Source organism: Acartia tonsa, chromosome 13 (assembly GCF_053477335.1).
Source record: "Acartia tonsa isolate MP-2025a chromosome 13, ASM5347733v1, whole genome shotgun sequence".
Classification (NCBI taxonomy): domain Eukaryota; kingdom Metazoa; phylum Arthropoda; class Copepoda; order Calanoida; family Acartiidae; genus Acartia; species Acartia tonsa.
Window position 1 is genome coordinate 27,156,767 of NC_137272.1, and position 144,179 is coordinate 27,300,945.

At 34.5% G+C, this 144,179-nt stretch overlaps 4 protein-coding genes across 4 annotated transcripts; 3 read left to right on the top strand and 1 right to left on the bottom strand.

Moving 5' to 3' along the window:
- Positions 1 to 54,129: 54,129 nt before the first annotated feature.
- LOC145335426 (protein c-ets-1-A-like) lies at positions 54,130 to 59,439 on the top strand. Its single transcript, XM_080181171.1, has 2 exons — positions 54,130 to 54,341; positions 56,566 to 59,439. Exons 1-2 carry the CDS (start codon positions 54,295 to 54,297, stop codon positions 58,082 to 58,084), a joined length of 1,566 nt encoding a protein of 521 aa, XP_080037297.1. The 5' UTR covers positions 54,130 to 54,294; the 3' UTR covers positions 58,085 to 59,439.
- A 6,062-nt stretch (positions 59,440 to 65,501) lies between these two features.
- On the top strand, positions 65,502 to 72,857 carry LOC145335430 (myosin heavy chain, muscle-like). Its single transcript, XM_080181176.1, has 4 exons — positions 65,502 to 65,539; positions 66,435 to 71,689; positions 71,793 to 72,371; positions 72,680 to 72,857. Exons 2-4 carry the CDS (start codon positions 66,446 to 66,448, stop codon positions 72,683 to 72,685), a joined length of 5,829 nt encoding a protein of 1,942 aa, XP_080037302.1. The 5' UTR covers positions 65,502 to 65,539; positions 66,435 to 66,445; the 3' UTR covers positions 72,686 to 72,857.
- A 12,693-nt stretch (positions 72,858 to 85,550) lies between these two features.
- On the top strand, positions 85,551 to 93,186 carry LOC145335429 (myosin heavy chain, muscle-like). The gene is made up of 4 exons (XM_080181174.1): positions 85,551 to 85,611; positions 86,189 to 91,442; positions 91,540 to 92,118; positions 93,022 to 93,186. The coding sequence occupies exons 2-4, from the start codon at positions 86,199 to 86,201 to the stop codon at positions 93,025 to 93,027; spliced, it is 5,829 nt and encodes a 1,942-aa protein (XP_080037300.1). The 5' UTR covers positions 85,551 to 85,611; positions 86,189 to 86,198; the 3' UTR covers positions 93,028 to 93,186.
- An 8,172-nt stretch (positions 93,187 to 101,358) lies between these two features.
- On the bottom strand, positions 101,359 to 109,859 carry LOC145304050 (myosin heavy chain, muscle-like). The gene is made up of 4 exons (XM_080145808.1): positions 109,787 to 109,859; positions 102,717 to 107,971; positions 101,982 to 102,560; positions 101,359 to 101,580 (listed from the first exon to the last, which is right to left on the bottom strand). Exons 2-4 carry the CDS (start codon positions 107,958 to 107,960, stop codon positions 101,575 to 101,577), a joined length of 5,829 nt encoding a protein of 1,942 aa, XP_080001934.1. The 5' UTR covers positions 107,961 to 107,971; positions 109,787 to 109,859; the 3' UTR covers positions 101,359 to 101,574.
- Positions 109,860 to 144,179: the final 34,320 nt, after the last annotated feature.

The window sequence follows — 144,179 nt, forward strand, 5'->3', positions numbered from 1 at the left end:
AGGACAATTATGATCAGGAGTAACAAAGCTTATCCTTATACTAAAGTAACAGGATGTTTGTCTTCTGTGTGTCTGTCTGTCTGTGTGTCTGTCTGTCTGTGTGTCTGTCTGTCTGTGTGTACCGAAGGATCTCGCTAACCGCTGAACCGATCGGGTTCTCCTTAACAGGGTAGCTTCTCATAAGTCCCGGGAAGGTTTATAACTATTTTGGGGGAGGGTACCACCACCCTCCCAAGAGAAATGACAAAAAAATCGAAATTTTAAAAAACGTTTAGGAGACTTCAACGTCAAATGAAGAGGTATCGTACGTAAAAAATTATAGTAGAAACTTTATCAAACAAAAACATTTAAAGTGCCACTAGAGGCCTCTAGGGGCGTAGCCGCTAGTTTCATATAAAGTAAAAATAAAAGTTTATTGTTAATTCTAAAAAGGAACTGAAATTATATTCTATAATTACAATTAAAGGGACAGACAGATGTACAGACAAACCCCTTGCTGTAGAGTGGCTGCGCTCCTAACTATATTTTCAAGGGGAAAAATATTATATTACATCATAACATTAATCTTTGTTTCATATCTCACAGTTAGAAATTATAACTAGGGTCTGTCAGTCTGTTTGTCAGGGGGGCTTGGCAGCCGCGAGTAAAAATCTCATTTTAATAACCTCATTTGGTTGCAAGTCAGACATACAGGTAATTTGTAAAGTAATTCTTTTAGTTTTCAGCGGTTTTCTGATGGCTTTTGCACGGCTGCTGAGCCCTGCTATTTGTTCATTCGTTTGACTGTCCGTTAACCCGTCTCTACATCTTTTTTTTTTTCATTTACGATTTACTATCTTATATCTAACTCTTTAGGTAATTTTAGCAATTTCAAAGATTTTTTTTGCATTGAACTTTTTAGCATTTCAATGAAGCTTGATATATATTTTCACTATCAGTAATTTCCAATTTATCCTCTTTTACAATTAAAAAAGATATACTATAAATTTCTGGATACAAACTCAGGGAACTCAAGGGATACATGGATCTTAAAAATTAAATATGAACAAAAATACCCCTTCTGTAGATCAAAATCATTGTATAACCCAATGATGATTAAATAAAAGTTCCCAATGTTTTTAAATCAATGAATGCGAGATCGTTTACCAGTATAATTTACAGTCTTTCTTTATGTTCAAAACATAAGAGTAATACACTAGAGGTGGAAGGGGTTAAATAACCGTATTTCCTTATCCAAATGACTTTGTGCCGAATCTCAATTGGGTCTTTGAAAATCAACCAGTGGTGTCAGGATTATTAACACAGCCAAGTAGCAGAAAACAATTTGCTATCAGACGAAAAAGGTCATTAGAAGAGGGGGGGGGGGGGAGGTTGTTATCTGTATATACATCTAAACTATAGATCTATTCGTTAAAGACCCACATACCTTTACATACCTTTAAACAGACCTACAGAATTTATAGAGTTGCTACGCCGCCAAAAAAATTGTGGACGTACATAATCTCTTGACTAAGTATTTACATGATAAAGATTAGATTATGACAAGAAATATTATTTTTAGGAGTGAACCTACTCTATAATTAGGATTTGTCTTTACGTTCACTCGAAGATCCGCAGTGGCGTGCGAAGCACTTTGTCTAGGGGGGGGCATTTTGAAGATTTTGTAAAATTTTGCCCCCCCCTAAATCAAAGTGCCCCGGGGGGGCACTTTGCTTTAGGGGGGGGCATTTTGATTATATATACTAATTTTAAATAAGGGCGTTTTAAGGGGTGGGATTATTTGATTATGGGCCTTCTAGTCCTTATCCCTTCTTCCCCATCCCTTCCCCCATCCCTATTTCCCATTTATATCCCCCATCTCTTCCCCCCACCATCTCTTCTCCCCCATCCCTTCTCCCCACCCTGCAATGACCGAAGGGAAGGGAGCTAGAAAGCATTTTCGAAAAAAAAATACAGAAGATAATTTAACCTTCCCCCCCCCCCCCCCCCACCACAATACATTTTTTATGGGTGGAAGGCGATGTTATAAAATCTCAGCAGGAAGGATGAAAAACCCCATTAAAAAAATTTTTTGGGGGATGGGGATAAAAACACTCATTTTGGAAATAATTTACCAAAAATTAACCTAATATGTAAAACTGATTTTAAATATTTCTTTATTGTATGACAACAAGGATGACAACATCTTTAAGTAGCAAAGCACAAAAAAAAACATCCGACCTCCATGAATTTTTAATAGTTAATTATACTCCATAATGATGAGAATGTTAACATTAAGTTTTAGCCTTCTATCTTTAATTGCAGTTGAAAAAATCACATTTCCCCTTTAGCATTACGTACTGACAGCCATAGTGGATTATAGAGAAGCTAAAAAGTTATATCAACATATCCTACCCTCTTTAAATGGCACTTTAAAACTCTGTTAATTTTTGATTAAGTGGTGTTTCCAAGGATTTATAAGGGCGGTGCATGAAGCGCACCTAAAAATATTTACTCCCCCTTTGAACTAAAATCAATTAAAGACAACAAGAGTGGCGTATTTTATCAAGTTAGGAATATAGAGTGTAGTTAGTTTTAAGGGTTTTTAATGAAAATTCAAAATTTACATAAAAAAAACATGTTTTTTGTAAGGGTATGTACACAAAAAAAATGATAAACTTATCCTGAAAATAATATGACATCATGTATATAGTTATACAGACAGACATACAGTGTTGAGAAAAAGGCTTAGATAAATATCAATGCTATTTCTTTTTTATATAAAATAACTTTTGATTAAATATTTGTTGTTTATGTGGTATCCGCCTAGGATAAATGGCAGACACCAGAGTTCAAATGACTACGGCAGTGTGAACAGACGTGGACACCTATACTATAGAGAAGCTACGCTTCTCTAGCAATCACTAAATAATAAACAGAGTCTATTCAGTTGTTCCTTTATTGAAGGTCTAAGGATTACTAACTTTATATACAACAAACAATAACTACACAGATAGGAATAAACAATCATAAATAACATCAATATAATACATATACAATAGTCAGTTTGGGCAATAATGATCCCCCATCCCTGGAAAGGGTGGGGGGAATTAACAATACAGCTTAACCATAATAAGGCTGTCAGAATCTATCATTAATTTTAGGCATAGGGAGGGGGTCGGCAGACCCCTTCCCCAGGACTTGGGGGAGGGCCATTGGCCCTTCCCCGAACCCAGGTCAGGGTTGCCATAGGCATGGTTCACGGTTGCCGAATACCACATTTACATATGTTTTTATAGAAATATAAACAAAATATACAATATGATAAAAAGCAGAAACCATTTGGAAGGGCGCGAAGCGCAAATTTTTTTCTTCAAATATGCAGGGAGGGAGGGGTTTTGGGCTATTTATTACACTAGTCCCCAATATTTCATATAAAATTTTCTTATTCGTTGGCTCAACAACTTTGGGGACTTGTGTACATACCCTTACAAAAAAAACATGTTTTTTTATGGAATTTTGATTGGTTGGTTAATTAAGTCGAGTTTCCATACATTTCATCCACTAATTGTAATCTATATAAGGGGTAATTTTGTGTATCATCATTGGGGATGTACAAAATTTCTTTGGTAAAAAGTTTATATTATACAAAATAAAATACTTCCTATTACCTGGCTTGTTATGTTCAGTGAAAAAAGATTATAACCTAATTTCTACACTAAGTAGAAAATTTGGTAAGGTTAAATGAATAGTAACTGTCTGATTGGCGCGAAGCGCCAAAATTTTTTTTTTTGGGGTATTTCTTGATCTTTTTTTTGGAAACTGGGATAGTTTTGCTTTTTATAGGGTAAAGGGCAAAAAGGGGCATTTTTGTTGACCAGGGGGGGGCAAAATGGGGCATTTTTCAACATTTAGGGGGGGGCAGGGGGGGCGATGGCTAGGGGGGGGCAGGGGGGGGCGTTTTGGTCGCTAGGGGGGGGCGATTGCCCCAAACGCCCCCTTCGGTTCGCACGCCACTGAAGATCCGATCCGACTAAACGACGGCGCATCATTCAAAGAATATACTTTCTAGTATTGCTTTGAAACCGAATTGAAACAGTTCTCAGCCATACAGAATATTCTATTTTTAAGTTACTAACCGTGGAAAGCTGTCTATAAACTATGTGACATATAACTATTCCTACGCAGTCTATAGTTTCTACATAAGCACTTACACACTGATACACACATACAAACACGCAGATAGAAATAGCGGGTCAATTTTTATGTTTAAAGAACGTAATCGTTCTTGTTTCTTTCTTCAAAATAATAAGATGAAAATGTTAAATTTAAAATTCAGATAGGTATCTATTTACTTAAGTAACAGTATGTCTGTCTGTACCGAAAGATCTTGCTAACCGTTGAACCTTTATGGTCGGATATCATTTACAACGTAGCTTCTATTAGGTTCTGTGGGAAGGTTTGCAACTATTTTGATGGAGGGTATCAACACTCTCCCTAGAGAAATCATCCTTAGAAAAAAAGGTCCCCATCCCCAAATAAATTTAAAACCATTTTCTTTCAAGTGTCCAAACAAACTTTAGGTTCCAGGTATAATTTTAAAGGTCCTATTCTTCTAGGTATCCAGGTTAAGGATAAGTTCTTTTCTTTTGGCACAATTTGGCTAAAACTTCTACCTATCTACCCTCCAACAACTAACGGATGCATTATATTTTACGCCAAAAACTAGAATTCAACTGAATCAACCCTGTTTTTTGTAATCCCGTTTCCCGATCCCAAATGCTAGAGTAAGACATGATTTTGGGATTAAAGTGGCTAACACTGGATTACTCGCGGGGATTACCATTTTTTGCTTTACCTTTTACTTGCCTATTTTTTAGAAGTAGCGAAGCTACTCTAAAAAAAGCGAAACCGGATGCTTTTACTCAAAAACCCTACGGGGCTACCTGTATACACTTCAACCTAATCTAAGATCTCCTAAAAAGCAGACGAAAAACTAACATCCCCATTATTTTTAATTCATTAAAAAGATATCAACACTTTTAGATGTAAACAAAAATTTCGTGCATTTTTTAAGCGAGTACATCTAACTTGTATTGACTTTTTTATTTACCTAAAAATTGTTTAAGAAAAACACAAAAATCCGTTAGATTTAGAAAAGGAGAATTTTTCTCAAAGCAAAGGATGAATTTTAAGGAAGTTTACTGAAATATGTGTCAAAACAATTTTAATAGGTAAATCCAAGTATTCAAACAAGGATGGCAACATACACAAGTAGAGAATGAAAGCAAATTGTAAACAAAATTAGACATAGACAGGGATCTTAAGGGATAAGACAATGGACGATAAATTGATGTACTTCCCCAATGATGATACACAAAATTACCCCTACTGTTGATAACAATAAGTGGTTGAAACATTTGGACACTTAACTTAATGTACCAGCTAATAAAGATTCGATGAAAGTCCTTAATTTTTTAAAGCCAACGAATGAGAAAAAGTAAGAAATCAAGTAACTTTAAATAACACTTGTACCCAAAGTTTTGCAAACATTCGTTGGCACATCAACTTCTTTAAATCTTGAAATTCTAAATTTTCGAAACTTTTTATCTAATAAATTTAAATTTAATTTACAAAACGGGTAATTTTGTTTCTCGTATTCATTCGAATCCGGTGGATAGGAACCGGTTCTCATCCATATGAAAAAACTATGTCTAGCATCGTATTATATCCAGTTTTCTACGAATATAGAAATGTACAATCATAAGATTAAAACCAGTTTTTTTAGGCGGTGCCTTCGGCACCACGGGGCTAAAAAAACTAGTTTTAATCTTATAATTGTACATTCTATATCCGCGGAAAGCCGTTTATAATACGATACGAGAAATAACTAAATTATCATCATTGTGAATATTCATCAATTTAGTGTCCATTGTCTTTTCACTCAAAATCCCTGATAAAATAAAGCTGGAGAAATAGGTTGTAAATCAATTTAACTATTATTGTCCTATCTCTCTCACGGGAAAAGTTATTTTAAAAATACTTAAGAAGGATTAGGAAGGATTTACGCTATTTAAACAATTCATAAAATCCTCATAACTTAAATTTAGGGTCAGTTTTAGGAAAAAAGTGTTAAAAGGGTGTTAAATTTCAGGGATAAGAAAATGGCCGATATATTTTTCTACATCCCCAATGATGTTACACAAAATTATCCTTTCTGTAGATTAAAATAAGTGCTTTAAACGTTTGAACACTCAATTTAATTAATCAATCAATCAAAATTCACCAAGTCTCCAAAGTGGTTAAGCCAACGAATAAGAAAACGTTACTATAAAACTTTGGGGACTTGTGTAATAAACAGCCCATGTCACCTCTCTCTCTGTGTAAAAGTAGATAGAAGTATGTGGCACCAGAAGATAACTTTTTTGACTCCAACCTTTATGATGAAAATTATTGTTATCTCTAGGTTAATTTCAACTTAAAACGCTAATGAAATTTAATCTTTTCTAAAAGATAACTTTTAGTTATCAAGCAACCTTATATTAGTAAATTATTTTAGCTTTCCATCAAGTTTGACATTATGAATATCAGGGAGGAAGGGGACAAGGGCTGTTAGTTACACCAGTCCCCAAAGTTTTATGATAACGTTTTCTTATTTAATTTTTATTGGTTGGTTCATTGAGCTGGTTGTTCATTTATCCATTAATTGTAACCTACAGAAGGGAAAATTTTGTATATCATCATTGAGATAATACAACAATTTAATGGCCATTGTCTTATCCCTTAAGATCCCTAAATGGAGGTTCTTATCAACTAACCTTATGTTAGTAATTATTCTAATTAGATTTAACTTCCTGTGTCTTGTGCTCTTAATTAGGAAAATATAGATTATGAAAATTTGTATTATTAGAAGCTGCGCCACTAGCATCAAAGATCAAGGACATCCAAGTTAGGGTTAAAGAGCTGTTTATACCCCCAATTAAACAAAAAATAAAAGACAGGTCTCTAAAGTTTCTGGAAATGTTTGAAATTTTACTTTTTGGTGTTGCTTGAATGAACTAGGTAAATGAGGATAGATGTCACAGATTTTGGCCTACCTATTATAGTGACGTCATAGAATAGTGAAAGAGAAATGGAAGGGGGAAAGAAACCCCTTAGAAAAGAGATGGGGTATAGGATATTTCCTGACGCCAATAGAATGGGTAGGCCAAAAGCAGTGATATCTATTCCCATTTTCTAGGGCACTATAGACAGCTACCTATTTTTTTTGATTTTTCTTGTTCTATTCGGTATCTTATCAAGAATTCTTCATATTAAGATAAGTTTACATTAACAATAATTTTCTAGGTAATTACAGAGACGGTCATAGATATGTAGAGATTTCATCTATAAAGATCATGCGATCCTTTAATTTTCAAGCTTTTTTTTAAACAGGAACCTAACTGTTCAATTAAAGAAAACAAATTTTACGAAAACTTCTCGATTCCAAATGTCCGCCTGTCCGTCATAAATTCTGCTTTTTAGAGAATATTCACATAGCATTCTGTATGTGTTAAAGCTTTTTTATTTCTCATCTAAGTTAGCTTGTAGGTCTTTATGCCCCTGTTTCTAATACAAAGCCCCAAGTGGTGGAAGCACACACACACACAAATACTGAGATAAAGACGCAAGCTCTTTTATATTAACTATAAAAATATGAGGAAATTATTATTTTAAATATTTCACCAAACTTTCAAATTTGCATAACCCGCTAAAATCATTAGCTTGTTATAACTAAGCCACTCATGGACATAATTGTACTTGTCAAGTTATATTTAGAGTATCTATCCTTAGCGGTGAGTTATTAATTCCGCACATGTATCACATATATATCCAGTCATCAGAAAAGCATAGCACTACGATGGCGCTTCATTCTTTACGGTGTGTCTAAAAAGAAACACCTGCCATATTTGGCGAGGGCTTGAGCAGGACATTATGTCTGAACCTTATTTGGGGGGGGGGGGGGGGTTCTAAGGTGATTTCTGTTGATAGAGTTGTGGTACCCTCTCAAAACTTAATTGGACCTATGTGAAGTTTCTATATTAAGGAGAACCATATCAGTTCACGTGGTTAACGAGATTCTTTGTTATATACAAACAAACACAGAAAACCTATTACTTCTGTACAAGGATATGTAAATGAGTTATTATGCGGAAGTGAATACACACTGATATTAAGAGTATCCTTAGCATATTGAGAGTGAGTGACACATTTATAAAAGATGGTTAGCACCTCTTGTAACAATGGATATAGAATACATGGATATTTGGACAGAGGAATTCAGGTTGCTAATATATTCTTCAGCTATTTGTCCATATGTTCCTCCATGGTCTGGGGAGGGGATGGGATAAAGTCATAAGGAGGTGTGGGGGTATTGTTAAATTAGCCAGCTGAGAGAAACATTTTATCTGGGTATGCAAGAATCTCTCACAATATCCACGTATTCTACATCCATTCAAGCACCAAATATAACAAACCATAAACACCATGGCGGTAGAGGGAAAGATGTATTTACTAATCTACCACCCTTTATTCCTCCAATATCATAAAATGCAAATTGTGCACATTTTAATTTTTGGGGTAAGATTTATTTTTTGTCCATTATCCAGTCCGTGGTTCCCTGTAACAAAGCATAAACACCAGAAACCAATTCTTTGTTGTTTTCATACAAATCAACCAACATGGAAATAAGCTTTTTGGGTATTTCTATAAACCAACCAACATTAGAATTGGGAGGTGATGGAAGGTTCAGTAACTGTTATTTTTATATTATTATTTTAGGGATAAATAGCCTAAACACTGTCAGACAATGCAATTTTTTAAAGTGTTGAACTAAATGATCTGAAATGGTTTTCATGATCTTGGTAGTCTAAGGTAATCTACTCTTATTTACATAGGTTTTAAGTTAATTGGGTTAAAAAATAAAGAAAATGATAATTTCTTTTTCTACTACAACCACTTTAGTTAACTTTAGTTTGAAAGATCGGATCTCTTAAAAACTTACATGAACTTTGAAAAGAGTTCTATCAAATGGTTAACAAAACCAAATGTACAAGTTGGACCTAGAGGAGATTACTGAAAAACTTGACTCTATTTTACATGGACTTTGAAAGGTGTCCTTTTCTATTAAATTGGTAGCAACTTAAAAAAAATTTTAGTGCTCGAACTTAAGATCCGATCACTTAAAAACTTGACTCTGGTTTACATGAACTTTGAAAGGTGTCTTTTACTATTAATTTGCTAACAAAACCGTAACACAACTATAAAAAATTAAAGCGCTTCGCACCTAAGATTTAATCTTTTAAAAACTTGACTCTAGTTTACATGAACTTTGAAAGGTGTCCTTTCCTATTGAGAATGTAACAAAAGCCAAACACACAAACTGAAACAGATACAAAGGAGGGGAAACTTGAAGAAAAGTTGTAAATTCACTCCTTTGTAATTCTGACCCAACCATCTTCATTCTTTGCCTTTACCATGGTTTTAAATAAAAGGAGATGAATTCAAGAAAAAATTTCAACAAACCAATATAAGAAAGGGTTTGGGGGTAAGATTCATTTACAATTTACAACTAGGTGTATGTAATTCACTTAATAAATTTGTTTATTTTCGTGTATCCCTATATAAAAGTAACAGGATGTCTATCTTTTTTTTGTAGTTGTACTGAAGGATTTCTTTAACTACTGAATGATTCTTCTTTGCGGTGTAGCTTCGGGGAAGATTCATAACTAATTGGGATGAGGCTACCACCACTAATCTAAGAGAAATCACCCCTAGAATATTTTTTATACTTTTCTGGGGGGTCAACATCTTTCTTTCCCCCCTTTCTAGAGGCCTCTAGGGGCGTATCCGCTAGTACTTATATGTGAAACCTTAATATATAACCTTGTGCATGGTTGTTATTTTTTGAAAAGGTGTTTGGGTTGGGAAAGCTATGTGTTAACGTTGGCATAGACCAAACCATGCTAGCACACGCATCCTACTAGTACCATAGGTTTTTACAACGTATCTTCAGGGCATATTTGAAAGACCTATGGACAAATAAAATTATGAAATTGCTATTCAATGGTCATAGGAATCTTCACATAAAAATTCAGACATCTATCCGAAATAGAAGCCAAGAACATCACAGATAGACATTTAGAGTTATAGAGTAGTTTCTCTACTAAAATAAGCCAAATAATACAAACCAATCAAGCAAATTGTTTAATAAACTTACTAAGTTTATTATCTAAAATGTAGCATTATAAAAATGCATTTATAGATACTATAATAATAATTTTTTGGCGATAAAATTGGACTGTTCCAAAAAAGTCTTTTAATTAAGGAAATTATAGACAGTCGACTAACCTTACATGTAAAAAATACTTGCCGAAAAAATTAAAAAAGATTGGGCCAAACCATCTAGTATAATTCTTTTATAACCGCTCTAGAAGTTATTGTAGTTAACTTGGTTCTGATGTGCATCCTCTTAGCCCTAAATGGTGTGATAGATGAGTGTTTCTACATTGTAACCAAAAAATGAGATAGAGTAAGTTCCTTAGGAAAATGAAATATGTAAATAGAAAAGGATAGTCTTAAGGTCTGTTCTACAAAATAAAGTCTGATTTTAACCCATATTATCATCTTGATTGGGTGGGGGGGGGGGGTCCTACCCTCCCTAAACTATCCAACTCTTTGTGATATATGATGTGCCTGTTTATAAGTCAAGGCATTACCTCTTAATTCCAATTTTTTATATTTTTGTGGAAAAATGAGTAAAAAGCTAAAGCAAATATATTTAACAAAACAACTTTTCTTGACATAACAATGAGTGAATATTTTCTACAGTTGTCAACAAATTGAGGTATAAGAGTAAAGGGCAAAAGAAAAATAATTCCTCCATTCTTATACATTGAAGTTTTAAAATATTAAGCTTAAAACAAAAAAAAACTTAATTTACTATAAGGATATACATGGATAATGTCAACCTTGTTTCATTTAACATTTAATTGAACTTAAATGAATTAACCAGATCAATATAATATGTTGAATGCAAAGAAAATATGTATTCAATAGAAATTCAAATAATAGTTATATAAATTGTTTATAATAAAAATTAAATTAGTGTTCATTTGTTAATGATAATAAAACATGGTTGTCAAGGACGTTAAGCTTTCTAGTCTTTTTTGTTGCTGTAATATATATGTAGATTATACAAAACTGGGTGCTTTCCCTCAAAGTGCCTCCCTTCCCCCTATATTTCAAAAAAATTGAAAAAAGGGTTAGAGGAACTGTGCTGATGACATGTTTTTGTAACACATGAATGTTAATGATAGTCAAATATTTGATTAATTTATTAAAAATGTCTGACCTTTAAATACTATTATAAAAAAGTAAAATTTATCTTCTCAATTTTAAAATATCTTTATTTATTTTTTTTTTTTTGGGGGGGGGAGGGAAAAATTAAGCGTAGGTTTAGTATAGACTTTACAGAAATACTTTTTCATAAAATCTAATTATAGTAAGGTATAATTTTACAGCGCAATTTACATTATCAAATTATTGCATTTTATGAATTCCTTTCTATTATTATTCATTTTTTCAATTGATCATTAGTATTAGTAATAGTTAAATATTCAAAGTAATACACAAGAAAAAAATAGATTAAATTCAAATTATTTAATATTAGAAACATGAAAAATTTAGCAAGTTTAAGAATATTGTTTCAAACTTTTGCTTTCAGCATATTTATTTTTCAAATGCAAAACTCTGTTAGAAAGTATTTTCAAAGGCCCAAAACACAGGTGCAGTCTGTTGTAGATTATGAGAACATGGCTAAACCTATCATATACGTATGCCAAGATAGACAATTGAATGTGACCAAGGCTAAAGAATTTGGATACATGACTTTTGAAGATTTCACAAGTGGATTTCTTAATGTTTCAAATCAGTTTTCCTGGAGAGGCCAGTACAAGAACTCTACTATTAGACAATTGCAGGATGTATTGTTTGAAGCTGATTATAGTAGCACAATCTTTAAAGCTGAAACAAATGCTGTCAAAGCTCATTCTATGGAGTACAATGGTATTTGAACAGAATCAATTTATTTTGGTTCTGATGGATTTTGTACTAAATTAAATAAGGTAGAAAAAACAATGTTCATCAGTTCAATAAAACGATCACTCTTTTTTATTGTTGATCCAGCAAAGGACAACAGAGTTAAAATTTCTGCAATGGACTATGCTAAAGGATTTTTTGGACCAATCGATGATACTTATTTTAGATATCAGAGTTATAGAATTCATTTCAGTCTTCATGACTCTCATATTTATGAAGGGAAAACTTGTAATTCTTATGGGAATTACCATTCAAGCTATGGAGAATGTTTTGAGAATGAAATGGCTAAAGTATTACTTGAATGGTATGGATGTTTACCTCCATGGTTTCCAACAAATACGAGTCAGTATGTGAACAAGACATGGCTATCAAAAATTCATCTTTAGAATTTAAAGGATTCATCCAGGAAGAGATTTATAATCTTTTGAATGGAATGAAGCAAAGGGCTAACACTGTTTGTTTACCTCCTTGTCTGACAATGAGTGCAAAATTGACAAAACTAGTCTACTCTGAAAATATGGTAGAATATGGTTCTGTTGATTTAGAAGTAAATGATGTTGGAATAACAGTATACACTGATGTACTTGCCTATGATATGTTTAGTTTGGTTGTTGACTTGGGATCTGCTTTGGGTTTATGGTTGGGTTTATCTGCCCTCAGCATATTTGATTCACTAATTGAGTTTTATCGATGCAACTTTGTTAAAAATGAAATGCAAACAATTTTCACTAATTCTTTAAAACACTGAAGTGTTGATTTGATTTTACAAAAATATATCCATGTCTTAATTAACTAGCTAATATTGCTTGGTTATCTTATTCAAAAAATGGAGTTAAAAAAATGAATTAAATGTATATTCATGACTTGCAATAGTGTAATCTTGCTAGAAATAAGTAAAAAACCAGCAAACATATTTCCTTCAAAAGGGAATCTTGATAAAAATAATTTATGTGCTCTAGGTTTATTTTTGCGAGAGTGTAAGCAACCTTTCATGTTTCTTTTTGTACAGTTGTGTAACAGTTAGCTCTTTTGTGTTTAGTTTGTTTGTTCTACTGTCTGATTTCAGAGGAACCTAGTAAAAGTGTCGGACTGATTGTGACGTAAGAAAAAAAATTAGCCAATGAGAGGCCATTATTGACCAATGGTAAAATTTATAGTGGCCTCTCATTGGCTAATTTTTTTTCTTACGTCATAATCAGTCTGACACTATTACTAGGTTCATTTCAGAGCTTTGTTTTTATGAATGTGGAATCCTTGTTTTACATAGATTATAAATATTGTAATCCTGGTTGTATTAGAATTATCACTTGTTGACAAACAGAATATACGCTTTTTTTCTTAAATCCAATTTGTATTCCATTTTTTGGTACGAGTTAAATAAACCATTTATTCCTCTAAATCTCATATCTTGTTTATTCCCACCTAAGAAAGGTTGTTTAAATATTCTCTCACCATATTTTAAGTTTGGTTCAATAGACACTAAGATATATAAGTTTTCCGGAATTTTAATGTTAGGGGGAGGTTTGAAATCTGCATCAAATTTTAAGGATTTTTTATAAAATTCGTTTTTTGTATAATTCTTTATCTAAAAGCGGAAATGCATTTTAAGTTAATTAATTTTGACCAATAGGATAGGTGGATTTTAAACTACCTGCGCTCTAATTGGTTGAATGATTTACGACATCCAATCAGAGCGCAGATTTTTTAAATCCACCAATCACAGATGCCAAAATTAATTAACTTAAATTGCATTTCCGCTTTTAGATAAAGAATTATAGAAAAAACGAATTTTATAAAAAATCCTCAAAATTTTATGCAGATTTCAAATCTCCCCCTTACTTTAAAATTCCGGAAAACTTATATATCTTAATAGACACTCTTCAATACAAATACAATCAGGCGTATAGGTATGGTAAGGAGCTAATTCTGCACTGGATAATCTGATCAAAACTAATAAAATATTACACAAATTGTCATGAAATTAAGTATCACAAAGATAAAATAAAAAATTCTTACAATTAGTTAAAAAAATGATACAAATAATAAACGTTATGAAATCCTCTAATCCTCATATAAAAGTAACAGTAAAATCTCGGTCTGTTTGTACCGAAGGATCTCGTTAACTGCTGAACAGATATGGCTTCTTGTACAATTATGCTTATGTAGGGAATTTTTTTTGGAGGGGGTTCTTTAGAAACTAAAATAAAACATGGGGGGTGGGGGATGATTTCAACTCCTTTGTATCCGCTGGTTATGTATAAACTACAAAAAAGGCTAAGGTTAGGTAAAATGAGGGGCAGAAGAGCCCCGAAAGGATATTACCCAAACAATAATTTGAAATGTAGGGGGTGTGGGAGATTGATGATACTGCCGAATCCTGCTAAGAACACCCCTGTCCTTGATAAAATGTTTATTTAAAAAAACATTGAAGACATTGAAGGATCAGTTTTCAGACTTGACTTAGAAAAACAAAGTTGTAGAACTTGCCAAGCCTAACAATAGTTGTAAAATGAACTGTTGCAGCAGTGGGGGAGATTATCTGCGTCTAAAATATATAAAACATGCATAGCAACGTTGTGCCCTTTTTTAGACGGGAAGGACTCATGTTATTATGCTTTTCCAATAAATACAAAGTTGTAGAATTTGCTAGGCCTAATAATAATAAGACATTATTGGCATCCATCTAGGACACACTTTTCTGAGAAAAACTGAAAATTGTGAGTTTAAAGTGAATAACAGTCAAAACAGTGATTGGTGGGTTCAAATTTTTATCTAAATCTTCCCTCATTGGTTTGTTAGTTTGTTCAGACCACACCAATATTATTGAATCCTAAAACAATGGAGAACATCATTGAAACTTGGACAAATAAACACAAATGTAGTCCTGTCATCTCAGAGAACAGCTGGAAAAAGTTACAAAGATCACAGAAACTCTCAAACTCATTACTGTTAACCTTAAGATGGCCCCAGAACAACATATACATCAAAAAACATTGAGTGATGAAATCAAATCAATACCTTTTGATCGGCCATCAACCTGACCATCCAGCATACACAAATTTTCACAGACAACTGCCAGCAATGGTAGTAGAGATTATCTGAATCGAATGTAAATAAAACCAAACATTTCAATGATGTTCTCCAATTTTAAACAGGAAAGACTTCACAATTATCAGTTTTCCTCAAGATGTCCAGAAAAGTGTGTTCTAGGTAGATGCCAATAATGTCAATGTTAGGCCTTGCAAGTTCTACAACTTTGTATTTATTGTTAAAGCACAAAAAACAGTTACTTAAGTTGCTTTGGGAAAAACTGAAAGTTCTGACATTTAATTGTTGATAATAGTTGTTGTTGAAGTTAGGTCTCAGATGCACATGGAGACTGGAAGTGAGAATCCTTTGGCCAATCTTAGATTGGTAAGCTTTGCGCACACCTGATTGTATTCTATGCTACATTACAAGCTGACTTGCAATTCTCATGGAAGCTACTTAATTTTTACATCACCCTGGCCTAGAGTTTTGGCAGGTGTTCCATATCAAGCCACACTAATTAATGGCACTCTCATACGAGGAGCATGGATGAGGGAAAGCATGGTTAAAGCTGCTTGATATGTAGAACTTCCTACAAATCTCCCTCCTTACAACCTCAGGGCATCTCAGGGATGGTTGTGTGATCATAATCTGACAAATTCCGACAGCATTTGTCAACCAAATGCAAAGTCAATGCGGGGAACTCAGTTTCTCCCAACCACAGCGTAGTGAGCTAACTACCACTTTGGAACAAACAGTCATTGGCAGGTTCAAATTCTGTCTTCATTGGTTTTATTTTAGTGTCTGATGATCAGGTCCCCCTAATATATGTCCTTCTTGTCTTAGAATGGGCACAACATTGCTATGCGCTGTTATATATATTTTGACGCAGATAATCTCCACCACTGCTGCAAAAGTTCATCTTACAACTATTGTTAGGCTTGGCGAGTTCTACAACTTTGTTTTTCTTAGTCAAGTCTGAAAAACTGATCCTTCAATGTCTTTTCTAGTTAAAACCCAAATTGGCTCTGTTTAACAGTTAATAACTGTTAAAAGGGCAGGTATATTTTTATTGATTCTGTTAGGTCTTGTTGGCATTCAAGTAATGTATAATCTAAGGTGTGTTAGACACTTTTTACTGTTCACTAAAACATGTTTTGAACAAAATTTTGTATTAGATACTTAAAAAATTATTGAAAAATCAGTGATAAAAGTAATTTGCAGTTTTGGAGATCTTCTAGAACAGCTAGGATTTCGGGAAAGATATTTTAGGAATCGGGGGACAAAAATCTATCAGGAAATGAAAAAAACTGAACGCGCATGTTTTTTTAAATAAACATTTTATCCAGGACAGGGGTGAGAAAAACACTGTACAAAAAAGTTGTTTCCCATTATAATGCCAAAAAGTTTTCTTTGAGCATTCATTAAAAATGGTATGCAAAAAACTGAGAAACAGTATCCTGCTACATCAAGTTGAGCTATTTTCTATCCTTCGCTTTTACCATGAAAAAAAAGAATGTTTGTCTGTCTGTGTGTAGCTGAACATCTTGCTAACCACTGGACCGATTTGGTTCAAGATAGTAAAGATTTCTGAAGGCCCAGTGAAGGTTTGTAACTGTTTTAAAGGTGCTAATATAGTCCTCAGATATTGGTCAATACGTTCCTCCATGGTCATGAAAGGGATGAGGTAAAATCATAATAGGGAATGGTGGGGGTATCATTATATTAGCTACCTGTAAGAAATTTTTTTTGAGAGTATGCGAGAATCTCTCCCAATGTTCATGTGTTCTATATCCCTTACTTTAAGAGGGGTGGGATATTTGAAGTGAGCAAAACGAAGTACTAAAGATATCATCAAAAAATCGCTTTAATTCTCACGTTTTTTAGGCTAAAGATTATAAAAATTTACTTCTGTGAGTTTTGTACAAAAAATGCGGCTAAAGAAAAAGGTTAAAATTTATTCAGCGTTAATAAAGGGAACTTATGTGTAACATAAAGATAAAAAGTAACAGGATGTCTATATGAGTGTGTGTCTGTCTGTACTAAAGGAACTCTCTAACCACTGAACCAATATCGTTCGCCTTTTACAATGTAGCTTCTCACAGGTCCTGGTAAGATTCATAACTAATAATTATACATTCTATATCCGCGGAAATAATACGATGAAAAAAATAACTTTTAATTTTTTTCGTGTGAGATTTAAACGCAGGCTTCTCAGAACTAGGACCACTTGCTAGGGTTAGGAATAAAGAACCAATCCCATAATTAACTTAAATTAATGGAGGGGGGGGGGGGGAGGGAAGGTCGCTAAGATCTCGTAAACAGCGTCACAAGTTTTATATGAGAAACTAAAGGAACTAAATAATCTATGAGCATGAGTATCCTTTAGAATTAGTAAATGTTTTCCTTTACTCTTCTTTATTTCCTTCTTAACAAATTAGCAGAGATCTGAAATGATAAGACAATGGCCGATAAATTGATGTATATACCCAAAGATAATACACGAAAATACCCCTTCTAAAGATTACAATTAGTGGTTGAAACGTTATGACACTGAACTTAATGAAACAACCAATCAATAAACTTGCCAATGTTCCCTCTCTCAGGTTTACAAAATAGAGACACTACTTTATGTAGTTGAGAATGATATTAAAGAATTTTTTTACAAAAGAAAAAAATCGTCCTAGGAATCACCATGACAAAAATACAACAATCATTAGGATGTCAAAGTAAAATACGAGCGAAAAAAACATCATTTTTAAGAAAATAGACCTTAACGTACTTTATAATTGATGGCTAGCGGCTGCGCCCATAGCATATAGGGGCCCCCTATTCATAGGGGCATTGGATGGGCAGAAAATAGCCTAAAACCATCCAAAGGCTTAAAACTGAAAATAAAAGAGCTTAATACCAATCCGGGACCCAGGTGAAACTTAACCAAACTTACTCGGTTCAACAGTTAATAAGATCTAAACTTCAGACAAAAACCTTACTGCTTATATAATAGGATCATTTAGTGTTGCTACGCTTCCAGAATATACCTATACGTCACAGGAATCTTCACATGCAAGGTTTTATTTTAAAAGATTGATTTTTATGTTTTGTGTCAAATTACTGTCATGGATATTGTCAATTGTCATCCTTGTTAGTAGAAACAAGGATGACATCATCCATAAAAGCGAAGCACTGAAACGGTAGAACAAACGGACATTAACAATTATATAGTGTCAGAACTAAATAATCAGAATATAAATGTATAAGAGTCGAAGCAAATTGTAAGTAAATTTGTTGAAAAACTGCTTGATACAGGATAATGTTTATGGACATACCTACATTTTTAGGACTTGATTATAGAGTTGCTTTGCTTATAGCATTATACTTTGTTGTCCCAGGAATCAACATACCAAAAATCAGATCAATCGGATGATCAGATCACATATAAATTTGTTGTTAAAAAAGTTAAAAATCAACATGTTTTAAATGGACGTACGGACATTCTTGTAATGATTATAGAGTTGCCACACTTCCTAAATCGTACCTAACTACTAAAGGAATCACCATGCAAAGTTTGAAGTCGATAGGACAATTCTAACATGCCTACATTAACGAAAAAAGCTATCTCTCTTTGACGGATGGACGGACGGACGCACCGACCGACCCTAATAATAGAAAAGCTTCGCTTTTAAAATTAAATATTACAATATTTCCATAAAAATGACAAAGCCTATTTATAATAAGACATATCATAATCAAAATTGAAATTTATGTGGAAAAAATTACGGGGATTTTTCTTCCAAGGATAAAGCGGTAAGAAAAGGTAAAACAATAGTTTAAAAGTCTAGCCTGTTTATTGTCCTATTTGAAAGGGTTCTTAAAAGATAAGACAATAAATATAAATTTATGTACATGATCATAAATAAAATTAAATATAAGTTCTGTTGATCAAAAGTATTGGTTTAAAAGTTTCGAACTTACCAATCACAATTCAATAAAAGTACCCAATGTTTATGAGACAGCAAAAAGATAATCTGGTAATAACACTATAGGTACCTGTGTACTGTGTAGTCAACAGTCTTCCTGTTAAATTGTCATTTTATTCACATGTCAATATAAAGATACTTTTTAAACATTTTTGTCGATATACTGACAAACATTAAGCATTATTAGAATCGAGCATTATAGCTGCTACCTTGCATTGTCAATTACCTCATATGTGCGAGACTTCTTCCATATGACACCATAACGTCAGGTCCAACAAGGTGAGCAATTTGCCTCCTTTTCTGTCCAAACACCTGAGGTATTAGTTAATTTAACACCATAATAACAACCAACCCTTTGATTGTATGAACTTCATCTGGAAGTCCAAACTAGTAACTAGCATAGTAATGAGTTACTGTTAAGGGGCCAAAGTATTTCACCCGTTTCTGACATAGCAGCAGTTGGAACACGTTACCAGCTACGCTAATGCCGAATGTTTTATCGCTATTGTAATAATGCAATTATGACTGCAGTGTTATGTAGATATAATAAGTTATACTGGTTAAAAATATAAAGTAATGGATAAAATTACTATGCTTTTACATGAAACCATTTATTAGTCATAAAATGACTTTTTATCAATCCATTTCCCCCATATAAACTCTTTTTTTCTCTCAATCTGTGTTATGTTTGAATGAAAGAAAAACATTGTTACTGGAATGGATATAGAATACGTGGATATATTGACAGGGGAAAATTTGTCGTCAAATCAGAGTGCTCTTTTATTGGTCAATTCGTTCATCCTGTAGGAGGGGGGGGGGGGGATAGAGGGATGGGTGGTGGCTGTCTTTATCTTAGCAAGCTGGTAGGATAATTTTATTAGAGTACATGAAAAACTGATGCAACCTCCAAGCAATAATATATCTACTGGCTAAGCACCTGGAACTTTTTCCCCTACGAGAAATATTTTTAGCAGCGAAGATACTTTATGATAAGGGGATGTCAGTCTGTCCCATTTAGAAGCAAAGCTGCTCTACATTTTATCAATGTATGTAGTTCCGCCTGTCTATTTTTTTCTTCTATTTATAAATAACTTTTTTGTGTGCTTATTTCAATCCAACAAAAACTCGAGCTTCGGCTGGGGATTTTTTTTAACTTTTAGGCAGCTACAGCGGATTAAAATCTATTAAATATTTAGCTTACAGCCACTTTCAGCTGTGGTAAAGTCAAAGAGATTGTCAAAAATAAGTTCAGTAGGTGAGTGTGGAATATTGGCGGATGCCTTAGACCCCCTTGGGCCAACATATAACAATCAAAGAAGAATCCAAGTAAAAAAACCCTTTTTTTCTTAATAAATCTAAAAATGTAATTGTTCATGCCCTATATTTTTTACCCGCGCTTTGGAAGAAACCTTTTTATAAAATTCTTAATTTCCCTATTTTCTACAATTTTCTCCCATCGCTTTATTTTCCCTTATTTAGGACGCATAGCTACTCTATAACTAGCGTAAGTGTGTCTGTCTAAGTATTTTTTTAAAATGTAAAATTGGTTTTAATTTCATAAGTAACTATCGGGGATCTAAAGGGATAAGACAATGTCCGATAAATAGATGTACATCCCCAAAGCTGTACAAAATTACCTTACAAATAAGAGAACGTAATCATAAAACTTTTGAGATTTGTGTAATACAAAGCCTATTGTCCCCTCTCTCTCTCTGAGTAACTATGCAGTCTACTGTCTCGGTGTAGATTTTCTATGCGCATAGGATCCTTATTTAACACACACACCCCTTAAGAAGGGCCCAGGGCAGGTTTTTAGCTATTAAGGGAGAATGAGGAAAAAAGATATGACTCACCCCTTTACATTTTATAAGACAATTCTTAGTAAATAGTTTCCCAATTATGATACACAAAATTATTATTAAAAGATTATTATTATTGGTTGAAACGTTTGGGCACTCAATTTAATAAACCAATCAATCAAAAGTCCTTAGAGTTGTTAAGCCAACGAAGAAGAAAGTGTCATTATAAAACTTTGAGGACTAGTGTTATAAACAGCCAAATGTCTCCACCTGCACAAAATTATTCTTGTTTTATTCCTCTATAGAGTGTTGTGAAGCCTCATGTCAGAGACAATAAAAATTTTACATTTTATTTCCTTAAAATAATTTCTCAGGTCCCACGAATTTTTGGGTTAAAAAATTGTGGGGAGGGGTGGGGGTGGAATTGAGAGTTTTATTCTCATATTATTCATTTTTGAAATTAGGTTATAATCATCAGTGGAGTATTCAAACATTTGCTAGGGGGTGGGGCAAGGGAGTAAAAATGTCAGGACTTTTTTACTTTATTTTTAGAAAGTAACCATATACCCCATCTATCCAGAGCGTCCAACACTATCACAGCGCTGGACAGCACCTTCACCAGAGTTTAGGCAACCCTCACCACCCCCAAGAGAGGTCCACTATCAAGAAGAAACTCAGTATCGGACCGATTACTATCAACAGGAAAACCACCGTGAAAACTCTCAGCAGATCTCCGAGTTTTCATATCAGTCTGACCACCAGCCTTATGGTCGTAGGGATTACCCAACGACCCATGACCAATATCGGGAGGACCAATATAACCCCAAATATGAAGTTAGCTGCCAATATTCTGAGGATCTACATGACCCCCGTGACCACCACCAGTATCCAGAGTACCGCCGTGACCACCAAGAATACCCATATCACGAGGATTTCTATGGCAGGATACCTTCCAACATGCGGCCTAGATATTGATTTGAAAGTAAGAATAAATTATAATATACTATAGTTTTATCATGATTTTAAATATAAAAAAAGTTTTTATGTGTTTTTTTCTTTTTAAAAAAAAGTGTATATTCCATATCCCGGTTTTAAATTTTAAAAGTTTTATTCCATTGCCATTAATTCTGATTATTTCAGAACAAAAACAAACAAAAAATGAGTTTACCATTCCATATGCTGTCCTCCCTCGAGTTGCCTTACAATCATATGAAATATGTAAAAAGTGAGGTACGCGACCTGAAAGGCACCATGGAGATGATCCAAATTATTCCCAGAGGATAAAAAGAACGCGCGGTACCTAAACAGCCATGCCCGCTGGTTCTCCAGCCTAGAGGAGAACCTGGATAGCTGGGCACCCTGGATGCCTGAGGAAATGGCCAGGTATGAGGTCAATATCCTACGGGACAAAGTATTTAGGCTGACAATGCAGATGGGCCTGGCCGCCGAGGCTTTCCACTGGTCCATTTCCCCGGCGTGGAGCCGCCCTAAGGCCATAACCCCCTGGCGACAGATTTCACTGACAAAATTTAGGAAGGTGAAAAAAACCTCCAAGCAGGCCTTGAAACAAGCCAATCAGGTCCAGGCAGAGATGACAGCCACCAAGGCAGAGATAGAGGCTTTGAAACTTAAAAATTTCTGCCTAAAATTTAAAAATTTGAAAATATAAATGCTCCACAATTCTATTTTTTTCAGACTTATATTTCATCGGGTATGGATATAATAAAAAAACACAAAGTTAAAGTTCAAAAAATGACATGAAATAGCATGAAAAGACAAAGTAAGACAAAACAAAACTTTAAACACACCTTACTGTTCATACTGTAAGGTTAAAGTCTTCAAGACCGGTTTGTGTCGCCCCTTTCCCCACTAACAAAGTAATTTTAACTCTTCAAAGCACAACTACCATATTATATAATAATGCAGTTTTAACCATTTCAACCTCATAACAAACATAACTACAACGCTGTTTACAGCAACATAGTTTAATTAACTCATCACTTCACCATTTCATAACCAAACGGTGGGATTGTAATTATCTCCCAGTTGAGCAGAACCAGAGTATTACAACATCCATAAAAGTGACATAGTCGTAAATTAAAAAAAAAAAATCTTGTCCCTATATATTATGTATAACCATTGTAATCCCATATTGACACAATTGGCATTTAACAAACATTTTTTTGTTTTAGTCATGATGGATTCCAACAACTTAACCATCAGAGAAGCTACCCACAGGTCATCCCAAGACAAAAAAAAAGGTCAAAGGTGGTGAAGATGTCGGCATATGCAAAGTTGGCAATAAACGAGGAACATTCCATTGATAAAGACCTCTATGATGAAATCACCAGTGAAGGTATGGCTACACTATTGTTTGAGGAAGCCCAAATGGCCCAAAAAATCAATTCGGTCAGAAAAACGGTTGACAAACTCCAGCATAAAATATTCGATATCTCTGACCAAATCAAAGCCACTGATGAATCAGGAGGCAACTTCACACCTGGCGAAGAAAATGAAGTACTGGCACTGGAGTGGACCGAAAAAGGCACCTATTGTGAAACAACATGATACATCCGGGAACAAGTCGTCAAGAGAGCAAAGTTCCAACTACTTTCAAAAATGAAAGTCCCTGATGAGGATAGGACTCCATTACCTGACTAATATTGGGAGGACCAATATAACCCCAAATATGAAGTTAGCTGCCAATATTCTGAGGACCAATATGACCCCTTTGACTGCCGCCAATATCCTGAGGACCAATATGACCCCTGTGACCGCCCCAATATCCTGAGGACCGATGTGACCCCTGTGACCGCCACCAGTATCCAGAGGACCGCCCAGAATACCCTTATCAGGAGGAATTCTATGGCAGGATACCATCCAACAAGCGGCCAAGATATTGAGTTAAAAGTAAGAACAAAATATATTATACTATAGTTTTATTATGATTTTAAAAAATAAAGTTTTTATGTGTTTTTATCTTTTTAAAAAAAGTGTATATTCCATATCCTGTTTTTAAATTTTAAAAGTTTTATTCCATTGCCATTAATTCTGATTTTTTCAGACCATAAAAAGCTAAAAAATAAAATGAGCATCCCACTGAACATCTTGGCAGCCATGGGAGCTAAATACCACCACGGTAATTGTTGTCATAATAGCATCAGGGACACCCGTGGAATGTAAGAAACTCTCCAACTTGGGGTTAAGAAGTTTTTTGACAATTTCCTCCAAGACCAAGAGAATATTCAATACCTAAGTTCACCCGCCCTCTCTACATCCTCAAAAATGAGGTTGACATGTGGGAGAAAACCATAGTTGGGCTCACACAGTCAGAGGCCAGGGACAAGCTCCAACAGCTACGGGCCAGGGCTTTTATCCTGGCAACCAAAATGGGCCCGGCCGCAGAGGCCTATCTTGCTTCCATCAGTCTGGCCACATCACAACTAACAAAGTTGAGCCATGGCACAGAGTATCTGCGCAGAACATAGAGAAAATAATAAAAGAGAGGAATCGAGGTATTTGAAGGACTAAAATAGGCAGTGGGCCTAGAGGCCTATATTGAGCAATTGCCGTGCTGAATTTTTAATGTTATTCCACCACGTTTCAAAATGGGAATATCTTAAAATTAAATGTAATTTCAAGACAATTATAGTTGCTGTTTGGAGCATACATCTGATTTTTATAGGATGATATAGAAATATTTTGAATTATCATCCATTCTGATGAAACCTATTGAAAGAATATAAAATTATCATTGTTAATTTTTCATGACTTTGCTACTGACTTTAATCATTACACTCATTATTAGCTTATAAGACTTATATTGCAGTCTATCTAACTTTTATTTCTTAATAAATAAACGTTTTTACAAATTTAATATGAATATTTGATTGTAAATTATAATAATCAGTTTTTCAGTGCCATCTAGCTTTGGATATAGAACTAGAATATCAAAGCGTTCATAAATTTTTATTTTACCTGTATTTTTCTTGTTTTGGATTTTTGTCACTAAAGGGCCAAACCCTGAGGGGTAAATAACATCACTTGAAAATGTTAAAAATATTGTAAAAACGAGTATTGTCTTAAAAAGAACATAGATAGCATTACATATTATTCACTTATTTAGATTATTCAGTTATGAATTCTTTTTATTTAATATTTAGCCTTAGTTTTAATGTATGTCTTTGAAGTAGACAAAGAGCGAACCTGGTGGCTGAGAGCTAAACTATTAATTTTTTATTAGTAAACATTTTAAAGTTTTATCATGTTAATTATATTTAAATATTACATTTAGGCTAATTTGAAAAAAAATAAATTTTTGATCATAAAAGGTGAACCCTCCTATTATTAAACTAGGTGAAACATACTTTTCTGTTGCACTAAGACCGCCCACGGCTGTTTGTTTTTTAAGATTCTAAATCAAATTGTATTTAAATATTTTCTTTAAATCTTTTTTAAAACATACTAAATTACAGAAAAATAATAATAATTGATAAGATAGAATTTTTTTTATTTTTTTTACATATACATAGAATAGGTTATGATTAAGATGCCACCTAAATGCAGAGGCGAATTATACTATCCACGCCTCTCCGCAAGAATCCGCAAAGTGTGGTGATAAAATTAGGGCCTATATTTCATGTTTTCATTTACAGTTAAATCCTTCTTTCCCCTTCTTCAGAGATATCTAAGTTTTTTAAAAAAATTAGAAACCTTATCATTAAAATAACAACAACGACTTTTAATTTTCAGGGTTAATATATTGCCTATCAAAAATATATTATATTGAAATACGATTATTGACAATTAATTAGATGAACTTTTGAAATGAAATAAATTATACACTTATTTTTAATATCCCTGAAAATTTTACCTTTCTGAATTTTAAATTTATATTTGTCTGCTACAATGTCCATAACATTCACATAAATAACTCCCAGTGGTAAAAAAATAATATTGATTTGTTGTAATTTATAACAGATTTTTAATATAATATCGTTCGTATTTGATTTTATAAGATATAATCATATATAAAAAAAAGTGTTAATAGGCAATCAGCATTGGATTTTTTTTATTACAGCCATAGCAGTGCCGCATTTTTTAGCGGTAACCAAGATGAAATTTAAATTATCTCCCGCAAACATGTATTCAATTTGCAAATGAAAAAAAAAGGGCCCAGAAGCACTTGTCAGACAGGATAGTTTGAATTACCTAGGTTAAATGTTAAAATTTTTATAAATTGGGGGGGGGGAGTTCTAACACTTTTACGTAAACAGTGATTATAGGCTTTGTCTTTGGAGTGAGAGGATAAATTATTTCACAATAAAGTTTTCTTTTGGGATGTAGTTTTCCTATTTAAAAAAATTGGGATTTGCCTCCAGGTCTAGGTACTACAGGCCTCCAGGTGGATTCTGGACAGGTAAAAAAATTTTAAGTCAGAACAAAACTTATTTAACAAAAGTTGCTACTTTATGGGCAGTATGAACTAAATTGAAGAAAATTTTGAAATCAGGCTCCAGGTTCAGGTACTGCAGGCCTCTTGGTGGATCCTGGACAGGTAAAAACTAAAAATGTTTACTTTTGAAGTCAGAATAAAACTTACTTAACAAAAGTTGCTACTTTATGGGCAGTATGAACTAATTTGAAAAAAAAAATTTAAATCAGGCTCCATGTTCATGTACTGCAGGCTTCCAGGTGGACCCTGGACAGTTAAAAACTGAATATTTCCACTATTTAAGCTAGAAAAAAACTTTTTAAACAAAAGTTGCTACTTTATGGATGGTATGAACTAACTTGAAGAAAATCTCGAAATCAGGCTCCATGTTCAGTTACTGCAGGCCTCCAGGTGGATCCTGGACAGTAAAAAACTGAAAAATTTTACTATTTAAGTTAGAACAAACCTTATTTTAAAAACTGCTACTTTTTAGCAAGTATTACCTAATTTAAAAAGAAGTTGAAATCGGGATCCAAGTTCAGGTACTGCAGGCCTCCAGGTTGATTCTGGACAAGTAAAAATGAAAATATTTACCTTTAGAGTTGGAACTACTACATCTATTTAACAAAACTCCTACTTTGTTAATAGTATTAACTAATTCAAAGAGAAATTAGACTACAGGTTCAATTTCTATTGAACTCCAGATGGATTCTGGACAGGCATAAAATAAGATCAATGTTTTTTAGCAGTTGCTGTGGCTCACCTATGGCCCACCTCTGGACCACCCCGATCCGGCTCACCACTAAAATGAATTAAAGATCCAGCTCAGAATCAACCTCCACTATCTGAACCTAAAGCTTGATTTTTAAATTTTCTTCAAATTGGTTTATTCCATACATAAAGTAGCTACTTTCATCTTTTTTTTCAAAATAGGTAATACTAGCTAAAAAGTAGCAACTTTTGTTAAATAAGTTTTACTATAACTTAGTTAGTAGAAATTTTTGTTTTTAACTGTCCAGGATCTTGACTGCAGTACCTGAACATTGAGCCTGATTTCAAAATTTTCTTAAAATTAGTTCATACCATGCATAAAGTAGCAACTTTTGTTAACTAAGTTTTGTTTTGACTTAAAAAAGTAAAATTTTTCAGTTTTTACCTGTCCAGGATCCACCTGGAGGCCTGCAGTACCTGAAACTGGAGCTTGTTTTAAATTTTTTTTCAAATCAGTTTATACTATCCATAAAGTAAGTTAAATAAGTTTTCTTCTAACTTGAATTTTTTTACCTGTCTAAAATCCACCTGGAGGCTAGCAGTACCTAAACCTGGAGACCAAATAAATTATTTTTTTTAAAAATAGGAAAACTACATCCCAAAAGGAAACTTTTTGTGAAATAATCTCTCCTCTCACCCTAAAGACAAAGCCTATAATCACTGTTTACGCAAAAGTGTCAGAACTCCCCCCCCCCCCCCCCGTCTTAACACTAATTGAAAGGCCATAATCTATTGAATTAAAAGGTCCTAGGAAGGTTTTAAACTATTTTTGGGGAGGGTGTCTTCACCCCCCTCCCCCCAAAAAATATTTTTTTTATCTTTTTAAAACTCAAATTTTAAATGGGAGGAGGTCGACTTTTCCTCCTCCTACCTTAAGTAAAGTGCACCTAGATGCTTCTAGGGGCGTATCCGCTAGTCTTATTATATAAAGTAGTAAGCTTTATTGTCTGTAGCGAAGGATCTTGCTAATCGCTGCTAATCCTTTACATTGAAGCTTCCTATAGGTCCTGAGGTGGTTTTAGGCTATTTTATTTTATAGATAAATCTGGGCATGGTGTTAGGCTAATTTTCTGCCCTTATTTATCCTTTAGAATAGAGCCTCTAAATGCTAGGGGCGCAGCCGCTTGTATATATTAAAGAGCGAAGCTTTTTTTATCATTATTAAAAGTGAGTTTTTCTATAATTAGGGTTGCTCAGTCTGTTCGTCCAGAACGGATAGCTCATTTCGTTAATTATGGCATGTTAGAGTTGTCCTATCAATTTGAAACTTCATATGGTGATTCCTTTTGTAGTAAGGTACAATTTAGAAAATGTAGCAACACTAAATTCAATACCAGAATGTCCGTATGTTCATTTTAAACATGTCGTTTTTTTTACTTTTTAACAACAAGTTTGTATGTACGTGATGTTATTATCCGATTGATCTGATTTTTGGAATACTGATTCCTAAGACAACAAAGTACAATTTCATAAGTGAAGCATCTCTATAATCACCTACTAAAAATGTATGTATGCCCTTAAACAATATCCTGTATTTCAGGAGTTTTTAACAAATTTACTCAAAATTTTTTCGACTTTTATATATTGATTAATGAGTTCTGACAATCTACAGGTGTTAAACTTCGTTTTTCAACCGTTCAGAGCTTCGCTTTTATGGATGTTGTCATTCTTGTTTTTTAATGTCTATTTTTGGGGCGTCCAAATAATTACTGTTTGGAGGGATCGAACAAGGAGCATAACTCCATCTTTCACACAATTAAAATGAGAGTGCGATCTAAATTTATGATCCTAGTATGTTACTTCAATTTTCAAACTTGATATAAATATAGTTTTTAATTGAAATTAACAGGGTTCAGAAGCTGCGGGTAAGCCTTAGTGAAATCGTCATATTATAACTTTAAAATTAAGCTGGATATCTAAACTTGTTTCTTAACAGACAATACTCCTTATTAAAATTCTTTTTTTTTGCACACCTGCGGAATTTTAGGCTTGTGAGCGGATGTCGATCCCTTGAAATTACTATTCTTAGCCCAACATAGGAAAACGATATATTCTTTGATAACAGCTGATTAGATAAACAATATTTCCTTTTAGTGAAAAAATATCTATTTTTGCAAAAATCATGTTTTAAAATTTTTTAAAAAGTTATACAGCTTAAAAAATAAAAATAAATAATTTTTATTTTACACCATTTTTTATTTTGCTGCCTTAATAAGGAAATATTTTATATATTTGAATCGGCTTAATGCAATTTTTTATCTTTTTTTTATGATTATTCAATACATATAAAAAAGTAACATTTAAAAATCTCGCCACAAGAAGATTTAACAAACAAACCATTGATTTTGAGTACGATTTGATTTTTAAGTTTTAGAAAAACTATAGAAATATTCAAAGTTAAGTGTTTGTTTGCATTTTGAAAAAATAATTTTGCCCTGTTCTATTTGATTAGAACTTTTCAAACAAACTTCATTTTATAAAAGATTAATATTTTTTAATGTTTTTTAAAACATATTACTTTAGATTGGTTAAAAGTTTATTTTTCTGTGAGATTTAGGGGTAGCAATTTTTTTGCAAATTACGTTTTTTGGCTTTTCATTCAAATAAGTTGCACAATTCTGGTTTTTACTGTATAAATTTATTAAATGACTTCAGAAAAACATATTATAATCCTTACATTTACTTTTTTTTCTAACAATCTGTTTTTTAGGAGACTTTTTATATCGCTGACAAAAATGGCATTATTCTGCAAAAAATTATTTTTTTTTTGCAAATTTAAAGATATGAAAGTATTTAATAAATGGTTAACTTTAATTTTTGTTTTAGCAAAATGCATTATTGTTTCTTATAAGATGAAAATAAGGTATTTCAAATATTTGTTGCAATTTTAATGCAATTTTATTGCAAAAAGCAGGACATAGGATTTTAGTTTTAACAGATTATGATTCTGGACCCAAAATTACATAGGACTGAAGTTTTCGTTTGTTGATTGCTGAAAGTTAAAGTTTCTTGCTCTAGAATAGCTATGTGATGCAAAAAGCCGCGGACGGTTTAGATAAATAGCAGACTAATTATTTTACTAGGGGGGAAGTAATATTTTACAATGAAATTTGGGTGAGTATTCATCCTCTTATCCTGTTTCCTTATGGCGCAGAAACTGCAAAGGACCCTACAGTTTCTAAAGGAGGCCCGGAAAGAGGTAAAATACCACCAATATAAAGAGGAGAGGTACCTGGATCAACTTTCTGACTTTCCTGAGAGACCTGGAGAAGGTGACCATGGACTTACTGGACCAATCCAACCAGAAGCTGGAACTCCTGGAACTCACCATGGAACAGGCCCAGATGTTCAAGGATGTTCAGCGGGAAACCCAGAGATCGGACCGGGATGTGGTTTGAGCTCGGCTGGCTGAACACCAAATCAGAGAGGACTCCAGCTGATATGAAGATCAGCTGGCAGCTGCCAACATGGTGGAAAATCGAGCCCTTGCAGCTGGTGTCCAACTCACTCAAGAGATGACAGCCCCAAGGCAGAGATAGAGGCCTTGCAAATAGAAAATTTCTGCCTCAAGTTTAAAAATTTAAGAATTTAAATGTCTCCACCAATTTCTATTTTTTTCAGACTTATATTTAATCGGGTATGGATGTAATAAAGAAACACAAAGTTAAAGTTAAAAAAAATGACATTTACATTGGCATGAAAAGACAAAGTAAGGCAAAAAATAACTTAAAACATACCTTACTGTTCATATTGTAAGATTTAAGTCTTCAAGACCGGTTTGTGTCGCCCCTTTCCCCACTAACAAAATATTGTAAAATATGCAGTGGTCTGTTTGCAACCCTATGTTCTTTTCTTTCCTCCCTGGAGTGTGCAGTCCAATCTAACGGCTGTCCATTTTTAGGTCAAGCCAGAACAGAAGGTTGCTTTCAGTCTACTGCGGCAGATATTATAAATAATCGGTCTGTTCTTTCTTTTTCCATTTATTCAAAAACAAAACTTTTTTCAGACCGTCTATCTATGATGTCTGCCGGTTCTTAAGAGAAATCTAGGCTGGCACTATCCAATATACAGGTAGAGCTGCCATTTCTTTTTATTAAAGTATTAACACTGTATTCTAACCCCTTATTGTTCCTAATGTAAGGGGAGGGAAAACTAAGGCTGGTAGCTAGGATAAAGCTTTAGGTTTAAGATTTTGGTTCACATATTAATATTTAATAGTTTAGCTAACCAACATCAACCTGCCCCCACTACCAAGACCTACCTATTCCAGAAACTAATGCCCGGACAACCACAGTGGTAACCCCGGGACTAGAGGACTAGAGGCTGGAAAGAACAGGACAAGCAGATTTGACCAACACACTGTATAAACAGCAGATACAAAATTTATTCCAGCAAAGTGCCTAGAAGTCTTTGTTTCTGTCTGTTAACAATATCTATCTTAGCCAATTTGACTTTGACAACAGTGACTCGCTAGAGAGGTGTCACCCGTGAGAAGGAGATTTAAAAACTTTAAGAAATTAATTAATTTTTATTAACCTGTGCTATTATCCAGGGATCTAAAGGAATAAGACAATGGCCGATAAATCTAAGTACATCCCCAATTTGAATACTAAATTACCCCCTTTGTAGATTAAAATTAGTGGTTGAAACGTTTGAACACTCAACTTAATAAAGCAACCTATCAAAAATACCTAAATTCACCAAAGTTGTTGGGCCAACGAATAAGAAAACGTTATCATAAAACTTTAGAGACTAATAAAATAAACAGCCCATTGCACCTTCTCACTTTGGCTATTATCACACATTTTTCAATAGCCAATGTTACTAAAGATGCATTTGTTTCGTGGCCAAGGCATTTTTTCAACTCGTCTGACGTTATAACAGAAAGCATTTAAAAAAAAAAGATTTCAATAAATTATCCAATATTTAACAAAAACAAGGATGACAACATCCATAAAAGCGTGACTCTGAAACAGTAGGAAAAACAAACATTAACACTTGTAGAGTGTTAGAACATAATAATTAGAATATAAATGTATAAAAGTCAAACAAAATTGTAAGTAAATTTGTTGATAAATTGCTTAAATTCAGGATATTGTTCAAGAACATACTTACATTTCTAGGACTTGAACTTGAATATAGAGATGCTTCGCTTCAACATTGTACTTTGTTGTCCTAGGAATCAATATTCCAAAAATCAGATCAATGAAATAATTATATCAAATAAAAATTAGCTCTTTAAAAAGTTAAAAATCAACATGTTAAAAATGGACGTATTGACATTCTGGCAACAGTCATGGAGTTAATACGCTTTTTAAATCATACCTAACTACTGCAGGAATCACCATGCAAAGTTTGAAATCGATAGGACAATTCTAACATACTTAAATTAACGAAAAGAGCTAACCGTTCCCAGACGGACGGACGGAAGTACGGACCGACCAAAATTATAGAAAAGCTTTGCTTTTAAAAAGAAACTTTCTAAATGGAAAAGTATTGAATAAGAAATGGGCGTGTGAAAAAAATATTCAAAGATGTAAAACAGATTTTTTACAAAGTGGCTTTTATAAAAAAGTTTTCTCATGATGTCGCCAATTTTCGTAAAATAGCAAAAAAAATATTTTAAATGTTTGTTGCAAATATCTCCTTAGAAAACCAGGGAAAGAGCAATAGATGATAAATCATTTCAACTCTTACCTTTGTAGATTGTGTACGACTGGTATGTATTGGGGAATATATAGCCTAAACCCATGCAAGGAGCTATGTAAACCTTATCTTAAATTAAGAATTTCATTGGTTCATTTGTTCTTAAGATCTTAACGGTCAGATAAAAACTTTTTATAAAAGAAATAAGAAATTTCAATTAAGAAGGGTTAAAATAGTTATTTTTTAGAAACGTCAATTCTTTCAGTTTCGGTGTCTGCTGAGAGAAAACATTCCATAGCTTCGTTTGTATTAGATATGCATTGTTACCAGGAGGGGAGGGGACATTACACTCTAAATTATCCTGGTCCCCATAATTTTCCAAATAATTTCCTTTATTGTTGGAATAAAAAAACTTTGGTCACTTTTCCTAAATATTGATTAAGTAGTATAATTAACAGTGGGTACAGCGTAAAGTGTCATGTGTGACGTCATAAATATACGCCTTAAAAGGAAATGATGAGAGGAGAAGTGCGAAGGAAATCCCTAAAAAAGAGATGGATAATATACGTATTTTTGTGACGTCACACATGACACTTTCTTAACAGTGTCCAAACTTTTCCACCAATAACCATTAGGAAGATGATAGAAATATTTAGCATAAAATCATTCCGAAATATTTGTTGCTTCCCACAGATGAATAGCTTAATCAGTGAAGTTGTTAACGAGATCTAAACGTTCAGACAAAAATCTCACTTTAACTATATAATTACTAGTTGCTATGCCCCTAGCTTCTAGGGTCTCTATATTCATGGTTTAAATCTAAATAACCAAAAACCCATCATGGGACCTAGATAAAGCTTCTTTAAAAAGGAGAACCTAATCAATTCAGCTGATTATAACATCTTACTCTTTAGACAAAAGAAAACCTTACTTCTTCAATTGAAACTGACATCTATAGGTGCTCTGTATTCGAAAGGTACCTGGTAGAAAAAGCTAAAAAAAACTATCTTAAGCTACTTTAATCGAAGAATAAAATATCCTAAAACCACCCTGGACCTATGTGGATCTTCACTGAAACGGAGATCTCAAGCATTACAGTGTTTGTTGAAATCTTTAGATTCAGACAAAAAAACTTACTACTTTAATTATATGATTATACCAATAAATGAACATTCTTTTTCTTGTTTTATAAACTTTAATTATTTTATTGGTTTTGGTTTTTGCCTTATTATGGAAGATCACCAACGAATTCTTAAAATTGTTCAATTGTTGTAAAAAGCGAAGCTTTCCCTATATTCAGGGCCGATCTGTCCGTCAGTACGTCTGTCCTTTCGTAACGTATAGTTTTTTTCGTTGATTTATGCATATTAGAATAATGTTTCCTAGGACAAAAAGGTACACTATTATAAGCGAAGCATCTCTATAATTAAATCCTAAAAAGGAATGCATGTACTTATACAATATCCAGTATGTACGCATTTTTTTTTATACAAATTTATGTACAATTTGTTTAGACTTATAAATTAAATACTTACTAGGTTCTAACGCTCTACAAGAGTTATTGTGTTTGTCCTCTATTATGATTTTATAGCTTCACTATTATGGATGTTGTCATCCTTGTTGTTTTACTTTTCAAGGAGGTGGGTATTACAAAATGTGTATTATTTTTTAATTCTTCATGTTATAGACGTTAAAATGGTTTCTACAACTGCTATTCTAGGTGCATGACGTTAGAGCAAAATGGATACATACAATAAATAAGAAGAACTAAAGAAATCTTCTACAAAAGAAATTTTCTACAAAAGAAATCTTCTACAAAAGAATTCTTCTACAAAAGAATATTTCTACAAAAGAATTCTTCTACAAAAAAAAAAAAAAAAAAAAATGGGGGGGATTTTTTTGTTTTTGGGGGGGTTGGGGGTGTCCCACCCCCCAAGAAAATAGCTTAAAACCACCACAGGACCAATAGGTATATACCCTCAAGAGTAGAATCCGATCGGTTCAGTGGTTACCGAGATCTTAAGGGACGGACGGACAGACGGACAGACATCGTTCTACTTTGTATTATAGATTGTAATAAACTCCATTTCATTTACCTATCCCTCTATCTTTTTTTTTTATGCTTTCTCGTTTTATAATTCACGTAATCTTAAGATTGTAAAATATTAGTTTCTTCGCCTATAACCATTAGGGAGGCAGTTGTGGCTCAGGAAAATAGCCAAAAACCATACAAAGACAATTTCAAAGCTACCATGGAGAGTATAACTCATTCTGACCAGAAATTTCCGAGATCTTTAGCTTTAGACAAAACTTATTGTTGTATATTTTAAAATTGTATTCTATAAATATATAAAATTAGAAAAATATAAGTGCGTTTGCCTAACAACTTTGGGAACTTTCATTGAATTTGTTCAATAAGTTGAGTGTCCAAACGGTTCAACCAGTAATTGTAATCTACCAAAGGGGTAAATTTGTGCATCATCAGTGGGGATGTGCATCAATTTATTTGCCATTGTAATATTCCTTATAATCCATAATTAGTTCTAACAATATGCAAAGCATTTTTCTTCTGTTAACACAAGCCGTCCACATTGCATTTATTTTTAGACACCCTTCTAAATTACGCAACACAATTCTTAATTGGTGTACGTAGTCTGTACACTGCAGAAACACTGACTTGTTGAGAGGCCTCTCGTCACGTCACAATTTGGGACGAACCTCTGACCGCAGCTATCGTACGTATCAGAGGTTAATTTTGCTCCGAACCTTTTTTTTTTTGTTTCAAGAAGCATCACAAGTTTCTAATCATTAAAAAATGTATAATTCTAAATTTAGATAAAATAAGGTATTTTTACCATTTAAAATTTAAATATTTTCATTTTTCATGATATATTTTTTTTATGAAAAACTTTTATTGAGTGTGTTTTTAAAATTTTACATTACAACTTTTTATTTCGAGAAAAAACTTCATTTTATACAATATTTTCAAAACACCTAGCGGAATTTTTTTTAACTTCATATAAAATCTTTTGCGTGTTTCATAAGGAATTTGATATTTATTTTGTATGTGATTGAAATATGCTTCTTGAATGGGGAGGGGGGGGGGTTGTATCTTTGTAAGATGCTTTTTTTAGTTACCACTCACCCCCAACCCCCTTCACTCAAGGGGGGGGGGAGAGAAAGGTTGATACTCCCACAAAACAAGAACCCTCAATCCCCTTATATTGCCCTTATTTAGAAATCTATATACATACATAATGAAAATGCCCCCCCCCCCTACTCTTACTGTAATAGGTATTGTAAATCTTATTTACATAGAAGAAATTATTTTTTTTTCAAGATTTAAAATTCCATCAATAACAAAATAGTTATTGGAAGTAAAGAGCGTAAAAAAAGATAAAAAAAGCAATTAAATTTTTATATTTTCTCTAGGAAAAAACATAATTTTCCTACATACAATGGTTTAAAACAAAAAAAAAATGGACAAAAAATTAATTAAAAAAAACCAATGATATGTAGATCCAAGGAAATATAAATAAAGCCAAATAACCACTGGACCTATTTAATTCTATATTTAAGTCTAGAAATGATTTTTTTTACAATCTTAACCTTATAAATATGCAATGGACCTACAGGCCAGCTAGGTGCAAAGACACAAAAAGTTTAATAACCCATAGTGCATAAAAAATAGGGCCAACAGTACAACTAAGGGTAATTTTATGTCTAAAAGTGTAACTACAACGAGCTTCACATATTCCATGTAAGCGAAGCTTTTTAAAAAAAAACAAAGTTAAGAAGTATAAATATATTATTGAGGGAGGGTACATTACACTAGTCCCAAAAGTTTTGTAATAACGTTTTCTTATTCGTTGGCTTAACATCTTAAGGGACTTAATCAGTGCCAATAAAAATTTAACAAAAGTCCCCAAAATCTAGTGCATACCGACATACAGGAAAATATGACGTATAGAGGAGCAAGGCTACATAACAACTGTCTATGCAATTAAGTAGTCAAAATCTAGTGCATACCGACGTACAGAAAAATATGACGTATAGAGAAGCGAGGCTACATAACAACAGTCTGTGCAATTAAGTAGTCAAAATCTAGTGCATACCGACGTACAGACATGTATGACGTATAGAGAAGCGAGGCTACATAACAACTGTCTGTGCAATTAAGTAGTCAACATCTAGTGCATACCGACGTACAGACATGTATGACGTATAGAGAAGCGAGGCTACATAACAACTGTCTGTGCAATTAAGTAGTCAACATCTAGTGCATACCGACGTACAGACATGTATGACGTATAGAGAAGCGAGGCTACATAACAACTGTCTATGCAATTAAGTAGTCAAAATCTAGTGCATACCGACGTACAGACATGTATGACGTATGGAGAAGCAAGGCTACATAACAACTGTCTGTGCAATTAAGTAGTCAAAATCTAGTGCATACCGACGTACAGACATGTATGACGTATAGAGAAGCGAGGCTACATAACAACTGTCTGTGCAATTAAGTAGTCAAAATCTAGTGCATACCGACGTACAGACATGTATGACGTATAGAGAAGCGAGGCTACATAACAACTGTCTGTGCAGTTAAGTAGTCAACATCTAGTGCATACCGACGTACAGACATGTATGACGTATAGAGAAGCGAGGCTACATAACAACTGTCTATGCAATTAAGTAGTCAAAATCTAGTGCATACCGACGTACAGACATGTATGACGTATAGAGAAGCAAGGCTACATAACAACTATCTGTGCAATTAAGTAGTCAAAATCTAGTTCTTACCGACGTACAGACACGTATGACGTATAGAGAAGCAAGGCTACATAACAACTGTCTGTGCAATTAAGCAGTCAAAATCTAGTTTTTACCGCCGTACAGAAAAATATGACGTATAGAGAAGCGAGGCTACATAACAACTGTCTGTGCAATTAAGTAGTCAAAATCGTGCCAACCTCTGATCTCGGCTCAAAGCAATAAACCCATTTTCGCCAACTACCGTCGAGTGACCCGCAGGGGTAAATGGTTAGATCAACAGGCCTGAAATACTCACGTGTTAGAGGTATGTTACATATTTGTTTTTGTGTTTAAGATAAGTTCCCAAAAGGTTTTTCTTTCTGTTAATACCTAGAATGCTTTAACCTGCGGGGCCCTTACCTTAGGGAAAACTGGTAGATATCTATTCCCATCTTAACCTACAATAACATTGAAAAGAGATAAATATGAATCACAAAAAAATATAAATATACCATAAATACCAAAATGGACCAATTGCTTTGAAACTTATTGACATAACTATAAATTTTTATTTACATAATTATCCGTTGAGACCTGAAACAAAACTACTTTTCGCCAACTGCACAAAGACGTTAAGTATCATTAAGAAAAAAAATCATGTAAAAAAATCAAATAAAATGTTTGTATGTCTGTCTGTCTGCTTGTCGTGCAGTCTGTCATTGACCTTTAGGGGAAAAAGTAATATAACTTAAGTAAAGTTAAAAGAAATGGACGTTCCTTGACCCAAGCAACATAAGACACAGCAACTTAGTCAGGCGCATATCATTGATAAGTAAGAGGGGGAAATCATTAGCCTTGAATAGGACTTTTAGGTGTTGTAGCATGCTTTCTTGCAGTCGAAATTTGTTAATTTTTCTTTGTTTTATCCTATGATACTTTTTTTTTATAAAAGTAACATGATGTCTCTGATTCTTTTAAACTTTTTCAATTTTGCTTACAATGGATTCATATTATTTTTCTCATTCTAATGGTATATATGAACCCATATTTTTTATGTCTGTATGAGAAAATATTTAGGTTTAATGTTTTGATTAAACCGAGGTTAAAAAAATAGATTTTTTCAACAATTACAAAACAGAATTTTAAAAGTAAGGTGTCAAATTAAAGATCTTACTATTTTTGTTTATACTGGCTATTTTCTTCTTTTATTTTGTTGCGTTTTAGTACCTTAAAACCGACTTAATTATTTTTTAAAAAAACTTAAATTACTTAAAAAATAAGAGGTCTACAAAAAAACCGATTGCATATCTGAATTCTATGAAAAATTTTACATCTACTACTTACTGAAAGGACCGGCTAGCTATCTTAAATAAAAAGCAAAAAAGTTGATACAACTTCTTTGTATAATTTAAATGGTTTATATCTACTGTTGGGAAATGAAAATATCCTTGCTTACGTTTTATCTTATTAAAACTACAGTCTTTTGTTGATATAATAACAGCACAAGAGAATGACAGGGCAATGGATATATTATTATTTGGATCTTATATCAGATTTTCATATCTATAATACAAAGTAAAACGATGTCTGTCTGTCTGTCTGTCCGTCTGTCCCTTAAGATCTCGGTAACCACTGAACCGATCTGATTCTACTCTTCAGGGAATATACCTACTGGTCCTGTGGTGGTTTTAGGCTTTTTTTCTTGGGGGGAGGGACACCCCCCCTCCAAAAATAAAAAAATCCCCCCCTCAATTTTTTTCTACAATTTTCATTTCTTATGGGGAAGTTAGTTTAATAAAACTACTGGCGGCAGCACCAGTAGTACTTAATTTTTTTAATTTCCTCTTGGGGCAAAGCCCCTAGAGGCTAGGGGCAAAGCCGCTATTTCTGTAATAAAGTAAAACAGCAATCTAAAATAACGGTTGCCCCCTTCCACCCACTTTACCCCATCCCATCCCCTCCTACTGGATGAACTAACTGATCCATAAATGATTTCCATGTTAGCAAGCTCAATTGACGACAATTTTTCCCCTGTCATAATATCCACGTGTATTCTACATTCACTGACATGGCACATTCAACGGATAAAAATATAATTTTCCCAAATTCCATGTGAATTTTACTCATATGAGCATTATTGATTTTATCTGATTTGGTTAAATTATAAAATCTATAAATTGTAACAAAGGGGTGTAATATATTTATTTATCGTAGTGACAAATCTGCATAATTGGCAGGGAGGGAGGGAGGGGACATTGTAATGATTATCACAATAGTCCCCAAAGTTTTATGGCTTAACAACTTTGGGGACTTTTATTAAGTTTTGCTTAGTTGTTTCACAAAGTTGAGTGTCCAAACATTTCAACCTCTAATTGTAATCTTCAGGAGTGGTTAAGTCTGTGTATCATAATTGGGGATGTACATCAATTTATCGGTCATTGTCTTATCCCTGTAGATCCCTGGTGACAAATGGGCAAATTTATAATAATTGGGGATATAAAATTAAGAATTTATTCGATGATTGTCAAAGATTTCCTAATACCCATTACAATGTAAACAGCGAAGCAACTCTTTAAAAGTTTACATCTGTACATCCGTCCTTTTGCCAAAGAAAGGAAAGAAAACTGATTTGAACCATGTTAAAAACACATGTATCGTTAGGTTCTAGGGGCAATTGAAGATGCTAAGGTCGACCGACCCCTTCCCCCCACTCTTAATTTTAGTTTTAAAAATATTTTTTTTTCTATGGACGATTTTTCTTGGGAGGGTGGTGGTAGCCTTCCAAAAAAATAGTTATAAACCTTCCCATGAACTATGAGAATCTGCATTGTAAAGGAGAACCATATCCTTATAAACAGACACAAACAAATCCTGTTACTTTTATATAAGGATAACTGTTTCTCTACTTTGAAAAAGTTATTTACTTGTTATTGCTGCGCTTCCTATGGACATGATTGTCTGAATTTGACCAATGACCAATATATGTATGTGTGGATGAAGGGGGGGGGGGGGAGGAAGTTAAATAAAGCCTTCCTAATTATAATTGATCATATAAATATAATAATGGAGGAGGGGGGGGGGGGGGGTAATCATTTAGATTATTAACAAAGCTGGGAAAATATTGGATAAAATTAATTTTTGCTCATATTATAATAAATTCATACGCAAAGGCCTTCCCCTATCCCTTAAAAAAGAAAAGAACTAACAGAAGTTGATCTACAACCCTTTTTTCTGCTTTTAACCAGCTATAGTAGGCAGAATTTCAGAGGGTTTACAACGTCTCTTTTTGTTACTAACACACTATCAATCCCTAATTATGAAAAGTTTGCCGCTTTTAGTTTTTGAACTTATAATTATAGAGTACCTAATTGTTAAAGAAGAAAACACAAAATACTCCCTTTTTAATAGTTTTATCAACTTTACCAAGACCTAAATCTAAAAAATAAATAGTCTAAAACAATTCCTTGAACGATGTAAAGCCTCTTTAACTGGAGAACTCAATCGGTTTTGTAGTTATTGAAATCTTAAGCTACAGACAAGAAAACGTAATACTAATATAATAGGACTAGCATCATCGAGCTTTGTATTCAGAGGATGAAAAATAGCCTAAAACCATCCTAAACTTAACCCCAAAACTTACTAAAAATAGAGAACCTATAAATTTTATATAAGAAAGATAAATTTTTTCTTCAATTAAACTCTCCCTGTACCCTCAACCTAAAACAAACCTAAAAACACAAAATTTCACACAAGTAAAAGCTTTTTCTTAAACAAACTGTAAAAAGACAATTTTCTTATGAGACGTTCCTTCGTTTGCGCTATTATAAAACTTTCTATAAATAAGGTCTAAGGAATTAAGGGATAAGACAAAGGACGATAAATTGATGCACATCCCTATTAATATTTAAACAAGGATGACAACATCCATAAAAGCGAAGCACTGAAACGGTAGGACTAACGGACATTAACACTTGTATAGTGTCTGAACTGAATAATCAGAATATAAAAGTATCGAAAGAGTCGAAGCAAAATTGTAAGTAAATTTGTTCAAAAACTGCTTGATACAGGATAATGTTTCTGGACATACTTACATTTTTAGGACTTGATTATAGAGTTGCTTATACTATTGTTCTTTGTTGTCCCATGAATTAATATACAAAAAATCAGATCAAACGGATAACTAGATCACATAAAAATTTGTTGTTAAAAAAGTAGAAAAATCAACATGTTTAAAATGGACGTACGGACATTCTGGCAATGGTTATAGAGTTGCTAAGCTTTCTAAATCGTACCTAACTACTACAGTAATCATCATGCAAAATTTGAAATCGATAGGACAATTCTAACCTGCCTAAATTAACGAATAAAAGCTATCTATCTCGGACGGACGGACGTACGGACCGACCCTAATTATAGAAAAGCTTCGCTTTTAAAAAATGCCTCTGATATATGTAGATTAAAATCATTAGTTAAAAAGTTTGAATCCAGCTATTTTGAGCCAACCAATCACAATTTAAGAAGAGTCCCCAAAATTTTTTAGCCAACAAATATGGGAGCGTTTTTATAAACCATATATGATTAGCTTTTTGGCCCTTATCTATTTTATGAAAACGTCTTTAACATAATATATATTGTTTTAAAGTGTTCTCATTGTAAATAACATTTTGACTAGCGAAGCTCTTCTATAACTATCTTTGTCTGTCTGTCTGATATATAATAAGACTACAAGGCTCTAATTTAGAGTTTCTAAAGTTTTTAGTTTGAATATCTCGTTTTTCAGAAAACGTATGAAGTCCGTCTGTCCGTCGGTCTGTCTACAGATGATAAGCGAAGTTATTCTACTTGTCCTACATATTGGTCAGTTGTCCTATTACACACCCAAAAAGCATTGATCTTTATGACTTCCAGGCAAAAGGCGTGCAATAAAAGTGCATTTCTAGTATGATTCTTAAATTAGAATATTGTTTTTTAGTCGATGGGCAATTGTATTTTAACGTTTGGATATTTCTATCCTTGTTTATAATTGCAGCTTTTACATAAAGAAAAGTTATCTTAAAAAGTTATTGTTTAACAATGCTCCAGGCTTTAATAAAAGTTTATTTCTCTCAAAATTGAAGCTTTTCCCATTTGTGTTGTATTTATATACTCACGTCCATAGAAATAAATTTAGGCGTGTAAGAATCGTCCTATTGATTTAAAACGTTATCTAGAGGCGTAGCCACTGGTAATATATATATATCTAGTATAGAATTGTACACATCCTGTATCCACGGTATAGATATATGACAATGATCAATAATTTTATCTTTACCCCGAATTTTTTATGTGCAAAATTCTGCATTTTGTAAGCGATAGATGTTTCATATACGTTTCGGGAAAGAAAAAGGGAAGGGAGGAAGAAAATCTCTTCAAAAGAGACGGGAGAAAAGGAAAGAGATTTTCTTCCCCCCTTCTCTAATCGTATATGACGTCACTGGAATCGTCTTTCTCAAAGTAGGACAGATTGGGGTTCGTCCCGTTATGATTAAAAATTGGTGGAAAGTTAGTAAGGTTTTCATAGATTTTTTTTATGCATGAAATTACAATTTGTTTGTTTGTCTAATAATCTCCTGTGTAACTTAGTTATTGATGCTCTTTAAGACCTCAGGAATGGCAAGCAAGGGACTACAATTCATTGCACTTCCGGTGAAATAATGTGTGGGTCTCAAGGTGACTTTCTGTGGGGTTGAAAATAAACAATCCACAATCAAATTCTGTTATCATATCAATATATAAGATCATTATTATGAGCGAAGCTTTTATACAATAAAGTTCTGTACGTCCATCCATTACGCCGGATAACACTTATTGTTAATTTAGGCATGTTAAAATTGTCCCATCTAGTTCAAATTTATATTCTTTTTATCTTTTAGTATTATATTATCATAAATAGGCTTGTTTGTGTATGTGTGTGTGAAATTCGAATATAATACTTGGGGGGTGAGGTGCATTGTCTGTGCATGTGTGTGTGTGTGTGTGTAATCTGTGCACAATGCATTAGGGTAAGGTGCATTGTCAGTCTACGTGTATGTGTGTTTGTTTGAGATTTTCTGTGAATGTCTCTTGTAGAAGCTTTCTATGGTTATGCTATATCCTATCATATAAAGTAGTAAGTCTTGTATTGTCTGAAGCTTAAGATTTCAATAACTACTGAACTGATTGAGTTCTAAAGTTTAGGGAAGCTTCACATAGGTTCCAGGATGGTTTAAGCCAATTTTTTTTGTTATACGTTTTGGAATGATTTTAGGCTAAATTTATATCCATCGTTTCCCCTTGGAATAAAACACTCGCAGGCGCAGCTACTAGTATCATATGAATTAATAAGTTTTTTTTGTCTGAAGCGAAAGATCTTGGGATATGCTAGTCCAAATTTGTTGTACTTTTTTCAGAAGCTTTATAAATGTCCTGTTGTGGTAATATTATGGTTTTATTTATCGGCCATTGTCTTATCCCTTTAGATCCCTTCGTCTTAATGCATTCATTAGAGGGGTAATTAATTTGGGGTGTGGTTTTGTTTTTAATGAATGTAAGAGGAAGGAAGTAAGATACTTGACTAGAAGACAGGGCTAGTTCAATAGCAGATGAAATAAACCCTTCCCTTCATTATAAAAATTTAAAATTTTGCTTAAATACAGGGATAGGTCAATAAATGAATGAGGAAGGAAGTAAGATACTTGACTAGAAGACAGGGCTAGTCCACTAGCAGATAAAGTAATCTTACTCTCTTAGACGACAAAGGAATGGTGAGGGAACCTAGTAAAAGTGCCTGACTCTGATTATGACGTAAAAAAAATTAGCCAATGAGAGGCCAGCATACACTGTAATCGACCAATGGTAAAATTTATAGTGGCCTCTCATTGACAAATTTTTTTTACGTCATAATCAGAGTCAGACACTACTAGGATCATGGTGGGGGTAAAGAGGTGTTTACATTCCTAAAACTTTGAAACTCCTCATAACTAGAAAAAAACATACATTAGATTACCCTATCTCTTTGAAACCACTCATTTACCCCCCATCCCCTTAAAAAAGCTTTGACGTCCTTGCTTCCCTCCATTAGATACAGGGTAGGTCAATTGCAATTAAATTAACTTTACCTTAAATTTTTTGTAACAAATTTCTGCGTTGTAGGATAGCTTGGAGATTGGAGGGTTACAGGACTGTGGATTGATTTAGCTATCAATTTTTCCCCAGCTCCCCTTTACCCCTAATATAAGTGTGTATCATACCCACCCCCTTCCCTCTCCCATCAACAAAAAAGGGATTGGGGAAGTCAAAAGAGATCCAAAATAAGAGATATGGGGAAGTCAAAAGAGATCCAGAATAAAGGATATGGGGAAATCGCAAGGGTTATACAATAAAGGGACGGGGGGAAGTCGGGAAAATGGTCTTGGCTTCCGGTCAGCTACCAGTCTGACGCGTGGGAAATTTAATCCCCCCACATTAATCTTTATGGTTTTATGAATAAGGACAGGAAGAGGGAATTTACAAGGATATGGCACTTGCAGACAAACTTTTTCGCCACCATTATTTAATTTCATTATAATTGATGTCTGTCGATTATGTGTACTTAAAAAAATTTAAGGTTGACAAATTATTGACATGCTACATACTAAAACAACAGGATATGTGTTTGTCATTTGTCTATCTGTCTATCTGTCTGTATGCCAGTCTGTCATCTGTATCATTGTCTGTCCGTTATTTGTATTCTTGTCTGTCTGTCCGTCATGTGTTTGCATGTCCACTAAGATCTCTTAAACGGTTCGACCGTTCAGTCAACAATTTCAAGAGAAGATTTAGGCCATTTTAGAATAGGGAGGGTAGATATCCCCCCTAAGAGATATGGCACCGAGTAGAAAAAGTTCATCATGACTTTTGTCTTAGAAATACAACTAATTCTAATGATGGTTTTACTGCAGATGTTAGATGAATATGTGTTTTTTGAAGATCTTCTACATGACGAGATTTAAAACGTTTTACTTCCGTTTATTTCTCCGCAACAACATTAAGGGGTGTGTTAAAGAAGTTTCCACCCCGACCAACTTTCTGCTTTCTAGGGGGGCCCATCCTATGACAAAAACGCCCTCTAATTGCATCCTACACCCCCCGGGTCCCCCCACCCCTCCCTACAACAAAAAGAAGTTGCTCATTTATGTTTCAATGTTATTTCCCGGATTTTGGTAATTTGTTGTCCTGACCATGTTTTGGCGATGATCACTTATGACCTCTTTGAATAGTACATTTTGTACAGTTACTTAAAGATTGTATTATATAAAAGTAGCAGGATGTCTACCTTTTTATCTGTGTGTTTGTGCTGAAGGATCTCGCTAACAGCTGGACTAATATAGTTCTCTTTTTTAATGTAGCTTTTTACAGGTCTACAGAAAGTTTAAAACAATTTTGGGGGCGGGCACGGCACCTCTATCCTTCTAAGAGAATTTCCCCTAAAAAAAACAAAAACCCATCCCTCCTCACGTGTCCTTAAGAGCATCATCCTTATGTACAAACTGTACAAACTATAATGCAAACCATTAGTCACCATTTAATTTTCAATGTTTTGCTACTTAACATTTCCTGTTAATCTTTTACCAATTATAACTGCAGATTACTTAATTTAACAGATTTTTAATATTTTCATTAATTATACAAGATAATACGTAACACGGAGAATTTTATCCATACGAAGCGCTGCAGCAGCTATTTTTAGTCTAATTGTTTACTAAAGGTCAGGTATTGTCTATTTATTGTGCAGGGTTGTTTTATTTTATAAAGTATCCATAGACACAGTGTTTCACCCTTTTAGGGCTCATCAGTATGGCTCAATTCATCAGAGTTAAAATTACTCCTACCCCCCTAATTTTTTTTAACTTTTTCTTTTTAAAACTAAACTTGTTGATTAAGGAGGGGGTTTCGACTTCTCCCCCCCCCCCCACCAACTTTTAGGCTACTAAAAGATTCATGAATTTTCTATGCTTCTTTCCAAAAAAAAATAAAAAAAGCTTCATTCATAGCTTTTTTTTGTTAATTTAAAAGATTTATTGGGTAAAGAAAGTTTGCTTTTTAAACATATTGAAACATTTTTTCTCTCGCTGTTTGTGCATTAGCGTGTCTAAAAAAAACACATTTTAAATTTTAAAAATATTTCTAAATCCAGAATAAGAATCATTTATCTAAATGATTAGAACATTTGGATCATGGTAAGAAAACAAAGTAGAGGATATCGTCATATTTTCACAGTAGCTTTTGATAGGTTAGTTTATTTGGGTATAGTCCTTTCCACGACATCCCTCCATAAGGGGCGATTTGTCGTATTTTGAAAATGGCTTTTTATAGGTTATTTTAGGTTAGGTTAGGTTATATTGGGTTAGGTGATTGCCCCACAGGGTTAGGTAATTGGCCCCGCAGGGTTAGAGCCCCCCGCAGGGGCTAGAAATAGGAGAAAACTTACTGTAAAAAATACGAAGAATCGCCCCTTATGGAGGGATGTCGTGGAAAGGACTATACCTGTTTATTTTAGGTTAATGTTAATGATTGCCCCGCAGGGTTAGAGCCCCCCGCAGGGGCTAGAAATAGGAGAAAAGATACTGTGAAAATTCGTTTTCTTTCCATGATGCGAACATTTAATTACTGCTCCAATGTTAGGTGCATGACTTTATAGTTAATGCTTTTTCGCCTCTAAAACCCCTTTTAGAACTGTTATATAGTCATCGTATCAGATGACCAATCACTATGACTTCCTTGACATTAGACAATCTAATACATTGTTAATTGCACTACATTTATCTGGAAGTTCTAACTGTAATTAACTGTTTATGGCCTTTCACTTACACTTGATATTGATGTCTCTTACAAGACATAACAGCAACGTGTACAATTTTTAATATCTCTAATATGACGAAATGTGGTTTCCTTTTAATATCCAAAAGTAAAACTTTAAGATATTAAGAAATTTTTTAATTCTGGGACACTCTAAAGGTTTTTTTTGGATGCCGACTATCCAACCTCAAAATAACCAAAAAAGGGGTAAGATTTACAAAAAATGGACAAAACTAATTTTATTTTTCATTATATAAAGAAGTAAGGTTTTTGTCTGAAGCTTAAGATCTCGATAACTACTGAACCCTTTGATTTTTCCATATTAGGGAATCTTCAAAAAGGTCTCAGGATTGTTATTGGCATTACGATAGTTTTAGGTGTAAATGTTGGGAAAAAAACAATAATATTTGAATTTTTTAGACCATAGTGAATACGTGTACAGAAGTAGTTACACTTTAAAAAACTCTTTCAATGCAATGGAGAAAAATACATTTTGGTTGAAATTGGACCACTAACAAGGCTGATAATACCCATGGAAGAACATATCAATAAAAAGAATAATCATTAATTTGTCGCTTTTAATTTTAAGAAATTAAATATTATCAAGAAATATTAACAAAAATTTTATTGTTAGTCGGCCTTAAATAAGTCATATACTGGGTTCTTAGTATGGATTTAATTATAATTAAAAGATTAAAGTGATGCTTCTATATTTGAAAGATAATGCGTTGGCTGAGATAACTTTAGTGAAATTACTCGTTAAAAAATCAAGCTAATGTAAAAAATAGTCAAAAACCTGTTAACAGCCATCAACAATCCTGCAAAGACAACTGTTTAGGAGATCATAAATGAAGCTAAGCATACATTGTATTTTGTTAGATTTGTGTATTAAGAGTGTCGATGTCTGAATTTTAGCCAGCATCTAGGTTACTCATTCGAAACCGAATAATATCCGGTGGAGTAGAACCGGTTCTCATCCATACGAAAAAAGTATGTCTAGCATCCTATTATATCCAGTTTTCTACGAATATAAAAATGTACATTCATAAGATTAAAACCAGTTTATAATTGTACATTTTTTATCCGCGGAAAGCTGTTTATAATACGATGCGAGAAATAACTAATCTCTAACCCAAGGTTGCAGTATCCTTGCTCAAGAAAAGAATGAATTAGTTGTGGGGTGATGTATGAATGAGGGGTCATACCCCCTCCCCCACCAAATGTGTGGGGGGGGGGGTCGCCACCCTCCCCAAAGGTCAGGACCAATTTACTCCTTAATACGCCGCCCCGGGGCTAGACGTGATACATTAAATTTCTCCTTTTTAAAAGAAGAAAAAAGAACAGGAATTAAGTTACTTGTAAGATTAATAAAAAAAACATTAAGCAATAAAAATAAAATGGAAAAATGAAATTAAACTTTACTTCCTTGATTCTAATACTAAAGAAAATATTAGCTTCTTCGCCCCTATTTTTTTTCTTGTGTCGATTTCTCCTAGAAGGGTGGAGGTATATTGACCCAAAATAGTTATAAAGCCCTTCCAGGACCTATGAGAAGATTCACTGTAAAGAAGAACCAAATCGGTCCAGCGCGGTTAGCGAGATTCTTCTGTAAACATAGACGAACACACTCAAAGACATCCTGTTATTTTTATATAGTAAGGATCATTTCTTTTAGAAATTGTATTTTTTATTAAGTTTATTAGTAATAAATGGTAAAATATTTATTTCTGTGAAAACTTTATTCCTTTTATTCCTTATAAAAGAGATATATTATAAAACGAAGGTTATTTGCAAGCAAGATACATTTCTTACTACTTTAAGCTAGGGGTGAATGTTCTTAGATTTTATTCTATTAAAATCATATATTTTTGTGTAAATTTTAAACTTTAACGTTAATTCCAACAAGCCATGATAACTAAGGAGAACTAATCACTTCTTTTTTGTCCAAACACTCGGAGCATTGTGGTAAGTAACACTCTACAGACAACCAATCATTTATCTGGAAGCCCCTAGATGTTGGCGGCGCAGGCATTGGTCCTTGAAAACCTTGCGGGGACTACACCCAAACATAAAGTTTATTTTGATTGAGGCCATAATGGCAATGCGAATGACTTGCCAAAACTGAAACAGGAACGAAAATATGCATGCATAGCAAACAAAACAGATCAATAATATATAATTATATAGAGGTGAGATGATACAATTGACTTTGTATATGTTGACTATTTGATGTACATTAAATATTAAGAAGTTTTTTTCCAGTATGGGTCCGAATTCAATTCATAACCGCTGGCTTAAACCGGTTCTAAACTATATGGAAAAACTTCTTTTTTTAAATTCCAACTGGGCCAAATTAACTGGAAATAATCTAATAATTTTTCATATTACTATCCGCGGAAAACTGTCTATAATACGAAGCGATAATGATTATTTTATATTGGACAGTCATACTGCCAAAGTGAATGCTAAAGAAGCAATGCCACTATATACAAGCAAATTTAAATGTATGGACAATGGACATACATACAAAATGAATGCTAAAGAAGCAACGCCACTATATACAAGCAAATTTAAATGTATGGACATACATACAAAATGAATGCTAAAGAAGCAACGCCACTATATACAAGCAAATTTAAATGTCTGATTGTTGCATAAGAATGATTTATGCCTCCTATACACCAAAATTACTTAGTAGTGCGAAGCATTTCTACATTTGGGTAAGTTCCGTCCGTTTATACGTCGCTTAATTACATAAAATTTTACAAATTGCTATTAATTGATCTATAGTATAGATGTATATGAAGAAGTCCCAATTAGGAGTCCACACAAGGTCATTGGGATAGGGACATGCAGTTATTTAAACCCTTCCCCCTCTAGTGTTTTACTCTAATTTACTATTGATTAGGATTATTTAACGTTAGGAAAAATCATTTGATTGGAGCAAGTCTTCGTCAGTCCAAAAAAGGCCCCAAAACTTTTTAAAAACTAGAATTTAAACTTTCTATAAAACTAAACACATTTTTCATCACAGTTTAGAGTCTTGACAAGAAGTTTAAATTTTCTATCTTAAATAGGGGCCGAGAAAATCCCGTTGTCCCCAATTTGAGAAAAAATATAGAAATAGCCAAATCCATGGATGATTTATAGTTCATTATGCTACATAATGGTGCGAATGAGGACAAGAAGTTTCAGCTTTCTATCTCCCATAGGAGCCGAGAAAATTATCTTATTCGTTTCTTATGGACAAACGGTCGACGTTTTGGAATTATAGAGTAGCTTCGATACTGAAAACTTTGTATACATATATGTATATTGCTAATTAAAATGTTTGAATTTTTTTAAATATTCATCCTTGTTAAAAGTATTTAAAAAGTGAGAAACATATTTATGCATAAAAATACACAACGTTTTTCCAAGAAATATAAAAATAATTTGTGTCATTTGTGATTTGTAATAAATGGAGGAGAAATTTTACGACGACAAAATTTGCAAATATTGTCAGCATAATAAATATACTAGCTATAGAGTGTTGCTCACAATAGAAGCTTTATATTAATTGGTAAAAAAGACATAGAAGGAAACTTAAAAACTTTAAAGATATAGAGGGATATTTTATGACTATAAAATTTGCAAATATTGTCAGCATAATAAATATACCAGATATAGAGTGTTGCCTGTAAAATTAGCCTAATGGAAATGTGCTTGAAAATAGAGAGAAAATTTACAACTTCAAAATTGGCCAATAAATCATTATAATTGCTTACAATGCAACAGTAGCCTTATTGCTCCGCAATAAATATACCAGCTAATGAGTGTTGCTTGCAACATCAGACTTTTTTAAAATTTGCAAATAGTATCAATTAAATCTATAATTTGCTACGACGTTATCCACGCTGTTATTTTAAAAATATGGAAAACTGAACCTCTAATTCTTTTATATTTATTAATTTTGATATTCTTAGGAATTAAAATTTTCTTTTTATTTATGTTATTCAACGAATTTAAAGTCTTTTCAACTAAATAAACTAACCATGAATAAAAAAAGAAACTTGATTAATGTACTGATAAAATTTTAATTTCTGGGTGGTTCTTTTTAAAAAGAAATATCTAGGGATCTAAAGGGATAAGACAATGGCCAGTAAATTGATGTACATCCCCAATGATAATATACAAAATTATCCCTTCTGTAGATTTAAAAGAGTAGTTAGAACATTTGTACATTTAACTCAATAAACCAACCGATCAAAATTAAATAAAAGTACCCAAAGTTGCTAAGCCAAGGAATAGAAAAAATATTGTAAAACTTTGGAGACTAGTTTAAAAAGCCGAAAACAGTAAAAGTGTCTGACTATGACGTCAGAAAAAAATTAACAATTAACCAATTAGAAGCCAGTATTCACAATGGTAATATATATAGTGGCCTCTCATTAGTTAATTGTTAATTTTTTTCTGACGTCACAGTCAGACACTTTTACTGTTTTCAAAAAGCCCAATGTCCTCTGATGATACTTAATTGAAGCAGATATCCCTCTTCAAGGTTTTACATTAATATTACGATTCTTTTACGGGCACTCCCGAAATGTTTAAAAATCAGTTCATTTGTAATTATTATTCATAAAAGAAATTGAAGGATTTCTGTAAATAAAAATTAATTTCAATCTTTACAATTAACTTTAAAAATTTCCAGAAAACGATTTCATGTCAAAAACGCGCAAAAAATGCATTTAAAACACAAAAAAATCCACCAAATATTGAAAACTTGAAATCAAACAAAAATTTTTTTTCAAATAAAACTATATTGCTTTTTGGTATTTATTTTACCCCCTTTTTCCCCCCTCTTGATTTTTCCCCTCAAGCATTTACCCCCCCCCCCCTGTTTCAATGTTGCCAAAAATCAGTCGCAAATTTGCTCCAATTTTTTTTCTTGTCTTAAAATTGAGAGATATTTTTTGGCGAAAAAATTGCTCCCTTATAAATTGTAATAGTAGATGTTTTGTTTTTCATAGAGAAATACTTGGCATTAAGTTGTTTTGATTGAATGGTAATGGAGAATAGAAAACTTTCCGCGGATAGTAACATAAAAAAAACTTCAGTGTAGTTGGCCCCAAGGGGCCGAAGTCGAAGTCCAACTAAACTGGTCTTGATTTCATGACCTAAACTGTATCTAAATAGACTAAAAGCTGCTATTTCTATAAGAAGATTATATAAACAGTAAAGCATAATAGGTCATGCAGTTAGCGAGATCTTTTGGTACAATCTCCAAAGCATGATAGGTTTAGTGGAGAAAAAAAAATACTTTTGAAATGAAGATTGTTTAATTTCTCTATTTTAAAAATTATGATTAATTTTTATAAATTTGTTAAAATTTCTAAAATAGTTGAAAATTATTTCTCTAAATAACCTCCATTATCTTTCTCATAAATTGGTTCAAAAAGAAAGAAAGAAAATTATTATAAAGAGGGAAAAATTGAGAGATAAAGAGATAGGGATAATCTATCTAAAAATATAACATGACTATATATTTTAATTTTATTTGAAAAAAAAATGAAAAAAGTGTTTTAATCAAAAAAAATATCTTAAGGATTTGAATTTCTTTTGGTTGGGAGCTGGTACAATCCCCCAAGAATGTTAAAATCTTCATAGGATCTATGAAAAGCTACAATGTAAAGGAGAATCGTATCGGTTCATTGATTAGTGAAAATCTTTGGTACAGACATCTTGTTACCCTTATATAAGGATTTCAAACCATTCATCTAAGTTTAGATAAAATTCCATTATGAAAAATTCAAGGTTGTTTTAATGTCGAGGTTTTGAAAAAATTAAACTTTTAGCTTAAATTCTTGATTTACAATTAAAGTCTTGAATAAGGGGAAGGTAGGCTGTGCTAAAATTCCGTTAAGGTGTGAGTTTCAAGGCTTAAAAACAGTAGTAGAACGATAAAATTTATGTTAAATTTTTTTTTGTCTATAGTTCTTTTCTGTAAGGAATGCACATATTTAGAGAATGTTATTGTTCTACTACTGTTTTTAAGCCTTTAAAACTAACACTTTTACGGAATTTTAGCACAACCTACCTCCTCTTTAATATTTTGATGCTTGCAAAATCTTTGTACGACTTTTCTTTTTGATACATATCCATATTTTTGGAAATATAAAGAAAGAGAGCAATTTTACCCCAATTGCCGCCGTGCGTAAAATATTCCTCCCCTTTTTCTAGCACACAGTCTGTGCTTTACTCATCCCCAATGTATTCTCCCCCCCCCCTTCCATGCCCGGTGTCAGGTGCGTTTGTGCGCCCATGGTTTTTCAGTAGCTCAACTGCGCGAGTTAACAACCATTATTACACTGCTTAGTGAGGGTGTTTGTGTGCGTGCGGGTGTGTGTTTGTGTGTTACCATAACGCACCACTAGATTGGAGGGAAGGAGGGGATGGAAGTTAGCCCGGGGCAGTTCCCACCCAATGGGGGTGCGGGGGGTGAGAGAGGAGGTGTGGGGGAAGGGGGAGTGAAGAAGAGTAAATTATTATAGGTAGCTGAAGTCATTCTGGAGGTGGCACTTCCCCCTTTGCTTCCTTTCTACCCTCCCCCCCCCCACTATGTCTCGTGTAAGTACTGATCAAAGCACATAAAGGAAAAGGCCTGAAGATAAAAGGGGTTCTTACACCCCCTTAAACAGGCAAGGGAGGGGGGGGGGGGATTAAACAATGGAGCAACTCAAATTTTCATTTATTTTATTCAGACTTCAGTTAAAATTTAAACTTTCTGGAGGTATCATGTTGTGTAATAAAAAGTGCTTAAAACAATAAAACAAATAATATAATGTGATTTTTGCATTACAAAAGTGCTTAAATATTTCCAATAAAAGGAATGTAAAGAAATAAAATTTGGAATTAAAACAATATCTCAAAAATGGCGAGTCCTGATTTAGCTTGGCGCAATGATCTTTCATATACAAGGTATTAATTATACTTAAATTTGGCGATTTTTAGCAGAAAAATGCATCTACTTTACAACCAATGTCTGTCCGTTCCTCATCCTAACCCAACCTAAATCAAAACAACCAGAATTTAGCAGGGTTCGGAAGCCGCGCGTAAGCCGCGTGTAAGCCTCAGTGAAATCTTCCTTTTAACACTATAAAATTCAGATGGATGTATAAAACTGCTCTTTAGCAGACAATCCTTCTTTCTGAAATTTCTTTTTCTGCTCACAAGCAGGTTTAAAACTGAGGCTTATGCGCGGCTGAGGCGCGGCTTCCGAACCCTGGAATTTAGAAACAAAGAAAAACCCCAAAAACATAGTTCAACAAGGGGTGTTTGAAGCAAATTAGGGGGTGAAAATTTAATTTTTAAGGGGGTTTGACACCCCTCAACACACCAGTGTTCAAAATATTAATTTTAAGTAACGTTGTCCTTTTCTAACACTTTTTATTGTCAATTTTTTAAAACTTATCTTCAATAGATGTAGGTTAAACAGTTTTTTTTGTCTCAATTATTGGAAAAGGCATAACAGTTTTTTTTTACAGATGTAACATCCCTCCCATTTTGTATTTTTTAACTTTTATAAACTTAGGATCATGTTACTTGTCGATGCAGCGCTTATCACATGTTACTTGTAGATGCAGCAAACTCATACATGTTACTTGTAGATGCAGCAATATCCCCCCTGCATTCCCTATAGAGATACTAATAAAAAAGTGTAGAGATAATAAAAAAGTGGGAGGAGTTTTTCTGGTTTAATTTGGTTGGAATAGAAGGGAGGGAGGGGGTTGTACATGAAATTGCCCTGAGTTATGTTTTCCAGAGGGTGGAGATTTTTTAAATCAAAGGTTGAATTTAGAAATTGGTGGAAATTTCTCAGGAGAAAAAGAGTAGGAGGAGTTTTCCTTGTATAATTTGGTTCAAGATGAAGGAAGTTGTTTGGAGTTTTGAAGTTCTTTAGAAATGACTAAAAAGCTTATTTTCAATTAAAAATATAACTAACATTGTCTGTCTATCTCCTTTTTTTTATCTCCCTTTAACATGTTACTTGTAAGTGCAGCAAAATTAAACATGTTACTTGTCGATGCAGCGCTGCATCGACAAGTAACATGATCCTAAACTTATTATCACGAAACCCGCTGTTTCAAAATGTGCTTTCTTTGTCTTATCTTAATTAGAGCCACGAGACAAAGGTTGCTAAGTTGAAATATTGAAAGATATCACAACCATGAATACTTTTAAATAAATAATTTTTTTTTGCAAATTACCTGTGGTGTGAAGAAGGGGGTGTCAACACCCCCATAAAAATGAAATTGGCATGGTTCGAGTTCTCCTTTTTTTCATCCCCAAATGGTTTCATACACCCTGGCGAAGCGCTATGCACGCCACTGATATTAACAATCAAGTATTTGTGCCTCAGAATATTCTGTTTGTCAAATATAATCATTTGTATTGTTGTGTTATGGTTATCAATAAAGAAAATAAAACTTTTATATTTGCATTCCTTATATTCCTGAGAAAGTTGTACTTTTGATTTTATATGCTAATAACCTTTCTATGTATGACTATAAAAAAAACTCCATTACTAATTTTTTTTATTTTATTTCATTCATTATTTTGGTGCTGTAAGAGGTTTCGTGGATTTTTAAAAATATAAATTTTTCTTTTTCAATAAAAAAATTTATACGCAAAATATGAGTGAGAACTAAAATTTAATATGTTATTTAATACTAAAGGCTTTAAGAAGTAAATCTGTGAGAGATGTTATTTTTTCTAGTAGTGATTTTTCTTGAGGAGGGTTGTGGTATCCTCCCCCAATATATTTATAAAACTTCCAAGGACCTATGAGAAGCTACACTGCAGTATAGGAGAACCATATCGGTTCAGCGGTTAGCAAGATCCTTCGGCACAGACAAACATAGGATTATCCTGTTACTTTTATTTAAGGATTGTTGATATAAGACCAATACATATATTTCTTGTTAGCTAAAATTGTAAGAACTTGGTTTATTTTAAAAATAATTCTTACAATTTTACTTTTCTTATTCATAATTCAAATCCTTTTTTGTTCTGTTTACTTAAATTAATTATTCCATAAAAAACAAATATTTTAGTCAACTAAATTTACAAGTATTTTCATTTTAAATCATTCATATACAACACATAATAAATTTATTTATACTAATAAAAATTTCTATTTTAGGTTGGAGTCCAGCCCCGAGATGTACGGAGCCGCCAGCGTGGGTCCTGTGACCGCCAGGAAGTCCTCCGGCAACAGCTACCTGTCCTCTCACTCTCACTACCCCACAACAACCCATCACCAGTATTCCACATCAGCTGATATCAAATCCGAGCCTATGACGTCATCCTACCACCACAGCCACCACCACGTGGCCATTGGTGGCGGGGGGAGCCTAAAACCGGTTCTGGGCCAGCATGAGGACAGCATGCAGAAGGTGCCCAGCCTGTCTGACCTGTCAGAAACTGACAGCGGCATTGATCCTGGACTAAACCTGAGCAGCCAGACCAACGAAGGCCTGAAACAACAAACAAATATGGCGCCCAATTATGGCGATGTGCTGAAAACTACTTATGGTACCTGGGACAAAGACAGCGAGCGGTTGGGAGTGCCACGTGATCCAAGGCTGTGGTCGCACCAGCACGTTTCCCATTGGCTCTCTTGGGCCATCAGAGAATTTTCCCTTCATGGCCCCCACATTGATACTTTTGTAGCTAATTTATCCCTCAGCGGGCGGCAGGTTTGCTCCATGTCCAAGGAGGAGTTTATTTCGCGGGCTCCGCCTTTTATGGGGGACATCTTGTGGGCCCATTTAGAGATACTCCAAAAGGATGTTGACAAAGAAAATAATGTCAAATGTGAGGCCTTGAACACATATCAGCCTAGCTATACTTCCATGAATCAAATGCCTGCACACCACGAGCGTACCTACACCCACCTGGAAAGTTTACCTGGAACAGCCAGTCATCTCCAGCAGCCATCTGTGACTGGATCATCATCTCCACACCATCAAACACTCCCACTAGAAGCTTCCTCCCCCTATGACTATCATTTAAATCAACGGTTATCAACATCCCCAAGGGTACCCCCAGTTTATGGTTTATATGACTATGGGGGGTATCCATCCCCTCCTGGCGGCTACCACGACCCATGGGCCGCAGCCCAAGGAGACATGTACCAGCCCATCCACCAGCATCCAGCTTTTCTGCAGCGTGATAGCCAAGGCAGCCTAGATCCATCCGCCGGGACAAGATCCTTGTTGTCTGGCTCATTGATACATCACAATTCTGGCCAAGGACCCTGCTTCACAGGTTCAGGACCGATCCAGCTCTGGCAATTTCTGCTGGAACTCCTAACGGACAAAACCTGTCAAAGCTTTATCGCCTGGACAGGCGACGGCTGGGAGTTTAAGATGATTGACCCTGATGAGGTCGCCAGGAGATGGGGAATCCGCAAAAATAAACCCAAAATGAATTACGAGAAGCTCTCCAGAGGCCTAAGATATTATTATGACAAAAATATCATCCTGAAAACGGCGGGAAAACGGTATGTGTACAGGTTTGTCTGTGACCTACAGGGCCTGCTGGGCTATGCTGCAGAGGAAATTCATGCCATGGTTGAGTTCAAATGTGAGCAGGCCAAAACAGCTGATTCTCTTTGTCAGGCAGCTTCCCCCCAGCAGCAGGAGGTTTGTCAGGCTTAGACAGCTGACAAAATCCGCCAAAAATGGTGAAAAAATCTGCTAAATGACCAATTGTGTCATTCTTTTGTCAGCTTTATACTATACAAGATCATGAAACAGTAACACTATCAAGACAAAAAATAAGTAAATGATAAAATTTAAAAAAGTAATATAATACAGTGTGGCCATAACGTGAAAAAAACTTGAAAGAGGCATCTTATACAAAATGGCCAAATTAAAGATCTCAAAATCTTTTTTGCCAATTTTTTAACCATGTTGCCATACATTAAAATGTACAACAACAAAAAACCTGATTTTTTTAGAATTTTAAAATTCAACTTTGAAGTCAGCATTTATGCTAATAAAATTTTTGCCATTTAAAAGCCAATCAAATTATTTTTGTACAAAATTGTAATTTTATTCTTTTTATTAAAAAAGTAAGTACCTTATTTTTTACCATCTCATTTTGAAATGGTTAAAGCAGTGTTTTTCTTGTAGTCTTAAATTATCAATAATCCTGTAAAAAATTGTGCCATTATTAACCTATGGCATCTATATGTAATTATACCTTTAAAAATTTGTTTCTTAAATTTCTTTATCTTTGAAAATTAAAAATAATTTTGCTCAACTAATAGTCAATGAAAAATAATGCAGAATGTTACAGAAATGGATATAGAATACATGGATATTGTCAGCTATTCTCTTGTAAAAAATATTTCTTCCAGCTGGCTAATATAACAATAGCCCCTCCCACCACTCTACTTATGACTTTACAACACTACCTCCTCTGATCATGGAGGAACGAATTGACCATTATCTGAGGACTATATTAGCAAACTAAATTGACTTTCAAAATTCCCCTGTCCCAATATCCAAGTATTCTATATTCATTGTTACAGCTTTAAAGTATTTTGAATTAAAAATTCTTCAAAAACATCAAGTAAATAGAGTATTACCGAAGAAAAAAAATAACCTTCCTTAACTTTTTAGCAAGCCAATAAAAAGGTTTCATTTCTATTAATTCTTTATATACTCGTTTTAGTTTTTTTTAGTTTTTTTGAATGTTAAAAGTAAAGTAAAGAAAAAGCTAGCAACCAAAGACCAACACAATTTTAAATATTTTTTTTACACAAAAAATTATTTTCAGAAATTGTGTCTTTTGCAGCTAATAACCAAATTTTGTACATAAATATTTAAAAAATAAGTTACATTATTTAGTATTAAAACATGTACTTTTATTTAAGAAGATGAATTTTTAAAAAATCATCTTTTTATCATATTTTAGGTGATATATTATTGTTAAAAAGTGCCTTAAAAATTCATTCAGAAAAAATGTTATTTTTAAACCGTAGATCTCAATAAATAATTTTAGAATATTTTTAATTTTTCTTTACTTTATGAAGATGCTCTACAAGCATAACGTGTTAGTTGGTTGGCCTGTAATAAACTCAATAGGGTTATACCTTGAAAAGCACAGCCCAGTTGGTTCAGCGGTTACCAAGATAACTTTAATTAGAAGTAGAATTACAAATATCTGTAATTCTACTTCTAGTTTTTGAAATGTGTGCTTTTCTCGGCTGTTTTTCGAGATATACGCGGCATAAAGTTTTTGAAGATTCCCTATATAAATAATCGTCTAATAAATGAATTAATTTTTGGCTACTACAAATGAATAAAAAAAATTACCTATTAAGTGTCTACTTGATAACTCATTTGTTATGTCAGTCTGCCTATAATGCTCTAGATTACATAAAGATTCAATAGAAGAAATGTGATTTCTCTTCTGCTATTAATGATAGAAGGCTAATTTTATGGTGAAAATGTCGCGGATCAATGCGCTTCTTTTCTGAAAACCACTTTGTCCTCTAGTTTATAAACACTGCTCTGTAATAATTATGCCTGTCAGGCTCTCTTTTTATTTATCTGTTAGCATTTATACTTACTTCTATATTTGAAAGCTTCGTTATTTATGGATGCTGTCATCCTTGTTTTCTTAAACTTTTAGGATGAAATAGAAAATCTTTGATTTGGAAAATATTCTGTAAAAGAAAGTCTTCTTTAAATGTCGTTTTCCCTTGACCTTTCTTTAGAAGTTAATATCTTGACCGCTATACTATTTATCTGTGTGTGTTTGTGAGTGTGTGTGGGTGTGTGTAAGTGGGTGGGTGGGTGGGTATGTGTGTGTGTGGATGTGTCTGTGTGAGTGTGTGTGTTTCCTTTCTACAATTCTATTACGTATATTTGTACTTATAATACTAGAGTTGGCTCGATATAATTATCTCCCTATTGGCTAGTTTTCTATATGCATATCTATTTCTCAATAAATCTATTTTCCTCACCCGGCATTACTATCTAAAAGAAAGTAAATATTTATTAATCTAAATGATTTTAAAAAGATTTTTAAAATTATATTTTTTTCTTTATATTACCATCACCAAAGGGTTAATGATGATGATTACAATTTTAGTTTAATATTTGAACACACAAAGTGTCGCCACAATCAAATTCTTTTAAAATAGAGTTTTCTTAAATTTATTATATTATAAATCTAAATTTTCTTTTTTATGATTAGAAATTAAATACATTGATATAAGGTAAATAGCAACATGAAATTAAAAAAAGGAATTTATTTTTAATAAAGTAAAATAATGGGTCTTATCGTTCTGGGCAATGAGAGTTTATTATGGATTATTGGAGCACTATGAGTTTTAAACAAATATTCCTTGAAAAACTTGAGCTCGTTTATAGACATTTATTTCCTATATAGATCTGACATGGATCTTGAAGCAATTAAGCAGGCCGTTTTGTACATGTTAAAAATTGGAAGATTTCATTAAATAAAAGTTATCGCAAATATACTTAGTAAATACTGTTGAAAATCTTCCCAAAAAAAATGCAAATCATAATATGCTGAAAATATAATCTGTCTTTTAACTAAATTAAAAAGTTGACCCCAAAAACATAGTAAATAAAGTAATTTTTAGGTTAGGTTATGTGATGGTTGGGATAGTATGAAAGGGATATATTCCTCATGGATTTTCGACAGGAATCATCGCCCCCCCATTATTAAGAAATAAATTAAGGGATCATGTTACTTGTAGATGCAGCGCTGCACTTACAAGTAACATGTTTAACTTTGCTAAACCTACAAGTAACATGTTAAAGGGAGATAAAAAAAAAGGAGATAGGCAGACAATGTTAGTTATATTTTTATTGAAAATAAGCTTTTTAGTCATTTCTAAAGAACTTCAAAGCCCCAAACAACTTCCTTCATCTTGAACCAAATTAAACCAAGAAAACTCCCCCCACTCTTTTTAGTTATTTGGATGAATACATGTGGAGGGAACGCTATAATATTAATGCATTTTACAATTTGTGCAACCAGATTGCTATTCAATATCATGTGTAATTATTTAATAATATTTTTGCATATATTCAAAACCATTACTTATCAATGTTTAGCTAACGAATTAATCTTAATTGTTTCTATTTATAATCATATTAGTAAGTGTTATGGCATCGCAGGTAAAGGACTCGTAGTTCTCTATTTCCCAGCAGGTGTTAGAAATAGAAAAAAACCTCTTTCTTTCAAATTTATTTTAAAAACAGAGGGGGGGGAGGGAGAGAAGGGGACTGGAGGTTGTTCAGTGCTCGATAGACATTTTAATGGAAAGACAAAATATTCTTTCCAACGAAGATTTTCAAGCAACAAAATTTAATACTTTTTTAAAACAGTTCATCCAGAGAAGATTAATTTTCTCACAATAATGATAACCAATTATTGACCTATCCTTAAATCGCTGTAAAACTTACAAAGATATATTATATTCTGATTCAAATAAACCGAATCTTTGGGCCAAGTTATTTTAGATAAAAATTCAATTTCTTTTTGTCTCCTGTTTGTCCCTTAAAATAAAACAATATGCTAAAGTAACAGGATGTTTGTTTGTGTGTGTTACTTAAGATTTTGCTAACCGCTGAGCCGATACGGTTCTCCTTTGAAATAAAGCTTTTTTTTAGGTCCAGCTTAGGTTTCTAACTATTTTGGCGGAGGGTATATCCACCCTCCAAAGAGTTTGCCCCTAGAAAAAATATACCAACCCCAAAATTATGTTTCTTGGATTTTATTTTTAAAACTGAAATTGAAATTAGATCCCACCTTTCCATAAGTGCCCCTAGAGGCCTCTAGGGCGCGTAGCCGCTAGTATATAATACAGGGGTAAGACAATACATGATTAATTAACTTTCCTTCGAATAAAGAAAATAATCTTCAATCTTCCTATTCCTACACCTAAGTGCCCCTAGAGGCCTTTAGGGCACGAAGCCGGTAGTATATAGTACAGTGATAAGACAATATATGATTATATATGATTAATTAACTTTCCTTCGAATAAAGAAAATAATCTCCAATCTTCCTATTCCTGTATCCCCCACCCACTGTTCTACCTGTATCAGGGATTTAAAGGGATTCTCAATTATGATACACAAAATTACTCCTTTTGTAGATTACAATAAGTAATCTAAACGTTTGGACACTCAACTTAATGAAACAACCAATTATGATTCAATAAAAGTTCCCAAAGTTTTTAAGCCAACAAAAAAGGAAACGTTATTATAAAACTTTGGGGGGTTAGTGTCCATTGTCCCCCTCTTTCCTGTCTTATATGCTTTCTTATTGATAAGGTTGACCGAAAAATGAAATAAATTCCAATCATATTTTAAACTTAAAGGGATGATCTATTATTTTAAAATGTATTAAAATTTTGATTTTTTAACAATAATTTTATCATTTTAGTTAAAAAGATCCTAAGAAAATATATTGGTTAATTTTTTTCTTTATATTGAACTAAAGGCTACGCCCCTAGAGGCCTCTTATTTTTTTTTTTGAGGGGGAGGGGGGTTGACCCTCCCTACTTTTAATTTCAGTCTTAAAAGGAAAAACTTAGAAGGGTCATATTTTTCTAAGGGCGATTTCTCTTGGGATGGTGATGGTAGTATCCTCCCCAAAACAGTCCTAAAACCTGTGAGAAGCTACACTGTAAAGGAAAACCATATCGGTTCCGCGGTTAGTGAGATCCTACATCTGACAGATGCACACATGGCCAGCCAGTTATTATATTATTTAGATAATCCTCTTCTTTATGAATGTATGAATATCATTTGAATAAAATTCTTTTAAATTGTAAAATAAAACTAAAGACTGTTCCTTTAAGTAAATATTTTCTTATCCGTATAATAGTTTAAACTATACCTACACGAATTATCATTCTTAAACATAATGAAGTTGGGCATATGATAGCAAAATTAATCATCCTGGCTTCAAATTCAGAGATCTAAAGGGGTAAGACAATGGCCGATAAATTGACAAAATTACCCCTTCTGTAGAATAAAATTATTGGTTGAAACGTTTAAACACTCATTTTAATGAATCATAGATTACTAAAGTCCCCAAAGTTGTTGAGCCAACAAATAAGAAAGCGTTATTATAAAACTTTTGGGACTAGTGTAATAAACAACCCATTGTCCCCTCTCCCTCTGCTTTAAATTCAAGAAGGGTCTTAAGAAGCTTCTAAAATGACAGTGAAAGATGTAGTGTTTTTTTTTAAATTTTTCTTTTCAAGTTTGTAAGTAAAGTAAAGTTGAATCCAATGAAGTAAGGGTATTAAAATAGTCACAAACCATCCCAATAAAAATATAAATGAAGAACTCAAAAGGTTTAATGTTTAGATGAGATAATAACGGACAAACAAAAAAAAACTAACCATTTCATATAATAGAATAGTTTAAGAGGAGGGGGAGGGATGTTAAACCCCCCCAAAGAACTTTAGGCACCCCCAAAATGTTTGGCAATGATTAGACTAGCCACCAAAACTTTTATAAACCCTCACTTTACCTCCCTCAAAATAAAAAAGCTTTGACATCCTTGGATTTGCTGTTTATAATTGGCCTAGTTTGCCCCACTCCGAACAATGATATGTGGCCTAGGCAAGTGTCAATTATTAAGCCCATTACATTTAAGGTTATACATTTAGGTAGACAAATACACTAGCAATGAACGATTTAGCCAAAATTAGGGGGCTATAGCTTGGCTCAATAACGGGTTAATAGGCACAGTAAGTAAAATTATAAATTATACGTTGTAAAGATATGTTTGAATTTAAGTGTCATATCTCAAGGTGTTAAAAATCTTACCTATTTATGTTAGATGTACAGCATTGATATTGATAGTTAGACTAGGGGGAATGCATTGACTTAAAACAGGCCTAACTAATTACCATTCACAGCTTGGAAGGACCTCTAGAAAAAGATCCTGCATTGGACCTATTTTACCCTTCTTGTATCCTCTAATTCTACGAGGCCCAATCAATATTGGGTACTTTTCTTGCGGGGCTCTTGTAGTTATAATATAACCTACCCTAAAATTATATAAAGATAAAAAATGTTTGTTTTTGGTCAAAACGCGATACAGTAAAATTTTTGTTTTAAATCATAAGACTGAATAGAAGATATCAAAACTGTCTTTCTGAATAAATATGACAGGTGTCCTACTTAAATACAACAATATAAAAAGATAATCCATAGTTCAATAGCTTCCTTTAGTTTAGTGTCGAGATATTTTTAGTATTCCTCAACTATGGTCTGTCTGTATGTATGAAAGAATAATTTAACAAAAATTTAGCTTTCTCAAACGCCATAAAAGATAGAGGTATGATTTTTCTTGTGTATATTCCCCTTACTGTATAGTATATAATTTCTATTGTCTCTTTCTCTCTTTTATCTATCTATCTATCTATCTATATTTCTATCTATTATCTATATATCTATCAAATTGTCTTTGTCTACTATTTAATTGACCTACCTGTACATAGAACAAATAAATATCCTGAAAATGTGAATCTTAGTAATTCATCTTTTCCACAATCCACTTCCCTTTTGTTTCCTTTCCCTAAGATTATTCATAGTGTTTCCTTAATGTAGTTAAAATATTTATGTTATGTATGACTAATTAATTATAAAGTTATTATCGGATACGCAATTGGACGTCTCTAGGGGCATTTAAGTTAGGGTGAAATGGAAATTCGAGGCTTCACCATTTTTAATTTTAGTTTAAAAAGAATTTTTTTTTTTTTTTGGGGGGGGGGTGTTATTTTTTTATCTAGGGGCGATTTATCTTGACAGGGAGATGGTACTCTCCCCTAAAAAAGTGGATAATGCTAAACAGTAGCTGCCAAGCCCTGCCAAAAAGTATTTTTAAGAGAAATAATAAAATGAAAATTTAATGAAATAAATTGCAGATTTACAGGCGCACCTCAGAATCTGATTGTTACACCCCTGAACGGAATCCAGGTATCCTGGAACATTCCTTGGCTTCCCAGCTGGCCCTGGCCTGTCCTGCTGACACCCCTATATAAAGTGAGGTAGGAATTGCCATCAGAGTAGTCCATTACAGACCGCCGTCCTAGGTTGACAAGTAAGGTTAGTACTTCCTTAATTTTTAACTAATTTTAAAATCAATTCTATCAAAGTGTAAAATTTAAAGATATGTATTCTGCAAAATATCATTTTTAAAAGTATTTCCTTTGTTGATAACAATTATAGTTTTATTTTGAATAACTAGCAGCAGAAAATGATAGATTTTTATTTCACTTGATTTTATTTCCAACCAAAAGAGAAACTAAAAAAGTAGTTGATAAATTAATAAAAATTATTGGCAAATATAGAATCATTAAATTATCTTCTGTCGTTGTTTACTTTCTTATTTGGACTTTTATAACCACATTTATGTGTCTTTTTTTAAATTTTTTTTTCTCTTAAATTATTACATTTAATATTCTAACTTATCTTAGATCTTAAATTTCTTTAAACCATCTAAATTTTTGGGAGTACAGTTCAAGGTAAAATGTTCCTTTTAATACTTATCTCCAAAAATCTATGAATTTTTAAGGCAGCTAAAGGCCAAACGTTGGAACATATATATTATGCAAGCAAAGAATTTTAACTGACAAAAGTAGGCCTACAAAAATCTGGAATAGTCAATTCAAAGTTATCTTAAAGTGCACATAAATGCACGAAAAAGACTTATTTTATTTGTTTTATTCAGTGAAGCTTTTACAGATTTATGCAGCTTAATAGATTGTGAGGGCATGACATGTACGTTCAACCATTTGGCAGCTAGCAGACTTTATAATTTATAGATTTTTGGGGATAATCACTACCAGGAACTTTTATCATGAACTGCAATAGATCCAAACTTTTACATATATATAGTTCATTGATTTATAATTTTCTGCACTGAAGACATTTCTTAGATTTTTTCTTTCTGTGAGTACCTTGTTGCTCTAAATGATGACAAATCTTTATATTTTTTTAGGACCCGACAATATGCCTGGCCATATTAAGCTCTCCAAGACGGGTCAGCCCGACCCTGACCCAACTGAGTTCTTGCTCCCTTCCATGGACATGAAGAGAGCTGACCAGCAGAAGCCCTATGACTCCAAGAAGTCTGTATGGATTCCCAACCCCAAGGATGGTGGCTACCGTGAGGGTCTCCTTGAGTCTGGAGACCTGGAGGATCCCGCCTCCAAGTGTGTTGTTGCTGTGGGCCATGAGAAGTTCACCCACAAGGCTGCTGAGGTTGGCAAGGTCAACCCCCCTAAGTTTGAGAAGTGCGAGGACATGGTCAACTTGACCTTCCTTAATGATGCTTCTGTCTTCTGGAACTTGAAGACCCGTTACCAGGCCAAGATGATCCACACCTACTCTGGTCTCTTCGTTGTTGTTGTCAACCCCTACAAGCGTTATCCTCTGTACACCCACAGAGTTGCCAAGATCTATCTTGGTAAGAGACGTAATGAGTGCCCTCCCCATCTGTGGGCCATTGCTGAGACTGCCTACAGAGGCATGTTGAACAACACCAAGAACCAGGCTATGCTGATTACTGGTGAGTCTGGTGCTGGTAAGACTGAGAACACCAAGAAGGTCATCACCTATCTTGCCATGGTTGCTACCAGTGGCAAGAAGTCTGACAAGAAGGTCTCCCTTGAGGACCAGATTGTGGCCACCAACCCCATTCTGGAATCCTATGGTAATGCCAAGACCTCCAGGAATGACAACTCCTCCCGTTTCGGTAAGTTTATCCGTATCCACTTCACCACCTCTGGTAAGCTGGCTGGTTGTGATATTGTGTCCTATCTGCTTGAGAAGTCCCGTATCACTGAACAGCAGGAAGTTGAGAGATCCTACCATATCTTCTACCAGCTTCTGCAGCCCTATGGTGATGGCATTGGTACTGGTCTGAGAGAGAAGTGCCATCTTAGCACTGATATCTATGATTACACCTATGTGTCCCAGGGTAAGGTTACTGTTGCCTCCATTGATGACAATGAAGAGCTTGAGTACACTGAGGATGCCTTCAATGTTCTTGGATTTGGTGAGCAGGAGAAGTATGACTGCTACATGCTGACTGCTGGTGTCATGACCTTTGGTGGTATTGAGTTCAAGACAAAGGGTCGTGATGACCAGGCTGAGTGTGAACAAGTTGGACCTGACACTTTCCCTGGCAAGGCTGCTGCCCTAATGGGTGTTGATGCTGCTGCCATGATCAAGGCTTTCTGCAAGCCCAGAATCAAGGTCGGTACTGAGTGGGTCACCAAGGGTCAGTCCTGTGAGCAGGCCACTGGTGCTGTTGGTGGTATTGCCAGAGCCATCTTTGACCGTCTCTTCAAGTGGCTGATTGAGAAGTGTAATGACACTCTAATTGACCCTACCCTGAAGAAGGCCAACTTCTGTGCTGTGTTGGATATTGCTGGTTTTGAGATCTTTGAGTACAATGGCTTTGAACAGATCTCCATTAACTTTGTCAATGAGAAGCTGCAGCAGTTCTTCAACCACCACATGTTCGTTGTTGAACAGGAGGAGTACGTCAAGGAAGGTATTGACTGGGAGATGGTTGACTTTGGTATGGATCTTGCTGCCTGTATCATTATGTTTGAGAAGCCCATGGGTATCTGGGCCATTCTTGAAGAGGAGTCTCTCTTCCCCAAGGCCACTGACAAGTCCTTTGAGGAGAAGCTGAAGGCTTCCCTTGGCAAGCTGCCTGTGTTCTTGAAGCCCCAGTCCAAGACTGACAAGAATGCTCACTTTGCTCTGTCTCATTATGCTGGTATTGTGTCCTACAATGTTACTGGCTGGCTTGAGAAGAACAAGGATCCTGTCAATGACTCTGTTGTTGAGATCTTCAAGTCCACTTCCAAGTGTGAGCTCCTTGTTCATCTGTGGAGAGACCACCCTGGACAGCCTACCACTACCCCCAAGGAAGAAGGTAAGAAGAAGAAGAAGGGAGGTGGTGGCAAGACTGTCTCCTCTGTGTATCTGGTTTCCCTTGGTGAGCTTATGCACACTCTTCACCAGTGCGAGCCTCACTTTGTGCGTTGCCTTGTGCCCAACACCCACAAGAAGCCTGGAGAGGTTGAGCCTCCTCTTATCATGCACCAGCTGACCTGTAATGGTGTGCTTGAGGGTATCAGAATCTGTATGAGAGGTTTCCCCAACAGAATGCTGTACCCTGACTACAAGATGAGATATGCTATCCTTGGTGCTGCTGAGATCAACAGTTCAAGCGACAACAAGACTGCAGTCTATGCCTTGATGGACAAGATTGAATTCCCCCGTGAGAGATATCGTCTTGGTCACACCCTTGTCTTCTTCAGAGCTGGTGCCCTTGCCCTGCTTGAGGAGATGAGAGATGACATTGTCATCAAGCTTGTCAGATACCTCCAGGGTGAGGTTCTGAAGAGAATCAGAGGAGCTGTCTACCAGAGAAAGTATGACCAGCGCGAACTGATTAAGGTCTGCCAGAGACAGTTCAGAAAGTACATCTCCATGAGAGACTGGGGATGGTTTGTCATCATCCAGAAGACTCGTCCTATGATTGGCATGCCTAATCCTGAGGAAGAGCTTCGTCTCCTTGAGGAGGCTGCCAATGCCAAATATGGTGCCTATGATGAACAGCTGAAGACCAAGGAAAGACTTCTTGGTGAGAATGTCACTGCCAGAGAGGAAATCAAGGCTCTGATCAAGCAGATTGAAGCTGAACAAGGCAACATGTCTCAATACCATGAGAAGCAGGCTAAGATCTCTGCCCAGAGAGCTGATCTTGAGGTCCAGCTTGCTAATGCCCAGCAGCTTTTGATCCAGAAGGAGGCTGAGCGCCAGGATGCTACTGCTGAAAAGAAGGTCCTTGAGCAGGAGTGTGTTGCTGTTAAGAAGGACATTGAGGATGTTGAGATTGCCATCCAGAAGCTTGAGCAGGAGAAGACCAACCGTGACCACACCATCAGAACTCTGAATGATGAGGTTGCCAACCAGGATGAGGTTATCAACAAGCTTAACAAGGAGAAGAAGCACCTGAGCGAGAATGCCTCCAAGGCTGGTGAAGATCTCCAGGTTGCTGAGGATAAGGTTAACCACCTTAACCAGATTAAGAACAAGCTTGAGTCCACTCTGGATGAGCTTGAGGGCTCTCTTGACAAAGAGAAGAGAGGTAGAGCTAATGTTGAGAAGGAGCGCAGAAAGGTTGAGGGTGAGCTGAAGGTTGCCCAGGAGACAGTTGCTGATCTTGAGAGATCTAAGAAGGAGCTTGAAAATGCCATCCAGCGCAAGGAGAAGGATGCCTCTGGACTCTTCAATAAGCTGGAGGATGAACAGTCTCTGGTTGCCAAGGTTCAGAAGTCCATCAAGGAACAGCAGGCCAGAATTGAAGAGATGGAAGAGGAGCTTGAGGCCGAACGCCAGGCTAGAGCTAAGGCTGAGAGACAAAGATCTGACTTGGCCAGAGAACTGGAAAATCTTGGTGAGAGGCTGTCTGAGGCTTCTGGTGCTACCCATGCCCAGGTTGAGCTCAACAAGAAGAGAGATGCTGAGGTTGTTAAGCTAAGAAGAGATCTTGAAGAGGCCACCATCCAGCAGGAGGCTACTCTTGTTTCCCTGAAGAAGAAACACCAGGATGCTATTGCTGAGATGACTGAACAGATTGATCAGCTCAACAAGATGAAGGCCAAGATTGAGAAGGACAAGCAACACATTATGCATGAGATTGCTGATGTTAGATCTGCCACTGATGAGGTCAATAGATCTTCTGCCTCTGCTGAGAAGTCTTACAGAAACCTGTGTGGCCAGCTGAATGATCTGGGCAAGAAGGTTGAGGAAGCCAACCTTACCCTTGGTGACTTTGAAGCTACCAAGAGGAAGATTGCTGCTGAGAATGCTGATCTGCTCAGAACTGTCCAGGATCTTGAGAACTCTGCCAGTATGATGGTCAAGGTTAAGTCTGCTCTTGCTGCCCAGCTTGATGAGCAGCGCAGACTTGCTGATGATGAAGCCAAGGAGCGTCAATCTCTTCTTGGCAAATTCAGAAATGCTGAACATGAGGTTGATGGTATGAGGGAGCATTTCGATGAGGAGGTTTCGTCCAAGGACAACCTAATGAGACAGCTGAACAAGGCCCAGGGTGAATCTGACATGTGGAGACAGAGATACGAGAAGGATGGTCTTGGCAAGGCTGAGGAGCTCGAAATGGTCAAGCTGAAGATGCAGGCTAGACTGTCTGAGGCTGAATCCACCATCTCTCAGCTTGGCTCCAAGCTTGGACAGCTTGAGAAGGCCAAGGGCAAGCTGCAGGGTGAACTTGATGACATGGCTGTCCAGCTTGACCAGGCCCAGATCCTTAACAACTCCATGGAGAAGAAGGCCAAGCAGTTTGACAGAATTGTTACTGAATGGAAGCAGAAGGTTGACAGCCTGGGCATGGACCTTGATGGCAGCCAGAAGGAGACCCGCAATGCCTCATCTGAGCTCTTTAGAATCAAGTCTGCCTATGAGGAGGCTGTTCTGCAGCTTGAAGAGGTGAGAAGAGAGAACAAGACCCTCTCCAATGAGATCAAGGACATCATGGACCAGATCAGCGAAGGTGGTCGCTCCATCCATGAGATTGACAAAATCCGCAAGCGTCTTGAGGCTGAGAAGATGGAGCTTGAAGCTGCTCTTTCTGAGGCTGAAGGTGCCCTGGAACAGGAGGAGAACAAGGTTCTGAGAGCTCAGCTTGAGCTTACCCAGGTCCGCCAGGAGATTGAGAGAAGAATGGCTGAAAAGGATGAGGAGTTTGAGTCCACCAGAAAGAATATGAACAAGGGTCTGGAGAACATGCAGGCTGCTATTGAGTCTGAGGCCAAGGGCAAGTCTGAGGCTGTTAGAATGAAGAAGAAGCTGGAGACTGATGTCATGGACCTTGAGACTGCTCTTGAGCATGCCAATGCTGCTAATGCTGATACCCAGAAGATCATCAAGAAGTACCAGCTTAGCCTTAGGGATGTCCAGGTTAAGCTTGAGGATGCTGTCCGTGCCAAGGACCTTGCCCATGACAACTTGATTGCTGCTGACAGAAAGGCCCATGCCAATCAGAATGCTCTTGAAGAGGCACGCACCCTTTTGGAGCAGTCTGACCGTGCCAGACGCATGGTTGAGCAGGAGCTTGCTGACACCAATGAGACCCTTGGAGAACAGACCTGCACCAACCAGGCCATCCAGGGAGCTAAGATGAAGCTTGACAGTGAGATGCACACTCTGCAGGTAATGTTTTTTTTTATTTTTTTATTTTTAAATTTTAATTTGTTTTCTGGATAGACAGTGGGACGAAGAAATTAATGAAAATATTATTAACATTTTTTTCAAGGCTGATCTGGATGAGATGGCTTCTGAGGCTGGACTCTCTGAGGAGAAGGCCCAGAAGGCTATGATTGATGCTGCTCGCCTTGCTGAAGAACTTAGATTTGAACAGGAAGCTGCCCAGACCCTTGAGCGTGAGCGCAAGCTCCTTGAGGCTCAGGCTAAGGACATGCAGAGCAGACTTGATGATGCTGAGCAGAATGCTCTTAAGGGTGGAAAGAAGGCCATGTCCAAGATGGATTCTCGCATCCGTGAGCTTGAGTCTGAGCTTGATGCTGAGAACAGGCGTCTCAATGATGCCCAGAAGGGTCTGAGAAAGTCTGAGCGCAAGATCAAGGAGCTGACCTACCAGCAAGATGAGGACAAGAAGAACCATGAGCGCATGCAGGCTCTGATTGACCAGCTCCAGGGCAAGATCAAGTCCTACAAGAAGCAGATTGAGGAGGCCGAGGAGATTGCTGCCCTCAACCTTGCCAAGTTCAGACAGACCCAGACTGTTCTGGCTTCCTCCCAGGAGAGTGCTGATACTGCTGAGGTTTCCCTTGCCAAGCTGAAGACCCGTGCCCGCAGCTCCTCCCTTGCCCCTGTAAGTATAAAAATCAATAAAAAAAATTTATCAAAATTTTACAATTTATTATGCGGAAATGCCATTGAGGTACTCTAGGGGTACTTAAGGGAAGTAAAGTGAGGTGGGGGAGTCGAACCTCCACTTTCAATTTCAAATAATATAAAGATCTTCTTCTTTTGTGGTTGGTAGAAGCCTTTATCTGATGTAAAAGAGAACCACATAAAAGCACTTAAAAGAGATCTTACAAACAGATAGTCAGACATGCACAGAGAGACATCTCATTACTTGTTTATTAGGGAATTATATTCTGATCATGTTTTGTTTAGATGTAAGGAGCTAACCAGCTACAAGGATTGACTGATGACACTCTGGCTATGAAATATGGATTAGACCCTGCTCATGAAATAAATTTATAAATTGTTAATATATATTTATCTTTAAATCTTTATTTTCTTCAATTATTAAAAAATATTAAAGCAAAAATAAAATGTTTAAAGCATATAATATTCTAATTCTTTATAGTGCCTAAAAAGTATTTGTTTAATTATTAATTTAGTTAAGTCTGTAACTAGATACTAAAGGAAAATTATGAATAGTTCGTAGAATTTAACAAAAAATTTAAAAGAAAACGCATAAAATATACAAAATAATATAAACAAGGATGACAACATCCATAAGTAGCGAAGCACAAAAAATTGTGGATGGGAATACGTAGTGTATTTATTAAAATTAGGAATAGATTTATTGGAGAAAATAAACACGAAACCTTGTTTTATTTTGTATGATGAAGACGGTTAAAGTAAATTACATACTAGATGCACATAACAATGGGGGAAAAAATTTGAAACTGTTAATGCAAAAAAGTTTTAAAATTGGACTAAAAATACCAAAGATATGGGGAAATATGTCAAACATATAAAAATAGCCAAAAACCTGCTAAAAGGCAGTTTGGCCGCCATTGTTTCTTTTCTTAAAACACCAGAAATTTAATGTTAATATCTTTAACTGAAAAATATTTGAAAATTGGACTATAAACACCAAAGATATGGGTAAAAATGTGATAAATACAAAAATAGCCAAAAACCTGCAAAAAGGCAGTTTGACAGTCATTGTTGTTTTCTTCAAACAACAGGAAATTTAATTTTGCTATCTTTAACTGAAAAATTTCGAAAATCGGACCATAAACACCAAAGATATGGGGGAAAATGTGAAAAATATAAAAATAGCCAAAAACCTGCAAAAAGGCCGTCTGACCGTCATTGTTGTTTTCTTCAAATGACGGGAAATTTAATTTTGATATCTTTAACTGAAAAAATTTTGAAAATCGGACCATAAACACCAAAGATATGGGGAAAATTTGGAAAATATAAAAAATAGCCTAAAACCTGCTAAAAAGCAGTCCGACCGCCATTGATGTTTTATAGTTTATTGTGCTCCTTAATGATGGGAATGTTGTCAAAAAATTTCAGCTCTCTATCTTTTATAGGAGCCGAGAAAATCACGTTTCCCCCAATTCATTAATTACGGACGGACATTGTGAATTATAGAGTAGCTTCGCTACTAAAAATCTATTAAAATCCTAATCTGTCTTCTTCTAATGGGCTAAAAAACTTGGTTTAACTATCCGTTTCAAATTATGTAATTTTATTAGTCTCTTTGATATAAAATAAAACAAATGAGGATAACAACATCAGTTAAAGCGTAGCTCGACCGTCATACCTACGAACATTAACAAATACAGAGTAACAAAGCATTTGATATTCAAAATTAGTTAGAACATAGAAACAAAAATCCGCAGAAATCTATCTCAAAATTACTTAAATATCGGATGCTAATCTGGACGTACTTACATTTTAAGACTTGTTTATTTATAGATATGCCTTGCTTTATTAGTTTGTACCCTAATGTAATAAGAATCAATTTTCCAAAAATTAAAGAAATATAAAATTATAAAAATATTTATATCAGATAAAGAATCGATGTGTTATCAAATGGACATTACATGAATTTGCTTTGGCTATTCAATTGTACCTTTCAAGAAACTGTATAATAAGTTTTGAATCTATAGGACAATTCTAACATTCCCATATAAACATAAAGAGCTATCTGTTACAGATTGATGGGCCGATCCAAATTAAGTAAAGATTCGCTTTTCAAGATTTGAAGTAAAACTTGATCAAAATGAAAGAATATATATTGGAAGCTCATACATATTTGTTTCGATATAACAGGAATTAATTTTAAAGCGTTTTTTTAAAAGCGAAGCTTTACTATAATTAGGGTCGGTCCGTCCGTCCGTCCGTCCGTCCGTCCGAGATAGATAGCTTTTATTCGTTAATTTAGGCATGTTAGAATTGTCCTATCGATTTCAATTTTTGCATGATGATTCCTGTAGTAGTTAGGTACGATTTAGAAAGCGTAGCAACTCTATAATCATTACCAGAATGTCCGTACGTCCATTTTAAACATGTTGATTTTTCTACTTTTTAAACAACAAATTTTTATGTGAACTATTTATCCGTTTGATCTGATTTTTGGTATATTAATTCCTGAGACAACAAAGAACAATATTATAAGCGAAGCAACTCTATAATCAAGTCCTAAAAATGTAAGTATGCCCTTAAACATTGTCCTATATCAAGCAGTTTTTCAACAAATTTACTTACAATTTTGCTTTGACTCTTATACTTTTATATTCTGATTATTCAGTTCAGACACTATACAAGCGTTAATGTCCGTTTGTCCTACCGTTTCAGTGCTTTGCTTTTATGGATGTTGTCATCCTTGTTTTATAAAAGTGTAACCTCACTCACTATTTAATTAACTATGTATGTCTGTAATCTTGAATCAAAGTTTCTAGATCAAAAGTTATGGCGAAGCCACTAGCATTCTATTAAAGAGATAGAATGCATCTCTTTCTTTGTGTATGTGGTTTTGTGCGTGCGTGCGCTTTTTGCTTGTGTCAAAAGATCTCGCAAACCACACAAGAAAACAAGAAAATGGCTCTTGAGTAATCTCCCCCTTTCAACAAGGATGACAACATCCTTAAAAGTAAATTTGTTTCAAAACTTTTTAAATTCAGAATACTGTTTAAGGACATACTGATAATGTTAGGACTTAATTATAGAGTTGCTTATGATATTGTACCCAATTGTAATAGGAATAAGTAATCCAAAAATCATATCAATCGGATGATTATATCTCATAAAAGATTGATGTTAAAAAGTTAAAAATCAACATGTTTTAAATGGACGTAGGGACATTCTGGTAACGATTATAGAGTTGCTTCGCTTTCTAAATCATACCTAACTACTACAGGAATCATCATGCAAAGTTTGAAATTAAAAGGACAATTCTAACATCCCTAAATTACGTATGTACCGACGGAACCTAATTATAGGAAAGCTTCGCTAAAAAAATCATTCTTTAATTCGTTTATTTAAAAACTTTGGGTTAGTGATCTTTATTGGTTGAATCAACATCCAGTGTACAAACCTTCAAACTAATACTTTTAATTTACAGAAGGAGAAATTTTGTTTTTCATCATTGGATATGTAAATTGGCATTATCCCTGTTTAACAGGACGATAATTTGAAGCAATGTTTTATTTTATATTTTATAAGATCTAAAATGATAAGACTATGGCCGAAAAATTAGTGTATATCTCAGGAGGCACGGGCTAAAAATCTTATGATTGTACATTTTTATATTCGTAGAAAGCTGGATATAATACGATGCTAGACATAGTTTTCTTCGTATGGATGAGAACCGGTTAAAATCCACCGGATTCGAATAAATACGAGAATAGTTATTTCTTTCATCGTATTATAAACGGCTTTCCGCGGATATAGAATGTACAATTATAAGATTAAAACCATAGTTTTTTCGTATGGATGAGAACCGGTTCCTATCCACCGGATTCGAATAAATACGAGAATAGTTATTTCTCGTATTGTATTATAAACGGCTTTCCGCGGATATAGAATGTACAATTATAAGATTAAAACTAGTTTTTTTTAGCCCCGTGGTACATTTCTATATTCGTAGAAAACTGGATATAATACGATGCTAGACATAGTTTTTTTGTATGGATGAGAACCGGTTCCTATCCACCGGATTCGAATGAATACGAGAAAACATATTATAAAACTTTTGTTAATAATCTCCGAAATGTCCCTTACCTCCCTGTTTATTACTATATACAATAAACTAGCGGCTACGCCCCTAGAGACCTCTAGGGTTTCTTGAGGAGGGGGAAACTGAATTTAATTACCCAATTTTATATTCTAGATTTAAAAAAAGTTTGTGTGGGGTGGAGGGTTTTAACAATTCCCCCTCTTTTTTAAAATTTTGTTAAAAAATATTTTTAAATTGGCGGGTTAATTTTTTTTTCTAGGGGCGAGATCTCTTGGGAGGGTAGTTTTACCCACCCCCAACAAACATAATTATTAACCTCCCAGAACCTATGAGAAGCTACCCTGGGAACCAGCTTACTTTATCATAAGGATATGTAATTTAGTCGATATAATCCATAGGAATTGTATGTCAAGACAATATCTCTAATTTCAACAGAGCATACAACAGAGGTCAAATAAGATAAGACTATAAGTAATTTTTATATAGAGGCGTGCAGAAAGGGGGGCTTTACGGGGGTGTATCCACTTGTCAAGGGTCAACATACCCCTAAAACAGCCAAGGGGAGTGTAAAGGTAAAAGTCCTAATTAAAAGTAGGTGTGAAAAAAAACATCTGCGCGCTTCGCGCGTTAATTTACCAGTAAGAGGACGTTTTTGAGACTTTTAAGTTTTGAGTAAATATGGTGGGGTTGACCAAGGGTGGTGTATCTAATTCATCCTCCCTATAATAACACTCCTATTTATGTGGGTTTTACACACCCCTAAAGCTTACATACCCCTCACGATTATGATTCAATGAAGGTGTAAAAATATACCGACAAAATCCTGTGCACGACACTGTTTTCATATACATAAAAATAGATCATACGCCACATTCTTAGATACAAAAGAATTTGGGTAAAAATTTTAAGTTAGAAAAGTAATAGTTAATTTTTTTTGTAGCAAAGCTATCTTATAACTTTCCGGTTGTCTAAATAGTTTAATGTTTAAAATTTTGGCGTTGGTTCGTACTTCTTTTTCAATCGCGTTACAATAAAATAATTATGATAATCCCCAAAGTTTTATTATAACGATTTCTTATTCGTTGGCTTAACAATTTTGGGGACTTGTATTGAATTTTGATTAATTGGTTTATTAAGTTTAGTGTTCAAAAATTTCAACCACTTATTGCAATCTATAGAAGCGATGATTTTAAGTTTCAATAATGGAGATGTACATCAATTGTCTTATCCCTTTAGATCCCTTGTAAAGTTAGGACTTCCAGAAAACGGTATGGCAATAAATGTGTTGGTTATGTGTCAATTTACCGAATGAAATCGCTTGAATTTATAATTGAATCAAGCCTAGAATATTGAACATTTAATGTAAGAGAAAAGATTTTATTTATTCTTTTCGCCTATTGCCTATCAAAGATTTTGGTAACAGGAAAACTTGTACAATGAAAAAAGTTACCGAACATGTAATAACAAGGATGACAACATCCTAAAAAGTGAAGCTTCACATTGAATAGACAAACGAACATAATAAAAGTTAGTACTTTAATATTACATAAAAAATTAACATTATTTAGTCGGAACTAAAACTTTGTCTAAAGCTTAATATTGGCAATGGCATAATTATCTAATTTAAAGACTTGATTATATACAATTTACATACATACTGTTTTATGCAAAGTTTGAAATTGGTGGGATAATTCTAACACGCCTAAATTAAGATTAGTACATAAAGTAAAAGAAGAATGCTTCGCTTTTAACAGAAAGGTTATTAAACAAGAAAGATATACACCAAAGAAGATACAGCCAGTCAAGTACTTTATTTATAACTAGCAGCTTCGCCCCTAGCCTCTAGGGGGCTTTGCCCCAAGAGGTGATAAATTTTTTTTTTGGCGAAATACGTAAAAGGACCAAGGAAATTTTCTACAAAAAAAAGGGGGGGGGATTTTTTGTTTTTGGGGGGGTTGGGGGTGTCCCACCGCCTAAGAAAATAGCCTTAAACCACCACAGGACCATTAGATATATTCCCTAAAGAGTATAATTCGATCAGTTCAGTGGTTACCGAGATCTTAAGGGACGGACGGACGGACAGACAGACAGACAGACATCGTTCTACTTTGTATTATAGATGACATATGTAAGGACATATCTAATTGTACATTTAAGCATTTTATCCATACGGCAAGTTATAGAAAAGCTACATTATGAATCCAGCAAAAGTTATTTAAATCATTTTTTGTGCGTGGGTTTAGTTAAGCAAGATTCATTTAAAACATTTCAGGTAATTTTCATTCAAAATATAAACTAACCTCCAGATTAAATTTTTGCTTAAAATGGTATTTTAGATATTGGGTAGGGAAGAAAAAACTGCCCAAACAATAAAATATGCCCAGCAGAATATTTAGTTATCCTACTCCCACACCCAAACAATGATTGTGGCCCAGCAGAATATTTAGTTATCCTACTCCCACACCCACACCCAAACAATGATTTGTGGCCCAGCAGAATATTTAGTTATCCTACTCCCACACCCACACCCAAACAATGATTTGTGGCCCAGCAGAATATTTAGTTATCCTACTCCCACACCCACACCCAACAATAATTTGTGGCCCAGCAGAATATTTAGTTATCCTACTCCCACACCCAAGCAATGATATGTGGCCCAGCAGAATATTTAGTTATTTTACTCCCACACCCAAACAATAATATGTGGCCCAGCAGAATATTTAGTTATCCTACTCCCACACCCACACCCAAACAATGATTTGTGGCCCAGCAGAATATTTAGTTATCGTACTCCCACACCCACACCCAAACAATAATTTGTGGCCCAGCAGAATATTTAGTTATCCTACTCCCACACCCAAGCAATGATATGTGGCCCAGCAGAATATTTAGTTATTTTACTCCCACACCCAAACAATAAAATGTGTCCCAGCAGAATATTTAGTTATCCTACTCCCACACCCACACCCAAACAATAATTTGTGGCCCAGCAGAATATTTAGCTCTTCTACTCCCACACCCACACCCAAACAATGATATGTGGCCCAGCAGGTGTCAATTACACACCAAACAAACGGGCGTGCACAGAAACTTTTGGCGGGGTGGCAATAAGCATTTTAAACAAAATAAAATTACTGTGTTCTAGGATTTTAACATACACCAACTAAAAAATGATATACACTACATATAAATTACAGAGGGATTAGCCCCCCCCCCCCCTTTACCCAAACTCTCCCCATGGGGACGCCCTGGTGTCACTCCCCACGGACCTAGGGTATGGATAAATATTCTAAAAAATAATAGTTAGAAGCAATTAGCTATATTTTAGTTATCAAAAACTAAAGTAACTAAAAATACAAAAAGGGCAAATTAATCTCTATCTATTCAAGTCAATGAAAATAGTCAAAACTGATTCAAATTACAGAATAGCATCTATGCTGGATTAGAACCGATTCTAAGCAATACTGAAAAATCATGGTTCGTATCGCACATAGACATTTTACAACGAATAATAAATAAAAATTCCAGATTTGTTGGCCCCGATTGGCCGAAGGCTATTCGCGGAAAGCTGTCTACAATACGATGCGATAAATAACTCTAATTTCAAGTTATTTTTACATATAGGAAATTATAGGAGGCAATAATGGGCATAATTACTCAGAGGGCATTGTGCGGATTAGAGTAATTGTAGAGTAACTACGCTTATATTTTCAATTTATTTCAATTTAACTAAGTTATGCTTATTTCAAAGTAGATAGATATAAGACTGTGTGCTTTCTGTTCCAAAAGATCTTGCTAATCGCTGGACCAATTTGGCTATATATTATTCTATTATATAAAGTAGTAAGCTTTTTTTTGTCTGTAGCGAAGGATCTCGCTACCCGCAGAACAATTCTCCATGACAGTGAAGGATTTAAACTATTTTGGGGGGTTGGGATTTTCCGCCTCCCACCTTAAGTGCCTCTATTTTTTATAATGAAGCTACCAAAAGAAATTAACAACTAAAATTTTGAGGGGTTGTCAAAGGTCTCCCTCTCCTACAATTTTTGAATTGCCCATAGAACTCTCTAGGCCAGGATGTGGCCGCTTGCAACTATAAATTTGATAATATGGTACCTTTTGCTGCTATATCAGACAAGTGAAAAAAGAGTTTATAAAACAGAGTTGGTTGTCTATAGAATGTTGTAGTTATAATAGGTCGTTTTGCTTCAGCTTATTATAATGCAAGATGATTCAACTTTCCTTAACCCATTAGAGACGAACCGGCTTTTATTGCCTGGTTCCAAAAAATCCCGGAAAAAAACGGTTCTCAGCTTCAGGATTGCATCATTCTAAGTATGAATCCCCCCTCTACTACCCTGGTTTTCATTTCCCCCTGGAGCAGGCAGTTTTGCTTACTTCTGTTTGCCAATATAGCTCAACAAAATTTGAAAACCAAGAAAAACGAGGTCATTTCAAATTACCCCTTCTAACTTTTTTGTTTATGTAGTAAAGTTGCTGATTTTTTTCGTGAAATTTAAAGTTTATTGTCAACTACATCCATTTGTAAATTGTTTTTATTCAAATTATTATTGTTTATATGATTTTTGTATCGTTTTTTTACGTGCTATATAGGTCCGCCTTGGCGCGAGTAAAGATACCCGCTAGTTTTATCGCCCTGCTCGGCGCGAGTAAAGATACCCGTCAACAGTTAGCTATCAAATTTTAAAACTCCTTGCAAATGGGCTTTTTTAACCGAAAAGGGTGGCACCTATAGCCAAAACACTAAATGTGATATAAATCGTTTAGTATCTTACTTGTAGCTCTATCAATTACATGAGGTTATGTAGTTTTCAATTACAGATCGATTGTAGTATTAGATACTCTACAACTCACTTTGGACGTTCAAAAATTACATTTTAAATTTTTTGAGCCAAATAACTGGGTATTAAGGACAAAACTGGGCTTGAATGCCAGGGGAAAGCACCAAAAAACGCCAAAAACGGTTACCTATGCCGAACGGTTTCTTTACTCGCGCCGAGCCATGTGTATTTGCAACTTTCCTGTGCACGCCACTAGAGCAAAACAAAAAAAAATGGAATTCCGTTTTTACCATAACAAAGCTTCCCTGAAATTTTCAGCTTGATTGGCTCCAGTGGCGTGCGAACCGAAGGGGGCATTTGGGGCAATCGCCCCCCCCTAGCGACCAAAACGCCCCCCCCTGGCCCCCCCCTAGCCACCGCCCCCCCTGCCCCCCCCTAAATGTTGAAAAATGCCCCATTTTGCCCCCCCCTGGTCAATAAAAATGCCCCTTTTTGCCCCTACCCTACTAAAAGCAAAACTATCCCAGTTTCAAAAAAAAAGATCAAGAAATAATCCTAAAAAAATTTTTTGGCGCTTCGCGCCAAACAGACAGTTACTATTCATTTAACCTTACCAAATTTTTTAATTAGTGTAGAAATTAGGTTATAATCTTTTTTCACTGAACATAACAAACTAGGTAATAGGAAGTATTTTATTTTGTATAATATAAACTTTTTACCAAAGAAATTTTGTACATCCCCAATGATGATACACAAAATCACAAACCCTTATTTAGATTACAATTAGTGGATAAAATGTATGGAAACTCGACTTAATTAACCAACCAATCAAAATTCCATTAAAGTCCCCAAAGTTGTTGAGCCAACGAATAAGAAAATTTTATATGAAATATTGGGGACTAGTGTAATAAATAGCCCAAAAACCCCTCCCTCCCTGCATATTTGAAGAAAAAAATTTGCGCTTCGCGCCCTTCCAAACGGTTTCTGCTTTTTATCACATTGCATTGTATATTGTGTTTTTATTTCTTTAAAAACATGTGTAAACAACAAATATTTAATCAAAAAGATATTTTATATAAAAAAGAAACAGCGTTGATATTTATCTAAGCCTTTTTCTCAACACTGTATGTCTGTCTAAATGAATAACTATATATGATGTCATTTTATTTTCAGGATAAGTTTATCATTTTTTTTTGTGTACATACCCTTACAAAAAGACATGTTTTTTTATGGCAATTTTCAATAAAAACCATTAAAACTAACTACACTCTATATTCCTAACCTGATCAAATACGCCACTCTTGTTGTCTTTAATTGATTTTAGTTCAAAGGGGGAGTAAATATTTTAGGTGCGCTTCACGCACTGCCCTTATAAATCCTTGGAAACACCACTTAATAAAAAATTAACAGAGTTTTAAAGTGCCATTTAAAGAGGGTAGGATATGTTGATATAACTTTTTAGCTTCTCTATAATTCACTATGGCTGTCAGTACGTAATGCTAAGGGGGAAATGTGATTTTTTCAACTGCAATTAAAAATAGAAGGCTAAAACTTAATGTTAACATTCTAATCATTATGGAGTATAATTAACTATTAAAAATTCATGGAGGTTGGACTGCTTTTCAGGACGTTTTTAGCTATTTTTGTATCTTTTAGATTTCAGGTATAGTCCCTTTTGTGACATTGCCTCTTAAGGTGCATTTCGTCGTATTTTCACAGTAGCTTTTCACCTATTTATAGCTCCTGCGGGGCCAATTGCCTAACCCTGCAGGAAAATCACCTGACCTAACTTAACCTAGAATAACCTTTTAAAAGCTACTATGAAAATACGACGAAATGCCCCTTAAGAGGCGTTGCCACAAAAGAGACTATACCCTATATTTCTAAGAGATTTTTATATCTGTAGATGAAAGGACAAGTAATTATAATATTTAAAAAAATAAAATTTCTTGCTGATTCGAGCATCTAGTATGTAATTTACTTTGACTGTCATCACACAACATACAGGAAAAAGGATTTGTGACTTTTTCTACCTAAAATATATATTTATTTCAACAGATGCTCTTTAAATTTACTTGTCTGTATTCTTATTCATGATTTTTTGTGCTTTGCTACTTAAAGATGTTGTCATCCTTGTTGTCATACAATAAATAAATATTTAAAATCAGTTTAACATATTAGGTTAATTTTTGGTAAATTATTTCCAAAATGAGTGTTTTTATCTCCCCCCCCCCAAAATTTTTTTAATGAGGTTATTCATCCTTCCTGCTGAGATTTTATAACATCCCCTTCCACCCATAAAAAATGTTTTGTGGTGGGGGGGGGGGGGGGAGGTTAAATTATCTTCTGTACTTTTTTTTCAAAGATGCTTTCTAGCTCCCTTCCCTTCGGTCATTGCAGGGTGGGGAGAAGGGATGGGGGGAAGAGATGGGGGGGAAGATTTGGGATATAAATGGGAAAAAGGGATGGGGGAAGGGATGGGGAAGAAGGGATAAGAACTAGAAGGCCCATAATCAAATAATCCCACCTCTTAAAACGCCCTTATTTAAAATTAGTATATATAATCAAAATGCCCCCCCCTAAAGCAAAGTGCCCCCCCGGGGCACTTTGATTTAGGGGGGGGCAAAATTTTACAAAATCTTCAAAATGCCCCCCCCCCTAGACAAAGTGCTTCGCACACCACTGATTGGCTCCATAAAAGTGGCGCTCGGCACTAATGGGTTAAATAATGAAATACAACATTATAAGTTTAATAAACTTATTAATAATTTAGACCTGTTAATCATAGCTGTAAAAGCTTTATTTTTGTTGAATGACTCTATCAATATCAAATCTAAAACAACAGTAATGATAGATCTAGTTTTAATAAGTCTTTAATTTAAAGGCACACACACACACACAACAAAGAGAAATTGGAGATTAATTTTTCTTGGGGTAAAGTAAAATTTGGGTAAGGATTATATCAGGGCTCGGCAGCCGCGCGTCAGAAAGCTATAAGCCTCATGGAAATCAATCATTTAAAAATGCATAAATCAGTTAAAACCTGACCAGAATACGGCAATTACTATTTTCAAAAAAAATCAAAGCACCCAAATTGGCTGAAATTTTAGGGTTTGTCGCGGCTGACACACGACTGCCGAGCCCTGATAAATTCCTCCTCAGGGAGGGGTGTTGATAATTGCGGGTGCGTTTAACCTCTCCAAGAAAGACAGGGACAACATTACTCAAAAACAGACAAATAAAATGAATCTAAAAAGTTCACTTAAAAAAATGTTTAAAACATAGAGATATTCAAGAAAAAGTTTATCAATTTTTTACTTTTGTTTTGGGTTTGTTGACTTTCGAGTACATCGCTCTCTAAACATTAAACACATGAACAATTTATACACTTATCTGTATAGACCGGTGTAAACAAAGATACACAAACGCTTACAGCAGCTGTGCCATTGATTAGTAGTTTATCATATAAGTTTGATTTTACATTATTACTATATTAAAGTTTTAAAAGCAAAGAATTTCTTTATTTAGTGTAGATCCAAAGGTCCGTTCGTATGTAAAGGATATCTCTTATCGTTAATTTAGGCAAGTCAGAATTGTTCTATTGATTTAAAATTTTGCATATTGATTCATGTAACCATTAAGTACGATTTAGAAAACAATGCAACTCTATAATTGTTACCAGAAAGACCATAGGTTTTTTGACAATTTTTTTGAATAATTATTCCTAAAGTATAATATTATAAGCGAAACAAATTTACATCATTTTTAAAGAATTCTGTACAATGTTCGTTTGTTCTACTGTCTGATTTAAGAGCTTCTTTTTATGGATGTTGTCATCCTTGTTTTATTAACAAGATTGTCTTTTGATTAATTAAATTTTAAGAAAATTAAACCTAATCCTGGAAAACAATGTAAATCGTACCTATGTTTAACCTCTTTATGAATTTCAAGTATCCTCTGGGATAAGGGATAACAACAGGGGTTAAGAATTGCCCAAACTATTTCAAACCCTGCATCAAAGTTAAACTTTATTCATACTAGATTGTAAAGACTTTTCCAGTATGTCCTCGAAACTGATTAATATCCGGTGGAAAAGAACCAGTTCTCAGTCATACTGAAAAATCATGTATAGCATCATATTACAGAAAATAAATATTTTTTTTTCAAGAAACAATTATTCTATTTGTTATGCCTTATCCGTGGCCCCTAGGGTTGGGTCAGCTCGCATTCCTAATTGTCCCCTGACCATGACTTGACGCCTATATAAACCCTGACGGTCCTCAATTTAATTCAGTCCATTACAGACAGCCATCAGTAAGGTATTACCACTTGTATTATTATTTGCCAGTTAGGTGCATGAATCTACTTCTGTGTATTTGGAAGAGATAATTTTTGTAAAAAAATGATTTAAAGTAACAATCTTTAATAATCTTATTTTTTTATTAATCTTATTATTTAAGAAAAAAAGCTTAATTATCTTTTCTAATATAACAAAGATCTTTCATGTTACTTCTTTTCACTTGTTGCATTGTTTAAAATACTTATTATAAAAAAATTTGAAAATCTCTATGAATATAAAAATTTTAATCTTGCTTTCAAAAATTTTATATGAAAAAAAAAGATATAAAAAGTTTAAAAGAACTAAACAAACTATTTTCAATAATTGTTATAATTGATTTTGTTAAATTTAATGTATTGCATTATAAATTTAAGTTAATTACACTTGATTTCAGAATCTCTTACATAATTTAGTCCTTGTGAAATTTAAAAGTTTTAAATATGTTTTTTTTCCCTTAGAAAAAGTAATTTTAAAAAGTTCCATTATGATAGTTGTTCCTCATAAATATGCATTTTTTACTTAAAAATACCATCAAATAATAATTGTTTTATTTTAAGGACCCACAATATGCCTGGTCATATCAAGCTCTCCAAGACGGGTCAGCCCGACCCTGACCCAACTGAGTTCTTGCTCCCTTCCATGGACATGAAGAGAGCTGACCAGCAGAAGCCCTATGACTCCAAGAAGTCTGTATGGATTCCCAACCCCAAGGATGGTGGCTACCGTGAGGGTCTCCTTGAGTCTGGAGACCTGGAGGATCCCGCCTCCAAGTGTGTTGTTGCTGTGGGCCATGAGAAGTTCACCCATAAGGCTGCTGAGGTTGGCAAGGTCAACCCCCCTAAGTTTGAGAAGTGCGAGGACATGGTCAACTTGACCTTCCTTAATGATGCTTCTGTCTTCTGGAACTTAAAGACCCGTTACCAGGCCAAGATGATCCACACCTACTCTGGTCTCTTCGTTGTTGTTGTCAACCCCTACAAGCGTTATCCTCTGTACACCCACAGAGTTGCCAAGATCTATCTTGGTAAGAGACGTAATGAGTGCCCTCCCCATCTGTGGGCCATTGCTGAGACTGCCTACAGAGGCATGTTGAACAACACCAAGAACCAGGCTATGCTGATTACTGGTGAGTCTGGTGCTGGTAAGACTGAGAACACCAAGAAGGTCATCACCTATCTTGCCATGGTTGCTACCAGTGGCAAGAAGTCCGACAAGAAGGTCTCCCTTGAGGACCAGATTGTGGCCACCAACCCCATTCTGGAATCCTATGGTAATGCCAAGACCTCCAGGAATGACAACTCCTCCCGTTTCGGTAAGTTCATCCGTATCCACTTCACCACCTCTGGTAAGCTGGCTGGTTGTGATATTGTGTCCTATCTGCTTGAGAAGTCCCGTATCACTGAACAGCAGGAAGTTGAGAGATCCTACCATATCTTCTACCAGCTTCTGCAGCCCTATGGTGATGGCATTGGTACTGGTCTGAGAGAGAAGTGCCATCTTAGCACTGATATCTATGATTACACCTATGTGTCCCAGGGTAAGGTTACTGTTGCCTCCATTGATGACAATGAAGAGCTTGAGTACACTGAGGATGCCTTCAATGTTCTTGGATTTGGTGAGCAGGAGAAGTATGACTGCTACATGCTGACTGCTGGTGTCATGACCTTTGGTGGTATTGAGTTCAAGACCAAGGGTCGTGATGACCAGGCTGAGTGTGAACAAGTTGGACCTGACACTTTCCCTGGCAAGGCTGCTGCCCTCATGGGTGTTGATGCTGCTGCCATGATCAAGGCTTTCTGCAAGCCCAGAATCAAGGTCGGTACTGAGTGGGTCACCAAGGGTCAGTCCTGTGAGCAGGCCACTGGTGCTGTTGGTGGTATTGCCAGAGCCATCTTTGACCGTCTCTTCAAGTGGCTGATTGAGAAGTGTAATGACACTCTAATTGACCCTACCCTGAAGAAGGCCAACTTCTGTGCTGTGTTGGATATTGCTGGTTTTGAGATCTTTGAGTACAATGGCTTTGAACAGATCTCCATTAACTTTGTCAATGAGAAGCTGCAGCAGTTTTTCAACCACCACATGTTCGTTGTTGAACAGGAGGAGTACGTCAAGGAAGGTATTGACTGGGAGATGGTTGACTTTGGTATGGATCTTGCTGCCTGTATCATTATGTTTGAGAAGCCCATGGGTATCTGGGCCATTCTTGAAGAGGAGTCTCTCTTCCCCAAGGCCACTGACAAGTCCTTTGAGGAGAAGCTGAAGGCTTCCCTTGGCAAGCTGCCTGTGTTCTTGAAGCCCCAGTCCAAGACTGACAAGAATGCTCACTTTGCTCTGTCTCATTATGCTGGTATTGTGTCCTACAATGTTACTGGCTGGCTTGAGAAGAACAAGGATCCTGTCAATGACTCTGTTGTTGAGATCTTCAAGTCCACTTCCAAGTGTGAGCTCCTTGTTCATCTGTGGAGAGACCACCCTGGACAGCCTACCACTACCCCCAAGGAAGAAGGTAAGAAGAAGAAGAAGGGAGGTGGTGGCAAGACTGTCTCCTCTGTGTATCTGGTTTCCCTTGGTGAGCTTATGCACACTCTTCACCAGTGCGAGCCTCACTTTGTGCGTTGCCTTGTGCCCAACACCCACAAGAAGCCTGGAGAGGTTGAGCCTCCTCTTATCATGCACCAGCTGACCTGTAATGGTGTGCTTGAGGGTATCAGAATCTGTATGAGAGGTTTCCCCAACAGAATGCTGTACCCTGACTACAAGATGAGATATGCTATCCTTGGTGCTGCTGAGATCAACAGTTCAAGCGACAACAAAACTGCAGTCTATGCCTTGATGGACAAGATTGAATTCCCCCGTGAGAGATATCGTCTTGGTCACACCCTTGTCTTCTTCAGAGCTGGTGCCCTTGCCCTGCTTGAGGAGATGAGAGATGACATTGTCATCAAGCTTGTCAGATACCTCCAGGGTGAGGTTCTGAAGAGAATCAGAGGAGCTGTCTACCAGAGAAAGTATGACCAGCGCGAACTGATTAAGGTCTGCCAGAGACAGTTCAGAAAGTACATCTCCATGAGAGACTGGGGATGGTTTGTCATCATCCAGAAGACTCGTCCTATGATTGGCATGCCTAATCCTGAGGAAGAGCTTCGTCTCCTTGAGGAGGCTGCCAATGCCAAATATGGTGCCTATGATGAACAGCTTAAGACCAAGGAAAGACTTCTTGGTGAGAATGTCACTGCCAGAGAGGAAATCAAGGCTCTGATCAAGCAGATTGAAGCTGAACAAGGCAACATGTCTCAATACCATGAGAAGCAGGCCAAGATCTCTGCCCAGAGAGCTGATCTTGAGGTCCAGCTTGCTAATGCCCAGCAGCTTTTGATCCAGAAGGAGGCTGAGCGCCAGGATGCTACTGCTGAGAAGAAGGTTCTTGAGCAGGAGTGTGTTGCTGTTAAGAAGGACATTGAGGATGTTGAGATTGCCATCCAGAAGCTTGAGCAGGAGAAGACCAACCGTGACCACACCATCAGAACTCTGAATGATGAGGTTGCCAACCAGGATGAGGTTATCAACAAGCTTAACAAGGAGAAGAAGCACCTGAGCGAGAATGCCTCCAAGGCTGGTGAAGATCTCCAGGTTGCTGAGGATAAGGTTAACCACCTTAACCAGATTAAGAACAAGCTTGAGTCCACTCTGGATGAGCTTGAGGGCTCTCTTGACAAAGAGAAGAGAGGTAGAGCCAATGTTGAGAAGGAGCGCAGAAAGGTTGAGGGTGAGCTGAAGGTTGCCCAGGAGACTGTTGCTGATCTTGAGAGATCCAAGAAGGAGCTTGAAAATTCTATCCAACGCAAAGAGAAGGATGCCTCTGGTCTTTTCAACAAGCTGGAGGATGAACAGTCTCTGGTTGCCAAGGTGCAAAAGTCCATCAAGGAACAGCAGGCCAGAATTGAAGAGATGGAGGAGGAGCTTGAAGCTGAGCGTCAGGCTAGAGCTAAGGCTGAGAGACAGAGATCTGATTTGGCCAGAGAGCTGGAGAATCTTGGTGAGAGACTTGGTGAGGCCTCTGGTGCTACCCATGCCCAGGTTGAGCTCAACAAGAAGAGAGATGCTGAGGTTGTTAAGCTAAGAAGAGATCTTGAAGAGGCCACCATCCAGCAGGAGGCTACTCTTGTAGGCCTGAAGAAGAAACACCAGGATGCTATTGCTGAGATGACTGAACAGATTGATCAGCTCAACAAGATGAAGGCCAAGATTGAGAAGGACAAGCAGCACATTATGCATGAGATTGCTGATGTTAGATCTGCCACTGATGAGGTCAACAGATCCTCTGCCTCTGCTGAGAAGTCTTACAGAAACCTGTGTGGCCAGCTGAATGATCTGGGCAAGAAGGTTGAGGAAGCCAACCTTACCCTTGGTGACTTTGAAGCTACCAAGAGGAAGATTGCTGCTGAGAATGCTGATCTGCTCAGAACTGTCCAGGATCTTGAGAACTCTGCAGGCATGATGGCCAAGGTTAAGTCTTCTCTAGTTGCCCAGCTGGAGGAGCAGCGCAGACTTGCTGATGATGAAGCTAAGGAGCGCCAATCTCTTCTTGGCAAATTCAGAAATGCTGAACATGAGGTTGATGGTATGAGGGAGCATCTTGATGAGGAAAGCTCCAACAAGGACAACTTGATGAGACAACTGAACAAGGCTCAGGGTGAATCTGACATGTGGAGACAGAGATACGAAAAGGATGGCCTTGGCAAGGCTGAAGAGCTTGAGATGGTCAAGCTGAAGATGCAGGCTAGACTGTCTGAGGCTGAATCCACCATTTCTCAGCTTGGTTCCAAGCTTGGACAGCTTGAGAAGGCCAAGGGCAAGCTGCAGGGTGAACTTGATGACATGGCTGTCCAGCTTGACCAGGCCCAGATCCTTAACAGCTCTATGGAAAAGAAGGCTAAGCAATTTGACAGAATTGTCTCTGAATGGAAGCAGAAGGTTGACAGCCTTGGCATGGACCTTGATGGCAGCCAGAAGGAGACCCGCAATGCCTCATCTGAGCTCTTCAGAATCAAGTCTGCTTATGAGGAGGCTGTTCTGCAGCTTGAAGAAGTGAGAAGAGAGAACAAGACTCTCTCCAATGAGATCAAGGACATCATGGACCAGATCAGCGAAGGTGGTCGCTCCATCCATGAGATTGACAAAATCCGCAAGCGTCTTGAGGCTGAGAAGATGGAGCTTGAAGCTGCTCTTTCTGAGGCTGAAGGTGCCCTGGAACAGGAGGAGAATAAGGTTCTGAGAGCTCAGCTGGAGCTTACCCAGGTCCGCCAGGAGATTGAGAGAAGAATGGCTGAGAAGGATGAGGAGTTCGATTCCACCAGAAAGAACATGAACAAGGGACTGGAGAACATGCAGGCTGCTATTGAGTCTGAGGCTAAGGGCAAGTCTGAGGCTGTTAGAATGAAGAAGAAGCTGGAGACTGATGTCATGGACCTTGAGACTGCTCTTGAGCATGCCAATGCTGCTAATGCTGATACTCAGAAGATCATCAAGAAGTACCAGCTTAGCCTTAGGGATGTCCAGGTTAAGCTTGAGGATGCTGTCCGTGCCAAGGACCTTGCCCATGACAACTTGATTGCTGCTGACAGGAAGGCCCATGCCAACCAGAATGCTCTTGAAGAGGCTCGTACCCTTTTGGAGCAATCTGACCGTGCCAGACGCATGGTTGAGCAGGAGCTTGCTGACACCAATGAGACCCTTGGAGAACAGACCTGCACCAACCAGGCCATCCAGGGAGCAAAGATGAAGCTTGACAGTGAGATGCACACTCTGCAGGTAATTATTCTTTTTTTTTAATTTAAAAATTTTAATTTGTTTTCTGGATAGAAAGTGGGATGAAGAAATTAATAAAAATATTATTATTTTTTTTAAGGCTGATCTGGATGAGATGGCTTCTGAGGCTGGACTCTCTGAGGAGAAGGCCCAGAAGGCTATGATTGATGCTGCTCGCCTTGCTGAAGAACTTAGATTTGAACAGGAAGCTGCCCAGACCCTTGAGCGTGAGCGCAAGCTTCTTGAGGCTCAGGCTAAGGACATGCAGAGCAGACTTGATGATGCTGAGCAGAATGCTCTTAAGGGTGGCAAGAAGGCCATGTCCAAGATGGATTCTCGCATCCGTGAGCTGGAATCAGAGCTTGATGCTGAGACCAGACGTAACAATGATGCCCAGAAAGCTCTGAGAAAGTCTGAGCGCAAGATCAAGGAGCTGACCTACCAGCAAGATGAGGACAAGAAGAACCATGAGCGCATGCAGGCTCTGATTGACCAGCTCCAGGGCAAGATCAAGTCCTACAAGAAGCAGATTGAGGAGGCTGAGGAAATTGCTGCCCTCAACCTTGCCAAGTTCAGACAGACCCAGACTGTTCTGGCTTCCTCCCAGGAGAGTGCTGATACTGCTGAGGTTTCCCTTGCCAAGCTGAAGACCCGTGCCCGCAGCTCCTCCCTTGCCCCTGTAAGTAGAAATATTTTCTCTAACATCTAAAGAACAAACAAATATTTAATTAAATTTATAATTATTTTTGCAATATAGTTATAATATACATATTACAAATTCTTTTTTTAGTAGCGAAGCTACTCTATAATTTGAAATGTCCGTCTGTCCGTCCGTCTGTCCGTCCGTCTGTCCGTCCGTCTGTCCGTCTTAGTTTGGGGGAAACGTAAATTTCTCGGCTCCTATAAAAGATAAAAGGCTGAAATTTCTTGACAACATTCCTATTATTAAGGAGCACAATTAACTATAAAACATCAATGGCGGTCGGACCGCTTTTTAGCAGGCTTTAGGCTATTTTTGTATTTTTCACATTTTTCTCCATATCTTTGGTGTTTATGGTCCGATTTCCAAAATTTTTTCAGTTAAAGATATCAAAATTGAATTTCCTGTCGATTTAAGAAAACAACTATGACGGTCAGACTGTCTTTAAGAAGGTTTTAGGCTATTTTTGAATTTTTCACATTTTATTCCATACCTATGGTGTTTATGGTCCGATTTCCAAAATTTTTTCAGTTAAAGATATCAAAATTAAATTTTCTATCATTTAAAGAAAACAACTATGACGGTCAGAATTGCCTTTTTTCAGGTTTTTGGCTATTTTTATATTTTTTTACATTTTTCCTCATATCTTTGGTGTTTATGGTCTTTTTTTTTTTAATTTTTGTAGTTAAACATATCAAAATTTACTTTAACCATCAGTCAGTTTATCATAGTACTGAAATATAAATATTAAGAAATTAAAAACAAATGTTGAAAAGGTTTCGTGATTTTTTCCTAATATACATGCTTTTGACAACTAATATCTAAATTCTTATTTAATTGTTTGTGCTTCGCTACTTATGGATGTTGTCATCCTTGTTTCAGATGTAAGGAGCTAGTCTTGGCATGACACTTAAACAAAAATACCCACTCATGGTTGCTGACTGACTTTGGATTTGCTCAACACTTGTTAATTTTTAAAACAAGTTATTTTTATTTCCCTTTACTTTGTAGTTTATGTTTTATTCTAAATAAATGTGTTTAACATTATTTTGTATATTTTAATTTTGTATCTTTAGGATTCTTTTTTAACTTAAAATGATTTGATTGAAATATCTACATGCTCAAGAGTTTTAATTTCATTATTTAGTAACATTAAAAAATATTGTACTTTAAGGCTAAATCTAATCATAAAAAGAAAAAAAATATTATTCAATACAAAATTTAAACAAGTTACAAGATACTAGCTGTTTTGACTCTAGTATCTAGGTGCACTGTATTCCAAGATTTTAATATAACCAAAACCATTCCAAGACTTAATTCTTAATATGAAATAGCCAAAAATCACTCTAGGACCTATTTGAAGCTTCACTAAATTGAAGAACTCGATCGGTTTCGAAATCTTAAGCTTCAGACAAAAAAAATAACATAACTTAGGATAAGTTGAATGCCAGATTTATTTGAAAAGAAAAATAATTGTCTTTAAAGGGAGTGTGAACGTAATAATTTCTCATCTGATTATCATATCTTAACATTTTCTAAGCACATTTCACTACACTGATCAACCAAAAACGTCCTATTAACAAAAATATCCAGGAATAATGCCTTGATTTTATGGTATTTTGGGAGGGAAAAAGGAAAAAACAGGGAAAATCTTAACGTTTTTGTTTCTTATAATGTTTGTAGGGATATTTAACTTGTTATATATAGTTGAAACAATTTACTTACTGTTAAGGATTTATTTTATGATATAAAATTGCCAATTAGTTTTTTTTATAACGTAGTAATTAGGTAATAAAGACCTATTTTAAATTCGTATTATTGACAAAAAAAATACCTCACTGTCTACAAAGGGTTGAATCTCAAAGGTTATTTAAAATAATAATATCCTTTTTTATTGTGTTGGACAATAAATAACCCACTTTGGAGAATTAGTTTACACTTTTATCAGACTGTTTATAAAGAAATATTGCGCCTTTATTATTTACAAATTTGTAATTAAAGGTGGGCGAGAGATGGGTCATCTAAAGTTAATTAGATACTAATAAAAAACCTGTTTCTAGATTTGTTATTGTATTTGGTTTTCCATAAAAAATATTGCTTATTTTATCAATTTCTAAGTAACTATACATTGGTTTAAAGCAAGAATTATGTTAAAAGTCAGCTTAACCGTTAGGAAAAATAAAGAACTATGTGAAAAAGTTTAATTTTAGCTATAATGGGAGAAAAAAGCAATTTAATGCACATTTTATATAATACGGAAAATTTCTTTCTTTCCCTTTACCTTATAAAAATCGTCGGAAAAAGCCGTTTTTTAAGCAAACAAAAGCGCGTTTTGCTCTATCTGTGAGATATTATGAATGAGATAATGTTAAGATTTGATATTAAGATGAGAAAAATTTACGTTCACAGTCCCTTTAAGAAATTAAAAAACATGAATAAAATAAGACTGACAATTTACATAAAAATTCCGTATTAATAATTTTAAAATTACTCCAATACAGACTGCTTAATATTGACATTTTTGCATTTTAAGGCTTGTCTATATAGATAGCATGCTGTGTTTATAACTCTGTGCCTATTGGTCATAGGAATCAATATTCCATAATTCAAGTTACTAGGATAATAATATCATAGTTATTATGGATGGATATACTGACTTTCTGACAATATAAAGAGTTGCCTCACTTTCTAAATTGTATCTAACTGTCAAAGGATTCCTATCAATATAAAGTATGGAACTTCTATGGCATTCGGGATGCTTTTGAGCTCCTTCTATCTTTAACAACTGAATGAACTTTAAGATTAGCAGTGATGTAACTCGAAATTTGATAATGTGGTACATCCAATTACATGTTTTCTTCTTTATGTTAAGGTAAAAGAAGGAAATATATAGAATAGGTATTGCTTATGGAATTTTTATCAAACAAGGATGACAACATCCATAAAAGCGAAGCACTGAAACGGTAGGACAAACAGACATAAACACTTGTATAGTGTCAGAACCAAATAATCAGAATTTAAATGTATAAGAATCGGAGCAAAATTGTAAGTAAATTTGTTGAAAAACTGCTTGATACAGGATAATGTTTATGGACATATTTACATTCTATAACTTGATTATAGAGTTGCTTTGCTTATAACATTATACTTTGTTGTTGCTACGCTTTCTAAATCGTACCTAACTACTAAAGGAATCACCATGCAAAGTTTGAAATCGATAGGACAATTCTAACATGCCTAAATTAACGAAAAAAGCTATCCGCTTGTGACGGACGGACAGACCGACCCTAATTATAGAAAAGCTTCGCTTTTAAAAAGAAATATTTACAAAAAATACATTTTATCAATAAAGCATGTGTTTAATGCGAAATTGGCTTTTAAAGCATTAAAACAAGGATAATAACTTCTATAAGTAGCGAAGCAAGGAAATATGAAAAAGATATGTCACAAACGGAGAAAATAGCATGTCAAGTAGATGGTCATTATAAGTAAGGAAATCATATCAATATATTAAAAGAGTAAATTTAAACAAGAATGACATATCCATAAAAGCTATGGCAGAAGGACAAACAAACCTCAACAATTGTAGGGTGTTAAAATAAAACAAGCAATATATTAGTTTAAAGTCTAAACAAAATTGCATATAAATTTTTTGCAATATAAAGTACAGGATACTGTTTATGGAAATACTTTCAGTTTTAGATTTGATTATGCTTCGCTTATCGTATTATGGCTTATGTTGTCTAGAAATCTTTACAAAAAAAAAATAGTTATATCATACAATAAATTATCATGCATATTTTATTCTTTTAGGTCTTCACTAATAAAGGAAATAAATCAGCAGTCTATCTCTAATATCAGCCAAGTAATTAAAATTTTTACCTAAGGATGGTCAGACAAAATGACAAACAGACAGACAGACAGTAGTACAGGCGAACAGATAAAAGGACAGACTAATAGACAGACAGAATAATGGATATTTAAACAGACATACATATAATCAAATAGACATGCGGATTAAGAGATATAAGTTTTCCGGAATTTTAATGTAGGGAGTAGATTTGAAATCTGCATCAAATTTTAAGGATCTTTTATAAAATTCGTTTTTTGTATAATTCTTTATCTAAAAGCGGAAATACATTTTAAGTTAATTAATTTTGACCAATAGGATAGATGGATTTTAAACTACCTGCGCTCTAATTGGTTGAATGATGTACGACATCCAATCAGAGCGCAGATTTTTTAAATTCACCAATCACGGATGCCAAAATTAATGAACTTAATTTGTATTTCCGCTTTTAGATAAAGAATTATACAAAAAATTAATTTTATAAAAAATCCTTAAAATTTGATGCAGATTTCAAATCTACTCCCTACATTAAAATTCCGGAAAACTTATATCTCTTAATGCGGATTAACGAAAATACAAGATAATAGATCGCTAATAATAGAAACTAAGATATAAGCCAGGAGGATGGGGACAATGGGCTATTTATTACACTAGTCCCTAAAGTTTTATAGTAACCTTTTCTTATTCGTTCGCTCATTAACTTTGAGAACTTGTGATTGGTTGGTTCATTAAATTGAGTGTTTAAACTTTTCAATCACTAATTTTAATCTACAGAAGAAATGATTTTGTATATCATCATTGGGAATGTACATAAATTCATCGCCCATTGTCTTATCCCTTTAGATCCCTGGATATAAGCGGTCAATATAGTTGAAAGGAAAGTCAAAATAAAACGACATTTTAAAACGGGGAAAGTAAAATAAGGGAAATATTTTGATTATAATGTTTTTAAGGAAATTATTAGCGGTTTTTCTCAAAGTTTCTAGTCGAGCATTGAAACACCCTTTTCCTCATTTTAAATAAATTGAAAACAGGGGGGTCGGGCGGCAGTTTTATTTTTTTACTGTAAGTCAGGTTACTTTAGGTTATATTGTGTTGAGGTTAGCCCTGCAGGATACGAACTCCCTTAATTTTTATTTCTTTTAAAAATAGACAGGTTTCTGCGCTTGCTAAGCACTTTGAGGGAAAGCATCAAATTGGTTCTGCAAACAAACAAGAACAACAAGGTACATAGGTATCAAAGTGGCTATGTATTATCCTTGAATAAAAGTTATAATTATTTTTTTTAAGGGGGGGGGGGGGTAACATCAACCTCCTAAGATGAATCATCCCTAGTAACAAATAACCCCTCTTCAAAAATTGTGGTTTTGAGGGTGATTCTTGAGTATACTATCTCAACCTATTTGAAAAGAGTAGGAAGTAATGGAGGGACCCCAACCTATTTGAGTATAAAGAATGGAGGGATTCCAATCTATTTGATGATCTTTTTTGAGTAAAAAGTAATGTAGGTATCCCAACCTATTCGAGTGACATATTTGAGAAGAAAGTAATGGAGGATTATCAATTTATTTGAGGATCATTTTTGAGTAGGATTCCGGATAATTTTTGAGTAGAAAGTAATGAAGGGATCGCGATCTATTTGAGTTTGATGTAATTGAGGGTACCTCAACCTATTCGAAGATGGTATTTGAGGATCATATTTGGGTAGGGGGTAATGGAGGGATCCCAACCTATTTCAAGATGGTATTTGAGGATCATTATTGAGTAGGAAGTAATGGAGGGATCCCAATCTATTTGAGGATCATATTTGAGTAGGAAGTAATGGAGGGATCCCAACCTATTTCAAGATGGTATTTAAGGATCATATTTGAGTAGGAAGAAATGGAAGGATCCTAACCTATTTCGGTGTCATATTTGAGTACGAAGTAGGTGAGGGATATCAATCATTTAATGATCATATTTGAGCCGGAAGTAATTGAGGAATCCTAATCTATTTGAGGAGCAGTTTAAGTAGAAAGTAATGGAGAGAGCTCAATCTATTTGAAGATCATATTTGATTAAGAAGTAATGGAGGGATCCCAATATATTTGAGAATCATTTTTGAGTTGAAAGTAATGGAGGGATCCCAAGCTATTTGAGGATCATTATTGAGTAGGAAGTAATGGAGGGATCCCAACCTATTTCAAGATGGTATTTGAGGATCATTATTGAGTAGGAAGTAATGGAGGGATCCCAACCTATTTCAAGATGGTATTTGAGGATCATATTTGAGTAGGAAGAAATGGAAGGATCACAACCTATTTCAAGATGGTATTTGAGGATCATATTTGAGTAGGCAGAAATGGAAGAATCCTAACCTATTTCAGTGTCATATTTGAGTACGAAGTAGGTGAGGGGTATCAATCATTTAATGATCATATTTGAGCCGGAAGTAATTGAGGAATCCTAATCTATTTGAGGAGCAGTTTAAGTAGAAAGTAATGGAGAGAGCTCAATCTATTTGAAGATCATATTTGATTAAGAAGTAATGAAGGGATCCCAACCTATTTGAGGATCATAATTGAGTAGGAAGTAATGAGGAATCCAAATCTATTTGAGCGTCATATTTGAGTAGAAAGTAATGGAGGGATTCCAACCTACTCGAAGATGGTACTTGAGGATCATATTTGAGTACCATAATAAATGGAGAAAATGGAGAAATCCCAACCTGTTTAAAGATGGCATTGGAGGATCATATTTGAGTAGGGAGAAGGAGGGAATTTAACCAATTTGAGGATCATATTTGAGTGGGAAGTAATGAATCCAAACATATTTTTAGTAGCGAAGCTACTCTATGATTTTATATAACCTTCTGTATGTATCTGTGTGAAATGTTTTTGGGGAAAGGTTGATTTTCTTGCCAACATTCCCAACAAAATGGAGCATAATTAAGTATAAAATATCCCTAGCGGTCGGACAGCTTTTAAACAATTTTTTCCGCTTTCTTGCCAATATTTCCTTCAATATGTACCATGCTTAGCCATTAGGTATAAAAAATCTATGGTAGTCTGACTGTTTTAAGCAGTTTTTAAGTTATTGAATATTCTCTCTCTTTCTTTTCTTTGTTATGATAACAGATAATCTGCTCTAGAAATCACTTTGTTCATTTGTCTATTTCACAATAGAATTTGGTGCTTTGCTACTTATGGATGTTGTCATTCTTGTTTAAGTATGAAGTAATGGAAAGATCTCAACGAATTGAGGATTATATTAGTGTAAGTAGTAATTAATGGGTCCCAACCAATTTAAGGATCATATTTGGTTGCTCCTAATAATTTCCAATTTTTTTTGTTTTATTCGTGTTTTTCATAGTTTATTTCATTTGTCATCATTATTATTAATTTGTAAAAATCTAAATTTTCATTAATTACAGAAGCCTTTTTATTATTTCTTTCTTCATAAAGTTAGAAAATTAAATAGGTCAATTTTTCAGATTTTAGTGGTGCTACTGGTTAATTTACAACAAATGCTTAAATCTAAATATGGAAGAATAATCTCCTTTTCTTCTTTATTTCTAATTTTCTTTCGTGATAATTAGTTCATAACCTATAGAGTATAGATTCTAAAACTCCTTCATTTATATATTGCCCTACCCTTCAAAGTGCCTGTCGCACTCTTTAATAATAAATGTAGAATAAGTGAGAGTGGGTTAGGTTGTTTTCCTATGTTAACCCCTGTTGGTAGCCCTAACCCTACGGTACTTCCCAGCACCCACTAAAACCTAACCTGACTTAAAATAATAAACAAACAAACCAAAAGGTAACCACCATTATTTAAACAAAAAAAAAAGGGGGGGGGGGGTTCCGTGCTTGACATTGTAATTTGAGGGAAAACGGTGTATTTTTAAATGACGTATGCACAAAGAATTTACAGGATTATCCTTATACTAAAGTAACAGGATGTTTGTCTGTTTGTGTATGTGTGTATATGTGTGTCTGTACCGAAGGATCTCGCTAACCGATGAGCCGATCGGGTTCTCCCAGAAAGGTTTATAACTATTTTCTTGGGGAGTGGGAAACCCCTAACTCCCCCAAAAATAAAAAATACCCCCCCAAAATTTTTTTCTCTTTTTATTTTTTAACTAAAATTAAAAATGATAGGAAGATTTAAAATCTAAAATAAGAAATTGGGTTATCAAATTCGACTCCCTCCTCCTCAAGTGCCCCTAGAGGCTTCTAGGGGCGTAGCCGCTAGTACTACAAAAATTGATAAAAAATGAATAGTTATGTATTATAGATAACTCTCCGCGAATATTAACATGAAAAATTATAAGATTAAAACTGGCATTAATCTTATGATTTCTATTTTAATATTAGTAGAAAACTGGATATAATACGATATAATTTTTTAGTATTGCTAATAACCTGTTCTAATCCACCAGCTATAACGTATTTTGTATGTCAATCTTTAAAGCTTAATTTTTAAAATTAATGTTGGACGAGTTTTGTCAATTAGTCATCCTTGTTTATTTGTAATACTCTATAAGTAAAAGTGTCCGTCCGCACGTAAACTACGCTGAAAGGGAAACGTGATTTGCATGGCTGCTGTTAAAGAAAAAAGGTTGATTTTTTGTGAAGTTTAGCTGTATCAATATAATTCAAATTTCTGCTGAGAATATGTGATTTACTTAGCTCCTATTTAAGATAGACTGCTCAAATTCATTTGATTAGAATATTTCTTTGATTCTAGACATAAAAATTATGGAAGTTTACAGCTTTTATTTTAGTTTTTCTGTTGAATTGAGCACATTTTTAAAAAGCGAAGCTTTTCTATAATTAGGGTCGGTCCGTCCGTCCGTCTTAACGGATAGCTTTTTCCGTTAATTTAGGCACGTTAGAATTGTCCTATCGATTTCAAACTTTGCATGGTGATTCCTTTAGTAGTTATGTGCGATTTAGACAGCGTAGCAACTCTATGATCATTACTAGAATGTCCGTACGTCCATTTTAAACATGTCAATTTTTTAACTTTTTTAACAAAAAATGTCATGTGATCTAATCATCCGATTAATCTGATTTTTGGTATATTAATTCCTGGGACAACAAAGTATAATGTTATAAGCGAAGCAACTCTATAATCAAGTCCTAAAGATGTAAGTATGTCCATAAACATTATTTTGTATCGAGCCGTTTTTTCAACAAATTTCCTTAATATTAATGTCCGTTTGTCCTACCGTTTCAGTGCTTCGCTTTTATGGATGTTGTCACCCTTGTTAACCTTTTGAATAGATCTTTATATAATTCTATGATTTGCTACTTGTATCAAAGGATTTTGTTTAATTTTTTTATATCTTCAGACAGAAAGATTAATAAATTAGGAAAAAAAACCAGTTATTTTCATTGCAGGGGTAGATTATTTATTTGTAGACATTTTAGATAATTTTGACAAGGGTTTTATAACTACATCAAAATAATAGGTAACAGTACATTAGAGTACAGAGAAAGAATTTGGTAGAGTAAATCTTTAATGGTGGGCATGAGTCTGTTGTCAGTTCAGGCCAGGTCATGTCAGGTTTGATTCCAACCAAGTCAAGAAAGTTTCAGCGCTTACATCTAAAAAAAAGGAATGATTATAAAGTTTTAGTAAAACTTGGAATTAAAACAATAACAGTTATAATAGTTATTTCTCGCATCGTATTATAAACAGCTTTCTTAGGATATAGAATGTACAATTATAAGATTTAAACCAGTTTTTTTAGCCCCGAGGTGCTGAAGGCACTGGCTAAAAAACTGGTTTTAATCTTATGATTTTACATTTTTATATTCGTAGAAAGCTGGATATAATACGATGCTAGACATAGTTTTTTTCGTATGGATGAGAACCGGTTCCTATCCACCGGAAGCAAAAACTAAATTTATACAAATGTTAATGATAAAAACATAACTCAAACGTTTAATAGGTGGACTTGTTTGACTAATCTAGAGTAGCTATGCTGTGAAAAAGAAATACTTACAGGGGCAAGAGATGCGCTACGGGCACGGGTCTTCAACTTGGCAAGGGCATGTTCAGCAGTGTCAGCACTCTCAACAGATGAAGTCAGGGTGGTCTGTGTCTGTCTGAACTTGGCAAGGTTGAGAGCAGCAATTTCCTCAGCTTCCTCAATCTGCTTCTTGTAGGACTTGATCTTGCCCTGGAGCTGGTCAATCAGAGCCTGCATGCGCTCATGGTTCTTCTTGTCCTCATCCTGCTGGTAGGTCAGCTCCTTAATCTTGCGCTCAGACTTTCTCAGACCCTTCTGGGCATCATTGAGTCGCCTGTTCTCAGCATCAAGCTCAGACTCAAGCTCACGGATGCGAGAATCCATCTTGGACATGGCCTTCTTGCCACCCTTCAGGGCATTCTGCTCAGCATCATCAAGTCTGCACTGCATATCCTTGACCTGGGATTCAAGGAGCCTTCTTTCACGCTCATAGCTCTGAGCAAGTTCTTGTTCAGCTCTAAGCTCATCAGCAAGGCGAGCAGCATCAATCATAGCCTTCTGGGCCTTTTCCTCAGACAAAGCAGCCTCGGATGCCATCTCATCAAGATCAGCCTATGAATAAAATTGTTGAAAGAACACAGTAAAAGTTGAATTTAATAATTTTATCTTATCTTTTTTTGTGAATATAATGATTAAGTTTTAAGTTTTGATTATATTATTTACCAATGTAAGTATTGCTGGAAATATTATAATATATAAGATTTTTACCTGAAGGGTTTGCATCTCACTGTCAAGCTTCATCTTAGCTCCTTGGATGGCCTGGTTGGTGCAGGTCTGATCTCCAAGAGTTTCATTGGTGTCAGCAAGTTCTTGCTCAACCATACGTCTAGAGCGGTCAGACTGTTCAAGAAGAGTGCGGGCCTCCTCAAGAGCATTCTGATTAGCATGAGCCCTCCTATCAGCAGCAATAAGGTTGTCATGAGCAATATCCTTAGCACGCTGAGCATCTTCCAGCTTGACTTGGACATCCCTAAGGCTAAGCTGGTACTTTTTAATAACCTTTTGAGTGTCAGAGTTGGCAGCATTGGCATGCTCAAGAGCAGTCTCAAGGTCCATGACATCAGTCTCCAGCTTCTTCTTCATTCTAATGGCTTCAGCCTTAGCCTTGGACTCCATCTCAATAGCAGCCTGCATATTCTCCAGACCCTTGTTCATGTTCTTTCTGGTGGACTCAAACTCCTCATCCTTCTCGGCCATTCTTCTCTCAATCTCCTGGCGGACCTGGGTAAGCTCAAGCTGAGCTCTCAGGACCTTGTTCTCCTCCTGTTCCAGGGCACCTTCTGCTTCAGACAGAGCAGCTTCAAGCTCCATCTTTTCAGCCTCAAGACGCTTGCGGATTTTGTCAATCTCATGGATGGAGCGACCACCTTCGCTGATCTGGTCCATGATGTCCTTGATCTCATTGGAAAGGGTCTTGTTCTCTCTTCTCACTTCTTCAAGCTGCAGGACAGCCTCCTCATAGGCAGACTTGATTCTGAAGAGCTCAGATGAGGCATTGCGGGTTTCCTTCTGGCTACCATCAAGGTCCATACCAAGGCTGTCAACCTTGTGCTTCCATTCAGAAACAATTCTGTCAAACTGCTTGGCCTTCTTCTCCATTGAGTTGTTCAGGATCTGTGCCTGGTCAAGCTGGACAGCCATGTCATCAAGGTCAGCTTGGATCTTAGCCTTAGATTTGTCAAGTTGTGCAAGCTTGCCAGTGAGCTGAGAGATAGTGGACTCAGCCTCAGACAGTCTAGCCTGCATCTTCAGCTTGGCCATCTCAAGCTCTTCAGCCTTGCCAAGACCATCCTTCTCGTATCTTTGTCTCCACATGTCAGATTCACCCTGGGCCTTGTTCAGCTGTCTCATCAAGTTGTCCTTTGATGAAACTTCTTCCTCAAGGTGCTCCCTCATACCATCAACTTCATGTTCAGCATTTCTGAACTTGCCAAGAAGAGACTGGCGCTCCTTGGCTTCATCATCAGCAAGTCTGCGCTGCTCATCAAGTTGAGCAGCAAGAGCAGACTTAACCTTTACAAGCATGCTGGCTGAGTTCTCCAATTCTTGAACATTTCTCAGAAGATCAGCATTCTCAGAAGCAATCTTTCTCTTGGTAGCTTCAAAGTCACCAAGGGTAAGGTTGGCTTCCTCAACCTTCTTGCCCAGATCATTCAGCTGGCCACACAGGTTTCTGTAAGACTTCTCAGCAGAGGCAGAAGATCTATTGACCTCATCAGTAGCAGCCCTAACATCAGCAATCTCATGCATGATCTGCTGCTTATCCTTCTCAACCTTAGCCTTCATCTTGTTGAGCTGATCAATCTGCTCACTCATTTCAGCAATAGCATCCTGATGCTTCTTCTTTAGGGAAACAAGAGTAGCCTCCTGTTGGATGGTGGCCTCCTCCAGATCTCTTCTGAGCTTAGTTACTTCAGAATCTCTCTTCTTGTTGAGCTCAATCTGAGCATTAGTGGCACCAGAGGCCTCACCCAGACGCTCGCCGAGATTTTCCAGTTCTCTAGCCAAGTCAGATCTCTGTCTCTCAGCCTTAGCTCTAGCCTGGCGCTCAGCTTCAAGCTCCTCTTCCATCTCTTCAATTCTGGCCTGTTGTTCCTTAATAGACTTCTGGACCTTGGCTACTAGAGATTGCTCATCTTCAAGCTTGCTAAACAGAGCAGAGCCATCCTTCTCCTTGCGAGCAATGGCATTTTCATATTCCTTTCTTGTTCTTTCCAAATCAGCAACAGTCTCCTGGGCAACCTTCAGCTCACCCTCGACCTTTCTACGCTCCTTCTCAATATTGGCTCTGGCTCTCTTCTCCTTGTCAAGAGAGCCCTCAAGCTCATCCAAGGTGGACTCAAGCTTGTTCTTAATCTGGTTAAGGTGGTTAACCTTATCCTCAGCAACCTGGAGATCTTCACCAGCCTTGGAGGCATTCTCACTCAGGTGCTTCTTTTCCTTGTTCAGCTTGTTGATGACTTCATCTTGGTTTGCAACTTCATCATTCAGGCTCCTGATTGTGTGGTCACGGTTGGTCTTCTCCTGTTCAAGCTTTTGGATAGCAATCTCAACATCCTCAATGTCCTTTTTGACTGACACAACTTCTTGCTCAAGAACCTTCTTTCCTGCTGTAGCTTCCTGGCGCTCAGCCTCCTTAGCAGCAAGAGCTCCCTGGGCAACAGCTAGTTGAGCTTCTAAATCAGCTCTCTGAGCAGCAATCTTAGCCTGTTTCTCATGGTATTGAGACATGTTACCCTGCTCAGCTTCAATTTGCTTGATCAGAGCCTTGATGTCTTCCTTGGCCTGCTCATTTTCCTTCAGAAGTCTTTCCTTTGTCTTCAGTTGCTCATCATATGCACCATACTTGGCATTGGCAGCCTCTTCAAGGTGGCGGAGCTCTTCCTCAGGATTAGGCATGCCAATCATTGGACGAGTCTTTTGAATGATTACAAACCATCCCCAGTCTCTCATGGACATGTACTTCCTGAACTGTCTCTGGCAGACCTTGATCAGCTCACGCTGATCCCACTTCTTTTGGTAGACAGCTCCTCTTATTCTCTTTAGGCATTCACCCTGGAGGTATCTAACAAGCTTGATAACAATGTCATCTCTCATCTCCTCAAGCAGGGCAAGGGCACCAGCTCTGAAGAAGACAAGGGTGTGACCGAGACGATATCTCTCACGAGGGAACGAGATCTTGTCCATCAAAGCATAGGTAGCAGTTTTGTTGTCGCTTGAACTGTTGATCTCAGCAGCACCAAGGATAGCATATCTCATCTTGTAGTCAGGGTACAGCATTCTGTTGGGGAAACCTCTCATACAGATTCTGATACCCTCAAGCACACCATTACAGGTCAGCTGGTGCATGATAAGAGGAGGCTCAACCTCTCCAGGCTTCTTGTGGGTGTTGGGTACAAGGCAACGCACAAAGTGAGGCTCGCACTGGTGAAGAGTGTGCATAAGCTCACCAAGGGAAACCAGATACACAGAGGAGACAGTCTTGCCACCACCTCCCTTCTTCTTCTTTTTACCTTCTTCCTTGGGGGCAGTGGTAGGCTGTCCAGGGTGGTCTCTCCACAGGTGGACAAGCAGAGTAACAGAGGAAGTAGACTTGAAGATCTCAACAACAGTGTCATTGACGGGATCTTTGTTCTTATCAAGCCAGCCAGTAACATTGTAGGACACAATACCAGCATAATGAGACAGAGCAAAGTGAGCATTTTTATCAGTCTTTGACTGGGGCTTCAAGAACACAGGCAGCTTGCCAAGGGAAGCCTTCAGCTTCTCCTCAAAGGACTTGTCAGTGGCCTTGGGGAAGAGAGACTCCTCTTCAAGAATGGCCCAGATACCCATAGGCTTCTCAAACATGATGATACAGGCAGCAAGATCCATACCAAAGTCAACCATCTCCCAGTCAATACCTTCCTTGACGTACTCCTCCTGTTCAACAACAAACATGTGGTGGTTGAAGAACTGCTGCAGTTTCTCATTGACAAAGTTAATGGAGATCTGTTCAAAGCCATTGTACTCAAAGATCTCAAAACCAGCAATATCCAGCACAGCACAGAAGTTGGCCTTCTTCAGGGTAGGGTCAATTAGAGTGTCATTACACTTCTCAATCAGCCACTTGAAGAGACGGTCAAAGATTGCTCTGGCAATACCACCAACAGAACCAGTGGCCTGCTCACAGGACTGACCCTTGGTTACCCACTCAGTACCGACCTTGATTCTGGGCTTGCAGAAAGCCTTAATCATAGCCATGGCATCAACACCCATGAGGGCAGCAGCCTTGCCAGGGAAGGTATCAGGGCCAATTTGTTCACACTCAGCCTGGTCATCACGACCCTTGGTCTTGAACTCAATACCACCAAAGGTCATGACACCAGCAGTCAGCATGTAGCAGTCATACTTCTCCTGCTCACCAAATCCAAGAACATTAAAGGCATCCTCAGTGTACTCAAGCTCTTCATTGTCATCAATGGAGGCAACAGTAACCTTACCCTGGGACACATAGGTGTAATCATAGATATCAGTGCTAAGATGGCACTTCTCTCTCAGACCAGTACCAATGCCATCACCATAGGGCTGCAGAAGCTGGTAGAAGATATGGTAGGATCTCTCAACTTCCTGCTGTTCAGTGATACGGGACTTCTCAAGCAGATAGGACACAATATCACAACCAGCCAGCTTACCAGAGGTGGTGAAGTGGATACGGATGAACTTACCGAAACGGGAGGAGTTGTCATTCCTGGAGGTCTTGGCATTACCATAGGATTCCAGAATGGGGTTGGTGGCCACAATCTGGTCCTCAAGGGAGACCTTCTTGTCGGACTTCTTGCCACTGGTAGCAACCATGGCAAGATAGGTGATGACCTTCTTGGTGTTCTCAGTCTTACCAGCACCAGACTCACCAGTAATCAGCATAGCCTGGTTCTTGGTGTTGTTCAACATGCCTCTGTAGGCAGTCTCAGCAATGGCCCACAGATGGGGAGGGCACTCATTACGTCTCTTACCAAGATAGATCTTGGCACACCTATGGGTGTACAGAGGATAACGCTTGTAGGGGTTGACAACAACAACGAAGAGACCTGAGTAGGTGTGGATCATCTTGGCCTGGTAACGGGTCTTCAAGTTCCAGAAGACAGAAGCATCATTAAGGAAGGTCAAGTTGACCATGTCCTCGCACTTCTCAAACTTAGGGGGGTTGACCTTGCCAACCTCAGCAGCCTTGTGAGTGAACTTCTCATGGCCCACAGCAACAACACACTTGGAGGCGGGATCCTCCAGGTCTCCAGACTCAAGGAGACCCTCACGGTAGCCACCATCCTTGGGGTTGGGAATCCACACAGACTTCTTGGAGTCATAGGGCTTCTGCTGGTCAGCTCTCTTCATGTCCATGGAAGGGAGCAAGAACTCAGTTGGGTCAGGGTCGGGCTGACCCGTCTTGGAGAGCTTGATATGTCCAGGCATCTTGTGGGTCCCTGAATATTAGAATTATTAAATAAAAAAATTAAAGTGAGAAATATTTCTTAACTGTAAAGTTATTTATTAATTCTATTTGATAGGAGTGCAAATTTTTCGAATGATTGGAAATAATTATTGAAAAAAATGTTAAACTATGACTTTTGAAAACAGAGGAAATCCAGAAAAAAAAGACTGTAAAATATCATCCAGAATGTCCTAAAATGTCAGAAATAAGGAAACCTGAAAAAAACATTTGAAGCATTTTTTTCCCTATAATGTTATATTTTTTGTCTGCTTGTTATGTAATACATGAAAGTTTGTCTTTTTGTCTGTATTAACAAAAAAATCAGCTGCACTCCTCCCCCCCCAATAAAATTAGATCAAAACTCAAAGATAAGGTACTATTACTTATATAAAAGAGATATGATGTCTGACTGTATTTTTTTTTGTGCCTTTCTAAACAAAATATTTCTCAAAGTTATTTAATTTACAGTTACAGTGAAGATTTATATAGATAAGTGTACAAAAAAAACGCATACAAAAAAACTATGCTCCCAATTTGTTTAATAGAAAAAGCAAATAGTAGAAACAAGTGAAGCTTATTATATAAAAGAAAAATAATTTAATTCTTCTTTCTGTCAAATTACTTTAATACAAAGGAAGAGGTAGGTTGTGCTAAAGTTCCGTAAAAGTGTGAGTTTTAAGGATTAAAACAGTAGTAATACGATAAAATTTATGTTAACTTTAAAGAAAATTTTGTCTTTAGTTATTTTCCATAAGAAATACACATATTTAGTGAAAATTGTTGTTCTACTACTGTTTTTAATCCTTAAAACTCACAATTTTGCGGAATTTTAGCACATCCTACCTCCCCTTTTAAAAAATTAAACTGCTGACTTTCTGTTGCCATAAGAATGAAAAAAAAACTTAAGGTGCTCTTTTTTGAAAAAAACACTAAAATTGCAGAAGAAATATTTGAATTTAAAATCTTACTCAATATTTACTTTAAGCATTATTTGTATTGAATTTGCGGAGTCAAAGCCAAGTACCTCTAATGTTTGTAAAAAATAGAAAGAAAATTTAAGTTTTTAAATTTGATAAAGTGTATTTAACTTTGATTAAACCTTATTCTCTTCTAATGCCAACAGACCTTTTAAAAAGCCCCAAATGAGTAAAAAATTTTAAATAAATAAAAAAAAAGTTATCTAAAGGGATGAGCCATTGGCCGATAAATATATGTACATCCACAATGATTATACAAAGAATTACCCTTCTGTAGATTACAATTAGTACTTTTGGACACTCGACTTAATGACACAACCAATCAAAAGTTTTCAAATTCCCAAAAGTTTTCAAACCACCGAATAAGAAAACCTTTTTATAAAACTTTGGGGACTAGTGTAATAAAACAGCCCAATATCCCCAAATATCCTCAAAATTTTGAGAAAAAAAGTCCCATTAAAATATATCTAAAGAGGCAGAAAATTTATTATATTTAAATCTAGATATAAGTAAAAATTGGAAGACAATATAGAAATATGGTTAGCATATGTGTTACCAAGGATGACAACATTCATAATGGCAAAACTCAAAAAATTAGACAGACAAACGGTAGAACATAAAGAATCATTAAAACACCAGAATGACAAACATATAGATTTCTGTGTGAAAATTTAATGAAAATATGTGATTGATTAGCTTTCATACTAAAGCTTCTAAATTTACACGTATAGATGCTTTGCTTTTTATTTTGTACCTAATCTCCTTAAGAATCATTATAAAAAGTATTTGAAAGAGACAGAGAGAAAATATCATCAGAATATCTATCTTACCCTTGTAGGCTCGTCTATGAAGGCTTCAAGAAGACTGAATTGGTATAGGCTGACCGCCTACGTTTTATACCTCTGCCATTGACACGCCCTCGGGACGGCAATCTTACTGGGGGAAGGAAAGAAAGAGGGGGTAAAGGGGGAGGGGGGTATCGAGGTTAATGCAACTTTCTGAGGCACATGGAGGTTCATTTCCCAATTGTCATTTAATTACAGAAAAGAAAGGGAGTAAGAACTAATTATTGAAATAAGGAAAATTTAAGTTTAAGGATACTTTTTAAAGAGAAAGAGAGAGAGAGAGAGAAAAGAGAGAGAGGAAAGAAGAGAAAGAGAGATATAGGATAGATAGATAAACAGAAAGACAGAGAGAGAGAGAGAGAGAGAGAGAGAGAAAGAGAGAGATAGATAGATAGATATATAGATAGATAGATAGATAGATAGATAGATAGATAGATAGATAGATAGATAGATAGATAGATAGATAGATAGATAGATAGATAGATAGATAGATAGATAGATAGATAGATAGATAGATAGATAGATAGATAGATAGATAGATAGATAGATAGATAGATAGATAGATAGATAGATAGATAGATAGATAGATAGATAGATAGATAGATAGATAGATAGATAGATAGATAGATAGATAGATAGATAGATAGATAGATAGATAGATAGATAGATAGATAGATAGATAGATAGATAGATAGATAGATAGATAGATAGATAGATAGATAGATAGATAGATAGATAGATAGATAGATAGATAGATAAATAGATAGATAGATAGAGAGAGAGAGAGAGAGAGAGAGAGAGAGAGAGAGAGAGAGAGAGAGAGAGAGAGAAAGAGAGAGCAAGAGAAAGAGAGAGAGAGAGCGGAAAAGGGAGAAAAATATTATATTGACCGTCTAACTTGCCTATTAAAGTTAAAAGTCCCCGCTTATTCTCTTTTTACACGGAAAATGGGGGATGCAATAGGAAAGGGGAATATTTAAATTAGTATGACCTGACCGTCTGATGCGCCTATTGTAGCTTGAAATCCCCGGGGCATTTTGGTTGCTGCAGTTCGATATATCCTTTCCTTGCAATTTTAACTCTCTCTTTTTCTATCTCTATCTTTCCATCTAACTCTCTCTATGTTACCATCTAACTCTCTATCTTTCTATTTCTCTTTATTTCTCTCTCTTTTTCTCTCTCTCTTTCTCTTTCTCTCTATTTTTCTCTCTCTCTTTCTCTCTCTGTATCTTTGTTTCTCTGTCTCTCTATTTCTCTCTCTCTTTCTCTCTTTCTCTCTCTCTCTATCTCTCTCTCTATCTCTCTATCTATCTATCTATACATCTTTGTTTCTTTATCAATCTTTTTATCTATTTTATTTCTCTCTCTCAACCTTCAAAACTTAATTTATCCATCATTGTCTTATCCCTATATCCCTGCAGCTTTTTTTCTTTTAGAAACTTTCCCCAATTTTTCTTAGTTTTTCCCCTGGGTGACGGGAGAGTGTATAATGTACATATTTTGGGGTAGAGACACCCAGTAGATTGGGAATGTACAAGAATTATATTAGGACACTTTTTATGTAGTTGGAAAACTCGAGAAAACCCATTGTCTCAGATAGGGGGGGGGGGGCATTGGGCTGTTTATTACACTTGTCCCAAATTTTTATAATAATGTATTTTATTCGTCTGCATAACAACTTTTTTATTAAATTTAGATTGATTGGTTCATTACGTTGAGTGTCCAAACGTTTCAACCACTAATTGTAATCTTATTAATTATATTATCGTTGGGGAAGCACACCAATTTATGGGCCATTGTCTTATCCCTTTGAATCCATGCATTGTGTAAAATATATACATTACAAAATTAGACCCTAAATTATCCTATGATCATATTCCTAGGCTGCCGCCTCAGCAGAAGGCAAAAACTGGATAGGCCTAATCAGGGAGAAGGGAACAAGTAATCCTGGCTCCTAGAATTAATTTCATTTGTATACAAAACGGTTCTGGAATGTGATGAAAAATTCTTTTTAGTTGGGTAGGTACTTTATACATTCTTGTTGCTATTTTATTTTCTAAAAGCTTTTGATGGTTGTTAAAAATTCCTGATTGGGTTGTACAAACTAACAGTGTACAAACTTTTGCACCAGAAATTTCAATCAAAGATATTTTTATTATAATTAGGGGGTATATCAATTTACCGCCTACTGTCTTATCACTTAAGACCACTGAATGTTCCTTATTATGTATAAAACCATATCTTTATCACGCGCCTGACATAGCAGTAGTATTAACTGCACACATTTTTACCTATCTATATTGCCATGAACGTTCCCTCCCAAACAAGTGTTAAGGTACTAGGCATGAGGGAAGAATATATCAATATATTTAGGAAGGGGAAGGAAAATGGGGAACAAATATGATTACCAAGGTACCTTAGCTCAAAAACTTTGGGTACTTTTATCAAATTTTTTGGATGATTTCAAATTGATGGTGTCCATCCAACATTTTCAACAAATATTTTAGGAATAGTCCCTTTCGTAACATCGCCCCATAAGGGGCAATGCGTCGTTTTTTTTAAAAATGGCCTTTTATAGGTTATTTTAGGTTAGGTTAGGTTATATTAGGTTAGGTGATTGCCCCACAGGGTTAGGTAATTGGCCCCCCAGGGTTAGAGCCCCCCGCAGGGGCTAGAAATAGAAGAAAAGCTACTGTAAAAAAATACGAAGAATCGCCCCATAAGGTGCGATGTTACGAAAGGGACTATACCAAATATTTTTAATCTAATGAAAGGGTAATTTTGTGCATTATCATTGGAGAAATTCCACAACTTATCATCTATTGTCTCATCCTTTAAGATCCCTGTAGACGAATATATAATTATCAGGGAGGGGAAGGACAATGAGGGGAAAGCGATGTATAGGATTATTATCTTGGAAACAAATGACAAGAAAGGACATTTAAATATTTTAATTTTTATCACAGAAAAAGTGATAAGCCAAAAGTTTTTGTAAACTTTAGTAGCGAAGCTACTAAAAAAGTCAAGCGGTTTTGTCCGTTATTCTGTTATGCACTTAAAACTTTATTTCAATAAGAGTGTGAGCTTGCTAAATGAGTCTAAAGATTAAGGCATAGCCCTCACCTCCCTCTAGCTACTAGTAAAGTACCTGACATAAAAAAGTATATACCATTCTTAACATCTCTAGTATGACGAAATGTGTTTTGGATGCAAAGCCGATACATTCCATACTCAGCCATTTAATACTCCACAACAATCAAACCTTTTAATTCCATAACCTTTGTAAGTAAGTTCTAACACCGAAAGTTAATGTGCGCCTGTTTATAGGCAAATACATTCCTCAAGTTTTTACTGTAAAACATTTGAATTTAGATTTAAATCTTCTGCACCTTATATACATTTTCTTTTATTCAGACTTTAACGAACAAAGATATTTCTATTAGTTAAATTAGGAAAATGACTAATTTTGTTAGGGTGCCTCAGATTTTTAGATATTCTAAAAGATAATTTAAGATTAATTAAAAAAAACTTTTAAGCTATTTTTTGCTGCTTCTCTATAACTTATGCATGTCTGTACGTTTGTATAGTTTTCTAAACATATTGTTTGTTATTAAATAAAAACTAAATAATAAAAGTTTAACAATGTGACTTTATGATTAGTTGTTCATACTGCTGCTATGTCAGAAGCGCGAAAGAAATTAAGAATTAGAGAATGAACAGCTGCCCAACACATTACCATGTGCAGTTAGGACTTTCAGACAAAAATTGGACAATCAAAAGGTTGATTGTTTGTTGGGTGTTACTTTAGTTTCTACAAGGAGTCAAGAACAAAAGCCTCGCCCATACAAGGAAATGCATGAGGTAAGTGCAGCATCTAATGTTATCTTATTTAACCATATAATAAATAATAGATTCAAACAAACGCTTTAGTAAAGTCTAATTGACAAAAGTTTACATTTATCTAGTGACATGAGGGGATAAGACAATGGACAAAAAACATAAATAATTTTTAGAAATTAAAACAAAATGAGAGGTCCTTTTTAAAATTAGATTCAAGAAATACTTTACATATAGTATTTTGATTTTTTTCACGATTTCAAAGCAAAGAAGGTGTATCAACTTTTTCACTTTTTATTTAAGATAGCTAGCCGGTTCTTTTTGTAAGTAGTAGATGTAAAATTTTTCATAAAATTCAGATATGCAATCGGTTTTTTTTGTAGACCTCTTATTTTTTAAGTAATTTAAACTAAAACGCAACAAAAAAAAGGAAAAAAATGGCCATTATGAACAAAAATAGTAAGATCTTTAATTTGAAACCTTACTTTTTGAATTTTGTCAGGTAATTATTGAAAAAATTGATTTTTTTAAACCCACAAGAATAAAAACTTTGATTTTAATTTTATCATTTCACAGGTAAAAAAATATGGGTTCATATATACCTTTAGAATCAGAAAAATATTACGAATCCATTGTAAGCAAAATTGAAAAAAAGTAAAAAAATGGCCTATTGTATTTTGTTGTACAGGCAACACTTTTGTCATCCCCTAGTTACCCCCTCTTTACCCCCTTCCCATTTCTATTCTCGATTCAAAAAATAAGGTGGTTGCCTGTATAACATAATATAATATTTTCATATAATTTCTTTTATTGTAGTTTATAAACTATATTGTAAACTTTTTATTTCAATTTTGCTTAGAATGTATTTGTAATATTTTTCTCATTCTAACAGTATATATAATGCCTATTTCTTATGCCTTGGTAATGATAAAATTTAGTTCAAAGTTTTTATTCTCGTGGGTTTAAAAAAATCTTTTTTTTTCAATAATTACTTGACAGAATTGAAAAAGTAAGGTGTCAAATTAAAGATCTTACTATTTTTGTTCATAATGGCCATTTTCTTTCCTTTTTTTGTTGCATTTTAGTACCTTAAAATCGACTTAATTTTTTTTTTTTAAACTTAAATTACTTAAAAAATAAGAGGTCTACAAAAAAACCGATTGCATATCTGAATTCTATGAAAAATTTTACATCTACTACTTACTAAAAGAACCAGCTAGCTATCTTAAATAAAAAGTGAAAAAGTTGATACACCTTTTTTAAAAGATAATTAAAAATTTCTAACAACAATTACAGATTTACCAGGCTTTCTATAATGTAATCTATTGTTAGAGGAATCATTCTCAAGATGGAAATTAAACTAAGCTAGCTACATTAAAAAAACTCCTCATATTAATTTAAATCTGTAAAAGCTACTTAAAAACAAATATACAGTAAATATAGTGTAGCCAAAGATAGAGAGATGGAACAATGGACTGCTTATTACACTTGTCCCCAAAGTCTTATCGTAACGTTTCTTATTCGTTGACTTAACAACCTTGGGGATTTTAATGAATTTTAATTGGTTGGTTCATTCAAACGTTTTAAACACTAATTGTAATCTATATAAGGGGTAATTTTGTGTATCATCATTGGGGATGTGCATCAGTTCATTAGCCATTGTCTTATCCATTTATATCCCTGTAGAGTAGCTATGCGATTATAAAATTTGTGTCACCCTATAATTATAAGAAAAGAATATCTATTTGTTGTTAACAAATATATTTCAAATGTTGAAAAATTCCTTGGGTACAATGTCATTTAAAGTTTAAATGGACCCCCAAAACTCGCATTTATTATTTCCAAGAGCGTAGCTTTTTACACAAAGGATGGGTCCTCCGTAATCTAATCGTTATTTTAGGCTTGTTATAATTGTTCTATTGTTTTTAAACTTGGCACGATGATTTATGAGTTGGTTACAATCAATAAAACGTAGCAACTCTATAACTTTTACCAGAAAGTCTGTAGATTTATTTTAAACACGTACTTTTTTTAGATGATTTACTAATAATTATCTTTTTTTGATAATTAAGATGTTTAGGCATAATGTTATAAATCAAAATACATATTAAGGCGTTAAACTTAACATTGTGTCCAATCGGCCTAGGAATTATAATTTTATAAATAAAGGTCATTCTTCAAGTTTGTTGTAAAAGAAAATTTAATAATCAGCTTATATTAAAACAATTGCTACGACTTTTAGATATCAAACAATTTAAGCTTCAATTCAATCCAAGTAAGTTAGAAAATTTAAATAAAGGGGGAGGGAAGATAATGTCCCACTTAAACTATGAGGGAATGTTCCTAAAATTTCTAGGGTGGGGCGTTTCGCTTGGTTGAATTAGTATGTTGTCAAAATGTATTAGAATATCGGGCATTTTCCTAACTGACCGGCCTATTATGTTTCCAGTAGCCTGGTTCAAAAATATAACCTACTTTAAGAATTCCCCCTCCTTTTTAAGGGCCTCTGTCTAGTAAGGCTTTTCTGTTAAGATCTATCTAACCACTGAACCGTTTGGGTTCTTACATGGACGCTTCACACGTAGGTTCATGGTTTTAGGCTAAAAGCGCAGCCACTAGTATTTTATAAAGTGACAAAAATAACATTTTTGATTATTGGACAGTGCTAATACATTATAATGTACAATATCCTTAAAACAAAAATTAGTTCATTACAAGAAAAACTAAATATCTGTTTCATTTAAAATTTACTTTAAAATTGTCTTTTCTAAACGGAAAAGCATTTAAAAATGTTTAAAAAGCTAGATAATACTAAAATATCAAAGGGATATCAAAACACATATTCTTAAATAAAAGTAACAGGATGTTTGTCTGTCTGTCCATTTGTGATGAAACCATTGATATGCAGTGAGGGAGGGAGGGGACATTGGACAGTTAATTACACTAGTCCCCAACGTTATAATAACGCTTTCTTATTCGTTGGCTTAACAACTTTAGGGACTTGAATTGAATTTGGTTTGTTGGTTTATTGGTTGAGTGACCAAACGTTTCAACCACTAAATTTAATGTACAGAAGGCGTAATTTTGTTTATCTTCATCGGGAATGTACATCAATTCATGACAACATCCATAAAAGCGAAGCACTAAAACGGTAGGGCAAACGGACATGAACACTTATATAGTGTCAGAACTGAATAATAAGAATATAAATGTATAAGAGTCGAAGCAAAATTGTAAGTAAATTTGTTGAAAAACTGCTTTACACAGGATAATGTTCATGGACATATTTAGGACTTGATTATAGAGTTGCTTCGCTTATAACATTATACTTAGTTGTCCCAGGAATCAATATACCAAAAATCAGTTCAATCGGATGATTAGATCACATAAAATTTGTTGTTAAAAAAGTAAAAAACCAACATGTTTAAAATGGACGTACGGAAATTTTGGTAATAATTTTAGAGTTGCTACGCTTTCTAAATCGCACCTAACTACTAAAGGAATCACCATGGAAAATTTGAAATCGATAGGACAATTCTAACATGCCTAAATTAACGAAAAAAGCTATTCGTTACGAACGGACGGACGGATGGACCGACCCTAATTAAAAGGAAGCTATCATACTCTTACGGTCGATCAGTCTGTACTTCCATGACGAATATAGCTTTTGACTCTAAGTTAGACATGTCATAATTGCCCTATCGTACTTTACGATGATTCCTGAAATATTAAGGTAAAAATGCGTAACAGTGAACGATTGGTATTGTCCCTTCTCCCCTAAACATTTTAGGAGTAGATTTTACATTTTTGGTGGGAAAAAACAGGTGCAAATTATTTCCCTCTCTGGGAATACCATATAAATTGACCTATTATATTCTAACTAGCGGCTTCGCCCCTAGCCTCTAGGGGCTATGCCCCATGAGGTTTGATCAACCTAATTTTTCGTATTTTAGATTTAAAAAGAAAAAGAAAAAAAAAATTTTTTTTGGGGGGGGGTATTTTTCATTTTTTGGGGGGGTTGGGGGTGTCCCACCCCCCAAGAAAATAGCTTAAAACCATCACAGGACCAGTAGGTATATTCCCTGAAGAGTAGAGCCCAATCGGTTCAGTGGTTACTGAGATCTTAAGCTTCAGACGGACAGACGGACAGACGGACAGACAGACGGACAGACATCGTTCTACTTTGTATTATAGATTATAAATACATATAAATGGCTTAATGATACTTAATAAGGGAGGGAGGGGAAACTGGACTGATAATTACACTGGTACCCAAAGTTTTATAAACATGTTCTTAACATCGTTAGATTAAATACTTTGGGTTCTTAAATAAATTTTGATTGGCTAGTTTTATACTAGTAGTGTCCAAACTTTTCAACAAATTATTTTAATCAATGGAAGGGGAATCTTAATCTATCATCATTGGGGGGTGTAAATCAATTTGACGTTAATTGTCTTATCCCTTGAGATCCCTGATATAAATGGCTTAATGATCTAAATACATCTCATATTTTCAATTTAATTCCCACATTTAGTAAAGAAGGTGTATCAACTTTTTTTTTATAGCTAGCCGGTTCTTTTAGTAAGTAGTAGATGTAAAATTTTTCATAGAATTCAGATATGCAATCGGTTTTTTTGTAGACCTCTTATTTTTTAAGTAATTTAAGTTTAAAAAAAAAATAATTAAGTCGGTTTTAAGGTACTAAAACGCAACAAAATAAAAGAAGAAAATGGCCAGTAAGAACAAAAATAGTAAGATCTTTAATTTGACACCTTACTTTTAAAATTCTGTTGAGTAATTATTGAAAAAATCTATTTTTTTAACCTCGGTTTAATAAAAACTTTAGACCTAAATATTTTTTCAACCAGACATAAAAAACATGGGTTCATATATACCTATAGAATCAGAGAAATATTACGAATCCATTGTAAGCAAAATTGAAAAAGAGTAAAAAAATTAAAAATTAAACAAATGGCCAATTGTATTTTTTGTTCAGGCAACACTATCGTCTTCCCTTTTTTACCCCCTCTTTACCCCCTTCCCATTTTTATACTCAATTCAAGAAATAAGACGTTGCCTGTACAATATAATATGATATTTTCATATAATTCCTTTTATTGTAGTATATATACTATATTGTAAACTTTTTTTTTTCAATTTTGCTTACAATGAATTCGTAATATTTTTCTGATTCTAAAGGTATATATGAACCCATATTTTTTTACCTGTGAAATAATAAAATTAAGTTTAAAGTTTTTATTCTCGTGGGTTTAAAAAAATCGATTTTTTCAATAATTACCTGACAGAATTGAAAAAGTAAGGTGTCAAATTAAAGATCTTACTATTTTTGTTCATAATGGCCATTTTTTTTCTTTTTTTTGTTGCATTTTAGTACCTTAAAATCGACTTAATTTTTTTTTTAAAACTTAAATTACTTTAAAAATAAGAGGTCTACAAAAAAACCGATTGCATATCTGAATTCTATGAAAAATTTTACATCTACTACTTACTAAAAGAACCGGCTAGCTATAAAAAAAAAGTTGATACACCTTCTTTATAATTTTTATAAATAAAACGATAGATAAATGAAAAAAGTTAATGATGAAAAAAATCTTTAATTTCTGTAACACTGTATCGTATTTGCCTGTTTATGGGCTATGGCATTTCTCTTCCTAAAACTATTTATACCGAACGCATTAAAAAGCAGCAGAATGTGACACTTTAAACGTTTTATTGCGACAGTTTTAAAATCCGACATCATGCAGACTCTATTTACTTTTTTCAATTTACCAATCTATTTATTCAGTTAATTATGTAATAATTATATGTATAATACTAACAGTAGCTAAAATAATACGAATACATTATAAGTAAACCCTTCCTGGAATTAGTGTTTGAAAGTTATGAAAAAACCCAAGTTAGGACTCTAGGCCTTCTTTTCAGACAGGCATATTAAATGAAATAGATCTAGTTCCCTAATCAGTGAATTGTACCAATAAGAAAACAGTAAGGGAATAATCTAATCTGTTATTGGTTAAAACATTAATGCAATTTTGAAAAGGCAATTATTATTTTTATTCTTCCAAATATGAAAATTCAACTATAAATACTTGAATTTCCCACTTAGTCAGTGAAAGCTTTAGTGAAATTGTACACTCAAAAAATTTCATCACACCTATTATTGTAATAAATCATATGTTACAAAGTGTAAACAACTGTTTACATCAGCTAGAAATTCCTTTTTATGTTGTACAAATTACTGTGTATTACATTTATTATGGTCACTTAAAAATAAGTCTTTAGAAAAAAATCTACCAGAATCATCACCAAATTAGGTTCTTAGCCAGTTTTGAAATTTTGAATTTCAGAAAGGATTATAAATGTAGGTTATTTCCTTGTTTTCAAAGTCGAGTTTCGGAAAGGAATGATAAATGTAAGTTATTTCCCAGTTTTTGAAGTAGAGTTTTAGGAAAGATTAATACAGTGTGTTTTTTTTATGAGAACTTTTTTGAAAGCAATTTTACCCCACTTATAGTTATCAGAATTTAATGATTAATGGCTTATTTTCTTCGTTTTTTAAGGGAAATTATGAAACAACCAAAAAAAATTACAGTTTTTGTTGAAAAAGTACAGTAAAGTTGAAAATTAAAAACTTAGGTGTCAACATCTAAAAATGGTTTTAGCGCATTTTTCTTATGTTCAAATATTCTACCTTTTGCAAGAATGGCTGCAAAACGCTTCAAAGTTGAGATATAGAGCTATAAATTTATACAGATACTATTGGGGACATGTACTAGAATAGGTCAAAGTTTGAAGGCCATATCTCAATCAGGGAGAAAGTACTGGCCCCCCAAAGTCGACTACTGAAAATCCAATTTTGAGCATAAGAAAAATGCGCTAAAACCATTTTTAGATGTTGTCACCTAAGTTTTTAATTTTCAACTTTACTGTACTTTTTCAACAAAAACTGTAATTTTTTTTGGTTGTTTCATAATTTCCCTTAAAAAACGAAGAAAATAAGCCATTAATCATTAAATTCTGATAACTATAAGTGGGGTAAAATTGCTTTCAAAAAAGTTCTCATAAAAAAACACACTGTATACGTAGGTTATATCCCAGTTTTGAAAGTTGAATTTCAGAAAGGTTTGAAATTTGTCGGTTATCTCTTAGTTTTCAAAGTTGAGTTTCAGGAAGGATTAATATATGTAGGTTATTTTCTCAGTTTTTAAAGTTGATTAACAGGAAGGATTAATATATATAGGTTATTTTTTTCAGTTTTAAAGTTGAGTTTCAAGGAGGATTGAGTAGGTTATTTTCCTGTTTTGAAAGTCAAGTTTCAGGAAGAATTTATATATGTAGGTTATTTTTCAGTTTTCAAAGTCAAGTTTCCAAAAGGATTGACATGTAGGTTATTTTCCAGTTTTCAAAGTCAAGTTTCAGGAAGGATTATATATGTAGGTTATTTCCTAGTTTTTAAAATCAAGTTTCAGGAAGGATTAATATATGTAGGTTAGTTTTCAAAGTCAAGAAGGATTAATAAAAAAATATATAGTTTTTTTCCCTTTTTTGAAAGACCATTTTTGGGAAGGATTGGTAAATGTAGCTTACTCCCACTTTTCAAAGTTGAGTTTCTGGAAGGATTGATATATGTAGGTTATTTTCCAGTTTTCAAAGTTGAGTTTCAGGAAGGATTGATATATGTAGGTTATTTTCCAGTTTTCAAAGTTGAGTTTCAGGAAGGATTGTTATATGTAGGTTATTTTCCAGTTTTCAAAGTCAAGTTTCAAGCAGGTTTGATATATGTAGGTTATTTTCAAGTTTTTCAAGATGAGTTTCAGTGAAGATTTGTATATGTAGGTTACTCCCACTTTTCAAAGTCGAAATTCAGGAAGGATTGATATATGTAGGTTATTTTCCAGTTTTCAAAGTTGAGTTTCAGGAAGGATTGATATATGTAGAGCCTAGATTACAAAATACATAGGTTGACCTCTGGAAATTGTAGGTTGACCTAAAGAAGCTTTAAGTTGACCAATTTTATAAAGGCATTTGTTAGTTTTACTTGTATAGGTTAACCTACAGAAATTTTCGGTTGACCTCTACAAGTTGTTTGTGAACTGGGCATAGGTTATTTTCCCGTTTTCAAAGTTGAGTTTCTGTAAGGATTGATATATGTAGGTTATTTTCCAGTTTTCAAAGTTGAGTTTCAGGAAGGATTGATATATGTATGTTATTTTCCAATTTTCAAAGTCTAGTTTCATGAAGGTTTTATATATGTTTTAGTTTATTTCCCAATTTTCAAATTCGATTTTCAGGAAGGATTGATTTGTGTAGGTTATTTTCCAGTTTTCAAAGTTGAGTCGTAGGAAAGGTTTGATATATGTAGATTATTTTCCAGTTTTCAAAGTTGAGTTTCAGGAAGGATTGATATATGTAGGTTATTTTCCAGTTTTCAAAGTTGAGTTGTAGGAAAGGGTTGATATATGTAGGTTATTTTCCAGTTTTCAAAGTAGAGTTTCAGAAGAGGGTTGTTTCATGTAAATGTAGATAAAAATACTTTCACAACCACGCCCTGTATTTAATAAGTAATTAGTAATATATCATCAGGGATGTAGGATAAAGGATGATAAATTAACCTCCTCCAAATTATGATAATCAAAAATGTATATATTATTACTTGAATCTTACACCCGATATTCATGTTCTCTAATAAAGTGAAACATGCAGCGGGCTAAAATCATTATTCAACTCCCACCCCGTTCATCTCATTCCCTCCACTCCTATAGGATGAACAAACTGACCAATTAACAAGTTCCATGTTAGCAAGCTAAATTGACGATGATTTTTTCCTCTGTCATAATATCCACGTATATTCTATATCCATTTAATCAAAATTAATGAAAAGTAATGAAAATTAGTGGTGGAAAAGTTTAGACACTGACACTTTATACAATCTGATAGTACAATACAAACTACCCAGGTTCGAATATTACACATATTAGGGTAAAGATTTATTTACCATCCATTTACCTATTTCTTTATTCCTGGTATTTTTGTGTGGTTTCTGTGTAGTAAAATTTATTATTGGTCGAATGAAAATTTAATAACAGTCAAATTAAGGCTCCGATTTTGTACAGTTCTCAATCTGTACAAATTGTTAGTTTTTTCGATTTTCTAAAAAAAATTTATTAATTCTTTAAACAAAGAGATTTTATTATGAATTATTTTAGTGATTATTTGCTAATGTGTTTTTTTTAAATTTGTACATTTATTGACTACAGGGCATTAGCCACCGAAAATTCCCTTAAATTATTACAAACTACCAATACAAAATGGTATGCCTTCACTTCCGCATATTATCATATTCGCATAATCTTTTATATTTCCTATATTACATATAAATGGATATAGAATACGTGGATATTGTGCCATGGGAGTTTTTTCGTAAATTTAGATTGCTAATATAGTCCTAAATATAGGTCTATTGTCAAGGGGATGGGATAAAATCATTGGGGAGGGGGGGGGGGGTCGTTATATTAGCTAGCTGGAAGAAACATTTTATTAAGGTATGCAAGAATCTCTCACAATATCCACGGTTTTTATATCCATTTATATACATAAATTATCTAAAGGGAGGGAAGTTTTTATGGTGATATGCAGTTCTGATGATTTAATAATAAGATAAATATACGGATGTATATGCACACTATACAAATTACTTGGTGAAATGGGGATAATTAAAAAAGGGATGATATTGGAATGGGAATTGGATGGGAGAATGTTATATTGGTATGCATCTGTCTATTTGGGATCCCACACAATTTACTGCATAATCCTTTTCCCATCTTAGATAGATAGATAGATAGATATTTTGGTTTGGTTAGGTTATATTGGGTTAGGTGATTACCCCACAGGGTTAGGCAATTTGCCCCTCAGGTTTAGAGCCCCCCGTAGGGTCTAAAAATTATTTATTTTTTTCGAGGGGAGGGGTAATTTTTTTGTCTGTTGCGATTTCTCAGTTGGAGGTTTGTAGTAACCTCCCCCAAAATAGTTATAAACCTTTCCAGGACCTATGAGAAGCTACCTTGTAAAGGAGAACCATATCAGTTTAGCGGTTAATAAGATCCTTTGGTATAGACAGTCAGACAAACATCCTGTTACTTTATTATAAGGATTTTCATAAATGTATTTAAATATTTTAACAAAAATAAGATATTACCTAAGAATTTGAAATTTTCAGATCGTCACGGTTACTGAAGTTTGGACAGCTAGAAGAAAGGGACAATTGTTTAAAATGAGGGAGCTAAAGGGATAATACAATAAACGCTAAGTTTATGTTTTATGAACAAATTAACAGAAAATAATTCTTTTATTGGTGAAAAATTAAAATGTGTAAGAGAAAGAAAGAGAGAGGTAGAAAAAGTAAAAGAATAATTGAATAATTTAATGTAATAGATTTAAATTTTGCTTAAAATCATTAAATTACATATTCCTTTAACCAAATTTTAAATTATTATGAATATTGAACGGAAAATATCTTTAAAAAGATCACTAAAATGAGAGAGAAAAGTGAGAAAAAAAAGTTAGGTAAGTTTAAATTTTTTCCCTATAAATTTTTCTGAAATTCTTTAAATTTATTTTGTTTTTGTTGTGTTTATTCTAAATGATCTTTTTGTATTTTAAGTATCTTTATCTTAATTTCAAGTATTGTTATTATATCGTGTGCATCTGAATCCTAACTTCAGAGAATAATGGCTACAAACATAAGTACATTATATTGTTAGAGCCAAGAAAAAAAGCCTGAAGCCTAAATCTTAATTAAAGTGAAACTAAAAAAATATCGTTAAACAGTAGAATTTAAATCAATTTTTGTAAGTTTAAGTTCAGAATCTCAAAGTCTGCAAAAAAGATGATTTTTAGTAGCGAAGCCTATATTTTGAAATGTCCGTCTGTCTATCATGACGGTCGGACTGCTTTTTAGCAGGTTATTTTTGGCTATTTTAATATTTCAGTTTTTTAGCCTGATTTACAAAATTTTTGTGGATTAGGATATCAAAATTAAATTTCTCGTTTTTCTGAGCATCCAATGTGCTTTTAAAATCTCCTTGTCTGTATTATTTTTTTTGTTGCTTTGCTACTATTACAATACTTTTATGCCTTTATTTGAAGAATGAAAAAATAGCATTAAATTCAATCCCAAGACTTATAGCCTATAGGCTTTAAAAACATATTCTTTAAACAAAAGACCTTATTAAACATCTTAATTAGAACTGATGATCTATTATTAAACAATTGTATTCCATTAATAAAATGTTAAAAAAATAAGATGTGTTTATATATATTTTATAATACTTCATTGAATAGGGTTATAACCCCTTCTAACCTAAAATTCTCTAAAAATTAAATCAAATAAAAATAAAATTGGTTTTTCTTATCTATATTTTGTAGATAGATAATACTATATGTTCTTATTATAGAATTTGATACCTTTTGTATCTTTTTATACAATAGTGTTATATATTGTTTTTCGTAAAGAGACAGTCCTTATCTTAGGTTCTTATACAATAGTGTTATATATTGTTTTTTGTGAAGAGACAGTCCTTAATACAATAGTATTATATATTGTTTTACGTAAAGAGACAGTCCTTATCTTAGGTTTTTATACAATAGTGTTATATATTGTTTTTCGTAAAGAGACAGTCCTTATCTTAGGTTCTTATACAATAGTGTTATATATTGTTTTTCGTAAAGAGACAGTTCTTATCTTAGTTTTTTTATACAATAGTGTTATATATTTTTTTTTGTAAAGAGACAGTCATTACATTTTATACAATAGTATTATGTATTGTTATACGTAAAGAGACAGTCCATATCTTAGTGTTTTTGTCTACAAGAAAATTGGGATTAATTCAGATATGTGAAGAAGGGTTGTTATCAAGCAGTTGCAGATTTGTATTATGAATGTCGCTGAATTAAAATTGAGGCTGATGCTTGCTGTGTCTAAATGTGGCTGAAGGTGGCCACAACTTCTTTCAAGCTGCCTAGCATATTTATTCCCTACCGTTAGATCTCCCTTCAGCTGTAACAGAAATTACAGCTGCAGAAATAATGCATTGTTGGGTGGCTTAGGCTGATTGAGGCAAAGGGTATCTGTGGCTGAGAGTTGCTGAAACTAGGATAATTGAGTGTGAGAGGTTAGCTGAATTGAAATATAATAACCTAGGCTTACTTGTTTGTCTAGTAAAATTGCTGTCAGTTAGACTTTATAAAGCAGAGCAGCTCCCGAGCCCTGCAAACTAGCACTGTTTCTTCTTTTCCATCAATCAACAAAATGGGTGTGTATATTAATTTACTGTCTTTTGTCATATCCCTTTAGATAACTACATTTCAACAAACCTTTGCTGTATATTTACCTAATTTTTGTAAATTGAAAAAAGAGAGTGTCCTATTAAGGTAGTCAAGTAATCTTACAATATGATCATACTTTTTGTACAGAATTAAAAAGAGAATGTCATATCATGCTAGTGAAGAATTCATACAATATGATCATACTTTTGTGTATAAAAGTAATAAAGAGAGTGTCCTAATAAGCTAAGGAAGAAATCTGTAACATAATTATACTTTTCAGTATTAAAGTAAAAAGAGAGTGTCCTATTAAGCTAGTGAAGAAATCTTTAACATAATTATACTTTTGAGAATAAAAGTAATAAAGAGAGTGTCCTATTCAGCTGGTGAAGAAAGTTTTAACATAATTATACTTTTGTGAATAAAAGTAATAAAGCGAGTGTCCTATTAAGCTAGTGAAGAAATTTTATGACATGATCATACTTTTGTGTATAAAAAGGACAAAGAGAGTGTCCTATTATTAAGATAGTGAAGAAATCTTTAACATAATTATACTTTTGTGTATAAAAGTAATAAAGAGAGTGTCCTATTCAGCTAGTGAAGAAAGTTTTAACATAATTATACTTTTGTGAATAAAAGTAAAAAAAGAGTGTCCTATTAAGCTAGTAAAGAAATATTATGACATGGTCATACTTTTGTGTATAAAAGTGATAAAGAGAGTGTCCTATTAAGATAGTGAAGAAATCTTTAACATAATTATACTTTTGTGTATAAAAGTAGTAAAGCGAGTGTCTTATTAAATTAGTGAAGTTAGTGAAGAAATCTTGCAATGTGATCATATGTGTATAGAATAAAAAAAGAGAGTGTCCTATTAAGCTAATAAAGAAACCTTACAACATAATTAAACTTTTGTGTATAAAAGTAATAAAGAGAGTGTCCTATTAAGCTAATGAAGAAATCTGTAACATAATTACACTTTTGTGTATAAATGTAAAAAAGAGAGTGTCCTACTAAGCTAGTGAAGAAATCTTACAACATGATCATTAATCCGGAAGTTGAAAAGAAACTTGAGATTAAACTTTTTTTGCAACAACTTCTCAATTCATATTCATTTCTTACAGCTTTTTTTTTCAACATCGGAGCTATTTCACAACTTAGTTGTGTCTTTTAGTCTATACATAATGTTGTATGTTGAATTTTTTTCTATAAATATGCACTTATATGTTGATTTATAATTCATAAAAAAATGGATAACTTCCTTATCTAAAAGTAACAGTTTTCTCTTTGTTTGTCTGTTTGTACCGAAGGAGCTCGCTAACCGCTATGCAGATATGGTTCTCCAATACAAAGTAGCTTCTGATAGGTCCAGGGAAGGCTTTAAACTTTTTTGGGTGAGGGTACCACCATACCACAAAAATAAATTACAAATACCTTAACTTTTTTTTCTTTTTCTTTTTCAAACTAAAATTAAAAATGAAGATGGGGTTGTATTAAACCCCATCATATTAAGTGTCCCTAGGGCCTCTTAAGGCGTAGCCGCTAGTAATAAGTAAACAGGAATAAGAAAAACACAACTAATTGTAGATAAGATTAACCCGTCTTTCTTGAAAACAAAAAAACATACATTAAACAGAAATAGGATTTTTAAAAAGCGAAGCTTTTCTATAATTAGGGTCGGTCCGTTTGTCCGTAACGGATAGCTTTTTTCGTTAATTTAGGCATGTTAAAATTGTCCTATCGATTTCAAATTTTGCATGGTGATTCCTTTAATAGTTAGGTACGATTTATAAAGCGTAGCAACTCTATAATCATTTACAAAATGTCCTTACGTCCGTTTTAAACATGTTAATTTTTTTTACTTTTTTAACAACAAATTTTTATGTGATCTAATCATCCGATAGATCTGATTTTTGGTATATTGATTCCTGGGAGAACAAAGTATAATGTTATAAGCGAAGCAACTCTATAATCAAGTCCTAAAAATAAAGTATGTCCATAAACATTATCCTGTATAAGGCAGTTTTTCAACAAATTTACTTACAATTTTGCTTTGACTCTTATACATTTATATTCTGATTATTCAGTTGTGACACTGTCCGTTTGTCCTACCGTTTCAGTGCTTCGCTTTTATGGATGTTGTCATCCTTGTTTAAGTGCATCTTCTCTATGATCAATTTATCTGCCCTATAATAAGTGACCTACATAGCTCTCCTTTATACGGAAGCTTCACATAGGTCCTAGCAATTTTAGGGGAGGGTAACTTCACCCTATATAAAGAATTAATCAACCAATCAAAAACATTCTTGTTTACTTTTTAATTTAAGACAATGGCCGATAAATTGATGTACATTTTTGATGTCAAAACACAAAATTACCCCTCCAGTAAATTGAAATAAGTGGTTGAAACGTTTGACACTCAATTTAATGAACCAACAAATCAAGATTTAAGAGTTCCCAAAGTTAAAAGGCAATGAATAAGAAAATGTTACAATAAAACTTTATGGACTAGTGGAAAAAAACCAGCCCAATGACCCCTCCCTCCCTAAAAATACCAAAAGCTCACCACTACCTATCCTGAGATATTTAATACCAAACCTAAATAGGATAAGTATAAATACAGCTACATTCCCTGTATAAAAAAATGAAAGTACACATATCAATTAACAAAGTTATTTCAAGAAAAAGTAATAATGATATTTGACGACCTTTAGACAATGAGTCTGTTTTTAGGATAAAGCATTTCTACTACTCTTACTATAACTGTTAAATAAATAGAGAATAGGTGAGGGAAATCCCTAGGCCTAAACCCTTCGGGGGGCCCTAACCCTGCAGTGCTACCCAGTAACCAATATAACTTTACCTAACCTAAAGCAATAAACTAAGAAACTATTACTTCCCCGGCCCTTATTTTGAATTTTTTCATAATAATGGGGAAATGGTCTATGTGCTCGAATAGGCATTTTGAGGGAAACCGCTAGAATAAATTTATATTTCATTAATCTATCCCGGAATCCTAGAAGTGAAAATGTATGGCAAAACACTTTGCTAATATGCTAAAAATTTGCCAAAAAATATTCTAAAAATTTGCACAAGGCAAGGATAAATACATCCACAAGATCGAAGCTTAACGAACGTTTTTTGAGCATTTAAAACTTAACCTATATACTGAATGATTTTGCATTTTATATTAGTTTTAGTTAGGTTTCAGGCTATGTTTTCCGAGCCGTATGGGGATAATTGACATCTTTGATAAAAGTTTGCAATGGTATTAAAGAGGAAGGGATAATTCACCCCAAAAACAAAAAATGTTAAACACATTTTGAAAATATCAACCGTATAAGTTGTTGAAAAGGTTATACGTTGCGGACATGTCGGTATTGCAGAAAATCTCGCAAATATTTACATTTTCCTATGCAAATTGCCTAAAAGTTGCAAATGACAAAATTAATTTTGAAAGTGTTTTTAAAAATCGTTAATAGTTATTTCTTTCATCGTATTATAAACCGCTTTCCGCGGATATAGAATGTACAATTATAAGATTAAAACTAGTTTTTTTAGCCCCGAGTTGCCGAAGGCACGGGCTAAGAAAACTAGTTTTAATCTTATGATTGTACATTTCTATATTCGTAGAAAGCTGGATATAATACGATGATAGACATAGTTTTTTCGTATGGATGAGAACCGGTTCCTATCCACCGGATTCGAATGAATACGAGATAAACATTTACTGCTAATTGCTCTTAAAAATGGAAAATTGCGTTTGCGGCATACTAAAGACATACAACAAGTACTTATTAAGTTAATGAAGGCGTGTGTTATTTAAAAGGTAAACATTGTCCCATTGATGGACACATTTAGGATTAGGACATACAGACAAAGGTAGTGCAATCAAAAGATTGGTTGCCTGCGAACTACGGACCCATAGCTTTATAATTACAATGCCTGGAATGTAAAATCTTCATACAAAAAAACTTGCTTTTTTGAAATATTTGCTTAAACTGTAAAACGTCCAAATATTTCGGCATCCCTTCTCGATTAATATATATTCCTTGGATATTGCGCCAAATTTTCATGCACTCTAATAAAAAGACACTCGCAGCTAGCTAAAATATAGAAACTTCTATCCTACCGCTTTACCCCACCCCCTCTCCTCCTACTGTATTAATTAACTGACCAATAAATGAGGTCCATATTAACAACATTTTCCCCTTGTCATTATATCCATATATATTATATCCATACCCTTTTCTCCTTGTCTTTGTGTAAACTCTTAAATTTACAATGTATTAATTGTTGACAATTTTCTGAGCATTTTATTTTCTCAAAACAAGAACGATATGAACCATGAAAAAAACATAATTTTACAAAATTTAATAATAAATATATGGACCTTTAACAAACTTTTTGAGAAAAACAAACTAATAATGAGGCTTACATTAGATTAGGTTGAGTTGATTTAGGTTTTAAGCTTGTTTTTGCCTTTTAACCTAACCTAAGTTAGGATAGAAATAGTAGGAACAATCAATAAATCACTGAATGCGACATTTCTGTTCATTTAATTTTAAGCAATTTTGTTTTGATAGCATAGACATAAAACTTTCAAGGGCGTACAGACTATAATTATGCTTATAGAGTAGCTTCGCTACTAAAAGGCACTCTCTACTAAGATAATGTATATGCATTTTAAAACTATAAAAGATGTACAGACTGACATGTAGGTTTGCTTGTAGATTAACTTCGCTACTAAAAAGCACTCTATACTCTTAATAAGACAATGATTGTATGTGTTACAACTCTCAAAGAAGTACAGACTACAATTATGCTTATAGAGTAGCTTCGCTACTAAAAAAGCACTCTATACTCTTATTCAGTGATGTTTGTACGTGTTACAACTCTCAAAGAAGTACAGACTACAATTATGCTTATAGAGTAGCTTCGCTACTTAAAAAGCACTCTATACTCTTATTAAAAGCGAAGCTTTTCTATAGTTAGGGTAGGTCCGTACGTCCGTCCGTCACAAACGGATAGCTTTTTTCGTTAATTTAGGCATGTTAGAATTGTCCTATCGATTTAAAACTTTTCATGGTAATTCCTTTAGTAGTTAGATACGATTTAGAAAGCGTAGCAACTCTATAATCATAACAAGAGTGTCCGTACGTCCATTTTTAACATAATGATTTTTTTACTTTTTTAACAACAAATTTTTATGTGATTTAATCATCCGATTGATCTGATTTTTGGTATGTTGATTCCTGGGACAACAAAGTTTAATGTTATAAGCAAAGCCGCTCTATAATCAAGTCCTAAAAATGTAAGTATGTCCTTAAATAATATCCTGAATTAAGCAGTTTTTCAACAAATTTACTTACAATTTTGCTCCGATTCTTATACATTTATGTTCTAGTTATTCAGTTCTGACACTATAAAAGTGTTAATGTCCGTTTGTCCCACCGTTTCAGTGCTTCGCTTTTATGGATGTTGTCATCCTTGTTCAGTAATGTTTGTGTGTGTTACAAATACAAAGAGACATTTATGGACTATTTATGCAAAATAGAAAATACATTTTAACATTAAAGTAAAAGAATAGAGGCGCATGTGCTATATGTGTATTGGGTCTATGGATCAGCTGATGTATAAACGACATAAGATTATTTATATCGACACACTATACTTACTATAACTAGTTATGTCGACAAAATAACGAAATCATTTTGTTGACAGGAAAAAATAAGAAGCTTTTCAAATTGTCTCAAAAAATCAGCCATATGACGTCATACAATTAGTTATTATCTTTTTTAGAGAGGTTTTCTTTCCCACTTCTCCTCTTATCACTCATTTTTATGACGTCATATAGCTGATGTTTGTAAAGCTTCAAAAATAAAGTTAAAAATGAAGGACTTTGTTTTTCCTTTGGTTGAACCCAGGGATTTAAAGGGATAAGACAATTGCTGATAAATTGATGTACCTCCCCAAGTACATAAATATCCCTTCTGTAGATTAAAAATTATTAATTGTAATTAAAAATTAGGGCGTTCTCCTCTTAAATTTTTTTTTCCAATTTGGAAATTTTAATTCCCCCCCCCCCCCCCGACCTAGAGCAACTATTTTAGATTAGGTTAGGTTATAGGCTAGGGAGCCGAACGCTGCGGGGGGAGGGAGGTACTCGAATTTTCAAAATTGAAAAAAAAAATTTTAAGAGGATATTACCAAAATTAGTAAAGTACCCAAAGTTTTGAGTAAATGCACAAGATAACGTGTTTATAAAAGTTTGGGTACCAGCGCACCTATCACTGCAATGTGCCCCCCCCCCCCTCCCTCCCCGATGGAACCCAAGTTTTGATACTCCTGGGAACAAGATTATTAACCACAGCTCAAAATTTTCCATAGAAATTGTGAAACCGCAACATTTTATTTCATGACTATGTTTAGTTTTAATATCAAGGAGTTAATACCTATGACTTTAAAATCTAAAAAAACAAGGATGACAACATTTGTAAAAGCAATAAAAAAACAATAAAATTTAATAAACAATCTATGTAAATTGATGTAATACAGGGTGCTTAATATAGTTAATATGGACGAATTGATTCGCTTATATCATATTTCCTAATCGCTTTTGGAATCACTATTCCCACAATAAAGTGAAGATGCTATTTCATTTTCTCGTATTCATTCGAATCCGGTGGATAGGAACCGGTTCTCATCCATACGAAAAAATTATGTCTAGCGTCGCATTATATCCAGCTTTCTACTAATATAAAAATGTACAATCATAAGATTTAAACCAGTTTTTTTAGCCCGTGCCTTCGGCACCTTGGGGCTAAACAAACTGGTTTTAATCTGTTTTAATTGTATATTCTATATCCGCGGAAAGCGGTTTATAATACGATGAAAGAAATAACTATTATTTAATAAACAACAAACTTCCTATTATTCTCAGATTGTGCCTAATACGTACAGGAATCATCATGCACTTGTTAAAATCAATCTGACAATTTTAACTTGCCTAAATTAACGATCTGAGCTTGTATTGGAAGTATAATAGTGTGATGCGTTTGTGAACTCGAACCTTTATCCTTTTGTTTTCCTTATCATTAATGTCAGTTTGGAAAGCGGTGAGATTCAAATGTTCATAATTGGACGCGGCATTCAAAACAATGCTTGCGCATGGACCATAAACAAAGCGAGCGTAGCCATCTTTAATCTTTCTTTCAAAATGTGCGGATTATCTGCGTGATAAAAAACCATGTATAGTCAGAATTGTGGTGTTGTCCGTACTGAAAAATACCTTTGAGTGCTTCCCGGCTTTACAGGAACAAAAACTTCGGTAAGAATTCTTTCTTTAAGCATTTTTAATGGAATGGAGTGAATTTTAAAAGACGGCAAATTAATCTTTCATTTTTACTTAAATTAGACCAAGTAATTAATTTATTTTTGTATCAGAATATTTTAATCGTAGTCTATAATGATTTTGTTTATGAATTTCAAACTCGTATTTAATTTTGATTAATTTTAAGCTAAAAGTAACCCTAGCATTTTATATATTTTAAAATATAATTTCGAAGTCACGCAACCTCTCATAATGAATATTTACTTTATTAAAAAGACGATTGTTCCAAATAAGAAAAGATTTATTCTCTTTTACAAGATTTATTTTATCATGTGTTTAACATTTTAATATTTGATTATTAATTTTGTTATTTTCTATTTCAGCATGACCGTTTTCATACAATAAATTGTATTAGTAACTATGCTGGTTTTGTCTCTTGTGGGAAGTAGCAGGTTTCGTACGTCTGTACGTAAAGATCTGGTAAACGGCCAGCCAAATGCCGTTGTACCGAAACAATGAAAACGGTAAGAAGTCCAGTCAGCCAGTCAAAGCCAGTGACAGTTACCGTATGTGTTGAATGTGAATAAAATTCTACACGTGACTATAGTTGTAATCAGTGTTAACAAAAGTGAAAATGGCACCTAAAAAGACTAGGTATGAATTATTGTCGGGCAGATTGCCTAGGGCAGTTGAAGTGATAACCGAAGAGTTAGACAGAGTGATGCAGGTAGTTTCAGACACCGCAGACATCAATGTTAATCTCGCCAAGGAATGCATCCTTGTCCATGATGCGAACCTAAATCTGGAACGTACCATGAGCGGTCTTCAACAGCTGGATGTGTTAATCCAAGATGATATTAACCTAAAGGATTTTTATAGTGACATTATCATGGCACGAAAGAACTATAGCGAGTTAAAACTTACATTAAATGCCATAGATGAGCTAAGAGCGATAAGCAATGAGGTCTTAGTTCTTGGTGATGATCTCGCAGCTCACAAAAACAGTTTGCAACAACATTGTATGCAGATAGTGAAAGTTATTAAAGGTGATTACATACCTCTACCAACTCAAATTATCAGTGATATGACTAAACTGTTGGAGACGCTGGCAAAGGCTAAGCAAGAGCCTGTTACGCCAGTCTCGGGTGCCTCGGTAGATCCTATGCTGCCATCATTTGGCGCTCAATCGTTTGCTGCCAGTCCGATGTTCTCGCCTCATGGGTACATGCCACGCCTAGACGAGAAACTCCTTCCCAGCTTCGATGGGCAAGAATCTTCTTATGCGCAATTTAAGGAGAATTTCCAGAAGCTTACTACTGGATATGAGCCCAGCTACCTGCAGATGGTGTTAAGTTGTGAACGAGTAATGAAGGATAAACCGTTGAGGCTGCAGTTGCAACAGATTGCCACGCATGCAGCGCAATGGACGTATTTGGACCAATTGTTCAAATCTAGAACCAGACAGATGTTGTGTATATTCAACAACTGGGACAAGAAAGGTAAATTGTCCGAGAGCGGCCAGATTGTCAGCGCTCTCGCCGAGTTCTCAGGTGCCATCAACCAGCTCGAGCAGATGACCAAGGCTGATGGTAAGGACGCAGTTTCTACAAGCCAATGGCTCACAGTTTTATTGTTGGAGATGTTATCTAAGAAACTGCCAAAAGAGTTTCAGGATAAACTCGACCTTGCACTCGGGAGCATGGACGTTCCCGATGTGCCTAAGCTGCTGGATATACTAGAATAGCAGCGTGGCGCATTATTGATGCGCAGCAGCCATGGCTTGGACACGCCGTCCAAGAAGAAGGGTAATCCTGCCGCAGCTGCGGCCGCCGTAGGTAAACCTGGTAAATCTAAGATGAAGCAGTCATGTTTTTTTAATGGCTGTAATGATATGCACTTACTTTACAAGTGCCCAAAATTTCATGACCTGTCAGTGCCAGACAGGAAGAGTTTTGTGGAGAGTGCTGGATGCTGTTGGCTTTGTTTGCAGAAAGGGCATAAATCTGTGGATTGCCCGAAGGCAGATGTAATAGGCGGATGCAAAGTGAACAATTGTGGTCAGACCCATAACAACCTTCTCCATGAGAGTGTTGATATGGTTGCCGCCGTCTATGAAGCACATACTTCCCCTGAGGCGAACCTAATGTTAATGTTACAACAATTAGACGTCGTTGATATTAATCGCCAGAAGGTCCCAGTGTCTGCCATGTGGGACACTGGTTCAACTATCCCAATGGTAACCCAGTCACTTGTAAATAAACTTCAGTTACCTTTTACTGGACGTTCAGCAAGAATATCTCTAGCTGATGGTGAAGTTAAATGTCTCCCGACAGTCAAGCTATGTTTAGTTGATCGACACAAGAATTATCACATGTTAGAACCTGTGGTAGTGCCTCTCATTGGTCCTAAAGAGGCGATGTGCTCCATGAATCCTGTGGAGGCAGCTGTTTTATTTGATATGAAACCTGAAGATTTTACTTTGGTTAATGGGCAGGTGGATTTGCTCATTGGGCACCTGCGCCCGTCGATGTTTCCCTACTCTGAACGCTCAGTAGGAGAAACCATGCTTTACTCCAGCTTGTTTGGATCTGGATATTTTGCTGTGAGTGCTAATGGATTAGCAAAGAGTAGGTATGTTGTCTGCTCAGATTTCGAGTTGGAAAGTGAAGCTATAGGGTTTTTAAAACCAGAAAGCTCAGATGTTCAGCCACAGCCGACTGTTGTTGCTGCTTGTGACGCTATTGATGAACCTGTTGGTTCTGCTTGTAACGCTGCTGATGAACCTGTTGGTTCTGCTAGTGCTGCAGCTGTTGACAACATAGCTACGGCGGGTGTTGCCGTGGCTATTACTGATAATGATGTTAGTTGTGCTGCAGTTAATCCTGATGATATTGGTGATGATGCTGTAGCTGTTGATAACATTGTTACGGCGGGTGCTGCCGTCGTCGTTCACAATGATGTTGTTAAATTTGTTTGTGTTCCAGCCGTTTCTGATAATAAGGCTGGCGCTGTTGTGAATCAAGAATCGACTTGGTTGCTGCCAAGCTTGCCGCCCGACACAGGGTAAGAGGCCTGCAATATGGCGGGTGGAAATATGGCGGGTGTTGCCGCCAGAAAGTCATTGAAAATTTTCAAACCACACATATCTAATCTACAACATAAACTATTTATGTGTGAAAATGATCTTTTAAAGAAAAAATATTACAAGTTATATGTTAAGCTTGTGAAAGGAACCTAAATGGGTTCTGTAAAGAATGAGTATTCATTATTCAACTAATTTTATTGTTCATATCTAAGCACAAAAAATTCTACAAAACTGTTTAGACTTTTAAAGCAGATTTTAAAAGATTTTGTTTCTTTAAGTATGATTTCGAAAAGCAAAAGTTCGTGTGTATTAACTACCAAATGATTTTTGCAGATTTTAAATCGAGAGAAATAGATTTTTTTTACAAATTATTTTTCGAGGTATTTTTTTTAATGGTTCACGTTTACTTAAAAAAATGTTATTTCTCAGATTCTCATATGAAATAATGCATTAAAGTAAAGAACACAACATGTAATATTATTATGATAGTGTTTAAAATATTCCTCATTATTATTTTAAAAGATTATCGCAAAAAATCAAGATATTTGTTTAAATTTGTAAGCAAATCAAAGATTTTCTTTCATTCCGGAGGCAGAGATTTCTAACAATTCATGTACTAAAGTTTTTCTTTCACTCCGGGAGCTGGGATTTCTATTAAAGTGGCTGTGAATTTGCAAATAACGTTATATATATAGGTAGATAACTAACAATTGAAGATAAATCTTTAAAAATATTGCCTACAAAAATGAAAAATATTTAATTAGATGAAAAACAATTTTCAAATTTTCTAAACAGAACAATACCGCGCTTATCATTATTATGAAAACTGAATAATAAATGCATTAAATACGAACAATTGCAGTGCATTTATAGGGAATTGTATTCAAAATAGATAAAGCATTGTGTATTTTTTTAAATGTCATTTAAAAGTAACACAACATGATTATCATTTTAATGATAAAAAAAGCAAAAAAGAAAATTAGCCGAAGTTCGAAAAGTAAAATGTTTTTTACCGGCACGACATTTTATTACCTCTCTTTCTATCTATCTGTCTCTCTAACCATCTCTCTCTCTCTCTCTCTCTCTCTTCTTCTTCTCTCTCTCTCTCTCTCTCTCTCTCTCTCTCTCTATCTATCTATCTATCTATCTCTATCTATCTCTCTCTCTCTCTCTCTCTCTCTCTCTCTCTCTCTCTCTCTCTCTCCTTCTCTCTCTCTACCTAACTCTACCTAGGTTAGTTTTAAATTAAATATTATTTAATGTATAAAAAGATTATCATTCTAATCTTGTAATTTTATATTTAATTTTATTTAATTCACTAGCAACTTTTTTAATAAAAATAAAATAGCCTAAAACCTTCGCTACAGACAAAAAAAGCTTACCACTTTATAAAATAGGATATTGTTAAATCTTTTTATTAAAAACTTGACATTCTTTCTATTCTGTATTCAGGGAGGAAATGGATATTTAGCTGTTTATTACATTAGTTCCCAAAGTTAATGACATTTTATTCATTGAATAAATAACTCTGGGGACTTTTATTTAATTTTTATTGGTTGGTTCATTACTTTGTGTGTCCAAATGTTTAAACCACTAAATATAGTTTAAAAAAAGTGTAATTTTGTGTATATTTTCCTTTTGGATATCCATTAATTTATCGGCCATTGTCTTATGCCTCTAATTCCCTGGTTTTTATGTAGCAAGTGGGTTCGTGGGTGGGGCGTTAAGTGTGTGTGTGTGTTATACTACGATAGTGTGTGTGTGCGTGTGTGTGGCAAGATAGGTAAGGTATGTGTGTGTGTGTGTGCGTGTGTGTGTGTGTGTGTGTGTGTGACAAATTACAATAACTTTTCATTGGAACAAAAAAAATAATGTTTGTTTTTATGGAAAAACTTTAATAAAATGATTGAATTTTTTGCTGAAGTATATAGCAAATATAATACATTTTTACTTTTTAAACAATTTAATTCTGAAATATCATTCTTTCTATAGATTTAAACACTTTTTCTATTGTCTTTATACCAGCTCAAGCATACCGAAATTCGGTTAATAATTTTTTAAAATAAACCAAACTTTTTCATTACATTTTAAAGAAAGTTTGAAGACAAATATTATTAGAGATGTATTATAAAAATATTTCCTAAGTATTGTTTTTTTTGTTTTTATCTGTGAGCGAAAAAATAGCTTATTATTTCATAATTTAATTCTTGCACAGATTTTAACATTATTTTCATGTGGAAATACTCTTTGCATTTTAAACTGATTTTTTTCTAACTTAGTTGAACTTTTAAGGCATTATACTTTGAAAATTACTTTAAAAATACGAAAAGGTAAACGAAAATGCATTTTGAAAAATTAAATTCGCGATCACTTTAATCCACGCGTAAAGATTTTTATTCCGAGAGCAGAGATTCGTAGTAATATACGTACCTAGCGATTTCGGACAATTTTAAACCTTGAGAAAATACTTTTAAGCAATTATTTTCCTAGGTACATATATTTTTCGTTCATGTTTAAGCATTTATAATAATGAACACGATGTATGGTATTATTAAAATATTGATTATTATTTTATGTGAATGTCACAGAATTAATTTAAGATAAACTATGCATATTGTAAATTAACTTTACCTTCATTTTTATCGCATATATTAAAATTGAAGCAGTATTTTTTTTTAAAAGAAATTACCCATTTCTTAAGATTTATAATTAACGCAAATTTTCTTACAATTTCGTTTAAAATTATAAATGAGCTCAAAATTTTATTTCCAACGCATAAAACTAAAGTTTTCTATTCGGATACATAAGTTTTCTTTACGGATTTATTTGATCGGGACCTGGGATTTTTTCGCGTAAAAAATCTTAGGTACGTATTTTAAAATTTGGATGCGAAGCATTATTGTCGTTTCTTGTTTAACAGACGTGAAATATGATATATACAGATAAGAACATAAATGAAACACATTTGATCATTTTAAAAATATCTTTTTATATTACAAGCATTATAAATAATTTAATATTAACTATATATTAAGATTATTACATTTTAATTTCGTTCTGAAGATTACCTAAAACAAAAAAGCAGTAATTTTATGAACACAGCAGATTTACTTTGATTTGTTTGATTTTATTCGATGAGCATAGCCTAATAAGACCGCTATATAAAGCGTACGAGCTCTGTTTCCTCGGCTGCACTCTTTACATAACGGCAAAACTAAAGCTTAAGAAATATTTGATGATTTCAAAAAGATTCTTTTGTAGTTTCTTTGATTCCTTCTTTATTTGAAGATTTTAACTTTGGAACATTTTTCATTCTATCTTTTTCAGAAATGTTCGTGAAATGAGCCCCGCGCCAGGAATCCTGTTCACGGTTACACAAAAAAGAAACAAAACATAACCATAAACAGGACTCGTCGCACGTGGCATTATTATAATTGTAGTGCGTCGGTTTGATCTGCAAGCTTTCGAGGTTCAGGTTGAACTGAGGCCCCAATTGCTCTTAATTTTAAAAGACTGTATAAATAAGTACACGGAAAAGCTTATTATCTATTCAGCCAAAGAGAAATTGCCAAATAAACACTTTTTGAGACTTTTCTTTTACTTTGAGCTTAATTTAAAATTCGCATATGCAAAAATGCAATTTTACTTTCATTTTGATGTTTTATTGATGAATTAATACAGTTCTTTTATATGTTCTTAGATATAAGGATATTTTATTTTGATGATATGTTTAGATTAAGGATAATTTTACTTTATTTGATTATTCTGTTTATCTAGATTTAAAGATTGTTTCTTATCTATCTTTTACATAAAGATTTGATCGAAGAAAGATTTACGTATGCATTTTCACTTTTCTTTAGCAAAAAATATTTGTTTGAAAAGAAGTTTTTTAAGTAATTATTCTTCTTTTATTAAAAAGTTTGAATGAATTATTTGATGATTAATGCAGATTATGTTTAGCATTAAGTTTATTTTAGTATTAAGAATATTATTATTATCATTATTATTGATTAGGTACCTAATTAAAGTTTGGGTACTTATTTAAAATATTATTATGTATTGCATTACATGGTCTAACAATTTCAAATAACCATTTGTTTATTTCGAAAATTTGTGAGGCCATGAGAATAAGTGTTATGAGTGAGTAGTGAATGTGTAAGCTTTCAATGAAGAATGTTTTATTTCCTATTCCTTTATTCCTACATTTTTGTGGAATTGTGTCATTTGTGTTAGTGCGAGTATTCGTGAATATTACTACTAGCAAATTTGAGGCCAAAGGGCCAAAATTTAAAACTCTTGTAATTTATGTGGTTTTGAATTGTGACTTTTGTGGACATTGTCTGCACACAAAGTTGAAAATTTGAATAGTGTGGTGTTCGATTCCCCACTTTCAGGCGGGTGTGTATTGGAAGTATAATAGTGTGATGCGTTTGTGAACTCGAACCTTTATCCTTTTGTTTTCCTTATCATTAATGTCAGTTTGGAAAGCGGTGAGATTCAAATGTTCATAATTGGACGCGGCATTCAAAACAATGCTTGCGCATGGACTATAAACAAAGCGAGCGTAGCCATCTTTAATCTTTCTTTCAAAATGTGCGGATTATCTGCGTGATAAAAAACCATGTATAGTCAGAATTGTGGTGTTGTCCGTACTGAAAAATACCTTTGAGTGCTTCCCGGCTTTACAGGAACAAAAACTTCGGTAAGAATTCTTTCTTTAAGCATTTTTAATGGAATGGAGTGAATTTTAAAAGACGGCAAATTAATCTTTCATTTTTACTTAAATTAGACCAAGTAATTAATTTATTTTTGTATCAGAATATTTTAATCGTAGTCTATAATGATTTTGTTTATGAATTTCAAACTCGTATTTAATTTTGATTAATTTTAAGCTAAAAGTAACCCTAGCATTTTATATATTTTAAAATATAATTTCGAAGTCACGCAACCTCTCATAATGAATATTTACTTTATTAAAAAGACGATTGTTCCAAATAAGAAAAGATTTATTCTCTTTTACAAGATTTATTTTATCATGTGTTTAACATTTTAATATTTGATTATTAATTTTGTTATTTTCTATTTCAGCATGACCGTTTTCATACAATAAATTGTATTAGTAACTATGCTGGTTTTGTCTCTTGTGGGAAGTAGCAGGTTTCGTACGTCTGTACGTAAAGATCTGGTAAACGGCCAGCCTAATGCCGTTGTACCGAAACAGAGCTAAACGTAACAGAGAACTTTGTATTTCACTTACTTCTCTTACAACATTGTGCCTAATCGACAATATTTTTAGGAAATAATATTCCAAAAACTGATTTTTTAATCTACCTATTTCCTAACTTTAAAAAAAAAACTCCATGTGTCCTATTTACATTCTACAAAAGAGAACAAAAAAGCTTTGAAAACATATTTTGGCTTAATAGATATTAATTAGGCTAAAATTTCTCACAATTTAAAGGTTTTTTGATAGCTTTTATTTGAATGTATAAAGAAAGAAAGACTAAATTGCCCTTTTTTCCAAGATATAAATCAAACGGCTACCTTAAATATTAAGGGCTTCGCCCCAATCTTATAAGGAGTTCATTTAATATCCTATTATAAAGTAGTAAGGTTTTTTGTTATTGTTTGTAGTCTGTAAGATTTCGATATCTACTAAACCGATAGAGGTCTTTATTTAAGGGAAGTTTCACTTAGATTCCAAGATGGTTTTAGGCTTTTTTATTTTATATTTATAACCCTCTTAGTTAAAAAAAAACAATAACAATATTCTACCTCCTGTCAAAGACATGCATGGTTTGCTGTACTTCACCCCCAAGGAAAATGGCCAAAAACCATCGTATGAAGAAGAAAAAATTGATAAAACCTGAAAGTTACAGACTGACATACCAATACAATCAATTTTGCGAGTAGCTTCGCTACCTAGGATATGAACAATATACAAAATGGGAATTTCAGGGAATGAGGAGAGATCGGACTGTAAATTATAATGGTCCATTCAGTTTTATAAACGCGACCTTTCATTAGTTGGCTTATAAAAACTTCAGTGACTTCTAATAAATTTTTATTGTGATGTATATTGTACAGAAAGGGTAAATTGTTTATGGTAATTGGGGATGTACGTACATCAATTATTCGTTCATAGTCTTATCCTTATAGTCCTATTTCACCAATTCATAGTCTTATCCCTTAAGATCCCTGTGATGAAACAGGAATGAATAAAATTGGTTTCGATCAATCCATTTATATCGACAACGAACAATATCTAAAAAAAACACCCCTAACACATTATTTTAATCCGATATTGAGGAGCAATAATAAATAACCAGCAATTTTGGAAGGGTGGGGAAAATGGGATGAAGGGATAAATAAAAATAGCCTAAAACCACCCCTTCACTTTCAATATTAGTTTTTAAATAAAAAAAAATTGGGCAGGGGATTATTTTTCTAGGGGCGCTTTCTTTTAAGGATGAAGATACCCTCACCTAAATTAGCAATAAATCTTACCTGGATCTAAAAGGGGCTTCGCTTTTTTTTTATGTTTTTCGTTTTTTACTTTTCCATTTATTTTTGATGAAATAATGCATTTTTTTGCCGAAAAAAAACCTTAAGACGCTTCCTTATCTACTTTTATATGAGTTCTACTTATAGAACAAACTTTTTTGGTGTTTTTTTTTGGAAAAAAAGCTGTTCTAAAACTTACTTTTCTTCAAAATATAAAAGGTCAAAATTGTCCTAAACTTCCCAAACAATAAAAGGCATTTAAAGGAAGCTAGTAATAGTGGCTGACTCAGATTATGACGTCAAAAAAAAAATAACCAATGAGAGGCCAGTATACACAGTAATTGCCAATGGTAAAATTTATAGTGGCCTCTCATTGGTTAATTTTTTTGTCATCATAATCTGAGTCAGCCACTTTTACTAGCTTCCATTTAAAGCCATTATTTATATTTGTAGAATGACTTTAATCATAATCAGCGGCTAGGCCCCTAGAGGCCTCTAGGGCATTTGAGAAGAAGGGGGGTGGGGGAAGGTGAGATCTAAACCTACAGTCAGACATCCTGTTACGTTTTTATGATCATTTATCAAACGTATCGTCAAAAGTTTGGTTAAATAATTTTTTAGATTTTAAAAATGCTTTGCTTTTTATTGATGTTGTCATCCTTGTTTAATGGGAAACACCATTTAACCCTAATAAGGGAGAGGTCATTTTCTAGTAAATCCCGTAAAGGTGTGTGTTATAAGGCCTAAAAATAGTAGTAGAACGATAAGGTGCTCTATATATTTGTATTTCCTATTGAATAGAACAATAGGGAAGAAATTTTTTTTTTTTTTTTTGATAACCGTACCTGGAATATCTGAAATTTCTATCAAATGCTTTGTTTGGCTCAAACTGACACAAATAAAAAAAAATATAATTATAATAAATCAACCTGTAAAGAATGACTTCTTCCTTTGTTTAATGGTATAGATTGTTCTTAACCTTTACCTTGTACCTATAGAAAACATTATTATTATAATTATATTTTTTTTTAATTTTTGTCAGTTTGAGCCAAACAAAGCGTTTGATAGAAATTTCGTATTTTTTTTAGATAATCCAGGTACGGTTATCAAAAAAAAAAAAAAAATTTCCCTATTGTTCTATTCAATAGGGAATACATATATCTAGAGCACCTTATCGTTCTACTACTATTTTTAGGCCTTATAACACACACCTTTACGGGATTTACTAGAAAATGACCTCTCCCTTTATTTTTTATCTAATACAACTATTATAAAAATA

Bases quoted from the DNA above. Each gene is read 5' to 3' on its own strand.
- LOC145335426 (XM_080181171.1), top strand. From the start codon at position 54,295: ATGGCGAGTCCTGATTTAGCTTGGCGCAATGATCTTTCATATACAAG. The intron at 54,342-56,565 runs GTATTAATTATA...TTTCTATTTTAG, and splicing joins AATGATCTTTCATATACAAG to GTTGGAGTCCAGCCCCGAGA.
- LOC145335430 (XM_080181176.1), top strand. From the start codon at position 66,446: ATGCCTGGCCATATTAAGCTCTCCAAGACGGGTCAGCCCGACCCTGAC. The intron at 71,690-71,792 runs GTAATGTTTTTT...ATTTTTTTCAAG, and splicing joins GTGAGATGCACACTCTGCAG to GCTGATCTGGATGAGATGGC.
- LOC145335429 (XM_080181174.1), top strand. From the start codon at position 86,199: ATGCCTGGTCATATCAAGCTCTCCAAGACGGGTCAGCCCGACCCTGAC. The intron at 91,443-91,539 runs GTAATTATTCTT...ATTTTTTTTAAG, and splicing joins GTGAGATGCACACTCTGCAG to GCTGATCTGGATGAGATGGC.
- LOC145304050 (XM_080145808.1), bottom strand. From the start codon at position 107,960: ATGCCTGGACATATCAAGCTCTCCAAGACGGGTCAGCCCGACCCTGAC. The intron at 102,561-102,716 runs GTAAAAATCTTA...TTTTATTCATAG, and splicing joins GTGAGATGCAAACCCTTCAG to GCTGATCTTGATGAGATGGC.